The 144179-nt window shown below is 40.3% G+C and overlaps 5 protein-coding genes and 1 long non-coding RNA gene across 22 annotated transcripts in view; 2 read left to right on the top strand and 4 right to left on the bottom strand.

Moving 5' to 3' along the window:
* The window catches only part of NDRG2 (NDRG family member 2), a 43095-nt gene extending 26050 nt beyond the window's left edge, over positions 1 to 17045 (top strand). For 4 of the 6 annotated variants that reach the window (XM_087713739.1, XM_087713736.1, XM_087713737.1 and 1 more), the window contains 11 exons: positions 164 to 224; positions 2347 to 2433; positions 3867 to 3923; positions 4658 to 4761; positions 7372 to 7416; positions 10285 to 10336; positions 10500 to 10547; positions 11555 to 11590; positions 13329 to 13380; positions 13966 to 13999; positions 15099 to 17045. In XM_087713739.1, the coding sequence (XP_087569865.1) occupies positions 164 to 224; positions 2347 to 2433; positions 3867 to 3923; positions 4658 to 4761; positions 7372 to 7416; positions 10285 to 10336; positions 10500 to 10547; positions 11555 to 11590; positions 13329 to 13380; positions 13966 to 13999; positions 15099 to 15297 (775 nt within the window). In that variant the 3' untranslated portion in view covers positions 15298 to 17045. Of the gene's footprint in view, positions 1 to 163; positions 225 to 2346; positions 2434 to 3866; positions 3924 to 4657; positions 4762 to 7371; positions 7417 to 10284; positions 10337 to 10499; positions 10548 to 11554; positions 11591 to 13328; positions 13381 to 13965; positions 14005 to 15098 lie in introns of all 6 variants that reach the window. The other 2 variants (XM_087713738.1, XM_087713741.1) reach the window with 2 other exon arrangements.
* Positions 17046 to 32264: 15219 nt separating this feature from the next.
* Positions 32265 to 45231, bottom strand: TPPP2 (tubulin polymerization promoting protein family member 2). Of its 3 annotated transcripts, none has more exons than XM_087711962.1 (4): positions 45062 to 45231; positions 35544 to 35714; positions 33486 to 33639; positions 32265 to 32518 (listed from the first exon to the last, which is right to left on the bottom strand). In XM_087711962.1, exons 1-4 carry the CDS (start codon positions 45229 to 45231, stop codon positions 32336 to 32338), a joined length of 678 nt encoding a protein of 225 aa, XP_087568088.1. In that variant the 3' UTR covers positions 32265 to 32335. The 3 variants fall into 3 exon arrangements, with proteins under 3 accessions (XP_087568088.1, XP_087568085.1, XP_087568086.1); XM_087711959.1 differs by lacking the exon at positions 45062 to 45231 and adding an exon at positions 38173 to 38280 and having other exon boundaries at positions 35544 to 35716; XM_087711960.1 differs by lacking the exon at positions 45062 to 45231 and adding an exon at positions 38173 to 38267 and having other exon boundaries at positions 35544 to 35721.
* Positions 45232 to 48944: 3713 nt separating this feature from the next.
* On the bottom strand, positions 48945 to 64034 carry LOC106550056 (uncharacterized). 6 transcript variants are annotated; one of them, XM_087713728.1, is made up of 4 exons: positions 63936 to 64034; positions 59660 to 59723; positions 55874 to 56044; positions 48945 to 53073 (listed from the first exon to the last, which is right to left on the bottom strand). In XM_087713728.1, the coding sequence occupies exons 3-4, from the start codon at positions 55956 to 55958 to the stop codon at positions 50045 to 50047; spliced, it is 3114 nt and encodes a 1037-aa protein (XP_087569854.1). In that variant the 5' UTR covers positions 55959 to 56044; positions 59660 to 59723; positions 63936 to 64034; the 3' UTR covers positions 48945 to 50044. The 6 variants fall into 6 exon arrangements, with proteins under 6 accessions (XP_087569854.1, XP_087569852.1, XP_087569850.1 ...); XM_087713726.1 differs by having other exon boundaries at positions 55874 to 56041; XM_087713724.1 differs by lacking the exon at positions 63936 to 64034 and adding an exon at positions 63850 to 63934.
* Positions 63232 to 86594, bottom strand: ZNF219 (zinc finger protein 219). Of its 5 annotated transcripts, none has more exons than XM_087713732.1 (6): positions 86414 to 86594; positions 76940 to 77040; positions 72350 to 73718; positions 66942 to 67061; positions 64979 to 65775; positions 63232 to 64300 (listed from the first exon to the last, which is right to left on the bottom strand). In XM_087713732.1, exons 2-6 carry the CDS (start codon positions 76943 to 76945, stop codon positions 64103 to 64105), a joined length of 2490 nt encoding a protein of 829 aa, XP_087569858.1. In that variant the 5' UTR covers positions 76946 to 77040; positions 86414 to 86594; the 3' UTR covers positions 63232 to 64102. The 5 variants fall into 5 exon arrangements, with proteins under 5 accessions (XP_087569858.1, XP_087569855.1, XP_087569859.1 ...); XM_087713729.1 differs by lacking the exon at positions 86414 to 86594 and adding an exon at positions 85871 to 86018; XM_087713733.1 differs by lacking the exon at positions 86414 to 86594 and adding an exon at positions 85871 to 86018 and having other exon boundaries at positions 63232 to 64297.
* On the top strand, positions 85589 to 94417 carry LOC148046227 (uncharacterized). The gene is made up of 3 exons (XR_015696468.1): positions 85589 to 85696; positions 87405 to 87602; positions 92252 to 94417. It is a non-coding gene; the product is annotated as an uncharacterized LOC148046227 (long non-coding RNA).
* Positions 90855 to 129963, bottom strand: ARHGEF40 (Rho guanine nucleotide exchange factor 40). The gene is made up of 19 exons (XM_087713735.1): positions 129769 to 129963; positions 123539 to 123736; positions 120316 to 122077; positions 110746 to 110866; positions 108804 to 108909; positions 108096 to 108194; positions 106557 to 106673; positions 106141 to 106239; positions 103507 to 103634; positions 102020 to 102137; positions 100090 to 100682; positions 97957 to 98203; positions 96318 to 96404; positions 95733 to 95957; positions 95278 to 95439; positions 94541 to 94703; positions 93555 to 93707; positions 93362 to 93468; positions 90855 to 91953 (listed from the first exon to the last, which is right to left on the bottom strand). Exons 1-19 carry the CDS (start codon positions 129820 to 129822, stop codon positions 91858 to 91860), a joined length of 4635 nt encoding a protein of 1544 aa, XP_087569861.1. The 5' UTR covers positions 129823 to 129963; the 3' UTR covers positions 90855 to 91857.
* Positions 129964 to 144179: the final 14216 nt, after the last annotated feature.

Here is a 144179-nt window from a genome sequence, read left to right as displayed (position 1 = left end):
AAAAACGCAACCTGTGACATTTCAAACACTCAAATACTAAAAAAAATACAACATCAGCAAGTTGAAAACAAATTTTGGAAACTATTTCTCTACCTGAACCTCAAGGCTATCAAGGCAGTCCCTGTTCCACTGCCCTTTGCAACCTCTTTTTTCCTTTCCACAGTTTCACCAGCATCATTGGAATTGGAGTTGGAGCTGGAGCATATATCTTGGCACGCTATAGTGTAAGTGGAATGGGACCTAGCATCTGTCATGCAGGCAAACATGCTCTGCATGCCAAAGGGGCATGGTCAGATCCTTAAGTCAGGGTGACTTGATCATCTCTGAAAGTCACAAGCAAATCAGCCCTCTGAGTAGCTGGCTTCTGGGTTCCTGACTATAACAGGACTAAGGGGGGAGGGGGTGGCAATTCACAGTGAGATTTTAGTTGTGTGAGCTATGTGGTATTCAGATGGGCCATCAATAGATGACTCTCCAATTATCTTTCATGTTCTCCTTGAGCTAGCATGCGTAATTTCCCACTCTAAAAGAAAATACAGCAATTATTTGAGATAGAGTACATATTGAGTATATGAAACTAGGTTGCCCAAGACCTAGTTTGATTCACTTAACACTGCCTCCTCTATACATAAATGTTGTTGAAATAAAACAGTGTCATTCTAGTGTTTAAGACTTTGATAATTGGCATGCATATTGGGGAGAGAATAGAAAAAAATAATCTAGTTGAAGAATTTCCCCTGCCAAAACCAAAAAGCAGAAAAAGACTAGCGTTCTGTCATGGGTGCTTCATCTTCTGTCTCAAATTGCTTCTGTTGACTGATAATAACATATCTTCTGCTAAACATCTGTATCATTTTGAGACTTAAGCAAGTTTGATTATTATGTAACACATTCCTTGGTAGACTTATTTTCCTTTCTCCATCTCCTTTAATACGTTTTTAAAAATTTGCTTAGTTTTCTATGATGACCCAAATCATCATAACCAAAGCTACCTTTTCTAAACTGGCAACCACACTGCATCCTGTGTGGTTGTAGTCTACTGTAGGTACTGTACGGTAACTACCGTACACTTTCTGTGAAGTAAACCAATAGTGCTTTCCTTTGTCTATGCTGAATCTTCAATTGATCTGTTTCGATAAGGAATCCCACATGGTCCCATGACAGTGGAAGAATATTTCCATTTCCCCTTGTTGTTTTTAATATAGTGGCCTTGGGTGTAGTGTAATGGCTCAGTAGTTAAGACATTGGGCTTCTTGGCTGGAAAGTCAACAGCCCAGGTTTGAGAACTGAGCGTTGTGCAATGGGGTAACTGCCCACCTTCATCTAGCTCCTGCCCACCTGATAGTTCGAAAACATGCAAATGCTAGTAGATAAATAGGTACCATCTTAGTGGGGAGAAAACAATGATTTGCAATGTCATGCTGTGACCACAGAAATGTCTTCAGACAGCACTGGGTCAACAGCCTTGAAACAGAGATGAGCAGTACTCTCTTTAGTCAGCAATGACTAGCAGAGTAAAATCCGCAGGGACTCTTTGTTTTCATTTTTTCCTTTTGTTGTTTTTAATTTGGTAAAAAACTGCTCTTCTCTGCCAGTTGTCTCCCCCATTGCCCACCCCCCATTGTCCCCAACACCCTAGCCCAGAAATATATTGATGCGTCATCAAATATTTTGAATTATAATTCCCAGTGTCCTGCTGATGGAAGTTAGGGTTTCAAACCATTGGAACATACTAAACTATATAACTGTAAAGTGCTGGAGGAAACAGGAGATTCAGGCAGTTCAAATGAGTATAAAGATTTCTTGCAAGCTTAACCTATCCACAAGAATCTGAACAACTGACTGTTATGGGAAATGCAGGAAAGAAGATAGGCATTCAAGGTGGGTTGGACTTAGATCTCATGTGGACACACAGAGACTCATGATTTATGATGTATTTGAATCCTCCCTTGGGCTCGCCCTGGTCATCTCCTACAATAAACCAGCTTTAACCTTGGCATATAAAAATGTATTTCACACCACTAATCATTCTAGTGACTTTTCTTGTCAACTCAGGCCTTTTGGTGAGCTTATGGTTCAACATAGAAATTGGATTAATTCAATAATGAGTTAAGCATGTTATGTGAACATAACCAGTGTACATTGAAGTTTGGACATAGATATGAACCATGAAAATTGAATGGTATATCTCTTTCTATAGTCTTCCACTACTGTATATTTTGGCCAGGTCTGAAAATATACATGAGGAATGTGATGAATTATCCTAAAGTATGCTTGAGCTGTGTCGTTGCAGTTAAAGTATCATAATGGTTATGCTTATTTCTGTTTGTTCCTATTTTCCCACAGCTCTCACATGCAGACACTGTGGAGGGGTTGGTTCTGATCAACATTGACCCCAATGCCAAGGGTTGGATGGATTGGGCTGCTCATAAGGTAAGACTGAGGAAGATGCTCATCACTGTGTGGCAACAAACTGCACACAGGGCTCTGTTATAGCAAGTAATTAAAATGCCCATCCGTGCTTGATTTGAAGCAATGAATGGCAACCTATTCCTCCCAAGATCTTTGCACTTTGTTTTCAATTTTCCATTTATTCTCTAAAAGGTTTAATTATTTTGTCCAAGATCTGAAACACCTATATGTTTGTCTGTCATACTTTTGCTAAAAATTATGGTAACAGTACAACCATCAGTACAACATGTTGGCCATATAGCTTCAACAGAAAATCAGCAATTGCTCATGTGTATGTGTCACTTCACTGCTGAGATTTAAAGACTAAAAATAGTTTATTGTTTTCACATTGGGATATATTGATAGGTGGGGTGGAGACTTTAGAATATTTCATCAAGTAATAGGAAACTCCCAACTCTTCCAGTTTTTAAGTTAAGCCATTTAAATGCTCATCTCTGACTCTCCATAACAGTTTCTTGGTGAATTTAAATACAGAGTTGGTTTAAATACATGCAAACAAAATTGGCACATTTCTCATACATACTTCATTATTTCTTAAATCTAAAAAAAAATCAATTTCCCTTCCAAAAAAGCAAAACACTTAAAATTTAGGCAAATTAACCATACATTATTCTGATCTTGTTTTCCAACTTTTTGAGAGAGAGAGAGAGAGAAAGAAAGAGAGAGAGAGAGAGAGACAGGAAAAAAAAGATTAGAAAGTACAGAAGTGTAAAATATCTAAAGGACAACTTCTATATTGCAGGAATTTCAAAAGTAATTCAAAAGTACAACAAAATACAGTTTGCATATATTCAAAAGCACCTTTTCTGTGGTACATTGCATACTGTCAGGATCAACCTTTAAATTATTCTTGAAGCAAGATGGGTGGCATATAAATTAAACAAAAAAATATCTAAACTTGAGCACTGTTTAAGCTGTGGAGGCATAAGTCAATGATTCTAATTTCAAAGACCTTCACCTTTTCCTTTTGTACAAGTAGTCCTTGACTTATAGCAGTTCATTTAGTGACTGTTCAAAGTTACAACAGCACTAAAAAAGTGACTTATGAGCACTTTTTACACTTATAACCATTGCCACATCCCTGTGGTCATGTGATTTACATTTAGATGCTTGACAACTGACTCACATTTATAATGGTTGCAGTGTCCTAGAACCATGATCCCCTTTTGCCACCTTCTGAAAAGGCTAATTTAACAACTGCAATGATTCACAACAAATGCAGCAAGAAAAGTCATAAAATGGGGCAAAACTCACCTAACAAATTTCTCACTTAGCAACATAAATTCTGGGCTCAATTGTGGTCATAAGTTGAGGACTACCTGTACAGATATCAGTTTTACCCTTTCAGAATAATGCTTGTCTGTCCTCTAATCATATTCTGTTTTTTTTGTAAGCTTACCGGCCTCACCTCCTCCATTTCTGAGATGATCCTAGGACATCTCTTCAGCCAGGTAAGCCTGAGCAGTAAGAGAAGAAAGAAATGATGGGTGGTACATAAAGAAGCAAAATAAGATAGATAGTCTCACTTCATTTCCAGCTCTCTGGTAATACTAGGACAGGCTTTTTAAGAAATGCATGTTTTGAACTATGGTACTTTACTTCAAAAGTTAATGTAGCTTCTAATGTAGCCATGCTAACTGGCAATTTGAATGATTCTTGGAGAACAATAAGAAACAAGAAAATAATTCCTATTTTTTGAAAGCAGGCTAGTACTATTTACTTTACAATAGTGTTTTTCAATTGTGGCAAGATGTGTGGACTTCAACTCCTGCTGAAGTTGAAATCCATACATCTCTAAAGTCGCCAAGACTGAGAAACAATGCTTTAGAAGTTTAGTTTTTTTCTATTATCCTCGTTCCTTATTCTATTTGTAATATTTATTTTCCAGGGGAAATGGCATTGAGATGGAGTTATATGACTAATCATAATTACAGTTGGATTAAGAGAAAATGGTAGAAGAAACCTGAGTCTATTCAAGTGCCTTTAAGATCAGTTGGAGGTGCAGAAGTCAACAGGCATAAATTTTCTTAGCATCGAGGGTAGAAAATCCCTTGCCAAAGGAGATTGATGTTAAGCCACAAGCAACAGAGACTGGTTCAGAACTTGGCAGCCCTAGATGTTAGATAAATTTAATGGAGTAGCGATGAGATTAAGTTACAGGAGTAACACTCTTCTTCTTCCACAGGAGGAACTTTCCAAGAACACTGAGATGGTGCAACAACAGCGGGATATCCTGAGTCATGCTACAAATTTACCCAACATTCAACTCTACTGGAGTAGTTACAACAGGTTGTAGGGACAGGGAGGACAGGGCAAGGCTGAGTCCAGGTTAAGCTCTCAGCGGCTGCCAGAATAGCCCTACAGGTAGAAAACAAACTAGGACACAATAGAGAAGGATGTCCACATAAAAGGACCCAGCCTAAACATAAACTTCTCAAACACTTTCCTTTTGATTGCTAGCCTATGAAGATAGGCCTAGATCAGTGCTTGAGAACAATGTACTTTTCACAGAGATACTTCAGCTATTCACAAGCTGCATCTAAAGTAGCCAGTCACAGACCGATAGGTTTTTTGCATAGGCCTAAGAAAGCCTCCTATTTCAAATGAAGCTGAGCCTGAGTGGGTTTTTCAATAATTATAAGATTTTATAATTATTTAATTAATTGACTTTTCCAGGTCTGTTTCAGGAACCTCTTCATAATTTTCAGTTTAGGAATTGCCATTCTAACAGGCAGTTTTTTTTAATGACTAAATCATAAATTTAGTCTCTGCTCTCTTTAGAACTTTGGAAAACCTAGGCTCTGGAGATTTGAGCAATGTATTGAAATGCCAAAATGTAAATCAGTGAATTAATTATTAAGCTTAAACGGCAGATGACTTAAATATTTATATTTAATTTTGATCTTAAAAGCCATCCCGTATAACATTATTTTAAAAATTGTAAACTTTTATCATTAATAACAATAGACAATAGTTCACAGTTTTTCAAACTGTGGCAATTCTACAATGTATGAATTTCAACTCCCAGAAGCACCAGAGTCCTGACTAATGAGAGTTGAAATCATCATATCGTAAAGTTGCCAAATTTGAAAAATCCCGAAATAGCTAAATCAGTATTACATGTTTGATATGCGCTAGGATTCTAAAGATGTTTTTCTAGAGCTACCAAACTTGTATGCAAAAATCCACACAAATACTAAATGGCAGCAAAGATATTCACAAGGCATTCTGTGCTTCCACCTAGCTGTTACCATGATAGCAATCCAAATCTGATAGACCTGTTTTCTCCACATGAAAAGAAAAGATTAAAAACACTATCAAGTTTGTGACTCCAAAATATTCACTCTGAAGACTGGAGGTTTCACTTATCAAATTAGGTTAGGTTTTGAGTTCTTGTGGTTCCAGTTATGTAGAGAACACCAGCAAAAATATTAGAAATAATCAGGGAAATCAAGTAGAAAGCCAGGTTATGAGTTATTTGGGTGTGATCATAGCAGATGACTTCAAAATGAACAGTGTGGCCAGACAGCTGTGAAGGCAAACAAAATTGTGGGATGCATCTCTTGACAGATCACCAGCAGGAAAAATAGGTTTTAATCCCACTATGTAGGGCTTTAGTCAGATCACATTTGGAATAATGTATGTAGTTCTAGAGACATAGATAGATAGACAGACAGACAGACAGACAGACAGACAGACAGACAGATAGATAGATAGATGATAGATAGACAGACAGACGATGATAGATAGATAGATAGATAGATAGATAGATAGATAGATGATAGATAGATAGATAGATAGATAGATAGATAGATAGATAGATAGATAGATGATAGATAGATAGATAGATAGATAGATTAGATTAGATTAGATTGAGCAACTCCAGAAATGGGCAACAAAAATGGCGCAAGGTCTGAAGGACAAAACATATCAAGAAAGATTGGAGGAACTGAATATGTACCTAGGTAATGTGCCTAGAGGACAGAAGGAAAACGGGTGACATGACTGAAACCTTTAAATATATTAAGGATATCAATAAGGTTCTAGAAGGCAGTATTTTCAATATTTAGCAAAAATCAAGAATATAGGAGCAAAACCTCAAATTGACAGGAGGGAAGTTCAAAAGTAATGTTAAAAGCATTACTTCAAAGAAAGTAGTGCAAGCTTGGAATGAATTTCAATGGAGATAGTGGGTCAATCATCATGATCAGTTGTTGTTGTTAGTTGCGAAGTCATGTTTAACCCATTGCGATCCCATGGACAACGTTCCTCCAGGCCTTCCTGTCCTCTACCATCCTCTGGAGTCCATTTAAGCTCACACCAACTGCTTCAGTGACTCCATCCAGCCACCTCATTCTCTGTCGTCCCCTTCTTCTTTTGTCTTCAATCTTCCCCAGCATTAGGCTCTTCTCCAGTGATTCCTTTCTTATCATTAGGCCGAAGTATTTGAGTTTCATCTTCAGGATCTGGTCTTCTAAAGAGCAGTCAGGGTTGATCTCCTCTAGGACTGACCGATTTGATCATCGTGCAGTCCAAGGGGCTCACAGGAGACTTCTCCAGCACCATAGTTCAAAAGCCTCAATTCTTTGGCACTCAGCCTTTCTTATGGTCCAACTTTCACAGCCATACATTGCAATTGAAAGTGCATCAGTAAGTGAGTTTAAACATGCTTGGGATAAAAATAATAATTAAAAAAAATAAATTATTTAAAAATAAAACAAAAAAATCAATAACCTCAAAGTGCAACTTGATGGGCCATTAGGTTTTTTTTCTGCCATCAGTTTTTTATGTTTCCATATTTGTGGAGAAAATGGGAGAGAGGGACTGGGTGATTGCTATAAAAAAAAGCTATCCTAAGGAGGCTGAAGCAGTGATTTACAATTCCCTTTTTCTTCATAGCCGCAGAGATTTGTGCTTGGAACGTGGAGGGGATGTCACATTCAAGTGAGTATCTACCAGTCTTTACCCTTTCTTCCTCTTCTTAAGCTCATTTATTTGTTCTGTGCATATACAATCCAAAGCTTCCACTAACACGTCTGACAGAGCTCACATATAATTAACTTTGAATTCTTAAGGTTGAATTATTAAAAGGGAAAATTTAGCAATAGGGTGAAGTTATATATATTTACCAGTTTGGTGTAATTTGGCATTAAAAATAATGTATGCAAAGAAGTTGCCAGCTAATAAAAAAAAATAAGGGCTGACCTGTCTTTATGGAATGTAATATCCTGCAAATGAAACTTCTCACAGTATGGAAATGAAAATGATGCCAGAAAAAGGTGTGGTTTAAAGCATTAAAATCTGACAACTCTTTATACAGATGTTTGATGTCTAAACACCTATACCCTAGGTTTTAAAATCATTAGGGAGAAAACCTGAAAAAGAACTTTTTAAAAATGCAGCAGTGCCCCCCTCCATCTGCTCTTCTACTTTTCATTCTAATTAATTGTATTCTAATTAACTTATACTTCTCTATTTTTTTTCCTATCTTCTTTGCTCCTTATTCTGAATCATCAGGACTTATAATTAATTAATCCAAAATAAAATGTGTCACCATGTGAATAACTTTTAGAAGTGACAAGAGGGAGACAGAAGTCACACTGCTAGCTCAAAGAGTGTGTTGAGGGACTAAAAAAAGACATGTCGTATGTTAGGTCTAAATATAAGAACTGGCGGCTTCTTTTTCTTTTCCATGGGTCCCTGTTTAGAGGCTGGACTGAAAAATTACCAATCTTTGTCTGCTACTGATGTTGCTGCTGTTAAAAATCCAAATATTCAATTCCCCTTTGCTATTCTTACCTGTCACCTACTAGCTTTCTGGATAATATAATGTCTGTATAGACAAAGAAATCCCCAAGGAGTGCTAAAGGAAAGAGCAATTTCATTTCTGTTTGTGCAGCCCCAAAATCCAGAATTTATATAAACTCAGCAAGACATCTGTTCAGGTGTTCATGCCAGCTACTTTGGTAGAATGCAAAAGAGTCCTTTGATCCATGTGGGACTTGATTCTTCTGCCAAATTCAAGAGGGAGTTAGGCCTCCCGCTTCTATATTTTTGCTCTAAGGGAAAATTAATTTTGCTGCTCTTGTCTTATTATATGTAAGTCCTACACAGAAGAGGCCAAAAGGGGGGTAAGGGAGGAACAGCAAAATACAGTAACTTTTTTGCTCTCTGTCAAAGCAACCACAGAAATTCAGCAGCAAGCCACTTCAATACATATAAACAAGCCTGGCTCGTTTCTCTTTGAATGTGTTTAGAAGGGGGATTTCTAAACAGAGCCCCCTCGCTTATTCATGTTGGAACTTGGATCCACAGAATGTCTGCCTCAATTTTTCAGAGGCAGTCTCGTGCAAAGAAAGAGCATCTGACTAACATATGATTGATGTCCCTGCCAAAAATCTGCAGCAATTCATTGATGCATCTTTTGGGGCCACACAAATTGGTTTAAAATGGGTAATCTGTGGATTGCCCACCCCTTAAATTAAGTGAGTTTATGGGGCTTTTCTTTGAAGTTCCTCCAATTGCAAGAGAAAGAACCAATCCCGAGAATGTCTTGCTGCAGTAGTGTCTCCATGTCCTGTTTTTCCAGGTTTCAAGGGGAATGTTTATTGGATTGAGAATTTGTTCTTACAATAAAACTGTCATTTGAAAGTTTGAGGTCCTTATAGCAACTGTTTCTTCAGCTATGCTAAACTGGCTGTGCTCACACTACAAATAAACCCAAACCTAATTTATTTATTTATGACTTAGCGTGGTTCGTGAACCCAGATTTGGGGGTTTAAAGCCATGGTTAAGCAAATCAAGTTATTGCCTGAACACTGCCAATCAACAGGGTGGGGGGAGTCAAAGGCACAGTCCGACAGAAAGAGATGGGGAAATACAAATACGTAGCGCATAAGGCACGCTCTTCATTTTTTGTTTATCTCGCCTTATCTCGCTTTATATTAACTGCCCATGTTCCCCATGACTCTCCATTCTGGCACAAGAGAAATATTCGTCACTAGAAAGAGAGATAAGAAGAAGTAAACAATGGAGGAGAAAATAACAGATCAGCGCTCTCTCTCTCTCTCTCTCTCTCTCTCTCTCTCTCTCTCTCTCTCTCTCTCGCTTTCTCTCTCTCTCTGCGTGTGCGTGTGCCTGTGCCTGTGTGTGTGTGTGTGTGTGTAGGCAGAGAAAGAAAAGGATTCTAGTCTTCAGCACCTACTTTAATTCTTGCACAGCAGCAGCCCTGATGATCGGAATGATAACTCCAGCCCTTCATAGTCCGTAGATTCTGGCTGCGCTGACACAGCAGGCTTAACTAGGTTTCTAGAAAGCGAACTGCAGGATGCATTGGCTTTGCATTCAAATCTTAATTTAGCATGATAAACCAACCTGGTTATTTTCATTGGTTTGTGAATCAAGGTATTATGTGTTCTAAAAATGATTAACTTGGTAACCAAGCATGTAGGAATGCTGTTTCTGTGACTTCAGTTTTTCTCTTCCTTAGTCTCTCCCTTCATATTTTCCCTCATATTAGCCCAACCTATCTGGCACTACTTCCAAATCTTTTGATCCATAATTCCCACACACTTAGAAACAAAAAGACAAAACTAAAGTTTGTTCTTGGGGTTTTTGTTGCTTTGACATTTTGATTATTTGGTTACATTTCCCCCCCCCCTCTGTGATTAGACTGTTTATGCTCTTTTACATAACTTGGAGTCAGTCCCTAAATTTGTAGGTCCAAAATTGATTATTGCAAGCAATTTATAGTAATTTGGCCTCCAATTCTAACTTTCCACCATTTTCCCTTTTTTCCTGTCCTCTTGCCAGATGTCCTATCATGCTGGTGGTGGGAGACCAGGCTCCACATGAAGATGCTGTGGTAAGTGATGAAGACTTCTCTTTTTTAAAAACTTCACAAAATGGTAGGTAGATTCTGACTATTATCTGTCTTTTGTTTTTAACCTACCTAGAAGCAAGAATGTTTTCTTTCTTACCTCGTGTATATTTTAGATTCAAGCTATCTACCATTCTTCTCTTTCCAGGTGGAGTGCAATTCCAAACTGGATCCCACCCAGACTTCTTTCCTCAAGGTAGGCTATGCATTTCAGACAGGGGTAGGATTCAGTCGGTTCGGGCGAACCAGATGCTAATTTTACATCTGGTTTGACGAACTGGTAGTTGAAAGGATTGGCTGGCCCCACCCACCCCACCCTTCCCTGGAATCTCCATTATTTTGGATGCCAGGTAAGTGCAGGGCCCACATGGAGGTTCTGGGAAGGCAAAAACGGGCCTTCTGGATGTCTGGAAACGGGCTTATTTCCAGCCTCCGGGGAGCCTCTGAAGCCCAGGGGAAGGCCATTTTGTCCTCCTGGAGGCGCAAGGAAAGCCTCCGGAGCCTGGGGAGAGTGAAAAACAGGCCTCCCGGAAGTTTTATAATTCCAGATATGGGCCCTTTTCCAGCTTCCGGAAGGCTTCTGGAGACTGGGAGAGGCTGTTTTCACCCTCCTGGAGGCTCTAGGAAAGCCTCCGAAGCCTGGGGAGGGCGAAAAGCCCCCACCACCATAGTGCAGGAGGCTAAGAGCCTCACCCACCCAGCAACCAGGCAGAGAAACGGTTGCTAAAATATTTGAATCCCACTGCTGATTTCAGATACAACCAAATCCCAACTTGCAAAACTCTTTCCAGGATTATGTTGGGCTGCAGAGTTCCTATCCCTGCAAGTTATGTAGGGTGATAAAACTGGTGGAAAGGAGTTAAAGTTAGGTCCATTTTCAGTTACCATTTTGCCTGTGGTGCTACTAACATTGATCATGCCATCATAGATTATTTTTCTATATTTTTTTGAAAAGCAGAAAGTAGCAAATTTCCAACTATTTTTGAGTTGAAAAAAAATGGGCATTCCCCATTTGACTGTGGCATCCAAGATCATATGTTATTATCCTACATGGGAGCTGCAGACCAAATCAACAATCTCATGTAAATATATCCGATCACACATTTTCCCAACATGGAACAGCTCCCAGACCAGATTGTCATGGAAAGAGTTATCCTTTTTTAGGCAAGTGTCTTATTTAGGTTATTCTTTCTTATATTGCAGATGGCTGATTCAGGAGGACAACCACAGCTGACACAAGTAAAATATACTAATAACCCGATACACAGATTCATTAACAATTAATTTTGCATTTCATAATATTTTTAAAAGGCAGTGTTCTTTTCTGATTGTATCATCCTTCTATTTGAGTATTATTTAAAAATGTATGGGTTAAAAAATTATTAAGTTATAGAGTATTATAAAATACAAAAGTAAATAGAAGAGCAGTGAGAGGGGAGGGGAAAGGGAGAAGAGAAGTGAGGAAAGATGGGGAAATAAAAAGAAGCATTGACTTACGATTCTGTTACAGTAAAATAAGGCATTCACATCAAATCACAGCTTTTTGCTTTTCAATAATAGTATGAAGAAGTTATTTCTATTAAGATCTACCAATCTAATCTGTAAAACCCAAAGTCAGAATTTCATTCTTTTCCACATCAAGCACGAAGTTCAGAAGTGGTGTCCTTGTAGAAATAAAACTACTTCGGTTCTTTTCTTTAATCAAAGTGGTCAGTTTTGCCATTTCAGCCAACTCCATCAAAACTTAAGTTTTAAGGTTTTTGCATTTGTTGTATGCTTACATATGATTGCAGACTTGTAATATATTCAGTCAATCCTGTTCTCCATACACCATTCGAGGTCTGTACACAGAAAATTGAATTAAAGTGTTATTGTTATCAATGCAGAAACATTGAATTATAATCTAGATTGGTTTATAGGGCTAGACTAGAGCATACAGTGCAGTGGGCTGAAATATAGCTGACTAGTTCTTACCTTAGTTTGCAATTCAATAGAGCTTATAATATCTTTTCTGAGAAACTGGAAGAAATCGTAGGTAATTGCTAAGATGTTGTACATACACTCACCAAATAAAATCTCATTAAACAAGGTGTTCGTTTTTGGTTAGGAAAATAACATCTCTTCTGCTCTACTCCACCCAATGTAGTCATGCAAACATATGTCTGCAGAAGGAAAAGAACCTTGTTGAATGGGAGAAGTAGACAAGAAACTTGTAGGCATTTCTGAAAAAGTATTCCATACCAGTTTGAAAACATCAGGCATTCCCACATAAACAACATTGGAGTTGTGAGCTGATTGACTTCCAATGAAGTTCTTCAATGTAGTTGAAACCACTATGAATCTAGTTGGTGTATTTCTCCACTAAGGGGACACTTGCTTTGTGCCCTTTTTTGGATCTTGAATTTCAGATCTTTTATGAGAAAAGTGATCTGGATAGTTTTGCTGCTATTTCTTAGAAATCCATTTTTAAAAAAGCAGAAGAGAAATCCCGAATTTTGACAGTTCCTTCTAATCTTCAGCACTAGATTAGCCCTCCTCTAAAGCTCCAGGATCCTAGATCCTGTTTTTATTTTTCTGTTCTTTTGTGAACAGTGAGTTTTGTAGCTGTAGAACCTGCATGGCATAAGTTTCACTTCTCATTCTTGGCATTTCAAATCAGTAAAAGTAAAAAATAAATAAATCACAGACTACCTCCCAGCATTTTTGAGAGTTTGGGGCGTGGAGTAGAATTATTGCAATGGATCATTTCCCATAGTGTGAGGAAATCAGAATTTGTTTTAATGAATTTCATAAAAAGAGATTTGAATGGGTTCCATGTCAGATGTTTTTCTAACCTTTGGTGTCCCCTCCCCACAAATATAGTCGATGAGCAGTAATTTGGAAGCAAATAATTTAACCTTTAGGATTTTGTGCCCCACCCTTTCTTTCCATATATGCATTTTTTAATGTTTTTCTCTGCTCTTTTTCTGTCTTTCAGCCTGGGAAACTGACAGAGGCATTTAAATACTTTGTGCAAGGAATGGGTTATAGTAAGTATTGGATCTGAGAACCTCTGTCCCATTGCGCACCCCCCCCCCCAAAGTTCATACATTATTGGGTTGCAAAACCTGTGTTTCATCTAGCCAAGAGCAGAGACATTCCTGACAAGGTCATTTTGTACCCTACTGTAGATTGCACTCACAAAGTACACCAAGTCGTAGGTTTTTTTAGATGTAGTTTAATAAATAAACCAGAGTTATATTAGCTTGCTTAACATGTGAGGTTATAAATAATGTTGGCTGAGATTACAAACTAAACTAGAAAAAAAAGAACATTGTCACTTGGGATACTATATGGACACGCCATAATTGATTCCTGGGACTGCCTATTTCTTGGCTGGTTCTTGCACCCAAAATGATGCTTCTAGATAATTGGGATTGCTTATAAGTTCTCCTTTTCTTTGAATCCCTCTTTCCTCCCCACTTGTACATCCACCTTCTCTCCATAGCTATTTAAAGCTCAGTTCCACAACCTATCAGCTCAGCCCTTCAACAACAACCATTGTGGAACATTCATTCCAAGTACAAGTTCTCGATCAGTTTAGCCTAAGAATATCATTTCCTATTTCTCCTCAGTCCCACATGTATTGGACAAGAAATTGAGCCAGGGGTCAGGTACCTTATGTGGTATTTCTCCCTCATCTCCCATAATTCTCTCCTCCAACATGTCTGCTCACCTTTCCCCTGGTTATTTCACTCCCCAACACACAACCTCCCCTTTCCACTAAAGAACACCGAGTTGTTTGCTGTGGTAGTAGAAAAACAGAAGCAGGCGTTGTTTTGTTTGGATTTCTGTTGTGTGCCCAAACGGGGATGATCTTTGGTACGTTATTACAGAAGGATTGCCAGCAGTCCTGCACTGTGGTTTGATTTCAAAATTAGACCTCTCACTTGATTAACCTTTTTATGCCAGTGTACTAATTGCCTACAAATGATCTGTTGCACTCCATACCTTTAAGAGGTTCTTGTTACATATTGGGGAAGGCAGGGGCTGATGGTATGCAACTTCATTGTTTGGCACCAAAGCCAGAGAGCCAAGTTGAAGATAAGTGCCAACTGTGAAGAAGAGAATGTGTAGGCTGTCAATAGAAAACATTTGAAAATAACAAGGTGTATATGCTTTCTATCCTAGAAGATTAGAAATTTTCTCCTTGTTTTTTTCTCTTGCACCAAACAGGCTTTTCTTGAGAGGTGCTTCCCTTTCTAGGTTCTAAGCAACCCTCACTTCCCCTTGCTTGTTCTCTAAATCTTAGAGAGGATCCAATATGCAAGGAATTCACTTGGGTGAATTTTAGACCAGGGGTCCTCAACCTCCGGGCCACAGCCCATTACTGGGTTGTGGCCTTTTACTGGACCATGGTCTGTTCAGAACCAGGCAACAAAAGTGGCAAGTGACTGCACACGCTTGCGTGTGAACCTCCATTTGTGCAACCAGTGGGCTAGAGCTGCATGCAATTATGTGCTTGCTTGCCACTCACACAGAACCATTTCCTTCTCTCCCCTCACTGGTCCATGCTGGAAAGGTTTAGGACCACTGTTTTAGACTATTCCCTGATTGTTGCTGGTATCTTCCTTGATATGCTCCCTTCTTTTCACACAAGTGCCACTTGCTCCATCATTGGTTGAATTCAAAATGAGCTCTTGATAATTGCCTTTTATAATATGCAAGAGTTTTATCTAACTTTGCTCATTTTTTCCTTTCTCCACAGTGGCCTCATCCTGCATGACGCGCCTTTCTCGCTCCCGCACCGCCTCTCTGTCCAGCGCCACCTCGGGGGACGGGAATCGCTCCCGGTCTCGCACTCTGTCCCAGAGCAGCGAGGCAGGAGCTCCTCAGCCACCTGCCCCCACCATGGAGGTGTCCTGCTGAGCTCCGAGCCAGGGGATGAGACCGCCTCCCACCTCTGAACAGGACTCCTTCTGCTATCCCACAATGCACTCCGGCCACTGGGCCAGGTGACGATCTCCCCTAACGGTACTAAAAGTCCAAGGAGGCCCAGATGGGATGCAACTTTACTCTTTTAAAAAAAAACATTAACTCCCCCAACCTTTAAATCCAGCACATCATATCCACCTTCCTTACCAACCTTGCCTTCCTTTCTCCCGTAACTTAAAGCTAGTGTTGTCAGCCTTTGGTATCTATAGTGATCCTTAGTACCTAGGGAGGTATGGATGGAAGACTACACGTTTTCTAAATTATCAGATAATCAGTATCTCCTCTGATGTTTCCCTTTGACCTCCAATTATCTTGCACATGTAGATTCCTTGATATAGGAGATCTGGATTATCATTGGGCTTTGTTTTTCCCCCCTGTATAATCATAACTAACCCTTGTTCCTCCCCCTAAATCTTGAGCGATATATTCTTGGAGTAGCCGGATGGCATCTCATTGCCTTGCAAGCTCTCTCTTGTCCCCTCTGGAGTGTACATAGGAGGAAAATAAAAATAAAAAGCAGGATTTCACAAGTGAGACGCACAAGCCCCAGTAAGGACTTGACTTGCTACTGTCATGCTAACCTAGTGCTCCCAAACAGGAGTTGCTTTTCCTCCACCCAACCCATTTCTACCCTTGTACTTGTCTGGCTTGGTCTCATCTCTTCTGATTCCATCCATCTAAGTGGTCTTTGAGGTTCTGGTTCCTTCCAGAGGCTTAGACGTGTTTTTGTTTTCATTCACCTTTTAAAATAAAACTAGATTCTTCATTCCCCTCCCGTCCTGTAAGATCTCTCTTGGCTTTTATTTTTATAGTTTTCCCTCCTCCTGTGCATATATTCTTCCCTGGTCAAAGGCTACATTTCCGCTTCTTTGTCTCCCTTCCCTTCCACTTTCATAGATGGTAGCTGCTTTGTGGTGTGCATGCACAGTTCCTGCTAAGACAGCAACTGTTTTCTGCGATTGGGGCATTGGGAGGCTGGGCAAGATTGAAATGGGGGGCACTGGGGAGGGTGGGATGGTTCCTTTTGGGGAATGCTGGGGGCAGCGGGAAGCTTGAGACAGATTGCACTATTGCAGCTGTGCTAGGCACAAATGACAATAGCCAATGTGTCTGTGGTTTCACATAAGGAGATGAAAGGAGGAGACACCGACCGTCATTGGCTGTGATTTTTTTTTTCCTTTGCACCAAGCGCTGATTTAGTGGGTTCTGGCTGTTGGCTTTGAGCGGGGCTCCTGTAGTGCCATGGAGGAGGAACTCCTGTAATCGGATTCTGACTGTATCAGTTCTTTTTAATGTTATCAGCTGTATTAAAGACCTAAATGCTTAGATGATGTTTGCCATGTTGATCTCACAAAATAAGGAATACATGATGTTTTAAGGGGTCAAACTTCTAACTTTGGACCAGCTATTGGGGGTATCAGTATGTAAGGTTTTGAATGGTATACAGTCTTGAATAAGCCCATAAGGCCTCCAGTGGAACCAGAAAGGTATTGGTCCAACTAGAAGATATCTTACTTATTCCCTAACCTGAACAGGCACTGGGAGTTAATTGCTCAGTTGCCTATAAAAAGGGGCATTGTTTGAAAAGGACTCCAGCTGGAGTTTTAACTCCCACATGTAATGGGATCCTTGTATTTGAGAATGTGTGGGCTCTACTTTATTTTTCCCAGAGCAGTCAATGGTGAATCCCTACTCTTAACAATAAAAATCTCTAGAGGAATCAGTTTTTGCTTCGTTTTTATGATAGATGGATAGTCCATGCATGCAGGCCACAGGCCATAACAGCTTCTGTTCAACAGGGAAGATCACCAAAGAGTGCTATATAAATCAAAGGAACAAGGCTGGACATCAGATCAGCATTGAGTAGCAATAGAAGAGAATATAAGTAGTTCAGGATTGAACTGTGGAGTCCTTGATGCTCTCTGCATTGGTTGTTTGCTTGCATCATTTTGCTACCTGTCTAGGGTAACAAAACAAGTTCAGAGAGCACCAGACTCCACAGCATTCAGTATTTCAGGAATGGATATTTCAGCTGCCTCCAGGAAATTCACAATAAGCAAGATTGAGCCTCCTCAATGAAATCTGATACCAAAATGGGGACCTTAGGAAGCAAGAAATCACTTTGGCAAGAGTTGAAAAATATTTTTTATAGATTGGGGAGGCAGCTTCTGCCCTTCTCCCCCCCAAAAAACCACCCTGTCCTACAAGAATTGAGGTTGTTTAATTTATTGTCCTGCAGAAAAGAGAAGCAAACAATGGAGCTCCTTACAGATTAAAAACTGGAGATACAGGCTTAAGATGTGGTTTGCTTATATATTTAGTAATCCATATTTGGTTGAGTTCATGAGACACATTAAACCAGGGGTAGTCAACCTTTTTATACCTACCACCCACTTTTGTATCTCTGTTAGTAAAATTTTCTAACCGCTCACCAGTTCCACAGTAATGGTGATTTTATGAAAACCTAATGAAAATTTTTTAAATAATGCTATGATTTTTTTTTTAAGTCAATTAAATTTAAAAAAAGGAAAGTGCTTCAGTATCGGAAAAAACCTTTACAGCCCACCATGAAAACTGGAACGCCCACTAGTGGGTGGTAGGGACCAGGTTGGCTACCACTGCATTAAACTATAAATAAAGATTTACAAATCACATTGATCAGTCACCCATCATCCCAAGTCAAAACCAGACACATCACATAATCTATGTGAATCTAATATGGCCATGGAGATGTTAGGAAAAATTGGCTAACCTTTTCTTGCAGGTCCCATTAGTAATGTATATTATAGTTACAGGATATTCACATACGAGTTTAATAAGGTATGGAAAGTAGGTAGTACATGCTATCTTCTTACTGCTGATGAGCTGAGGCTGAAAAATGTTCTCATGCCTATAGATGCCCAGGAAATTGGCAGCAAAGATGAGTGTTGAACTGCCCTAATCATGACATTCTAACAGATGCAGCTTCCCTAACTTTTTGCTCCAGCAATCTTGGCTCCAAGATTCTGCAATAAAAATAATAAATCCTTTGGTTGTGGGCCAAATCTAAAATTAATAGCTGCTTGCTACCATTTAGAATTTCCACTTCACTTCACAACCTACTCTGAAAGATTTGCAAAACATGTTCGAAGAGGCTGTTCTCATGGAGAGATCTGTATTTACTATCTGTATCAAAACTACTTCCTTTCTTAGGTAACAATTTGCCACTAGCCCTGCTGACTCAGGAGAAGGCCAACGATATGAAGCTACCAAGTTGTCCCTCTCTGAATGATTATCCAAATGTATCAGGGGAGGCTACAGAACACTTGCCTTATGCATATTTATTTTGTTTTATAGCCTACGGCATAATGCTCTGAGAGATAATATTTAATGGCTTCTGGTCTTTTCTTTACTGTTCCCTCCACCTTCCTCAAGTTGTTATTAACAATGAAATGGAAGAAAGAACAGTACAGAAGCTACTTTCACTTTTTTACCCCAAAATAAATTTAATAGCAGCTTCAGGTGAAGCACATTTGGTTCTAGGACAAGAAAAAGATACAGGTAGTCCTTGACTCATAACCACAACTGGGATCAGAATTTCCATTGCTAAGCAAGGCAATTGTTAAATGAATCGCACCCAGTTTATGACTTTTTCCCCATGGTTATTAAGTGAATCACTGCAGTTGTTAACTGAATCATTAAGTGATTCCAGCTTCCCCCATTACTTTGCTCATTGGAAGCCAGCTGGAATAGTGAAAATGGTGGTTGTGACCCTGAGGACACTGCAACCATCTAAATCACCGGTCACCAACTGGTGGTCTGCGAGAAAATTTTGGTCGTCCACAGAAAAATTATTTGCATTTTTTATATTGCACTAAATCAGGGCTCCTCAAACCACGGCCCCTGGAATGGATATATGCAATGAATGTTTGTGTTGGTGCAGAGAGTCTCCCTCATCAGGGTCTTTTTGTGTGGGTCGGAGAGGGGCAGAAATTCTGATGGGGTCTGCTTCAGCTTCCTGGTGTGGCCTCCTAAATCATTTCAGTGCCTATGTAACTTCCAACAGTCACTAAACAAATGATAGTAAGTTGAGGACTACCTGTATTATGAGAGGGATAAAAATGACCAGTTGTCTGATTTTCACATCAGTCTTGATAAATAGCTGGCTGAGGATAGAAAACCGCAAGAAACTGGAAATGTGAGGGGTCTGATCAGATTAGACCCAAGCAACACCCTGGACTATACCATTTCAACCTGCAAAAGAAGGCTCAGCATTACCCGAGGCATTTTTTGCTGCAAAATACAAAATCCAGGTAAAAATAATTGATTCCACATTTTGAAGTTGACTGAATAAGCAGTTGTGAACAACAATGTGTCTGCTCATGCCCCTGGAAAAAAACAGCTTAATTTAAGGGATGCAGCAAAGGCAATGTTCTCTCCACAGGCACAAACACAGCTGTTGTTGCCATATACGCACACACATTGCTGCTATTCCCCTTCTCCCCTCCATCCCATGTTGAGCCAGAATCAATGCTCTGTGCAAAATGGGGCCAGCCCTGGTTTTCATTTTTAAAAGAACTGAAAAGACAAAAAAAGGCAAAGAAAACGCTCAACAACAAAACAACCCAATCTTCTCCCACATTAAAAAAAAGAAAAGTTTCCTTAAAATGACAAAACATGGACATGGAGACATGGATTAATTTATTACAGATGTTGTTAACATATTTTTTTTATTTATTACTGATTTCATTAGATTTTTTTTTAAAGAAATAAATAAAAGGGGGGAATGAAATGGTGCCACTGTGCAATGCGTCAAACCATCTCTTGTTAACTTGTAGCATAATCTTCCGGCCGAAAATCTCTCGCCCAAGCACCCAGGGAAGGGTTGTTTTTTTTCACGCCTGTAAAGACAAGGCTGTTTTCCACCCGAACTTTCTGTCCAGTAAAAGTTGACCTTTTCTCCAACGCCAAAAGTGTAAATCTTCCTTCCCTCCCCCCCGTTTCTGCCAGCAAATAGCCCCAAGATCAAAACAGCTCGCCCGTTGCCAAGTTCTCTCCCTCCTTTCCCGCCAAGGAAGACCAAAGCCTCTTTATTGTCAATTCTCGGAGAACAAAAAGAATATCAATCTTTGCGGAACCGCGGAGTTCTCAGCCCGCAAAAGGTCTCGGCCGGGCTCCAGACCACGTGACCGCGCCCGATGTTTTCACTCCAAACTGAATTTGGGTCCGGTCTCCCAATTCCTCAAGAGGGCTGGAAGGCTCTTTTGTTTAAAAAGGCAGCGGCGTGGAGAGCGGAGATTGCTATGCAACAGCAGCACCTCAGGCAGAAACCCTGCAGTTCGCTGGGGGGAAGGGGGAGAGGGAGGGTGGGTGAGTGGTCAGAGGGTCCCCTTGGAGGCGCGCGCGCGCGCATTAGGAAAACATCATTGCATCTCCGGTACATATGCCGGATCCCAGCTACTTCAACTCTGGGTTTTGCCATTTCGTGGCACCCATTTTGAGAGGCTTAAAAGGGGAACCGGATACATTCAGAAGGAGACTAAGGACCATTATGCGACTATAGGTAGTCCTCAGCTTACAACAATTTGTTTGGTGACCATTTGACGTTACAATGGCATTGAAGGAAAATGAACCATTTTTCACAGTTACGACCATTGCAGCATCCCCAGCAGAGGTGGTATCCAGCAAATTCTGATCAGTTCTGGAGAACCAGTAGTGGAAATTTTGAGTAGTTCAGAGAACTGGCAAATACCACCTCTGACTGGCCCTGCCCCCATCTATGCCTCCTGAGTCCCAGCTGATGGGGAGGGAATGGGGATTTTGTAGTAATCTTCCCCTGGAGTGGGAAGGAAGGGAATGGAGATTTAACAGTATATACTTCCCCTGCCATGCCCACCAAGCCACACTCACCAAGCCACGTCCACAGAACCAATAGTAAAAAAAAAAATGAATCCCACCACTGATCTGCAGGGTCATGTAATTTTATATTCGGATGCTTGACAACTGGTTCACATTTGTGACGGTTGTAGTGTCCCGGGATCATGTAACCAACTTTTTGCTAGCAAAGTCAATAGGAAAGCCAGATTCACTTAACAATCATGTTACTAATTTAGCCACTTGAGTGATTCACTTAAGAAATGTGGCAAGAAAAACCATAAAATGGGACAAATTTCTCACTTAGCAACATAAATTCTGGGCTCAATTGAGGTCGTAAGTTGAGGACTACCTGTAGTTCTGACAGCTGGTTTCTGATTTATAGAAGCTGTGCCTTAAATACACAGAAGATGTATTAATTTATTTTCTTGCCCATCCTTGTGGACTTCCTGGATGCACCTGATGTGACACAAAATGCTGGGCTAAATGCCACATTGGCTTGATGGAACAAAGTTATGCACTTCACATAATGTTACATTATCTAATAGCTATATAATATACAGAATATGATCCCCATTAAATTCCAACTAAACAAACCTCTCCTTTTTGAGCTATTTCCTTGCAGGCTTCCTCAATGCTTTTAACAGTGGCTGAGCTTCTAATGTACTACCTTCATTGGAAAGGCTGGGATACATTCAGATATGTATCTGTCTTAAAAATAGCTCATGTTGAAATATAGAGTTAAACATTAGCACAGCAAATGTTTTATGACATTTTATATTATGTCATAAACTTTTATGATAATTTTATGTCATAAAATGTTTTCTAAATTTGCCAAATTTCAATTTCACAGAAGTCTGGGTCCTAGGTTTTTGATGCACTCTGTAAATTAGGTACCATTTGAGGTACCTCGGTTGGAAAGATTCTGTCATATGATGTAACATTTCTTCCAGTTACAGGGATTAGAGGTTTAGTATGTCCCCAAAGTGCTTTTCCACAAGGCAACTGGATTTTCTTGCTTTTCACGCAGATTAACAGAGTTGGAAGGGACCTTGCAGAACATCTAGTCCAACCCCCTGCCCTAGCAGGAGACCCTACATCTGCCTCTACTTAGGATCAAACTCACAACCTCCTGATGGTGAGGTGAGAGCTCCACCTCTCTTTGAAGATGTTTTGCTTCTCATCTAAGAAGCTTCTTCAACTCTGACTGGATGGTGAGGAATGGAAGGATTTATACTCCTTGCAGACAGCTAATCATTTGCATTCTTTTAGAGAGTCATTTGTGTAAAGACAGAGTGAATTAAGAGAAGAAATGAAAAATTGGCCTTATTTCCCCAGCCTGGAATTTTTTAAAAAAAGATTTAGGCTGGATTGGTTTTTGCATCAGAAGAGTATATGGGGAGAAGCTGATGCCCAATTGCAGTTGTAGACAGTTACATGTAAAGAATTGGGAGAAGACACACATTTGAATGGAGATACCAATAGAAACAATACAGATGATGTCATATCCCATAGAGGCCATCTACAGCATGTCAAAATTAAACAGCCCTTTCTCAACACAGGGTAGGGATTTGACATCATCTATCTCCAGTCTACAACACAGTTCTTTCAGCACCTCCAAGAAGGGGCCACACCCATTTGCACTGCTCAGGTGACCCTGAGGACACAGATAAATCTCCTAGTGGCCTCAATGACTCTAAAAGAATGCAAATGGCCAGCTGTCTGCAAGGAGTATAAATCTTTCTATTCCCGACCATACAGTCAGAGCTGAAGAAGCTTCTTGGAGGAGAAGTGAAACGTCTTAAAAGAAAAACAAGGAAGTCCAATTGCCTCGTGAAAAATATTTAGAGTTTAGTAGTATACAGATGAAGCATGCGGCCAAAGGGCATCCAATTTAGTGCGCACATCCTGTTGTGTCATTCATTCAGATTTGGTGCTGTGTATCAAAGTGTTGTCCTATAATCTGCATTGTTTCTGTTGGTATCTCCATTCAAATATATTTGTCTTGTCACAATTTGTTACATGTAACTGTCTGAAACTGCAACTGGGCATCAGCTTCTCCCCACATATTCTTCTGATGTAAAAACTTAGGTTTGCCATTATGTCTTTTAAGAAAACTGGCAGAATTATTCACTAATTGGTTTAGTCCGTTAAGCAAGATGCACACTTAGTGCTACACCCTGACACATTTAACCAGAGGGTATGACTAGACCTGAGTAGACCAGGTTATCTTAACCTATCAAACTATATCAAGGTTTTCATAGCCTATCAAGTATTTTTCCTACAGCGAAAGAGGGCATCTCACAATAAAGTGCTCCAGGGGTGGGTTGCTGCCAGTTTGGCCCGGTTTGACTAAACTGGTAGTCGCGGTGGCGGGAGGCACACTTTCGGGAATGCTCAGAAGCATTGCGCGAGCACGATCAAACCAGTAGTAAACCAGTTAGCAACCCACCACTGAACTGCTCCTCTTAATTACTCCAATACAACCCAAATCTTTTTTTTTAATTCCAGGCTGGGGAAGTAAGGCCAACTTTCCATTTTTTCTCTTAATTCACTCTGGCTTTACATAAAACCTGGGAAGTTATCAAAAGCCCCCCACTTTCACCAAAAGCCCCCCACTCTGAAGGATAATCACATCTTAGATCAACGACAGCTCTGGAGAGTAAGATCTCTCTCAGCCCAATCATGGTATCCAAGGTGCCTTCTGTGGAATATGACTGGAATCAGTCCAAGCAGGCTGCCAATTTCCCTCACCATAACTGAGGGGTCCTGTTTTACTCATGGTCCTTCGAGTCAATACAAGAAATTGTAGAACTAAAAATGATCTCCAGAACTGGGGCATTAGCTCTCAGGAAGGCTACAACGAAGCCTCCAACCCATCCTCCTAGAGTTCACCCATTATTTTGTTTACAGGAAAGCATGCAAAGCATGGATTGAGGATCACTGAGTTCTAAATCACATAGTTGGGGTGGGGTGGGGGATGGACAAGTGAACTGTAAGATGAAGGAATCGGTGCCTAATTGCTTCTCCCTTGGCTAAGCCAGGTTTATTTTCACATTCAAGTTTTGTTTGCTTGGGCTTTCTCACCATCTCAAATTTGGTCCAGTTGTTTTGTTTTTTTTAAAGAGTTTCTCTGCTGACAAAGAGTGTCCTAATTCCTTTACATAATTTCCTTCCAATGTTCCCTTGGGCTGCAAAGAATAAAAAGCAAGAATAGCCCTCTTTGACCATTCACGTAGCACCACCTGGTGGTCAGTTCTATATAGGACATTGAAAGAGTAACTGGCATAAAAAGTTTTCCTCTGCTTCACCTTTTGATCTTGTTTTAGGCATTTCCAAGTTTCTCTGAACAAAGAAGCATTTTGAAACTTGGTCTTGACAATCCAGGAGATGGTTACACCATTCCAAAGGGGTCTCTCTCTCTCTCCTCTCCTCCCCCTATTTATTTATCTGTCAAATATCTACACTGGCCATCTTACCTAAGGGACTACTAATAGATGTGAAAGAAGCAAACAAGTTGTTCTTAATTTTATTTATTTTGTACAAAATGCTGGGCATCAAAGGGGATGCTTATGTCTTCTCTGGATTTTTTAAATTATTTGTTTAGATTGGTTTTCTGTTTTTTTTTCCAGGAGATTGAAAAATATTATACTCCCTTTCCCAATCCCCCCATCCCCATAGTAATGTTTCAAGATAAATTAGGCTAATAAATTGGCTTGAAGTGAGTTTCCATGGCTGGGTAGAGACTTCGGCTAAGATCTTCCCAATCTTAGTGAGACCCCTAAACTATTACATCATGAAGACTTTTAGCTCCTCAACCACAGAAATATTGCAGCTCCTATTAACATTTTTCAATTTTTAAATAGGAATTTGGTTGGAAGCTGCCCGGAGTTTGATATAAGATGGGTGACTATATAAAAGTCATTAACAAATATATATAAATAAACTTGACCACTGAATTGTTCTTTTTAGAGAATGCTTATGCCCTCTCGGTTTTCCCATTAATTCTCCATTGCTCCAGATTAGCGAGCCTGCAGACAGAAGAGAGTATTATCTAACTTTACAGATAATCCTTGATCTTCAACCACTTCATTTACTGACCATTCAAAGTTACAATCAATTTGAAAAAAGTGACATACAACTGGCACTTACGCTTTTAACTAAGCATTTAGTCAAAATTCAAGACATTGGCAAAAAACGGGCCCTATAGGCTGACTGGAAGCTTTGAAACGATCCATTTCCAGCTTCCAGAGGGCCTCCAGCGGGCAGTGGAGGCCGTTTTCGCCCTCTCCATGATCCAGGAAAGACTCCAAAGCCTGGGGAGGGCAAAAAACAGGCCCTATAGGCTGATTGGAAGTTTTGAAACTATCCATTTCCAGCTTCCAGAGGGCCTCCAGGGGGCGGGGGAGGCCGTTTTCGCCCTCTCCATGATCCAAGAAAGACTCCGGAGCCTGGAGAGGGTGAAAAATGGGCCCAACAGGCCTACCGGAAGTTAGGAAATTTCTGGTAGGCCCGTTGGGCCCGTTTTTTGCTATCCCCAGCTTCCGGAGGCTTTCCTGAAGCCTGGGGAGGGCGAAAACTGCCTCCCCAGGCCCTCCGGAAGGCCAAAAATCAGCTGGTCGACACGCACATGCACAGTGGAGCTGACGGCTCACATGCCAGCAGATATGGCTCCACATGCCACCTGTGGCACACATGCCATAGGTTCGCCATCACAGGTCTAAACAATATAGGTTCTTTACCCCACTCATTTTTATTATCTGTGTTCTTAAATGGAAAGTTACAAACTACAAAGTGAAAATAATATGAGTGCTTGATGTCACTATTGAACACATATCGGAACTAATTCCTTGAAATTAAATGCACTCTGCAAATCATAGGAATGTTTTAAGAGATATATCGTTACTCAGACTTCTATACAGATGCACTTGAACCTATTACTAGCATTTACGAGATTTCTGGCAGTTGAATAAACAATATCATTATTAAGAAGCAAAATGGTAGATTTTTCTACGGTATTCCCCATTCTGATAGTTCTAGCAAAGTAGCAAAATCCAAATATAAACTCCTAGAGTTCCTGAATCCGATCCCATTCTCATGGCTGGAATCAAAATTAAGGCAATCCTGAACTGATTCTATACCCTCATCTTGAATTTTATCTGGAATAGATGGAAGCAATTCACAGCCTTCTGTTTTAAATGCCATCCTCCCATTATGTTTTTCAACGATGCTATCATGTCTCTCTTCGTTTCGGTCTTTTCAAGTATAAGTATATCCAGGGCAGAGTCCATAAGAATCTACCTTTTAGTCGTAGCCCGATTGGTTGGTTGAGTTGGTGAAACTAACTACTGATAGTCCTCGACTTACAACCATAGTTGAGCCCAAACTTTCCATTGCTAGGCAAGATCATTATCAAGAGAGTTTTATCCCATTTCACAACCTTTCTAGCCAACGATGTTAAGTGAATCACTGCAGTTACTAAGTTAATAACACAATTGTTAAGTGAATCTGGCTTCCCTATTGACTTTGCTTGTCAGATGTTGCAAAAGGAGAATCATATGACCCTGGGACAGTGCAACCATCATAAATATAGTTGCCAAGTATCTGGATTTTGGTCATGTTAACTATGAAGATGCTTAAAATGGTCAAGTTACTTTTTTCATTATAAATTTGAATGGTCTGTGCACAGTGATGCCCTTAAGCTTATTTGTGGAATGTACTATACTTTTGAAAAAATGTACCCATAAGTCTGAGCAGGAACTGGGAAAATAATGACAGGATTGCATCTAATGTGTTTATATTTTTTGCAATGAGAGACGGATCCTTGATTAATCTTCAGAATGTTGGCACGGTGTCTTATGAGCATCAGAATGGAAGGATTCAAGAAAGGAACAAGAAGTTCTTAAGTGACGAGCTTGGGGAAAGAGCTGGCAGTTTGGAAGTACTAGCCAAGAAAATAAAGAATTTATTTCTGAAAAATAATTGCTTTATGTCTACTAAGACAAGACTGGATAGACTGAATCACGACAGATTGAATACACTCATCAATCAAACCTGTGAAGGATATTTATTACAAAAAACAAAACCAATCCTGCCTAAGAATTTTTTGAAGTATATTCCTATGGACATGGCAAGAAAAAGAAGCCTGGTGGCACAATGGTTAGAATGCAGTACAGTCCTCAACATATGACCACAACTGATCACAAAAGTTATGTTGCTAAGTAAGAAAATCTGTTAAGTGAGTTTTGCCACATTTTACAACTTTTATTGCTGCCTTTGTTAAATGAATCACTGCAATTGTTAAATTAATAACACGGTTGTTAAGTGAATCTGACTTCCCCATTGACTTTTCTTGTCGGGATTGTAAAAGGGGATCACGTGATCCCGGGACAGTGCAGCCGTCATAAATGTGAGTCAGTTGTCTGAATGTGAGTCAATTGTCTGAAATGTAATCACCTAACTACAGGGATGCTGAAATGGTCATAAATGTGAAAAATAGTCCTAACTCACTTCTTTCAGTGCCTTTGTAATTTCAAACGTTCACCAAATGAACTTTTATAAGTCAAGGACTATCTGTATTGCATGCTAACTCTGCCCACTGCCAGAAGTTTAATCCTGATGGGGCTTAAGGTTGATTCAGTCTTCCATCCTTCTGGGGTCAGTAAAATGAGAACCCAGATTGTTGAGGATAATACACTGATATTTAAAACTGTTCAGAAATTGCTGCAAAACACTATCGAACAATATATGTCTAAGTGTTACTGCTATTGCTAAAACATTTTATTTCAGTAGTAAAGAGCTAATGTACTACAATACTAAAATAATACATTAAAAGTGTCTTAGCAGTCTCACTGTAATGAAGGATATTGACTAGATCAGCGATGGTGAACCTTTTTTAGCCATAAGCAGGGGGAGCGCAGGGGAGTCCTGCGTGGGTGTGCTGCACCCATAATGCAATGCGTGGTCCCCCAGCGTGCATGACAGGCGCAAACCCCCCATTTTTGCATGCTTTTTTCACCCTTCCCAGGCTCAGAGGCTTTATAGGAGCCTGGGGAAGGTGAAAACAGCCCCCCCCCGGAGGCCCTCCGGAAGCTTCAGGATCTTCCCTGAGGACGCCAGGGGACTAAAAACGGCTCTACAAGCAAACCAAAAGTCACTTGGCTTAAAAAAATAGCTTAAAAAAAGGTTGAACTCAGCTTGCCAGTGCGCACATGCACGCTGGCCAGCTGACAGGGCAACGCCTTGTGTGCCCTGACAAATGGCTCCATCTGCCACCTGTGGCATGTGTGCCATAGGTTCGCCATCCCGGGACTAGATGGATACTAACTGTACTAGCTCTTCCTTATGGAGTGAGGAGGCAATTTAGGATGGACATAAACTATGGAAATTTGTAATGGGCTACTGCCCTCTGCTGGCCATTAAAGGAATTGTGTAGTATGAATGTTTATTGAGTAAGTGCCAGCTTGACCTGGTTGTCAATTTCTTCTTTTTCCTTCCACCTTTCCCAGCATTAGAGATTCCTCCAGAGAGCTAGTTATTTTCCAGATCAAGCCTGGTTATTTAGGCTTTGAGTGGGAATTCTGGATTTGTTTGATAATCCATTTGTTTCCTTAAATATAGCAGTAGACTTATATACCGCTTCATAGGGCTTTCAGCCCTCTCTAAGCGGTTTACAGAGAGTCAGCATATTGCCCCCAACAATCTGGGTCCTCATTTTACCCACCTCGGAAGAATGGAAGGCTGAGTAAACCCTGAGCCGGTGAGATTTGAACCGCTGAACTGCTGATCTAGCAGTAGCCTGCAGTGCTGCATTTAACCACTGCGCCACCTTGGCTCATATTAATGATATACTCAGAAGTCTTCTCCAAAGTTTAAGAATCAACATCATGGGGAATACCATTGCCCACACAATTCTGAACTTGATAAATATACACTTCCCAGCATCTCAATACAGGAAGTTTTTGGGTTTTGAACAAGTTCCATTCTTAACTCTGTCTTTAATTTGAATTTGCATAGATAGTCCTCAAAGTAAGACCACAATTAAGCCAAAAAATTATGTTGCTAAGTGAGATAGTTGTTAATTTTGTGTCCCATTTTATGATCTTTCTTGCCACAATTGTTAAGTGAAGCCCCGCAGTAGTTAAATTAGTAATGGCTTCCCCGTTGACTTTGCTTGTCAGAAGATCGCATGATCCTGGGACACTACAACCTTCATAAATATGAACCTGTTGCCAAGCATCCAAATCTTGATCATGTGATCATAGGGTTGCAGCAATGGTTATAAGTGTGAAAAACAGTCTAAGTCACTTTTTTCAGTGATGTTGTAACTTTGAACATGCACTAAATGAACTGTTGTAAGTTGAGGACCACCTGTATGCAAGTCAGAATTTATATATAAGAATGGGCTATTAAAAATGGCAGACAGCATTGCCTTTCCTCAAGTTGACAAATCGCTGAAGCCATGCAGTGTTTTCATAAATTACTGAAAACCACTAACAATAGGCTTTTTATTAAAAGAACATATGACTTCAGTGATTCATAAAACATTGCATGGCTTCAACAGTTCATTCGCTTAAGGACAATGTCAACCACTTCTTTCAGTTAACAGGCAGCATATTCATATCCAAAGGTTGTCCCTTAAGTTAGACATTCTTATCTGGAGGATTACCTGTATCTTTTTCAAGACTTCATGGCTCCTTTCCCAAACTCTCCCAGAATCACTTGAGATGGGCAGCCATATAAATAAATAAATAAAGTTTGTAGGTCTGTGGTTCCTTCTTGAAAGTTACAATTGCTGCAAAGTTCCTGTAGTCATTCACCCTTACGATCAATTCAGCTTAACTTCCCTACTGGTTCGCAAATGTGAGTGCTCACACTCGTCACATCTGCACCAGGGGTGGTTGCTGCTGGTTTTACTACCGGTTCGCAACCCACGAGTGCACTGTTCAATGTAAATTGTTCTTCATGCATGCACTGAACAATTTACAGTGAAGTGCGCATGCGCAGTCACTAAAATCCAAAATGGCAGTGGCTGAGCGGCGGCGAGGGAACCGGTTTGGGGACATGGCAGGCCTGAGTTGCTGCCGGTTCTGCAACCCAGGCCTGAATTCCATTACCGATTTGGCTGAATCGGGCCAAATCAGCAGCAACCCACCTCTGATCGGCACATGAGCAATGCTTGCGCATTACTTCGGGGCGGGTGGACAGAGGCTCCCACAGAAGCCGCTACTGGTTCACCCAAACCGGAAAGAAGTGGCCTTAAAATCACCTCTGGATCAATTGCAGAGATGCTGCAGTGCCCTCTCCCCACCCTCTGCCTATCTATCCTCCATTAGACGCACAGAGAGAGAGAGAGAGACAGACAGACAGACACACACACACACACACACACACACACAGATTCCCTTCAAGTCTTTTCCCCCACCCTATCGCGATGATCTCAGAAATGGCCAGCAAAAAAGCAGCTTTGCTTTCTTAACACAAACTCTGCAGCATTCTGCAATGGAATGCTGTTGTTGGAAGAAAAATCCAGTCAGGTTCCAAGCAGGGAGAAATATGCAGGAGCCTGCATGAGTTTGGAGGCAACCTGCAGGAAAGGAGGTGTCCATTTATTTAGGAATCAGAAGCAAAGTGACTCAGCATCGGTTCTGGAACAGCTGACACAGAACCCGATGCTGAGTCACTTTGCTTTTGATTCCTAAATAAATGGAGACCTTTCCTGCAGCCTGTCTCCAAATTGATTAATTCCTGTGTCTTTCTCCCGGCTTGGAACTGGATTTTTCTTCCAACATTGTAAAACTCACATTAAGAAAGCAAAACAAGATACTTTGTCAATGGGTCATGCAATGTGATTCCAGAATGGCCATCCTTTTGGCAGTCCTGAACAATCACTTGAGCGTTTCACATAACGGCCATCAAGACTTCTGACCATAAAGGGTAGGCTCCATTTTAGTTGTAAGATAATGACTACTTCTGCTCCAACATCTGTCACTTCCTGCTCCCATTAGTTTGTATGAGAAGTTAGGAGTTTGGGCACTAATGTGTTGCATAATGTGCATCACATAAACATGTTATAAAACAAATTCCTGCCTCTACTTAAAAGCATTGGCAGAATGTTTTTAAGGATACTAAATGAGCCCAGATCATTTATCTTCTACACTTCATGTCTTGCCTTGCAAAAACATAATCTACAATAAATTGCAAGCTAAAATTAAATTAGGATATCATCCAGTAATATTGGCAGTTTCGGTTCATTGGCAGCAAGAACCAGTCTCCTCCATGAACTCAAAAAGGTTTACACGTGGGACACTGCTATTCCTTCTGTGCATTCCCTAAAGATTATACATATGTTTACATCCCATACTATTTTTCCCGTTTGGGGCTAACCGTTTTACTATTTCCTGGCTAAGAACAGGAAAAAGACTCAAAGATGCAACTGACCTAGTCATAGATCTGGCTCAAGCCTACACTATTTGGAGCATCCAATCAGCACAATGGAAGAAGGAGTAGGATGTCTAAAAAATGAAGCTTCATTATCTGTACAAGCCAATTCAAGTCCAGGCCCCAGAATTTTGATGAAGAAATTCAAAATAACCATATGTTTTTGTCTTCCAGATTTTGGCTAGTATAGATGATGGCATTAAGTGGAGGATTCGTAGCCCAAAGGTTTGAACCTTATGCATACATATAGAGAAGCAAACATGATTGAAGTTTAAGGACCTAACATCTTCATACCTAGAATAAGCATCTTTTGATAACCCGTAGGTCAATTTGACAGCTCAGACATAAGTTTTGCAAGTGAATGATGCAAGTTAATTTTTTATCATTAAGCTTTTTAGTAGAGATCTAAATGAGAATCTGTAACAAAAGAACATTCAAAGTCAGTATGAAGAAACATTTGTGTCTTTGATTACGGCAATGAAAGGAAATGGGGCACAAGTATTAAAATGATGACATATTTTTTCTATGCCTTGTTGAGTAAGACGTGGTAGATAATGAAGGATCTTCCAAAACAAGGGAACAATTCTAACCTTTTCCTCATTTAGATACCAATCACTTATAGTCTCACAAACACTAAACACAATAATTTAAGAGCAGGTGTTTATTGACATCTCCTTCCAAGGCCAAGGAGGACAGGCAGGAGGCCCCACTCCTGATTTAGTGGGTCTTATCGTAAGTTCCACCTCCCTTATAAGCCCCAACATAGCCGCTGTTGTCAGTCAACTCTGCACGCCCAGCAATCCCTTTGCCTTTGCCACTTTCATCAAAGCGTTCCTTGTGAGAACCCGTGTATTTGCTGGTGTCCGTCAGTCTGTCTACTGCACCAGCTGCAACAGTTTTCTGCAAGACAATTTTGCAAAGTGTCAGCTGCCGACTGTTGATGGGGTTTGGGGAAGGGAAGATGAGCTGAAGTTAAGCTGATTCTAACACATGGGAAATTCACAGGCCAGTACAAACGAACTAGAGGGAGAAGCAACAAATGGGATGTGTAGGCTTTATTCATGCCAAGAAGACCCATATTGGGTGAATCATTCTAGATTATGGGCTTTTTTAGGGGTTCTGCCAGCATGTTAACTGTTCCTAACACTGTGCTTTTCTGGAGGGGGGGAGATAGGAGGGAAAGGGGAGGGAGAGAGGATAGAATGTGGTTTCTTGTCACTTCAGTAATAGCTGAAGGTGCAGAGTAAAATCAGTGACATGCCCTGGATGAGAGGTAATGTGGTTTCTTCTGAGTATCATGTGGATTTTTTCCAAAAAAGAATTCACTGGTTTTGTTTCAATGCTGTTTGGTGAGCCACAAATAATTGGCTATAGCAATGTTACTAATGATGATCACAAGCTTGCAATCTATAAGAGGCCTTCCCTGCAGCTATATGATATGATCAGTAGCTTAGTCATCAAAAAGAATTAGAAGAAGAAATAAGAGAATAACAGAGTTGGAAGAGACTTTGGACTTCTTCTAGATCAACCCTCTACTCAAGCAGGAGACCCTATACCATTCCAGACAAGTGGCTGACCAGTCTCTTCTTAAAAGCCTTCAATAAATGATGGAGCACCACAACCTTTGAAAGCAAGTTGGTCAGGAAAGTGATTACAGTAGGAAGAAAGGAAGAGCAAGAAATACGGGGAGAAATCAGCAGGGCATGATGGGCAGCCATATAAATTAAATTAAATAATAAACAAAAACAAATTGGGTAGAGGGATTACAGTTAAAGAATGTAGTGTATCTGAATATGTCTTGCTCAGGTATCCCTGGCACCATCATTGATTGGCTGCATCCCTCACGTATGGGGAGCTCTTCACTCACCGTCGCTCCTACATTGCCTGGTTCTTTGCCCTCCATCAACTGGTGAGTGGCCTGCAAAGCCTCCTCTGCGGACTTTCCTTTGAAGCGTTTAACACTCAGCTCTTTTATTGCTTCTTGGAACTCTGAATATGTGATGTTGCGAGCAGTCTTAGCCCTGGGAATACACCAACACATCAACTCTGACCCTCAGTACAAGACAAACCGTGAACAAGGCATCCAAGAATTTACAAAGAAGATAGTATTATAAACAATCATTTCAAGACAATTATGCTATTAATCAAACATAATGGGGGAGAATAATTGTCCAATTAATAAAACATAGTGGGGGGGGGGGCAGAATTATTTACAAACAGAAGATGGCATGCCAGGAAAGTAATTTCTAGTTCTGATGTTACTTTTCTGTAACATTCTTTACAGTAGGTTTCTATTTGCATGTTCTTTTTAAGCAGCCAGTTAAAGGAGGACAGTGATACCTTCCTGTAATGGTTAAAATGACCTTGGAAGACAGGAGGGAGATCTGCAACCTAAATAAAAGAGACTAAACAAAGGAAGGACGATGAAATACTTAGTCTTGGAAAATTGGTGTCAGATTTGTGATGTAATCCAGACAAGATGTACAGGGATGAACTGATCCTAATTTATTGTAAGGTTACATTAACACAATCTTGCAAAAATGAAATCATTTGAAAAAAGTAAGGTTCTCCATTTAGGCAAGAAAAACAAAATCCACAGGTATATGGTACCTTGCTCAATAGTAGTAACTGTGAGAGGGATCTTGGAGTCCTAGTGGACAATCATTTAAATATGAGCCAGCAGCAACAGCCAAACAAGCCAACACAGTTCTAGGCTGCATAAGCAGAGATAAAATCAAGATCAGGTGAAGTGTTAATACCACTTTATAAGGCCTTGGTAAGGCCACACTTGGATTACTGCATCTAATTTTGGGCACCACGATGTAAAAAAAGATGTTGAGACTCTAGAAAGTGCAGAGAAGAGCAACAAAGATAATTAGGGGACTGGAGGATAAAACATATCAAGAACATTGCTGAAATTGGGTATGACTAGTTTGATGACATGATAGCAGTGTTCCAATATCTCAGGGGGTGCCACAAAGAAGAGGGAGTCAAGCTAAAGCACCTGAGGACAGGACAAGAAGCAATGGATGGAAACTAATCAAGGAGAGAAGCAATCTAGAACTAAGGAGAAATTTTCTGATTGTTAGAACAATTAATCAATGGAACAACCTGCCTCCAGAAGTTGTAAATGCTCCAACATTGGAAGTTTTTAAGAAGATATTGGATAACCATTTGTCTGAAATGGTATAGGGTTTCCTGCCTAAGCAAGGGGCTGGACTAGAAGACCTCAAAGATCCCTTTCAACTCTGTTATTCTATTCTATTCTCCCTTCTTTTTTTAGTCTCCAGAAAACAAGGGACATTCCCATTCAAAATGCTTCTCATGCATTTTCCCCCCACCTACAAACCACTCACCTGCCTTATTACCCTGTTGCCTAGGTTGTGGGCCTTCCTCTTGTATCCCAAGGTCATTCCCACATACCATTATACTTCTACACAATTCTATCGAATTGGGATACCACATTATCTTGCATTATTTTGCTTCCTGAGTAGATCTGCCTTCAGCTTTTTATGATTACAAACATGGCTTCTCCCAATTCATATTGGCAAGATCCTAGTTACCTTCATGTCACACACACACCCTGGTCATTTTAAAGCCACCTAGATTGTATATTTATGAAGGTTTATATGGGGAAAAGAGGTACGTATCACTTTAATATTGGATCAAATAAATGAATTTACGTGGCCTCAACTATAGGCTGGGGGTGAGGAACAGACCCTGCATTGTGGACATGTCCTTAAGAAATGGCTACCAAGGCATCTCTGACAGTGAAGGGACATGAAAATATGCCTTGACTGAAACAAAATTATCTGGCTCACAATTTAAAAAGAAGAGCAATGTGGCAGTAATCATTATTTACACATTAGCGTCGTGGTTGGATGCCTGTCCACAAATATATACACACATCAACCCTTCAGCTCACTTGACTTTATTGAAGACAATGTCCACATCAGTGCTGGTCACTGCTTTGCCATCCATTACACCACATTCCTTCAACATCTTGGAGAAGTTCTTGCCTGTCATGTCATTGCCTGTGGCAGCTGTGTCTCCATACACCGCAAATTTGCGGAAGGCTTTTTCCAGTTCTGACATCCTCTACACTTGGGAAAAGGAAACAAAAGGAGGAAGCAACAGAACTTGCAGGACTTGCTCATATGTTCACCCCATCATGGCCAAAGCAAGGCCAGAAGGTGAGTTAATTGCTAAATGGCACTATCAGGATTTCATAAGATAGATCTCCTGGATAGGAGGAAAGTAATTGAGATAGGTAACTTGGTGCCTTTCAGCTGTTCTGAAAAATTCTGAGAGCCCCAGCCAAAAAATTCTACAGGATTTGATCCCATATGCATTATGCTCATATATAGCTGTAAATACATATAAATTACTGGTTCTGAAATGATAGAAAGTGTGTAGGAGATGACCAGACTGAACCTCATGGAAGGGTCAAACCCATTTTCAGTCTTGAGTTTCTGCATGCCCACAAGAGATCTAAATCTAGTTCACCTTGAATTCTGTTGACTCTTACCTACTGCCAATTTGGTTTTATTGTTAGTAGTTCAGATTCTAGTAGAGAGTTTAAATTTGCATAAACCTATATATTCATTTGAACTGTCTGGACTCCTGATTTCCACACTTGACAAAATATCACAAAATACAGCCAAGTAAGTACTCCAAACTAGAGACCCTTATGGTTCCAGTTCCATTGGGATCTTGAATCATTAATCATGAATGGTTAGCACATTAATCATTCAGGTGTTCTATTAGCCCAAAAATAAAATTATCAATTCAATGTAGAATATTTTAGGCTTATGACATACAATGACATGAACTATCATTTGGAATTCAGTAGTTAGCGTTAGCGTTACACAAAAATCTTCAACAATGAAGAATCTAGAGGGAATTGAATACATTCCATTGATTAAGGAACAGCTTTCAAAGAAATGTGAGGGAAGCAAGTGGATTTTGAGGAGCGATTCTCTTTAATGGAGCAAATACAGAAGTAATTGGACTTTGTTTTTTCTTTGAAGATGTTTTGCTTCTCATCTAAGAAGTGTCTTTATATTCCTAGAAGACAGCTGGTCATTTGCATCCTTTTAGGGGGTTGTTTAAGCACTTGGAGGTTTATCTGTGTCCTCGGGGTCACCTGAGTAGTGCTGGTATATAAAAATAGAACTCAAAATTTTGTTTTTCTGTTTTGCCCATTTATAAATGAATTCTGGTCTGGTCATGAGTGAAAAGTACTGCCAGATTCTTAAAGTCATGTCTGTCTTGCAATTATTTTCAATAATTTGGATCTCATGACTTTAACCAGAGCACTATTTCTCAACTTGGCAAGGACTTCAACTTCCAGTATTCCCCAGGCCAGGTTGAGGAACACTGGATCAGAGTATTGGGGCTTAGGCAAAGTTGAGCCATTTGGGATGCAGTTGGAGAGGATACATTTTTAAAAAAGTAGGGGGTCCAAATTCCATGTTTGGTAGCACAAGGACTAAAAATAAATCAGCAATATAATAAAGCCCTTTTATCATTTATGATGGGGCTATACTTGTCTCATCATGTGCAATTCTGGTTGCCACATCTTTAAAAAAAAGTGTAGTGATAAAAAAGCGGAACGAAATGCAGCTAAATTATTTAGGGTCTACCACAACTTCCATAGGAAGAAAGGCAACAATGCCTGAAGCTTTTTAGCTTGGCATGAAAGGAGACACCTTATAGAGCTATACAGTATAGAAAAATTATGCACAATATGGAAAATGCAGATATAACTTTTTCTCCTTCCTCACAATGATAATATGGGGTCATCTTTTAAATCTAAATGCAAGATTTAGAACTGATAAAAGAAAGGTGTATCTTTATGTGTTATACATAGCTAATTTGTGGAATCTATGGCTATAAAATTTGGAGATTGTGTCAATTCACAGCATTCAGAGGGGAAGGTCAAAAAAGGCAAGAGAAAACAACACATGATCTGCATATATATATATATTTGTAATATTTATGCTGATAAATAAATAAAGGGAGACTAGTATAGATCTATTTCAAGCTATTTAGCTCTCATCAGCTAGCCATACCCTATGTTGGGAATCGAACCTGTGCTTTAAATATATATATATATATATTCTGAGCTTACTTTGGGAATGGCAATTGGATTCTGGATCTCATCAGTCCTACGTTTAATTGTCCAATGTAACCAAGAAAAATAATCCCTCCTCAAAAAAGCAGAGCAACACAATTTATAACTAAAATCATTTTTCTCTTACATATAAATAGCCATCCCTTTCCCACTTCCTTAATCCTCTCAAAAACCTTTGCATAACTGACTGATTTTTTATTATTATTATGTGTACATCTTGACTTTCTTTAAGGATTCATGACTGGTATCCATGGGTGTTACTCTTTTTCTATTCAAGGGAATGTCTAAATGTAACCAAGATAAAATGCCTTCAAGACCCTTAAACATGCTAGATTAAATCTATCCCTTCCTGCCAGCAAGGCTGTGAAATGAGGTATAGAGGACTTTCTTCCAATGATTGGTTTGAAAATGGACTTACCTAAATGGCCTTGGGGCCCCCTGCCTTACTCTTTCTTGAATATGTTCCTCCTAGGAAGGACAAGGCCTGCTTTGAGTTTGAACCACCAGGGGCTTAGGAGTTTACTTTACAGTGGGAATTGTGACTTTATCAAGTTATCTATGACATCATGGCTGGTCTCACTCTGGTAATCTGATTTCCTTTCAACTACAGATGGCCTGTGGTAAGAAGGTTGGTTAGCTTCAAATGTTCTTGGCATTTCAGATCCCAGCTACATATCATTTTCTAGGAAGAAGCTGGGGAAAAGTCATTATGAGGAAATAAGGTATCTCATCCATAATTGTTGCATGACCATGAGATTAGCATTTTGACAGATTATACAGAGATCTGTATGTTAGTTGTAAAACTCTTTGAATATTAGTAGTGATGCAAAATAAACCCTTATTCCTTTTAGTGTAGTGCTTTCAAAGGGAGGAAGGGGGAAAGGAAGGAAGGAAGGAAGTTTTTTTAATTTTTAAACACACAAATACAAAGACTGACTGCGTTTATACAACATGGAAGGAAGGGTTTTAATTATAAGTGTATATAATTATTTACAAAGGTTTTGTCAGTTTTGGAAGCCATATTAACACCAGAAGCATCCACGCTGCCACACTCTTGTGCTTGGGAAATTAGGAGGGGACTTAGTAGAGGGAATGTAATTAGGCATAATAACATTCTTATTTTCAGTCAAGGTGATAATATTCCTGCACCTGGAGGAGGAGTGGTTGAAGTGATGTCTCGAGTTGGGACAGATTGTGTTTGGACCATGTTATGGACTGATGGGTGCAGGAGCTGGGTTTGGGCTTTTGGTCTACTGAAGGAAAGCCCAGAATTCTCCGATTTGGGTTGTCCCAGATGTGCCAGTATAAGCACTCTAATAAAAGGGAACTTTGAGAAAATGCCTATCTCAGAGTTTTTAATTGGAGTTGGGTTCTTCGGGGACGCTGACAGGTTTATTTTATTTTATTAATGCCTATAATAAGAGGCTTGGGACAGTTAACCTGAAAAATAGAGGAAAAATAAATAGGGGATGCAAACATAATTTATTTCATTTCCCTTGTCTTCTTTCCTTGCTTGCCAGTAAGGAGCCCAGTTTATGTCAGTGGTTGTTTCACTCATGTTGCCCAGAGTTAAGTCAGTGGACACCAGACAAAACTATTCCCAGGATAAGTGGTGGCAGTTTTAACTGGGAGCAGGAAAATAGACAGCCTGTGGGAGAGGAGCCTGAAAATCTGCATCTTGCAATTCTTATCTGCTCAGCCCTATTGCTACAAAAGGCTTAAACTGCTGTTACCATTCTTGCCTACAATATCTAGATGCCAGAAATATTTTTTAAAAATATTAATTCTTTGCTTCCCTCCATAGGTTATCCAGATTTTTGCAGCCCATAGCTTCATGCCCTATTTAAAATTTGCAAAACCTCATGTTAATAAAATAACCCATTCACTCCCACAAGTGTGCTCGTTTCTAAGGCTACAACTACTGTAAGATAGGGAATCGGGTTAAGAACAGGCAATCTATGACCCAAGCAACTGACTGAGGCTGCTGGCATTTTAACACACCAATATCTGGAGAGCCACTGGTTCCTAAAGTTAAGGGGCTTGGTAATTTCTCTGTATTACGTGTGTGTATGTGTGTGTGTATACAGTATATATATATAGTATATGTATATACATACATACACACTCCTGGAAACACCAAACCTGAAGTAGTCTGAAGCCGCCTGAAGATGACGAATGAGACTTCGTCGAAACGTCGCCAAGACATCTCCAATTCTACGCGGGAGAAAACCCGAACAACTAGAGACCTACATACATACACTATATATATATATGCAGGTTTTGGTGTATTCGGATCTGCATACCTGTATCCAGGAGAAATAGGTATGTATTGTGTCACAGGCTAGCTGATGTGAGCTAAATCCCATATTTGGGCATACCAGGGGTTGTAACACAATACATACCTAATTTCCTGGCTTAGCTGATAAAGGAGGAGAGCCTGTGGCTTAGTGGCTAATACAACGGCCTGATATATAATACAGCCAAGGTTTGATTCCCAATAAGGGTATGGCTAGCTGATGAGAGCTAAATAGCTTGAAATAGATCTATACTAGTCTCCCTTTATTTATTTATCAGCACAAATGCAACACACACACACACACACACACACATATGTAAGATTGAGATTGTCTTGGCAACATTTCAGCGAGGTCCCACTCGCCATCTTCAGGCTGGTGTTTTGGGCTTAAAGTGTGATCGGAGCTGCCGTCCCTCTAAAAATCTTGGGGGGGGGGAGTGCTGGCCCCATTTCAGCAAGTGGATTGATTGGATGTGTGGCTGTATCATGATTGGTAGATTGGTGCTGATTGGTGCTGGCTGTGGGTCCGTTGTTGTTTTGTGTTGTAACGGCCTGGGTGATGGGTGGGGCTCATTTGTTTACCAGGGCTGGTTTCCAGATGTCTGGTAGGCGGGAGGTATCATCACATTTATTCATGTTGTGGGGGTGTTTCTCTATTTTGATAGCTTCCATAATTATTCTCTTGTTGAAGTGTTCAGTTTTGGAGATTAACCTGGTTCCTTCAAAATTAATTTCATGTCCTGTAGCTTTTTTTAATTTTTTTATTTTAATTGAACAAAAACACAAAAAAAGAATCATCCTTCATTACATCTTGTAGAAAGCATGCCGATTGGTTACAGATAACTTTCGTGCATTTCTTCGATTTCTTCTCTCAGGAATAGGGCGGCATACAAATTGAATAAACATCCAACATCCAACACAATCATTACTTATAGTTCATATTAGATTATACAATTTAAGTCAAAAATCTTTCTATATCTTACTATCAATGTACCACAATTCTCATTTGACTATGATTATTTGAACATGCTTTTACCTCAAATCATATTTAAAGACACAACCACATAATCCCCTTTAATTCCCAACCTCATCATCTTTTGCTGTGAGGAAGACTAGTCTTTCCAACTTCTTTTCAATTCTCCCATATCCTTCCAATATTTTGAATTCCAGCCAAGATATTTGGAATTTTACGGTTTCCTCATCTAAGTATTGATCCATGTTTCCAAAACAGAAGAAAGAAAGAAAAGAGAGAGAGAGACAGAGAGAGAGAGAGACAGAGACAGAGACAGAGAGAGAGAGAGAGAGAGAGAGAGAGAGAGAGAGAGAGAGAGAGAGAGAGAGAGAGAAAGAAAGAAAGAAAGAAAGAAAGAAAGAAAGAAAGAAAGAAAGAAAGAAAGAGAGAGAAAAAACTAATAGTGACTGCCACTCTAGCCTTCCAGGCCTCTCTTATTTTTTATTTTAAATTGACTTGAACACAAGTTCTTTTATGCTTTTCAAAGGGGAAGAGTTCTGTTTTCCCCCCTTCTTCTTTCTTTCCCTGCCAAAATAATTCTCAGAGGCACCTGTGAAAACAATTCGTACCCTTGGTTCTTTATCAGTTTCTGTAAAGTTCTGCAAGTTGCAAACCCTTCAGCTACAAAGTTAGTGAAGTCAAATAAGGAAAGAAAAGAGATATGTTGTTTCAAAAACTCCAGCCTCTGACCTCGAGTGGCAGTTAATTTTCACCTATAGGGAACAAAGTTCTTTAGATTTCTTTTAGTGTGGTTTAATAACAAGTAGTAGGAAGAATTGTTAAAATAAAAAGGAAGGTTTTAATCCAGAAGTCAAAAAATAAAGCAAGAAGCAGAAGAAAAAAAATTAATCCGTTCACTTTAAAAGGAGAGATGAAAAACATTACGAGCACGTCAATTCACAAAAAATAGTTACAAAAAAAACCTTTCACAGCGATCCAATTAGGATTATTTTCACCACTCAGTTCTTTTGTTTAAGGATCTAATTTGGCTTTAAAGAAACATTTCTTTGGGCAGTCTTTAGCAAAATAGAAAAAATACCTCACTAGATGGACTCACTTTCTCTTTTCACTTCCTTCCTTCCGGAGCGTCTCGATTTCATCAGCCTAGGGGCTGCCTGTTTACTGCTGGCTTGAAGCACTTCCCTTGGGTCTATCAGGGATTTTGCGATATCCCTGAGACCAGCAATGGTTTGTCTTCCTGATCACCATCACTACGGGACCCTCCAGCGGCAAAAGTGTCAATGGCGGTCTCGGAGTATCGATACTCCGAGACAGCACGTTGTAATATAGCGATGTGGCTCCTCCTGTAGCTTTAAGGCAGTGTTTTTCAACCACTGTGCTGTGGCACACTAGTGTGCCGTGACATAGTGTAAGGTGTGCCGTGGGAAAAACACTTTATATATAGTCAATATAGGCACAGAGTTAAAAATTTTTAACATTTTCTAATGGTGGTGTGCCTCGTGATTTTTTTCATGAAAAAAGTGTGCCTTTGCACAAAAAAGGTTGAAAAACACTGCTTTAAGGTGCTGGAAAAGGGAGGAAGTTTTTTCTTTTTTTTTCTTACTGCGTTCTTGTGTTCTGTGATGCATGCATTTATTTCCCCTGTTTGTTTGTCCTATGTATGTTGCAGGGCAGATTTTGCATGATATTTCGTAGTCTCCTTGGTTTTCTAGCTAGATTTTGTCTTTGGGGTTTCTTAAGATGTTGGCTATTTTTTGGTCAGTGTTGAAGGCTGTCTTGATATTGTGTTTGTGGGTACCGAAATCTGCTGTAAGAATGCTAATCATGCAAAAATAGCATGCTCTATTTGGTTATGGATCATTCCAAGATTAATTGCAATGATCTCCCAGCATGAATTTCTCTATTGGTTTGTTCTGGCTTAAAGCAGTTCTTCAGAGTTCAGAGCTTGGTTGGGCCAAGGTGGCCCAGTTCAGTGACCTGGATGGGTGATCCTAAACACCACCTACACTGAACACAGAATACCAGAGGAAAAGTGTTTCATAGGCTTCCCCATCCAAGGATAAAGGGAGGTTCTCCAAAGATGCTACAAGTTCTACCTAACATCCGGGGATTTGTTCAGTTTTTGGCATTGTTGGGTGTTGCAATGTAGAGTAGCTGTCACTTTATGCTAGATGCCAATATGTTCAACTATCTTCTCCAGTCTCACTGCCACGTGTCCAAATTTTTCTCATGGGAACGTATTTGCCTGTGTTCCTCAGTTTACCACAGAATTACAACAAATGCACTTGAAAATTTTACATATGGGTTAGACCTAAAACTCAATTCAAAATCAAATCCAGATTCATTCCAGGCCAATCTGCTGTAATTTCGGATTGCAGCTCTCCCAATTTTCTATTAATAGGTAAATTCAGTAGCACACCAATTTGTGTACTTTATACAAAGAAAATGTTTATTTGTATTTTGTTTTCACAATTTATTTTGCCTACATGATTCCCTCACTGGAAATCTTCATTTATATGGTTTCTGACATTTTACTACATTCCTGTTTTCAAATACCGGTATATCTTTGCAAACGAAGAGACTAAAAACATTTCTTTCTTTGAAAAGAAAACTTAGATTCGCAAGATACTGAATTCTGTTCCTTGCATCCCATTCCTTACTTATTTCCGATATACTCATGGGAAAAAAAAAACTACATCTTTTTACTCAAGTAATTCAAATGTATAGAGTTTTGAAATCAGGCTGTCTTTCTCGATGCAAAGAAACCTTTACTTGTTCATTCTTCCAGGTTGGATGGCATTTTCCCCTCGATTAGCTTCAATATGGCCTGCAGAGCTTCCTCAGGAGATCGTTCCTCAAAGTACTTTCTGCTCAGCAATTTAATAGCTTGCAAAAACTCAATATAGTTAATGTGGTTGGCCCCCTTAAACCTGCAGGAGACAGAGGGGGAAATCAATTAACCATATGTTAGTGGATTTTCATTTTCCCCTAAGCTGTGATGCAACGGTAAGCAACCTATTCTTGCCTGCAACTCTCATACCCATCCTTAAAGCTGCCAAAACTTTGAAAAATGGCTGAAGTCAGTCTAAAATGCAAGGCATTCTGGGGTTGGGGCATTTCAAGACTGAAAATGGGGGTGATTAGCACTCTACAGGGGTTGCTACCTAAACCCCTAAAAACAGAATAAAAAGAGAATGAAAAATTTATCTTTGTTCCTTCTTGGAAACTTAAGAACTGAATTATACTTATGCCCCTTCAAACATTGTGCACCAATGCTGTAAATCACAGATGGCTGAAATCACATAAGCCTCTAAGATTAAGGCTTTAATCTCATGGATAAATACAGTTTCTAGAGGTCTGTGAACCTGGATGGGAAAAGGGTTTCAACTATATTTTCACTATCCATAACTGAAATTTAGTTTTTCAAGTAAGCAACACAGTAAAGTACGGTCTCTAGACTCCAAAAATGTTTGGCTTCAATAAATCTCACAGTTTAGACTCTACAAAGTGGTATTGTCTTGTATTGAAGAAACATGTTACTATTATATTACTGATGTTAATTAAAAAAATACTTTGATTAACTATTTGGAATACAATTTGTTTCCTTATAATTTCTATCCATGCATTTTATTTTACACATTTGAATACATCTTTCTGAGGACTCTGTATTTTCCATAAGATTTCCAGAGAGGTTCGTGACACAAAAAGATTTTGGCAAATGCAGGCAGGACATCATCTTAGTATGGTTTGTGGGCAGTGGTGGGCTGCTGCTGGTTCAGTAGCGGCAGCAGGAGACTCCGTCCACCCACCTGGATGCTTCTGTGCATGCACAAAAGTGTTACGCACATGCACGAGTGCACATGAGAACATGCCCGAAACAGTAGTAAAAAAATTAGCAACCCACCTCTGTTTGTGAATGCAGAAAACAGCATTTGGGAGCTAAACAGAGTCTGCTGTGAACAATTAGTAATCTTAGTGTTTTCAATAGTCCCTGCAAGCTTGTTTGCCATATTCCCGACACTATCCTTCCAAGCTTACTTGACTTCATTGAAGGCAATGAGCACATCAATGTTGGTCACGACTTTTCCATCCATCACACCACATTCCTTCAACATCTTGAGGAAGTTCTTCTGAGACATAGTGTTCCGGTGTGTAGCTGTTTCTCCATATGCAGAAAATCTAAGAAAAGTTTTTTCCAGTTCCGACATTCCTTCTGCAAGAGTGAAGGGGACATGATGTCTTTAGAAAAGGCCCAAAACTATGTCATAAGGAGAAGAGGGCAACACCTTTGAAAAGATAACCCAGAATTCCTTGCTGGAAGGCAGTAATGGAAGTTGAAGACAATCTCTCACCAATGGATAATGGCTATAGCAGCAATTGTCACTTCTTGCTGAAAAGGCCACAATTTTTCTCAATGTATATAATTCTGGGCCTGAAGTCAATACCCATTATGTTCTAAATTGGTAAGATGTGTTCCACTATCTGAGAACATTTCTATTATAGCTGCATAGCTTTATAAGGGAAAACATAAATGATATTTCACAACAGTGATGAGATTTATACTTATCATGAAAGGTGCACCTTTACTGGCTGCTGCAATCTTTGATAAACTGGCAATTATCCAGCTTCCACTGTATTGCCTAGGAAGGACACAACTAACAATAGCAATAGCACTTAGACTTATATATTGCTTTACAGTGCTTTACAGCCCTCTCTAAGGGGTTTACAGAGCAAGCATATTACCTCTAACAATTTGGTTCTTCATCTTACCCATCTGGGAAGGATGGAAAGCTGAGTCAACCTTGAGCCTTATGAGATTTGAATTGACAAATTGCAGGCAGGCAGTAGAAGTAGCCCGCAGTACTGCATTCTAACCACTGCGCAGTGAACTAAACAGCTCATTTGAAATCTCATTCCTAAAGTAATATTTTATTACAATTTTAAAAATATATTGCATTTCAAAAGTATGCACATTTTAAGTTTAGGGATGATATGTCCTGGTATCTATATCTTAAGGTTAGAATGATTTCAGAGATCATCTAACCCAATGGTTTTTCAAACCTGGCAATTTGGCTCCAACCATGGCTGGCTAGAAAATTCTGGGAGTTGAAGTCCACACATTTTAATGTCGCTAAATTTGAATAGCTAGTTTAATCAAATACCAAAGCTTAATTCTCACCGCCTTTGACCTATTTTCCTGTTACTGTAGCCATTAGCAGAGTTTTTCTTATGTTGCAGAAAGCCCCCATTAAGTCCTCTTTATACATTGCCTGAAGGCACCTACACATATAATTTGAATCTTGATTATGACCTTGTAGTTTGCCTATGATGTCATTAATAATGTAAACTTTCAATTCCCTATCAAGAAATGAAACTTTGTGGAAAGAAGATATTTCTTTTTGAAGTGGGAGTAACAGGCAGCTCAGTGATGCAATGCACGATGTGATGCCTATGTCAGTAAATTCTTCATGATCACCATATCATGTGTTGACCTTTTTAAAAGTGAGTTTTAAGTTCTGGCAAGACTATTTAGTGGAGAACTTCCATTCAAAACTGGGATTTTACAAAGGCATTCCAAAACTACTTCCTTCTAATGCTGAATAGTAAGTTGTATTTCTGAACTATCCTACTTTTTCTGAAAAAGCCTGATTTACCTGCAATCCATTTTGAAACATACCATACCGAGATACAACCAAATGTCATTATTCTTACTAGAAATCAATTTATTTCTGCTACTACAATAGTCTGCTCAATCTGATGCTCTCTAAATGTGCTGGGAATTTTGATAATCTGAGGGTGAAAATTAGGTGAAGGTTCATTCTCCAAGTTTATGGGTTGGTTTCTGAAACACAGTTTTGATACTCCCCATCTAGAGCAGTGTTTTTCAACCACTGTGCCACGGCACACTAGTGTGCCGTGACATAGTGTAAGGTGTGCTGTGGGAAAATTACTTTATATATAGTCAATATAGGCACAGAGTTAATTTTTTTTAACATTTTCTAATGGTGGTGTGCCTCGTGATTTTTTTCATGAAAAGTGTGCCTTTGCACAAAAAAGGTTGAAAAACACTGATCTAGAGTACAGGATCTGCAAATACAAGTATTTGTATATCTTTTTTACTGATCTTGACTTTTGTGAAGAATTAACAGGAAAAGTGTGGTATATGAACCATGAATGCATGTGCAGATATGAAAACTGCATGGAAAAATGCTAAGAGTTTATAAAGCTAATGATGCCTGGATAGTAGAAATGCTAGATCACCTGTTTTTTATACCTGGAATTATGGTTCTCTATCCAGTGGTTGCACAGATACTCAATCACTGAAGGAGCATTGGATCATCTGGGTTAAGCAGGAAGCTTGCTCTTCCCACAAATTGGAATGCTAGGTGAACCTATCAACTTGAGCAATGAGGCCATTTCGAATTCTTTGGCCAAAAATTAGGCTTAACCAGGTAGTGATGACTGAAGCATCATCCTTCATAACATTTGTTGGATCCTTCCACTTGTGACACTTAGGATCAGATTTAATTTTGACTTGTTCAAAAGAATTCAGTATAGATTTCAAACTTAATGCTGGTTATGAAGTTAACACAAAAAGTAGATAATACAGTACCTGCTTTCCTATCAGAGAGAAATCAGAAGCAATTTCTGTGAATTTAATTTTATAAATCCTATTTGGAAGAGGAAGATTACAAAGCTCAGCATCTGTAGTACGACATCCTCCTCTTTCACAAATTGTTATATGAGCATAAGCTTTGCAGTGCTGTCCAGAAGTTGTTATGGAAAGACAGGAGACAGAGATCATTTCCCATATGCATTTTTGTTATTCGGCTACCTTCTTTCTCTTCTACTTCATCGCTTTTCTTATCAGCTTTTTGGTGCTTCAGTAGCTGAACAAAACATGAATGAATACCAACAAATGGCATAATTTAAATCTGCACCCCATGAACATGTTTAACCAAATAGCAGTCAAAAGACGTACTTAAGGACTGCACTTCTATTAGACAAGGCCAGGATGCCAATAGAATGCTTTTTCCATAGCAACCATATGGTTTTTTCTTGAGTTTGAGGTATTTGTGCCTTGTTTAATAAATGTATATGCTGCCCATCTCAACAAAAGTATGAGAGGGCAGCTTATAAAACAACAAAGATAAGACATAAAAGAGTTAAAATTAGCAAAAGCAATAGCACTTAAAACTTATAAACCGCTTCATAGTGCTTTACAGCCCTCTCTAAGTGGTTAACAGAGTCAGCATACTGCCTCCATCAATTTGGGTCCTCATTTTACCAAGCTCAGAAGGATGGAAGGCTGAGTCAACCTTGAGTCACGGAGGACATAACTCCTGACAGTGAGCTAAATTAGCCAGCAGTACTATGCCACCATGGCTCTTTAAAATTAAGATTTAAAAATTAATATATTTTCTGAAAAATATTTCTTTAAAAAATATAATTTAAAAATTAAATGACTTATATAAGAACTAAAACCAAGGATATGAGGTATTCTTCTTACTGGGTCAATCTTCTCCACCAAAGAGAATCCCCAATACTGTAGCTGGCAAAACCAGGTTTTAAGGCCTTTCTGGAAGGCCAGAGTATAGGGGTAGATCTCACTGGCAATAGATCATTTCACAGGGTGGGAACCACAATAGAAAAGGCTCTCCTCAACTCTACCAGCCAAATTTCCTTGACAGGGTCTGCAGTAAGTCCTTCTGCTGGGACAAATGGGCAGGCTAAACCCATTATTACTTTTTCCTGGAATGAATCTTGACAGATTTATTGTTAGAAAGCTTCAGGCAGTTACTGGAGACTTTTTTCATACAGAAGACAAAGAGAATTTCTCGAGCTTAATATATTTGTCACTGGCTAACATTTCTTTAGGAGTGAATCTTTTCATGTCTGGAAAAAACAGGACACCAGAAGCTTTGGTACATTTGCCTTTTATTAATTTTATTTTGGAATAAACATGGATATGCTGGACAAGGTAATGCTACCTCTTGAGTTTCCCAATGTAACTGTAACTTTACTGTGTAATTTCTTGAGTTTGATACATTTCTGCCTTAATTTTTTTTCTGGAATGAACACACTGATATTCAACAGGTTTAGGCCACTGGATGCTTTTTCCACTTCCATAACAGGTGTGCAGCTTCCTGAGCTTGGTGCGTTTGCTTCTAGTCATTATTTTCCCCGAATAAGAGCATTTAAGTTGAACAATGGGAGACAAACCCCTGGAAGTTCTTTCTACACCACGCAAAAAGCTTTTGAAGCTTCATGAGTTTATTTCTGTGTGACATTACTCTAAAATGAGTGCATTCATGTCTGGCAAGGTCAGAAGGCCATGTGAAGCCTTTTCCACACTGATCATATATAGGATTTGTTGAGCTTGGTATACTTGCCTCTCACTAATTTACTTCTTGAATGAATTTGTTCATGTTGGGCAAGTTGAGAAGGCTTCTGGAAACTCTTTCTACATTGACTGCATGTGTAGTATTTGTTGAGTTTGATGCCCTTGCCTCTCAAAATTATTTTTCTAAAATGAGTCTGTTGATGTCGGGCAAGGTCTCAAGGCCATGTGATGCCTTTTCCACACTGATTACAGATATGGCATTTGTTGAGCTTGTTGCTAATTTTCTTCTGGAATGAGTGTGTTCATGTTGGGCAAATTGAGAAAGCCTCTGGAAACTCTTTGTACATTGACCACATGTGTAATATTTCTTGAATTTGATGCCCTATTATTGTTTTAGAATGAGTCTGTTCATGTCGGGCAAGGTCAGAAAGCCACATAAAGCCTTTTCCACACTGATTACAGATATGGGGTTTGGGCTTGAGCTTTCTGCTCACTAATTTTCTTCTGGAATGAGTGTGTTCATGTTGGGCAAGTAGAGAAGGCCTCTGGAAACTCTTTGTATATTGACTACAGTTGTAGTATTTCTTGAGTTTCTTGCCCTTGCCTTTCAATATTGTTTTAGAATGAGTCTGTTGATGTCGGGCAAGGTCAGAAGGCCACATGAAGCCTTTTCCACACTAGTATTTGTTGGGTTTGGTGTCCTTGCCTTTCAATATTATTTTTTTAGAGTGAGTCTGTTCACAGATGCAGAATTTATTGAGCTTGAGCTTTCTACTCACTAATTTACTTCTGGAATGAGTGTGTTCATGTTGGGCAAGTTGAAAAGGCCTCTGGAAACTCTTTGTACATTGACTACAGGTGTAGTATTTCTTGAGTTTGATGCCTTTGCCTTTCAATATTGTTTTAGAATGAGTCTGTTGATGTCGAGAAAGGTCAGAAGGCCACATGAAGCCTTTTCCACACTGATTACAGATATAGGGTTTGGGCTTGAGCTTTCTGCTAACTAATTTACTTCTGGAATGAGTGTGTTCATGTTGGGCAAGTTGAGAAGGCCTCTGGAAACTCTTTGTACATTGACTATATGTGTTGTATTTCTTGAGTTTGATATCCTTGCCTTTCAATATTATTTTTTTAGAGTGAGTCTGTTGATGACGGGCAAGGTCAGAAGGCCACTTGAAGCTTTTTCCACACTGATCACAGATGCAGGATTTATTGAGCTTGAGCTTGCTGCTCACTAATTTACTTCTGGAATGAGTGTGTTCATGTTGGGTAAATTGAAAAGGCCTCTGGAAACTCTTTGTACATTGACTACGTGTGTAATATTTCTTGGGTTTGATGCCCTTGCCTTTCAATATTATTGTTTTAGAATGAGTCTGTTGATGTCGGGCAAGGTCAGAAGGCCATGTGAAGCCTTTTCCACAGTGATTACAGATATGGGATTTGAGCTTAAGCTTGCTGCTCACTAATTTACTTCTGGAATGAGTGTGTTCATGTTGGGCAAGTTGAGAAGACCTCTGGAAACTCTTTGTACATTGACTGCAGGTGTAGTATTTCTTGAGTTTGATGCCCTTGCCTTTCAATATTATTTTTTTAGAATGAGTCTGTTGATGTCGGGCAAGGTCAGAAGGCCACGTGAAGCCTTTTCCACACTGATTACAGATATGGGGTTTGGGCTTGAGCTTTCTGCTCACTAATTTACTTCTGGAATGAGTGTGTTCATGTTGGGCAAGTTGAGAAAGCGACTGGAAGCTCCTTCCACATTGGCTACGTGTGTAGTATTTGTTGGGTTTGGTGTCCTTGGCTCGCAGTAATTTTTTTCTAGAATGCATGTATTTATGTTGGACAAGCTCAGGCCACTGGAAAGTTTTCCCACAGTGTCCACAAATATATGATTTGTTGAGCTTAGTGCACTTGCCTTTTATTAGTTTTGTTCTATAATGAGTCTGTTCATGTCGAACAAGGCCAGAAGGCCACTTGAAGCTTTTACCACAGTGACCACATGCATAGGGTTTGTGTTTCTCAGTCAATTGGTTTGTCTTCAGATGGGCAGGTTGGTCAAGATCCATGAGATCAGGTGATGAATCATTTTGATCATCTACCTTTGATGGGCATTGTTTCCAATTAACTTTCCCAGAGTTCACAACTTGATGTTGAGTCAGGGCAGAGGACCATTGGAAATCCTTCTCACATTCCGTCTTATTTTGGAAACCTTGGTTTGTTGTGAGATTTGATTGAGGTTTAACTGATTCAGAAGATTCTATAACTTTTCTTTCTATTTGAAATTGACTTAAACTGCCTGCTTGTATTTTAAGTTGGTCCAGTATGTCTGCTTCCCCTCCCAAGGGAACATGTAGATGATGTTTGGTCAACAAATGACGCTGGAAATCGTTCTTATCACAGTTAAATGTGTTCAGATTCTTAGCATAGTTCTTTTGTTCTACGGGGATTTTTGAGTTTTCACTGAATATTTTCTCTGCTAACGAAGGAATGGGCACTAAACTTTTTGGACAGTATGCTCCCAAATTGAACAGTTCATCTGTATCTGATTTCAATTCAAAATTATCAAGATGCTGTTGAGCACAAAGACAGTGATAGCATCTTCCACATTGGTCACTGTGTTGTTTCCCTGTGTAAGAACGTGTAAGCATTGAATTTACGTTAGACATTTCACAAGAGTCTGCAAATGTATTTCTTCTCACAAGGGGGACAAATGACAAGGTACTAGATTTATTTATTTTTGACTCATTCTGTCTAGTCGGTTCCTCCTTAGGTAGTGTATGCCTCTTGGGTAGAGAGAACCTGCAGAAATCCTTTCCAATCTTGGCATGAGTATTATGATCCCTTGACTTTTGTTGGAAAGTTTCCCAAGAGGTTGCACACATATTGTTTCCCTGGAAGAGAATAGGGACAGGTGCTAAATGACTTGTATTTCTACCTTCCATATGAAGCTGGCACTGTCTATCTGCTTCTCCTCCAAAAAATAGCTGATGCTGGATAAGCTCCGAAAGCCACTCGTATTCTTTTCCACACTGGTCACAAATATGAAGATGTTTAGTCTCAGTTCTCTGGTCTGTCACTTGTATTGGATTTGGACCAACTGCTTCATCAATATATTCTATTATATTCTCTGCCCGAAGAGGAACAGGTACTAAAGTGCTTTGATTGCATGCTTCTGATATCAGACTGCTTGCTTCTGATTGGGAGTTTTGATGCTGCCAAGCCGAGTTTTCCTTTAGAAGAATATTTTTACAATATTGGGAAAGGTAGGATAGACTTTGGTTATTTTCTCCATATTGATCACCTACTGAACAATTTTTAGTTTGTCTGTTCTGGTCTGGCACCAATGGGCTGCCAATTTCCAATTGATCCCAATTAAGTTGCTTGTTCTGCATGAGCACTTTACTTGGACAGAACACATTTTTATGTTGGGCAAATAGAGATGGTTGCTGAACGTCCTTCTTAAGCCTTACATCACAAAAGTACAGATTTTTGTTTTGGTTGTCGTGGTTATTAATTTGTTTTGAACTTTGGCTATTTGCTTCTTCATCTTTTACAGAAATGTTCCCATCCTGGTGGGGTACTGAAAGATTGGTCACAACTTTGTCTGACTGCCATGGATATTCCCAAACTGCTTCTGCATTTACTGAATTCTTCAATGCTACTTTCTCTGTAGTTGTCAGCTGATCAGTCGCCAAACCTTCATTATCTGCAAAAATTAAAAACACTGAAAATAAAACCTGGAGCCTTTGAGAGCACATTAGGCATAAAACTGACCTTACCTTTTAAAAATGTATTTTAATTGTAGGAGAAACAAACATCTACTGTATTTTTCGGAGTATGAGATGCCTCGGAGTATAAGACGCACCAAGGTTTTGAAGAGGCAAATTTTTTAAAAAGTTGGTAGGTAGTTAGAGAAATAGATAGAGATATACAGTAGGTAGGTAGGGAGAGAGAGAGTAGGTAGGTAGGTAGGTAGGTAGGTAGGTAGGTAAGTAGGTAGATGTTTCCAGGTTTATTTATCCATGTGCTGCAGAAGGAAATCGCTGACAATCTGCAGCACCTAAGACTTTGTTTCTGCTGGCACAGTACTTAATCAATGTAATTCTCATCAATCAGTCAAAGAGCTTTCCAAAAGGGGAAAAAAAGTTTTTGCACTCCGCAAACCTCCCAAAACGGCCCGTTTTTCACAGAAATAGGCCCATTTTTAAAAAAAAGGCATGAATAGCCTTGGGGGGGGGCTTGCAGAGTGCTCCTGGGGGGGTGGGGGAAACAGGCCCATTTTTTGTCAAAAGAATTGCATGCATAGCCTTATAGAGGCTTATAAAGTGCTGCTGGGGGCTGGGGAAATGACCCGTTTTTTTCTCATTTCCCCAGCCCCAAGAGCTCTCTGAAAGCCTCCATAAGGGTTTGCATGGCCATTTTGGTGAAGGGGGCGGGGCTTCAGGAGGCAAATAATGCTGTATTCGATGTATAAGACGCACCCAGATTTTCAGCCTCTTTTTTGAGGGAAAAAGGTGCGTCTTATAGTTCGAAAAATATGGTACTTCATTCCTTGCATTTGGGGAATTTGCTCTGGAAAGTAAGCTTGCCAAATTTTGTTCTTGTTTATGTGCAGCTATAAAAGCTTGATATGTTAAAACACTCATCATATGATTTGAAGAAAATAGAGTTATTTTGGTAATGGAAATGTTGAGACCGCTGGCATTTAACAAGGAAATTAGGGTATCATCAATTTCAAGCCTTAAATTATACAATCAAGCAAGCATATAGTATAGCTCCCTGGCCAGAATAATTCCAATGTGCTTCTCTAAATGTTTCTTCAAAATTATCCTGTATGTAAAAACCAGAGAGATAGCCTGTTTTTTTTTCTCCTTTTGACATTATAGTTTCCCTTAGTCTAAACCTGCAAGTTGAATTGTTAGACAAACTCCATTTTTAATAGACTGAATATAATAAAACTGTATTGTAATAAAGAACTCTCCAAATATATACCTAGGTTTTTTAACATTTCAGGCTATGGGTATAAGGATTAAGAGGAACAAACTAGTCCTAAGAAAGTGCAGCTGATTGCATCATACTTGTGTTGGAGGCCCCAAGGCGATTCCAAATGGAAAGTATTAGCCAGTGATATCACTGTTGCCCGAGGGATGCCCAATTGGGGACTTCTTTTATATCTCATTCAGTAGCTAGAGTAAAGGACGGGAGCTCACCCCACCCTAAGGCATTACTTGGGTCTCGAACATGAGTTTGCTGCTCATCAAGCCAACGTCCTAACCATGTAAGACACATGCTCCCAGTGTAGTTGGGATGCATAATTGACTTGTCCTGTTAAAGAGTTGGCATTAAACTGGAATTCCGGACATTCTGCAAAGGACAAACAGGTAGATGTTATTATGGCCTGCCTAAAAAGAGAGCTGCCAAATGGTAGAATTCCTCAAGATCATAAATCATGTTTAGTTCCTTGGCTTATGGAACATGTTGACTGAATTTATAAACTGCATCAAGCCATTATGTAATTGTGAAGTTTTGTCTCAAAATGGTATCTGAACGTGGCCATTGTTATTTTTAAGTCAGAGGGGTAAAATTAGATACCACAGGGATGTATGTAGTTCTCTTGGGTGTCAATCACTGAATTCCATTCCCGAACTTCTGGTTTGTGTGTTGGGCTGTTTTTCGCCATCCGGAGGCTTCCGGGAAGTCTCTGGAGGGTGAAAAATGGCCGAAAATCAAGGCCAAAAATCAGCTAGCCAGCACACGCATGCACACTGGATCTGACAGAACAATGCCTTGCATGCCCTCAGAAATGGCTCCGTGTGCCACCTGTGGCACGCGTGCCATAGGTTCACTATCATGGCCTTAAGGATTACCCAAGCTGATTGTGTACAGCCCGTTTCACATTGAAATGACATTCCCAAACCAGTTTTATGGATTTTTTCAGAGGAATGTTTAATCCCAGTTTAGTTTTTTTCACGGCAGGACCCAAAATAGATAATAGACAGCCATAGACATCCTTAGTGCAGTTAAACATTGGGTTCAAAATGTACGTTATTTTCACAGGCTTTTTCAGGCTATTAATTTTTACATTGTGTTTAATATTAGTTAATTTGTATGTTTCTATTATACATTCAGTCATTTCTTAAAGAAATATGAATGTTCTAGTATTAGGTCAGGCACTGCAATATATTCTGAGATAACAGGATGTATATGTCTCTGTGTGTTTGCTTTTTATATAAATAATATCAACATTTCTGGTCCAACCTGAGTCTTGAAAGAACAGCATTTCTGTTAATTTTACATCCTGTCTTTTGTTCAGGTACTCAAGGAGTGTACAAAGTGTTCCCTCCTCCCACTTTTTCTCATCACAACCCTGTAAGGTAGGCTGGGCCAAGGGCAGACAAGACCTTGACATGTCCTCAGTCCTAGTCCAACCCTTTCACACAGTTCCTTTAACTCAAAATTCCAATCAAGCTACATTTAAGGTCTTTTGGTAGATTCCTCTTCCTCACCTGTTGCTGCCAAGTTCTCTCTATCCAAGGCAGGATTAATGTCAGCCATAGCTTCTTCACTGAATGCTGATTCAAGAGCAGCCATTTCTTTCCCAAAGCCAAGTACACGCCAAGCAATCTTAGGTGCACACTGGATATTCACTCCATAAGGTAAGGATGTTCAGTTGCCTGCTTGAGAAATTTCAGAAAAGGTTTAGGGGGGAATATTTAACTATAGGCACATTGATCTCATTCTTTCAACAAAATCCCATTATCTGACCATAATTAAATATTCCATAAGGTCATCAAAGCCAGATTGCCTTTTAAAACTTGGTTTTGTTATCATTTGCTTGTAAGGATAGAATTGAAAATACTTGCTACTGATTCTACAGCAATCAGACAACTATAGCAGTGTAGAAAAACTCCACTAATCTGCTCTAAATACAGTGTTTGTAACCAGAAAGAGAGAGAGAGTCCTTAGTGACAAAAGTGACTAGAATGCCATCTTGCTTGATCAAGGAGTTAGGGGGTCCCCATCCTCTATAATGGTATTAAATATCTGCTTCTAGTTTATTTATCTATAACAGATGCATCTCTTCTGCAGCTGTGCTGTCAGATCACATGGTTTGTTTAGCCACAGTTTACAGAATAGTTCACAGTTGCTTAAGTGTAGGCAATGTGCTAAATCACAAACAAGCAAAGCAGGCGAGGGATTAGCAAACTGGACAATACTGGTTGCAATTGAAACTGTTGGCTGATACTGGTTTTCCACCATAAATTTTAAATGGAAAAATGATGTAATTAATCACCTTTGTTTACTGGCACCTTATACAGCAGCAAAGTCTTATATATGGTTATATGAAATAAACTTTAAATAAATTTAAAAAGAGAGTCAGTTTGTGTAATGGTTAGGAATTAGGGAAGAGATGGGGAGACATGAGTTTGAGTCCTGCCTTCAGCACAAAGCCACCTGGGTGACTTTGAGTCAGTCACTTTCTATCAACCCTAGGAAAGAGGCAATGGCAAACCACTTCTGAAAATCATTGCCAAGAAAAATTGCAGGGACTCGTCCAAGCAGTTTCTGAGAATCGAACAAGACTGAACAGAGAAAAAAATGATAAGAGCTTGATATGAGGTATCATGGGGGTATAGAGTTTGCAGTCTTCCAAATGTTGCTAAACTACCATTCCCGGGATTGCTCTTTTCTGGGCATGATACCTGGGCCAATTTATATCCCACCTGTCATTCAAGAGCTCAGGGATGTTGCCTCCCACACCCACACTCACATTTTTCTTTATAATAATCCTGTGTAGTAAATTGGGATGAGAGATGACCCAGATTCACCCTGTGAATTTCCTTAGTTGAAGATGTACTTCAACCTAGCAATAGCAATAGCAGTAGACTTATATACCGCTTCATAGGGCTTTCAGCCCTCTCTAAGCGGTTTACAGAGAGTCAGCATATTGCCCCCAACAATCCGGGTCCTCATTTTACCCACCTCGGAAGGATGGAAGGCTGAGTCAACCCTGAGCCGGTGAGATTTGAACCGCTGAACTGCTAATCTAGCAGTAGCCTGCAGTGCTGCATTTAACCACTGCGCCACCTCGGCTCTGAACCTAGATCTTGCAGTGCCACTTACCTTAGCCACTACACAGGCTCTGCTGTGAGTTGCAGTTGGGCTATAAATTACAGACTGCATTTTGAAGTTTTCGCTTTCTTTCTGTTACTGAAGTCATATTAATTTTAATTTCCCCTCTCTTAACACATTAGAATGAAAATGAACTTGAAAACAAAGAAGAGAATAGTCAAATAAATGTGCCCTTAACTGCAGCTCTAGACTTTCCCCGTTCTGCTTCAAGTTGGTCCAGTTAATTAACAATGAAGATATTGAAATGGTAAATAATTTCTACTTTTCAGGGTCAAACATCGATAAAAACAAGCAATTCCTTGATGAGATGGGTAGTTTTAAAATGTGATACATAAGAAAATAAAATAAATTTCTGATAGCACTTGATAGAATAAGCCATGAAGGCCTTGGAAAAAGATATTCAAATACCATGATCTATACTATACCTGCAGAGATCAAAATAGGGTAAGCAATGGTATTTTTCATGACACTCTATGGAAGCAAAAGTTAGGACTTAGAAACTAGATTGGGCCATGTCTACGGAGCTTCTCAATCATCCAGGTCATTGTTGTCTCTAAGGTGCTTTTTAAAGAGACAACTATACTTTCCTTGAAGACATTCCGCTTCTCATTCAAGAGAACTGAAGAAACTTCTTGGATGACAAGCGAAAGTATTCAAGAAAAAACAAAGGAAATCCAATTGTCTCTTGAAAAAGCTCCTTTGGGACAAATTGGAGAATGAACACTGTTGTTGGAGAAAACTCCTCAGAGTACTGTGGACAGAAAAAAAAAACCTCAACAAATGTATCAAACAAATCAATCCAAAATTCTTACTTGGGGCATGAATAACCAGTCTCAGATCATCAGACTTTGGATAGACTAAGTGAAGAGCTAGCTATCTGGAGAAGGGTCTAATGGTAGGAAAAGTAGAAGGAAAAAGAATGATCCAACAGCTAAGTGGATGGACTAAGTTACAGCAGAAATGGATGCCATATTGGAAGACCTGAAGGATCAAGTAAGGGATAGATCATAGATCATCATGGAGAAAACCCAACACTGACTTGATGTGATTCCTTTTCTAGAGAGTGAACCAAAGTGGGTCAACTTTGCAAGACAGAAGTCCTTAGCAGATGAATAACATAATGTATCTTTTAACATTTGTTTTGCTGCCTTGCTGATACCATAATATAAACCATTCTTAAATTTGAAATGTTTGAATTTAAATGTTTGAATAAATATTTAAATGTGTAAATATTTAATATTATCTACTATCCTTTTCTACAAATAGAGGGAAAATATGAGTTGGGAACAGAAGTGTCTCCCTAGTTTTACCTTAGTATTATTTGAGAAATAATTATATAAGCTTCTAGAATAATCTGAGGGGGGAAGAGATGCTTCATTAATGTAAACATAAGAAAATAGTCTTTTATCAAGACTATGTTAAAATAAGTTTTAAATAAAGTTAAAGGCACACCATACTTAAGAGATAGAACCCAAAGGTCTTCAACAAAAGCAAGCCAAACATATTTCTAATTATTCTAAAGTTAGTTTTATCCTTTGTAACTACCTGCCATTATAATCATATCAATCTTTTAAAAGTAATGGATGTTCGTTTATAATTTACACGTGTTACTACTATTTGCGAAATCTTGTGCTGAGGTTTTGCATTTTGTTCTTCGTCGTTTTGCATTTTCAGTTCCACCTTAAGAATGTTTCTTGTCAGCAGCCTTGGTGCGACTGGGAAGTTGCTATAAAAATATTTAATAATAATGGATAAGCCACCTTTACATGTATTAAACCTTTACATGTAAGTTCGAGAAAACGCCCGCCAACTATTTTTGGACTAATTTGTGCTAAGTTCTTTTGGTCTCTGGTTCATTCTAAAACTCGATACTGTAGGCTGTATTGGATCAGAAGCGGAAAAGAAGTAATAAGGACCCCTCCGCCTCCTTAAATGTGCCCCTGCCTTTTCCGGCGCTTGCCAGCCCAAGACTGGTAGCGGCGCGGCAATTTTGGAGACTAAGAATAATCCCACGCTCAAATCTAAGAACCTCTTGCGCGCTGGATCCGAGTAGTTGTTTCATCTTTATCCTGCAGAAATTCTGTCGTTCCCACCACAAAATCCAAAATGCAAGCTAAGATATATCAGGATCCAGCCAAAAAACATTTCCCTAAGCTTACCTAATTCTCCCGGGATCTTGGCTCCCGAGTTCTCCTCCGGCCACGTGAAGTATCCTAATTTCACCTAGAAACCAGAAAAGGCGTTAAGACCACCCCTTCCGTCTTACTCCACTTTCTTCAAACCGATTGTTTTCTGATAATTACATGTGATTGGATGCTTCCAGGGAAGATGCCCCAGTGCTTTGCGTTTGTTTCCTTTGCACCAAGTGCAACAGTCGTTGGCCAATTGGATCGCTACCGTCTATCCAGATCTTCCTGGCTTATATTGTTAAGGAAATTTAACTCATCGGGGATACAAAGGGCTTAGATAATACAAGCTTTGCTACTTACAAAAACTATACATCCTCCCCCAGGTATCGGATAAATGAACTCTCAGAACTTTCTGGGATTTATTGGTATTTATATAAATTTCTATCCCACGTTCATATTTATTAATGCTAACGTTACTGTGCTTACTTCTTATCTGTATCCCATTTATTCTGTCATTTTTGTCTTCAAGGCAAGAAAAAAAAGCAGATTGGCAGGGTAGCATAGGCTATGCTGTTTTGGAAAATAGCATCTCAGATCAGGTGGAATTTGACTCCTGTTACCTATTTCTATCCCAGATGATAAACAATTAGTGTGTTATTAGTGAATTATTGGTATTGTCCTTACAACTTCTCCTGATGAAATGAGCAGATAACAGCATTTCCTTGTTTCCTTGGGACATAGTTAACAGTAGCTAACCTAGTTGACTGAATTAGAGTTTCTTGAACAGTGATGGCTAACCTTTTCCAGACCGAGTGCCCAAAGTGCCCCCTGTGCATGCACATGTGACCCCCCCACATGCCTTCCTGCATGCATGCACAACTGCCACATACGCCCCATCCCCACGCATGTGCATGCCCCTCCCATACATGCATGCCCTACCCCCAAGCAGGGGCACTTGACCCCCCATGGACCCCCACACATGGACCCCCCACATCCCCGCATGCATGTCAGAGACCTGAAGGCCAGCTGGCCAGTGGGAGACACATGCGCATGTGCGGAAGAGGTGAACTGGGGTGATGGCTCACGTGCCATCAGAGAGGGCACCGCATGCCACCTCTGGCACGTTTGCCATAGGTTCGTCATCACGGAACTATACTGCTTTTATGTCATTGCAAATCGACATATATCCCAACAATTTTCTAAGGAGCTCAGAGATACTATACCTCTGCCCACTTAAATTTTCGTTCTCTCAACAATGTGGAACAAAGTCTTAAAGCTTGCTGTGATCTAAAATAGAACAGAATAACAGAGTTGGAAGGCACCTTGGAAGTCTTCTAGTCCAGCCCTCTGGTTAGGCAGGAAACCCTAAACCCGTGATGGCTAACCTATGGCACATGTGCCAGAGGTGGCAAGCAGAGCCCTCTCTGTGGGCACGCATGCCAGCCAGCTGGTCTTCGGATGTGCCGTAGCACTGGAGACCCAAAGACCACCTGGCAGATGCACATGTACGCGCTGGCCCCCTGGTCTTTGGTTTTCTGGCATGCACATGTGCACTGGCCAGCTGATCTTCATGCGCGCTGGAACGCCAGAAACTTGCACCAGCAAACTGGTCTTTGGGTTTCTGGTGCTCCGGTGTGTATACACACACACACACACACACACATATTCCGGTTTAAGCAGTTGGTGCCGAAAAGGTTTGCCATCAGTGGTATAGGTAGTCATTGACTTACTACAGTTTTAGTTTACAACAACACTGAAATGACTGTTTTTCACACATACAATCTTAGCATCATCTCCAACAGAGGTGGTATTGGAGATTTTACAGTATCCCCTGCCACGCCCGCCAAGCCATGCCACACCCATCAAGCCATGCCCACAAAAACGGTAGTAAAAATTTTTGAATCACACCACTGATTTCCATGGTCATGTAATCAAAATTCACATCCTTGGCAACTGGTTCATAATTGTTATAAGGGTGGAACCCTAACATTTATAGCTTCACATTTGGCACCCAGAAAGGGAATTACAGTGCTACCACTGTTTTAAGATACAGCTTAATTGCAGTTTGAGCATAGCTTTTCTAGAGATGTTGGCTCCAATGTAAATCCCATTAAGTTTCACTCCAAATAAAGGTTTGCAGATCTATTATGCTACGATTTCATATAGTTGGGGTAGCTTGAGACATGAATGACATTTGTATATAATCTTTGTGGCTTAGAAAATGTGCTTTGTGGCTAGTTCTAGTCTTAGTACTCAACTGCTTTGAGCTTTTCGGCTAGTTCTAGTCTTAGTACTCAACTGCTTTGAAACTCATCAAATTTGGTACTCAGCACATTTTCACAACAATATTTTGTCCCAATACTTGTTTGTTTGGTACTCAACGCTATCCTTTCCAGCCAAAATGAAGTTACACATTAATCACCTGGTAGGTCTTGCCCTGTGTAGATCACCTTGCATTCTTGTGTGGTCATTTTGGGCATTTTTGTGTTTTTATCCTTCATCAGTACAGGTAAAATAAAGTTTTTATTTTATTTAATCTAAGCATCTATTTATTTTTAGGTTCATTTCTCATGCAAAGTAATAATAAACAACCCTATCTGTTTACATATTGCCTTAAAAATGTGCATTGTCTTTGGTTTGGGAATGTGTTACATTTATTCCCATTCTTTAAAACTGTTTGGTACTCGTCATTTTTGATATTCATCGCACTTTCCAGAACCAATTAACAACAAGCATCGAGGTATTGCTGTATATCCCTTTGCTCCATCTAGTTGTTGCCTGGATTTTTGCTGGCCACATGTGGCAACCCTGTTTATGACTTAGCTCAATGAGATCATTGAAATAACTGTGATTTTCTCAGTAAAATATGATTTAATGTATTAAGTGAGTTTCTATGGCCAGATTTTCCATCTGTTTTTAATCAGATTTTAAGAATATAATTGAAAACATTGCCTATAAGCCCACACAAAGAGCAGCATTTGCTATTTAAAGAAATGCATTCTGTGCTTAAAGAACCAGAATTGGAAAATGATTTTTGCTGTTTCAGATATTTTTTAAAAATGTGGACATTAATGCCCATCTACTTTTTATCAAGTTTATCATAAAGATTATTAGGAGAATTTAGTAATTCAGCATTAGAAAATAATATTCCCTTTGAGTCAAGCGTCAGCTGGCCTCATGCAGCTTTTTTGGGCAATAGAAGCAAGCAATATATCATTCCCTATCATTGCTTTTCCAATACTAAATGCTTGTTTCCTCATTTGTCCCAGCCACTCACCTCCATCATGAATGCCTCTGCAAATTTTGTGCTTGTTTGTGTGATTTACAAGAAAAGGGTTTAAAAGAGGGAGGATTAAAAAAAAGGAAAAAGAAAGGATCAGCAACTCAAATAGAAAGAAGAGGCAGCTAAAATAAGTGGAAGTGGAAACTCAGTTGTGCTAGCTTCTTATGTTTATGGTTCTCAGGAAATTTGATTTAATCCTTCAAGGGAAGGGAAAGGCTTTTTTAAGAAATGAAGATTTGACAAAATTGCAATTAGACTCTCATAACACAATCTATGGCTGCCTGACATTGTTTTAAAATGCAGACTCGTACAAGCTATATATAATTTTTCAATGTAATTTTTATTTCCAGTTTCAAATTTTCTACAAGAAAACAATAAAAAAATAGAAAACTCTAGAAGTTGTCAAGCACCCTGATGTGCCAGGTCACTACAGAAACACAGCTCTGTTGCTGGGTAGCTACGGAGATAAAGATACTGGCATCAGGTAGCTTGCTACGGGAACATGAGAGGCTTAAGCTCCTGGATCTGATGAGACAGCCACATCCCAGGTGCTTGAAATCCCCTTGGGCCAAGAATGGTCGGTGAAGACTGCCCTGGCTCTAGGAGATATGGCAGGGTAATGGGGACAGGGCTCCTGGGTTATGAATAATTGGAGGATAGATAATTTGGACAAGCTCTGCTTCTCCCACCACATGAACACTATGGTGAGAAAAGCTACAAGTGCAGAAATGCTCCCCTTAAAAAAGAAAGAAAGAAAACTTCCAAGAACTACTACAGGAGTCTTGTCCCCATGAAGCCCAGCAACCCTCCACGTCCTAACAGTAGGATCCCCAAGGGACCAGGTCCTCAGATAGTGGAACCTAAAAGAAGCAGCATTAAGCTCAGAACTGAGGTGAAAACAAGGGGTTGAACTCTAATACACCCCAATGATAATCACCTCCAAACCCTGTTTGACTAAATAGAACTGCTACAGCAGCCCTTTCAAATATCCAGTGCATGGAGAGGAGACAGGGAAACCAGTACCAGCAGCATATCCTTTAAACGGGTCTTCTTCATGTTGACGGGGAGTTTCTGCAGGGTGTCCATTGGGGTATTTTGTTTTTGCAACTGGGAGCCCCCAGCAAACAGCTTTCTTGATCAAGCAGAGGATTATAATCCCATTCAGACGAACTGCAATTTCCCCCATCAACTCAAGGCATGAACTGAATCTCCTTGCCATGTTTTCTCTGGCCTTTAACCAGTGCTCCACTGCAGCTACAGCTTTTGCCTTCCAGGGTCAGTACTTGGTTATGTTGTAGTTTTGTCTTTTTTTTCCCTCCTGGAGCTCTTGTGCTGTTATTTAGCTGCTTGGCAGGTAATCCCTGTATCTTGCTATGTTTGTCTTGCTGCTGTTAAAAATAGAAAGAATTATTTCAAAAAATAGTCGGTAACTCTTACTACGTCTTACTCCAAAACCTCTTGCAGATGGCTGCATGACCCTGTTGTATGTGAGGTGACCACTCACAAGCTGTCTCTGCAAATCTACACTACATATGAAAACAGGTCTGAAACTGCTTTCACTGCCTTAAAGAGCTTTTTCTTGAGGCAGACATTGGTCCATCTAGCCTCTTACTGCCTGTTCTCGGAGGCAGCCTCCAGTCAAGATCACAGGCAGGGACTTTTCTCGGCCCTGATACTTTTTTATTCTGAAGATAGAAAGGAATAAGGAGCTCGATTGCATGCAAAGCATGTGTTCTGCCACTATGCTATGAGCTCTGCAAAGCACCTGCCTATGAACTTTGGGAAATGTAGCTCTATATGCAGCATTATTATTATTATTATTATTATTATTATTATTATTATTATTATTATTATTATTATTATTATTAATTAGTTTTGTCACACAGTCAGCCAGCTATTTAGACTGGATTTGGCATTTTTATCTGCATTTCTCAAAGACCTGGAATTATTATTATCCAATAGATAGAACAGAGCCACAATTCCCAGGTCCCTTGGTCGAGAGTAATCATGATAGCTAAACAGATTCGGGACTGGTTTATATATGCAGAGTAGACTCAGGCCTGTACCGGCTCCAACTGTAATTCCATGAGATCTTGGCCTGTCTCTGAAGCCTCCTGACGTGGTGCTTTTGGGGACAGAGGACCAGACAATTCCTTCTCTGGCTTTGGCTCCTCGGAGTCTTGTGATAGTTTCTCCCATTCTTGCTGATTCAGTGCAGCTTCAGAAGAAAGGCTGCCAATTATTGCTCCCTCAGAACTCGGTTTCCCCTGAGGCACCTTGAGACGGCGAGAGTCTTCCTGATCTTCAGAGGACCAGAAACTCTGGGTCTTGGAAATCTCCCCCTTTGGGCTTGGGGATTCTGGTTCTTTCAGCTCAACCATTTCTTCCTCCAACATCACCTGGGCTTTAGGAGCTGTGTGAGAGCAGCGGCGGGTACGAGCTTTCCTGCTGTGATGGACTTGAAGGTGTAACTCCATAAGCTCAGGAGCTGAGGTGGCAAAGGGGCAAAACTGGCAACGGTGGAGGGCTCCTCCTGCCAGGGCTGGACGTAGAGAAAGATCCAATGGCTGGAAATCAGCCTTCCCGTTTAGCAGTGACTTGCGACGGGATTGGCGGGACCGAGCTGCCCCCATGCCACCTAGAGGAAGGAAGGACCCATGACTCTTGGTGAGTGGCGTAGGGGGAAAGGCAGGGACTGCAGTAGGGGCCAGGGGCATGTGGCACTGCTCCATTGTTGCTACAGCTGCTGCAGCAGCTGCAGCAGCATTCTTTTGCTCCCGGTGGTGGCGCTGCAGGTGATATTTGAGCGAGCCAGACTGAGTGCCAGCATAGTCACAGTGAGGGCACTTGTATGGGCGCTCACCTATAGGGAAAAAAAGGGGAGAAATTAATTGGCGCAGCAATGATTATTTTTCTTTGGTGTGATTTTCCCTGGTTGGTTGCAACATATGACAAGAGACTCCATTTAGGTGTCTGACTGATTCAGTTTTCCCAATCCATGAAACAGAATACAAATATCACATTTTTGACCATGAACAAAATCAGCTTTCTGTATTACAGCTTTCAGAGAGGGAATATCTTCTCTGTAATATTTTAGGAAGAGGTCTTGCCATAAACCCTCTCTGTGCAATTAATGAGCAAAGGAAAGAAAAACAATCCATAATATGATGTGTGTATATGTATGTTTGTATGTATGTATAGGTGTTAATAGAATAGAATATAATTCTTTATTGGCCAAGTGTGATTGGACACACAAGGAATTTGTTTTGGTGCATATGCTCTCATATGATGTTGTGTGTGTGTCTGTTATTCAAAGTAGAGCATCGTACTTGGGAATTGTCTTTTCTCTTTATAAAGTCTGTGAGGTAGGAAAGGGGGAGCATGAAATACTGCCTTAAAAGTATCTAAAGAGATTAAGAGAGACCCCGACATAACACAAGTGAGGACTGCAGAAAGACCTAAACATCTTTACAGAAGTTCTCTTGCAAAACCTTTACTAGAATGAACAAGAATATTTTAATAGTATAGAATATTTTAATTAGCCAATATTTCAGTTGGCTAATCCATATTGACTTGATTTGGGCGATGCTCAGTGTGAAGAGGCCCATGAACAAGGCAGCTTAACTTGCTGTCAGCATTTTTCATTCACTTGCCACTGCCTCTGGGCCCTGCAAATACAAATTGAGAAGGAAAGTACTTAAAAAAACACTGCAAGAGAATGCAAATAAACTTGCAACAACTGTGAAGAATCTCAGAGCAGGAACTCAGCAATTCCAGTTCTTGAAAACAGCTCTGGTTATGTACCATGCTAATGGAAGGAAGAGTGTTGTTAACCCAACTTGGACACTGAAATTTGTTGTCTAAACCAAATGGTCTTCCTGTAATATACCTTCAAGAGGATCAGTTCCAATACAGCATCATTTAGATTGCAAGAAATGGTTTTATGTGAAAGGTTAAGTTATAGACAAATGAATCTTATCACCTATTTCCGTATTTTACTTACCCCATGTTTCCGCTCCTGACTCTTACCTGTGTGGACACGGAGGTGAACTTTGAGATGGTGGGAAGATCTGAAGGACTTTCCACAGAATGGACAATCTTTCCCGGTGCCTCGTCGGGATCCATCCAAGCGTGACTGACTCTGTATTTCTGCAAAAGGCAAAGTGAAGACAAAAAGATTTTTTTTAATATGAGCTGAAGATTGCTTGGTGGTTCTTATTTCTTTTCAATATTTTCATATTTTTTGTATTGTTTTATATTATTTGCTTGCTAGAACCAGTTTCTTTTTCAAAAAGGCTTAGAAGCACAAATGCTACCAGTGTCTCATTTTACTTCTCTAGCAAAGCCAGGGGGGGGAATGGTTCCATGAGACTGGTAGGCAAGTTCCCGCTGTTCGCACAAGTGGGAGATGCGGGCACTTACCTGCCACTTCTGCGGCCTGGTTACAAACAGCTTATGGGCCAATAGTGGGCTGCGGCCCAGGGATTGGGGATCTCTATTTTAGATCACTATAGATTTAGATTTATATCTAAGATGATTGAACTATAATTTGTATAAAGAATTATACTGAGTGTATTTAATAACAACTTATGTTGTTCTAAGTTTCCAATAAAGAAACAATTGAAATAAAATTGAAACTGAAATAAAATGCACTATTAGCAAGGATCTGCCTTCAGCAAGATGACTGTCATTTAGGAAAAGAAAACAGGATGCAATAAAATGGGAACACTTTCTAGAAGAAGAAATGCAGGAAGGAAAAATGTACAAATGAGAGATGTTGGCAATGTTGAGGACATCTGAGGTTGCTTGAATTTGTCAAAGTCACATTTTATTGTATTTTAAGTATTTTTCTCTATTTTTTTTATTGTTATATGAACAAACGTTAAAATAAAAAAAAATGTCTAACCCTAACCCTAACTGTAGGAATTTATATTCCCATACAACTATCTGGGTAGTACTTATTTCAGAGGCAACAATTTTTTTAAAAGATTTGGGGTGGAGGTGTTCATCTGTATAAATCAGAGCAAGAAAAAGGAATGGTGAGAGCAGAGAAAGTAAATTCTTGTTGCAAGATGGAATCATTTGACTATCTGAAAGCTCTTTTTGTTTTTTTCCTTCCTCACAAAGTTGGAAGGGAGGATGAAGTGGTCCTTCCTAGTCATTCCAATCACTATTCTTAAGTATTGTAAAGATGTTTCCTTCTCTCTTCTCTATAGAATGAAAGATAGATAGAGGAAATAATCCTAAAGGAGTTTGTGAACGTAGAGATCATAATGTCCCAAGTCATTCCAGAGTTTTGCAAAAGTAATTGATCTCATTGGGGCTTTCTGAATCTTTATATATCTTGTGAATATTATAGGAGTTTCATATGGGTCAGACAGATGTAGAAAGGAAATCTAATTTAACAAAATGCTGAGTTTCCCTTCCTTTTAGTTTCCAAACTAAGATAGACATCTTTTTATTTTATTTTATTTAGCTACCATATTGGAGGGCAAAAAATGACATATAAAAATGAAATGCATTATAAAATATGCTGTCAAAAAAGCCTCTACAAGAGAAGCAATCAAATAAACACTCGCGTTGTAAACTTTAAAACACACACACAAAAACCCCACAAAAATTGAAAACATTGCTAAGCAATTTCACAAAATGCACTGGGCCTAATTCTTGTTGAAAGAATATTGAAAGTGTAATCACTCCCTCAGATTCAGTAACTAGTTGCAGCTCCACTACCTGACTTAATTTAATTTAATGTAATCATATAGTTATGTAGGATTTCTGGCCATTCCAAAAATAGCAAACTGCTTCAACTCAGTAATATTTTGTGGTTTTCTAGCAACAAATGCTCATTTCTGATCCTGCCAGAACATTTCTATGCAATTTAGGGGCGAACATAGGAATCCTGTTTTTACTCAGTGCTTTTCTGATCATGGAGTCATGAATTATTTATTTATTTAACCAATGTAAGTTAGGCCAGTAGGTACTTAGATATTGTCCTGGGGTTGTATGTAACTTCATTGACAATGTTATGTTGAATTTGGGAGTGATTTGACAGGACGGTAATTCTAAGAAAACCTCACTATTCACTACTTTTTCCCTTTCAAGACATTTTGAGGATTGTAGAGCTTTTTGAAATGGGTCTACAACTTTTCCAGACTAAGGAATATTAATAATTCATTTATTTATTTTGAAGGAACCTAACATGACTCTAAATCTGTGTAGTGGCAACTTCAATATAATGAGGGGAGCCCAAGTTTGTGCAATTGTTATGGGACGAGGCTGACAGCTCCAAATGTTCAAAGAAGTGCTGGCCGTACATATCATAGTTCATAAAACATGGAAATGGACATTATTTTCCATACTGGCAGACCCCACCTTAGATGTTTTTATTTATAGAGTAAATGAAACAACACCAAATTTCAGTGTTTATCCATTTTCTCTAAGTTCCTTTATGTTTTACTATAGGAGTTCTGTTGAAAGTTCTGCAGTAAAGATATGCAAATATTCAGAAAAGCCAAACAGAGCAATTACATTTTCACCCATGACAACCAGCTTGTGAATGAGCAAATCTCCTCCTTCAGCAGCTTCATCCAGCAGCAAAATTTTAAAAATTCAAAAAAATCGGGCAAAATGTTTTTAATGTGCTTTATTCTGGTCTTGAATTAAAGTTGAAATGCACATATAATAGAGACAGATGAGGGGGGAGGTATTGCCCTCCATTATTGCATTAATGTTTTGTTAAAGACAGCCATCAGTGGAAAGAATACAGTTTACCCAACTATATCATCTCAAAGCCTAATTCCTAATTATTATGTCTAGTGTGATAAATTCCAGCTCTTGCCACCTGAGGGCATAACATATCCACCATACAAAATGACATGGCCAAATTCTCTTGTGTAACCTGATGTGATTCCAACCTCATGGGTTTTTTTTTTCAAAGAGGCAAATAGTATGAAAAGTAGTCCATTTTCACATCACAGATTTAATCTCATTTAATAACAAATTATTTCTCACCAAGGAGGCTCAGAACTGTTTAATCAAACTTCGTATAACTAGGAAGCAAAGGTAATAATGTCAAAGCAGTAGTGTGTTGAAGGGCAGGGAAAAGCATTGGAAGAGGCAATTTGGGAAGTGTATCAGGGCAACTGAAATATATCTTCTACCTGTGTGGAAGAGGGATATTTTATTTATATGGCACATGTATTACCTGGTACATCCCATCAAACCAGTTTGGCAATCATGGAGCTTGGGAATCCAAATTTTGCTTGCCCAGAGATGTTTACAAGTTGGTATTGTCAGGAACAAATGACATCATCTTATTCAGACTTCAAAGGAGTAAAGATTCTGCTCAGTGTTGCTCTCAACTGAAACACCAAGGATTTTTAAACTAGGGGTGGGAGATTTTGCTCCCCCAAAAATATCCTATGTCAAAACACACGTTCTATTTTCCTTTGGAGTAATTTGGGAGGCATAGAAAATGGCTGCTTCCCAGCTGACTCTTAATCATGCAGTATATGGGATGAGTAATCAGGAGAGCAGCTGGCTGGGTCAGCCACATTATGCAAACATGTCTAATATCTTTATTTCTTGCTGTATTGTTTGGGAAGGAAGTGTTCTGGGACAAAGACTTTTTAGCATGTAAAACACAAATCAGTTTAGATCTATGAGCACATGTGCCTTACAAAGCAGGGGGTTTTGCCATTCTGATCATTTTTGATAAACATTTCCAATGTGATTTTCTGTCACTTTGAGACTGGAAACACACAAATCATGTTCATTCAGCTTTTAGTAATATAAGTTGCATGCGAAAGTTTATGCATGCCTGGTCAAATTGCTTATTTCAATAATTTCTTTAGTGAACAGAAAGAAGATGATACAACTTCTACAAGGAACAAGGGTTCTGCAAATTTGAACTGATGCTTATTAGTTATGAGCAGTTGTTTAAGAATAACCAGCAACATTTTAATTTCAAACGAAATTCATTGTTATTATCATCAAATTGTTAAAGTTCCAAAAGGAGATTTATTTGTTAGGCTTACAGTTACTCAAGTGAAGACAACTCCACAGGTAAGCAAATATTCTAAACCTTCTAACTTCTCAAATTGTGATTGTTCTGTTTATTTTCAACAACCAACAGTTCTTCTAAGTAGCTGCGGGCTTGGAATATTTGAAAATGAACATTATTTATTGTTAAAGCAGAGGAAGTTATAAATAATATTTGTGAACATTTTCAGCTAACAACTTTAATTTTGAGAAACACTATTAAGTAGTGAAAGTTGCATGGATTACTAAAGTCAACAAGATCTGGAAGACCCCCAAAAAATCTGTTACAGTTGCATGAAAGCTGGTTAGATCTTCAAAAGAGCCTGCTGAAAAGTTTAGTTGACACTGGATTAGTTATCCACATCATAGTGTTGCTTATGCAATAATTATGTGCATGTGAATATTATCAGAAGGAGAAAACATTGAAATATTTTGATAGAAAGTGCTTTGGACTAATGACCATATTCACAAGATACATTTGGAAGTAAGAAGGTGAATCATTTTTGAAGAAAAACAATCCAGTAAGAATGGATCTGGCTCTATTATATTTGGGGTTGTATGACAGCAGTTTATGGGTGGAAATAACTAAATATCCACTTGTTGTCCAACCTCATGTTCCAAAACTGAGAAAACTGAAGTTGAAAAATGTTCATATATTTCACAATAATTATGACGTGAAAGAAACTTCTATATCATCTATAAAATATTTACAGGAAATAAAGATAAAAGGTTTGGGGTGGATGTCACAGTTCCCAAACAAGAATATTTTTGAAAATCTGAGGGAAAAGATCCCAAACATATCACACTCTAATCAGCCCCTACGAAGGAGGTAAAACAGTTCCAGGAATAGGAGGAGGTGGTGGTAGAGGGGAGAAGGAGAAAAGGAGGAGACAATGAACCTTCCCTGGCTTCACAAAAGATTTGTTATTTTTGTCAAAGAATTACAAAGAACAGGCTGAAGGGTATCCAGACTTTTGTATTAGTTTTCTTATTCTGAATCTGTAAACAGCTGCATGTAAACAGTAATTATGCATTCAAATTTGCAGCAAGATGGCCTGTTTTGGTTTATACCGTGTAGAGCTTGTGTCAGCTTCTGTTTGCTTGGGGATTCACTAAAGCATATAATTTCACTAGAGATGCCTACATTCATGCATGCAACTATAGAGCTGTGGGTTTTTTTGAAGAAAAAACACCACAAATTGTCTTCCAAAATTCAAAGCAGACTTAATTCTATTAATTGAATCTTCAATTCTGGCCATGAAGCCCAGGGCCATTGCCTCAAACTAAATGAAAGTCTTGCTTCTTATTCTCCGTGACCAGAGTCAGTCACCTCCACCCAGCTCAATCGTTCCCATAAAACTGCTAAGTAGGATCTGGACTCTGTCTGTACTTGCCTTTTTCCTTCTGGGTCAGCAGAGCTGAGCTGGTGTTGGCTGCAGTAGAAGCTCTCACATTTGTTGGAAGCCAGTGTCCACTGAGAAGGTGAGAACCCAGTGATTGTCCCTTGTTCCATTCTCTCTCACGGGAGAGGTGGCTTTGCCGGTGCAAGGCCATCTGCTGGAATGTACCAAATGTCCGGTTACAGTCTGGGCAGCGATGGTTCCCTCCCGAATCTTCTCTCACAAGCTTGGACCCTACTACATAAGAACGTTCCCGCCACTGCTGACTACTCTCCACGGCGCGAGCTGTGGCCTGCAGTCGTTCAGCACAGCTTGCATCACTATAACCCAGGAAAGTGCCTGTACTGGCTTTATCTGTTGGCCGAGGAGAGAGGAGAGATGGATACAGGGCCTCACAACCCACGAGTAAACTCTGTGCTGACCGTCCCGGTCCTGGTCCTCTTTGTTCACTCTGGAGGCCCAGCTTACTGAGATGAACCTTCATGTGGTTTTTCAGGAACCATGGTTCCTTGAAGCCACGCCCACACACCTGGCACTTATGGTCAAAGGAGTCTTTGTGCTTCCGCATGTGACCCTTAAGGAACCAGGACTGGGTGAAGGCTTGACCACAGACCTGGCAGCGGAACTCCGTAGGGGTGGAGGCAGAGGAAGAAGGGGTGGGTGTGGAAGCAGGAGGGGTGGGTGGAGCTGTAGTGGTGGGCACAGGGGCAGGAGGGGTGGGTGTCCAAGCTGCTGGCGTGTTATGAGCCTGTTGGTTGTGCCACTGAAGTTCTGACTCCTGTGTGGCAGCAAAAGAACATTGCCCACACTTGTACGGCTGATGGAGGATGCGAAGGTGGCGCTCGCGTTCCCCTGCAGTGCGAAACTTGCCCTTGCAGAAAGAGCAGCGGAATGTGGGTAGAGGTTGGGGAAGAATAGGAGCAGCCATTTCTTCTTCCTCCTCCTCCTCCTCTTCCTTTTCCTCTTCTTGACCCCGCAAAAGTGCCCGCTCTTCCAATTCAAGCAGTAGGCGGCTCTGGTGACTGAGCCGGGTTTGGGCCTCAGGACAATGGGAGCGCAAATGGAGACGTAAACTGGCACGCTGCCCTGCCTGGTGGCCACAGTACGGACAAGTGAGTGGATAGGAGCTGGTGTGGATACGGGTGTGCAATGCCAGAATGCTGTTGAAGCGGAAACGCTTGCCACAGATAGGACATGGATAAGGGCGATCCTCCCCTCCTGCCCCCCCTGGCCCATTAGAGTAATGTTGTAAGTCCAGTTCCCCATTGAAAGCCATAATGTCAGCTTCATCACTGGAAGACGAGGAAGGAGAAGGAAGGGCAACACTGGCTGAGTTGGCAGAAGGCAATTGGTAATCTGCACCCTGTAGGAAGGAAGAGGAAAAGAAGAAAGTTAAAGCCTTTATACTGAATCCTTTCCTTTCCTAAGTTTTTTCAATCAATAATGTTGCCTAACAGCTTGATGGTACAGGAAAAGAAGAATAACTTTAACATCCTTGCAGAATGAGACAGGGCTCTGGATTTCCTTCAGTGCAGTTTGCAAACTGGTGGCTGGCATGCTGTCTTTGTACAAAACATACAGAAACCCTTCTGTCCTCAGCCAGCAACCTTTCCACTCAGCATTTTGCAAAGCAGAGGCTGAGATAAAAGCAGCCAAATTACTTTCTTTCCTATGACTGGAAAGCAGAAGCTTTGCTTTATTATTAGAGGAAATAGGAAAATGGAGACTCCCAAGAGCAGGTGTCCCAATTTCCTTCACTAACAGCATTTTGGAAAATCAATCAGCACTTACAAATACATCTGTGTGTCCACAAAAACATGATTGAATTTGGGGAATTATATCCTGTGATAAAACAGTAAAACATGGTTGTGAACCAAAGAATAGGTAAGAACTTCAGACCAGTAAGTAGGAGAAAGAGAGGGAGGGAGGGAGGGAGGGAGGGAGGGAGAGAGAGAGAGAGAGAAACAAAACTGAAGTGCAAAACAAATTTAATGGGATTGTAAAATCTGCCTCAAAGGCAAATCTTGGTAATCATTTTAGGTTTATAGTAAAATTAATTAAGAGAAATATTGTTAGGATTTTTTGCCCCTCCCTTTTAATTTTACTGAAATAATAGATTGGAATTGTCCCATTATGTTCAAGGGTTCTCTAGTGGCGATGGGACAAGGGTGGGTATCAACTGGTATGGACCGATACGGCCGTACCAGATGGTGAAATTTAGTGTGCCTTCCCGTACCCGTTGGTCAGGAAGCCCCGTACCGGAATGTTCCCTCCCTTCATTCACTCTTTCACTCACCCTGCCCATCCGCACCATGCTGCCGAAAAGTTGTCAGAAGAAGAACCAGAAGAAGAAAGAACTGTGTGGCTGGGGTGGAGGGGGGGGGGGGAGAAGATGTTAGGAAAGAGGCAGAGGGGCTGCTGGAAGCATGTGTGGGTGTGCATGGGCTGTGGGTTTTAAAAACGTCTGAGTGAATCCAGGAAGAGGGAAAAGGCAGAGGGGCTGGAAGATACACACTTCCCACCCCTCTGCCTCTTCCCTCTTCCTGGATTCACTCACACGTTTTTAAAACCCACAGCCTGTGCAAACACAAGACATTTTTAAAACTCACAACCGGTGCACATGCATACACTCTTCCACTCTTTTAAAAATGTCTGAGTAAATCCAGGAAGAGGGACGAGGCAGAGGGGCTAGAAGTGTGTGTGCTGTGCACAGACCGTGAGTTAAAAATGTCTGAGTGAATCCAGGAAGAGGGATGAGGCAGAGGGGCTAGAAGAGTGTGTGCTGTGCACAGGCTGTGCTGTGGGTTTTAAAAACATCTTGTGTGTGCACAGGCTGTAAGTTTTAAAAATGCCTGAGTAAATCCAGGAAGATGGAAGCGACAGAGGGGCTGGAAGTGTGTGTGTGTGAGGTGGTCAGTAATGTTGAAGTCCAGCAAGGACAGCCATATTTCCTCTGTAAGTAGCTGTTTTATTGTTTTGTGTACTTATTTTATTCTTATTTAAGTAGTAAGTGCAGAAAATAATAAATTTCCTTTTTTTATATCTTATTTTTGTAGATCATTCTTTGGGGCAAAGAATTCAGTGACATCGACTTGGCCACTCCCTCCCAGTCACATGACTGCTAAGCTACTCCCACCCGGTTACCTAACTGCCAAGCCACTCCCACTCAGTCACATGACTGTCAAGCTACTCCCACCCTTTCACATGATCACGAAGCCACTCTCATCCGGTCACATTACCACCAAGCCACTCCCACCAAACAGGCCACACCTACAGAATAGGTTCTAAAAAAATTTGAAATCCACTACTGAGATGGGACTTCTGTTATCTTGCTTATTACCTATGAAAACTACTATTTCTACCATACTATATCCCATTCTGACCCCAACTAATGCTAAGAGGCCTATGTGTCAGGCACGAACGAACAAATCTACACATGGAGCTCAATTAGCTATTTTATTGCTCATGCCTATAACACAGGAATCTTCTCAAACTGGTGGTTTGCATTTAAGCCAAGCTACATAAGTTTCAATGGCATTCAAGAGTCAGACCTTGCCTTCTTCTGCCTATATAGGGATTCTAGACTAATTCCTTGCCAGTCTCTCTCTGACATAAGAAGCTTGTGGCAGGCTAGCTGAAAAAAGCTTCTGTACTTGCTGGCTATGAATTGCAATGGCAGTATTCTGTTACGTTGTCTGATTTTTCTTTGAATATTTAATGGCAATCTAATTGTTAATCACTCTGAAAAGGAGAGTATCCATAAAGTAAGTTATAATAATTAAAATGAGTAATATATAAATACTTCTTCATCTTGTCCTTATTAAAAGTGTTTCTTTTTCCAGTTTCAATGGATTTTAAAATTCAGTTAAGAGAACTTGGACCATTGCCAAGTTGAATAGACTAAACTGGAATAGAATAGAATAGAATTCTTTATTGGCCAAGTGTGATTGGACACACAAGGAATTAGCCTTTGGTGCATGTGCACTCAGTATACATAAGGAGAATAAAATATATTCATCAAGAATAAAAGGATACAACACTTACTGACAGTCAAGGTTACTAATAAGCTATCAAATTGTACTAGGAAACAAATAAAAACAATATAAATTGAAAGATACAAGCCACATGGTTATAGTCATAAGTGGGGAGAGACAGATACTAGGAAGGAAGAGAAGAATAATAGTAATACATTCTTAGTAAATTATTGACAATGTTGTGGGAATTAGTTGTTAAGCAGAGTGATGGCATTCGGAGGAAAACTATCTTTGTGTCTAGTTGTTCTGGTGTACAGTGCCCTAAAACTTTGTTTTGAGGATATAAGTTGAAGCAATTTATGTCCAGGAAGTGAGGGGTCTGTAGATACTTCCACAGCCCTTTTTTTGGCTCATGTAGTATACAGGTCTTCAATGGAAGGCAGATTGGTATCAATTGTTTTTTCGGCATGTTTTCAGAAAATTTAAAGTGGTCTTAGAGTAACTTACTTTGATAATACTGTAGGGAGGAGAAAAAAAAATCATTTCAGGAGCTCCCCATCCTGTTATATTCTCCCCACCCCCCTCTGGTTTTATGACTCAAGCCACTCACCTCCATGGTGCTCCTGATCACATTCTTTAATCCTTGACTGATGATGGAACAGTCAGTGAGAGCCAAGTTGACATGTCACTCTTGTTAAGTAGACGCATTTGCTGCAACAAAGAGGGTGGTGAAAGTCATATAAATGAACGGTAAATGTTTTATCAACAAAGGCTACTTTGAAATTAATAATGACTATGCTTATACCACATTGTGATTAGATCACATTTTGCCTCTGTATTGCTCGGTTCCACCACAAAACCGCGGTCGACTAAAGCGCGTGTGACTAAAGCGCGGTGACAAAACCGCGCCGTCAAAACCGCGCGACAACAGCGCGCCGACAACAGCGCGCTGTAACATAACCCTAAAAATAACCCTAAACCTAACCCTAAACATAACTAAACCTAACCCTAACCCTAAACCTAACCCTAAACCTAACCCTAAACCTTACCTTAAGTTAAATCGCGCTTCTGTCGGCACGCTGTTGTCGGCGCGCTTTTGACATCGCGGTTTTAGCGCCGCGGTGTTGTCGGCACGCTTTTGACGTTCGGGGTTATGTCGTGCCACGGTATTGCTCAACCCAACCAATAGTGATATGTTCTGTAAACTGTAATTATAAAAGTGTGGCTTAGAATGATGAGCACTAGGCCTGTATGGAATTTTTATCCAGACATGCTCCCCCATAACTTAATTTGGTGTGTGTGGAATAGAACTAAATACCCATGAAATTATTTATTTATTTATTGTTAAAATTTATATGCCACCCAATCCCGAAGGACTCCGGGCGGCTTACAAAAAGTGTAATTTATTTGCTACTGGTACATAATTGAGGGAGCTTTTACCTATCAGGCATAAGTCTTCCAATAGAGTGCAAGGATTGTTTCCAGGTAGAACTGTGGTCCAGCAAGAATTTAAAAACAGAAGCATGGCTCTTGGAACATATCTCTTAGAAACCAGCTCCACTGGACTCCTTTCTCAAGCGACAAAGGCATAAATGGAGGGGGTATCAGCTTTCAGTCTCTTCCCTAAACCATATGATTTCAGTATTACAATATTATTTTGTGTAATGGATGCCTGCCCTGCTTTTTTTCACTTTCCTCAACATTTTCCTTTTTTAAAAATTGTAAATTTGCAATCAGGGTCTGTTCTTTCATTAAATAAACAACATTTTGCCCTGATGTTCTCTAGAGACTGCAGAGAAAAATGAAAACATTTGAAATACTGATGTGACACAGCCTGACAATGTTTAGTTCATTGTCGCAAAATAATTGCTTTGTAGAAAGCTGGCAAGAATTTTATCTCTGCAGTGGATCTTTGACCAATATTTCCTGAGTTGTCAAAGCAAGAGGAATTCAGCAGTAAGAAAACTGGGAGAGAGACATCCAAATAAAATATTTTCAGATTGCAATTGGGAAATGTTTGTCCATTTGCAAGAAAGTATTCTAGCTTTTGATTTCCACTTTCCATAACAATTTTATATTTGCTGCAGGCAAATTAGAACCAGACGGAAGTAGGAAGCTGATGTGAATAACAATGCAAGAGAAGCCAAGATGTATTGCCTTTCATTATTCTCCATCTCATGCCAATATTAAGATATTTAGGAAAAGACAGCAGCTCCAGTTCAGTCTTAGTTGCTGTGATAATTTGTGATAAATTTTAATCAGATCCACCAAAACTGATCCCACTGAATCTTTCAAAGAAAAATTTGTGAGATGCAGATAAACATTTTAGTTGTATTGTCCTTTGACTTGGAAAAAAAGATCAACATTTCAGTTTATGATCATGAAACTCAAGTGACTACATTGGGCAAGTCACTATTTGCATAAGAGGTAAGCCTGTTGTGGAAAAACTGGAATACCACTCAGGACTCAATGTTAAGAGTTTTGATGTTACCAAATATTTTCCAGTGCTTCAAAGAATCTCACAATGCAAGCTTTTGCATGTGTAATATCCCATTGCTTTGCACAATTCAATAGAGCACACAAACATCCCACTATTTTTGAGTAACAGAACACCCAAGTTTCCTGTATTAATACCAATAAAATAAGGGGAAGCCCACAAATTGGGAACTCAAAAAGGGGGATATAAACTGTATTGATAACATGTTACTTGAGAGCCTTTCACTGAAGTAATATCTCATCTGAATATTATTTGTTCTTCTTCCACAAATATTCTAAAATATTATATGTAGGTGTGGTTTACAGGCCCTTCCTCCTCCTCTTAATGTTAGCTTACCTCAACAATACCAGGCAATGGTCACAAGCAAAACCATTAACAGCAGAATGAAATAATAAACAGTAGCTTTTATAAAAATATTGTTTTGGCTGTAAAAAAAATGTATACAAAGTTATGAGCAAGAAGGAAATAAGGCAGCTGAAGGAAACAGTGAGCTGGCAAGCATGGGTCTATGGAAGAAAAAATAGGACATCTCCCATGTTTCCCTGAAAATAAGACAGGGTTTTATTTTCTTTTGACCCCCGAAATAAGTGCTTGGCATTATTTTCGGGGATCTTATTATTTTTGAGGTGCAGAAGATGGCGAGTGTGGTCACCTCCTGGATGCTACTGTGTTGCAATATTTTCAGGGAGGGCTTATTTTAGCGCATGCACTCAAAAGCCTGATTGGGCTTATTATCCGGGGAGGTCTTATTTTTGGGGAAGCAGGGTAGAACTAGAGATAAATCTAAGGCAGCAGCAGATATAGTAGAAGATGAAGGATTGTTCAAGGGAGAGAAGAAACTGAACCAGTCCTGCTGACATGTGGGTCTCGTGCTAGCTGCTTTCCATTAATCAAAGTTTAATCATATGAAAATAAATGCCAGGAAATTCTGGGCAAAGTTACATATATATGATACGCACGAATATGCATCATATGCAGGTTCGCTCTGATTGACATGGGGTGCTCCATTTCACCCCATTTCACCTCAGGGAAAGCTGTCATCTTTACAATTATATTCATCTGGATCTCAATCTCCAGATGTTGGTAAAAGATTTCTGAATACTTGTGGCCTCTACTTTTGTGACCAATACCATGTGGATAAAAGTGTTAGCTAGCCATGATCCAGCAAAAATGCACTATGCATTTCCAGTTTGAAATCACAACTGGAGTGAGGCAGGAGCTATACAAGAAAATTAAGATATTGAGCAAAATGGATATTGAGGACACATTTCTTTATGTATAACTTTGTTATCTTCTTCCAGTAAGCTGAAGAAGGCGTATAGTCATGTCAAAAAGAAAGTACATCCTATTTTAGTTTTGTGGTTTTACATATCAGGACATAGTAAAAATCATCTGATCCTTAGCAGTTCTTAAAAGTAAGTAAATAAGCCTCAAGTGAACAACACAATGTTACACCATGTCATCATTTGTTTTACCAAAAGACACTTTTTAATTCACATAAGCATATTGGATTCAGAAATACTTCCTAGCCCAGAGTTGCCCAATGAATTTTACACAAATGTGAGTGAATTTTCATTAAGATCATAGCAAATCTCCTCCACACACTAATGTATGCATATTAGTACATTTGGCTTTTTTAAAAAAGAGAAATAAACGGAGGGAATCTCTAAGAATGAATTTTAACAACAGCTCCAATTCTTGAGGATCCTTTAAGAAAGCCAAAACTATTAAAAAGTTATAAATCCTACTATATTTGCTGTTAGCCAAAAGATCAAGAAGCATTCAAAAAAATTACATATGGAATGGTAACTATTTATTGATACAATATATTATACTCCATATCTTTTTTTCTCTTGCATTTTTTCTACTTATTTTTAAGCACAGTGTTTTTGTAGTATTTCTTTGTGGTTTCTTGCTTTTGTTTTTTTTAAATTTTTTGTTATAGTATTAAAAGCAATAAACATTATTTTAAGCAATAGATCCTGTAAACAGTTCCATCTTAAAATGGCTATAGCTATGGAGCCAATTTTCAAAGCAGTCTGAATTCTGAGATCATTTATCATGCTAAGCCATGATTTGTCTTAACCTGCCCCTGATGATCAAATATAGTAGCTGAATTCGCAAATAATGCTAAACCATACATCAGGAGTCTAATAAAACCTCTGTTGTGTCAAGGACTTTAGTAGGTTTTCCAGAACTTTCTGAGAGCTGTACAATAAAAATGGGTGGGCCGAGACTGTTTTTTGCAAAGATTTCAGAAGTTAAACAGACAAAACTAAAGTCCTTGACACAACAGAGACTCCTGATGTATGGTTTAGCATTATTTGCGAACCCATGCAAAAAGGTCTACGGCCAACTTGCTGGAGTCAATTCACCATGGTCAACTCTCCATGGCCAATTCACCACAGCCAACTCACTGTGGGACAACTCACTGCAGAACAAGAGTTACACTAATATCAGAGAAGTAGCCAAATAGAATTCACTAAAGAATACCAAAGGAGGCATTCCTTTGAATGTGAATTCAAATGTAATGACAAATATGAAAATATTTTTTAATTATTTGAAATAATTGAATTGAATTGTCCTACAGCGAATTGTCCGTGGCAAATTGGCTGTGGCGAGTAGACCATGGCTAGATGGCTGTGGTGAGTTCTCCCATTGTCCATGAAGATGTGTGTCCCTAGTTATTTTGGGCAATGCAAAAGGGATCGTGGTGTGCTACATTCTACTTCCAAGCTACTATTTTTTGCGTATCTTAAAATATAATGTATAAACTGAAGAGTCTAGATCTACATACTATGCCAATACCAAGCAAACTACATTAAGGTTTAATACAATATGTGAATTGTCATACAAATCGAATAAGCCCAATTTAATTCACCTTTTCTAAGAATTCAGGAGAGAATGTCCACTATATTTAATGGGGTCCATTTGTAGGCCTCTGAGCCAACATGAATTATTCTTTTTTTCAGCCCCAGTTTAATTAACCTGAAATAAAAATTACTTGGAGCATTAAGCACCGTGAGTTATGACCTCTCGACCTGTGTGGCTGTGTGATTCTTGGCTATTTTAATTACTTGTATTGTGTTCTATGTTCCCTTTTCCCCTTCGAGTTGTTCGCCGCCCTGAGTCCCTCCCGGAGAAGGGCGGCATACAAATAAAATAAATCAATCAATCAAATCAATGAATATAAAGAGCTAGCTGAACTGGTAGATCTGAATGAAAGTTCATATTTTGAATGTATGCCTGTACAATCTTGCACATGGAAGGAATCTTCTGTGTAACATTTTACTCCTTATAAATCTTGTCTTAGAAAAGAAAGGGTCTGTATAGTATGTGAGAGCTAACAATGAGAATGTAAGCAGCAAGGTGAAATGAGGTAGTCTTCTCTGCATTCAGAGGATTTAGCAAAAGGAGAAACAGTTGGTGGGCAGAAATCTAAACTTACATTCATAGCAGGGTTGAGTATGAATGAATCAGAGCTGTGAACTCATGCTGTTATCATATGACATGGTTGCCCTGCCCCCTGATAGCAACAGACCTCACAGAAGAACTGAGAAAAATTATGAGAAATTATCTATCTAGAGGTTATATTCACTACAGTAAGACAATACTTCCACAGAACTGACATTTTATGTACATGGCTGAATGCCTCATGTTTCATTTTGCTGTTTTTCAACTTCCTGTGCTTATAGAACCATAGGATCCGAGAGGCTAGACTTAATCTTAATTGTCTCAGCCTTACATCTGGGCAAAGCATATATTTTTCAGGAGCAGAACTGTCATGCCAATCCCCAGGATTCAATTCAAGTGACATACATTTTAGGTAATGTTTGAACAACATATGTATCAATTTTAACAAAATAATTCACAACTAGAGAAATGTCATAACTATTAACCACTGCTTTTAGAATTATAGAAAATGGCCTGTTTATTTATGATGACTTGACTCATACACTGCATTAAATCAGATTCACTTGGTTGTGGTTTATTGAATAAACTATAATAAACATACTTTCATAAACCCTGGTTTTGAAATCAGAAGGGATGGATTGAAGTACACAGTAAACCAAAACCAAACCACATTATGTTTTAACTATATTATATGAATTCAGCCTATCATTAACACAAAAACAAATCTTCCTCCTAGATGTCATTTCTTGCTGTTTTTCTTATGTACAGACCTTATCTGTGCCTTTAGAATTATAATCTGAAATAACGATCTACATATTCCTCTGGACATACATTTACCCCCTGATGTGCACTGCATACTTACAATGCCCTTTGAAACATGTAAAATCAGCACAATTTTACATGTTTCAAAGGACACTTTTACAGGATATAAATAGTATTGTGAGGAACTTGTTAAGCAAACTCCACACTACATTTTTTCACCTCTCATAGCAAAATAACTAACAGGACTTCTCTTTCCCCAAGGAGATCATGGAAATTGTCACTTAAATTATTTACAATCATGTTGTACATATCTATTAATTTGCCCTAATTCTAGGAAAGCAAGACTTGAGTGTTCAATCTATCCAACTCTGGATAGATTAAAAGAGCAGAAAAATTGTTGACAACCAAAGACAAAAATGGGGAGTGGGTGCATGGGTGGGTTTGACATGCTGTCTACATGCTATCCAAATTATCCTAGCAGCTCCGGATAATTTAATAGCATATTCTTTGGAGTAAATCATACTTCTTCAGAGCTGGTGCCCTTCAAAATATTAAATTACTATAGCTTCCATTATCCTAGCCTGCATGCCCATTGCAATTTGATAAGATGAGCATTATAGTCTAACCAAGTAGACTATAATAGAAGAATAGAGGCTGTAAACTCAGATAGATCTGTGACCACTTGTAGAGTTCATATGGAACATCTTTGAATGAACCAAGACAGTAAATAAGAATGTGGCAGAATCTTATTCATATTTTTTTTACTTGTAGAGACAAAGCTTTTTTTTTCAATATAGTAATCTTACATTGACATCACAAACTTGTACAAACTAGCCCCTGAAGAAACAGGCTAAACAACGCATCATGCTTCCAGGATGCACAGAAGCATTCCATAGGCAGTAGGGGCACTGCCTAATTTTCTTTTCATTATTGTCTGAAGAATAGCTCTGTGTCATTTGAAAGCTTACAATCTTGAAATAAGTGCAATTTGAAAACTTATAACTTGTTTAACAAAAGGCACCGTTAGGAAAAGTTACTGTCTCAGAAAGAGGACGCTCCTATCCAAAGCTTAGTTTTTAATAAAATAGGGAGCAGGGCTAAAATCTGATTGAAAAACAGCCCGTTTTGGAAGATCTGTCCCAAAATCAGAGTGGGAGCGGCTAGTTTTTGTTAGCAGAGAAGGGGGAAAAAACCTCCTTGTCCTTCAATTCATTTTAATTTTATTTATTGAAAAATTCAAGGATTATGCATTAAAGCTAAGCCCTGATTTACGCACTATACTTCAGATATTATACTGCCACCCTTATTAAGGAATATCTGGCTGCCTAAAATGGTGGCATAGCTTGCTGCACAATTGCTCAAATTAAGCAGCAATGCTGGTGGTATTCACAGGCCTGGAGAAAAGATAGCTGATTCATTTTGGCATCATGCCATGCTAGGCCTATGACAGTATCCTAATGACGAATGTGTTAAACACACACACACACACAAACACACACACACAAACAAGGTCCTTTGGGCCCACTCAGTGCAAAGAGGGCAGATTGTCCTGTTTTGTTTGTACAAAACACAGGGAGGGAGCTATTTTCTTAATGCAATCTAACTGTACCAAGGGGTGCTGAGGGTAGAAAATGCCAATTATTTTTTTTCCTCCTGAATAAACAAAATGGCTACTTCTTAGAAAAAGGCAACTTAAGAGAGAGGGGGGGGGGGGAAACAGTGGCAATTTTCAATGATCCCCACTCCCAAACTGGGAGGGTGGCTGGCAGGCAGGCCTTAAGCCAACTCCCGCCAACTTCCAAGCCATGAAGGAGTAGGGGGAGGAGGATATATGAATGGGAGCAACCAGTCTCCACACATCGCAACCATGCCATGGCCTGTGAAAGACAAGAGAGTGACTGTCCCAGCAAGACACAGATATTCCCCCCCCCCCACTTCCCACCCACACGCCCCAAACAAAGGGAGCAGCTGCCTCAGCAAATGCTCCAGTGCACATTGGAGGGGGGGGGGAATTGGAGGATGAGCCAAGGGAGCTGTTCCCAGTGACTAAGAGCTACTGATCTTCCTCCCACCCACCCTTCGACCCCACCCATAGTTTTCAATCTTTGAGAGCCTCAACTTAGCACTGGGTCATTAGACCACCGACCTTCCCACCTCTCTCCCTTTCCTTGCCAGTGCCCTAAAATGTTCAAAAAACTGTGGGACTGGGGAACAGAAACCACCACCTCCAAAGTGTGCCTGGTGGGGGGGAGGGTTTTTTTTTGAGGGGGAAGCAGAGCCGAAGGGGAAGAGAACAGTCTTTAAGTACAGCATCGGCCGTCCTGTATTACTTTCCGCCCCCCCCCCCGCGCCCATGGCTGCAAGCCACCTGCTCTTCCATCCCTTCTCCGGAATGCTTTCACCCCAAAAATCCTCCGTATCCCCCTATTTCCTCCTTCTGATTTCCGCAGAAGGGATCACCCCCCCACCGGCAATTTTAGTCATAATCACGTGGATGGGGGGCGAGACGAGGAACGGGGGGGGGGAGCGGGAAAGGGATATAGAAAGAAAAAAAAAGAGAGATGAAGGAAATCGCCCGGGTCATTCGGGGATAAGGAAGCCCGGGGCCGAAGCCAGGCGATTTCCGTGCGCCAAAGCGGTGCGCGCCCAGAGCGTAGCCCGGTGCGGTCGTGCGGCCGGCTGCCTCCCGCCCCCGTAAGAGGAAAAGTGAAGCCCGGGCCGCGTTCCCCCCCGCCCTGCCATGCACCTGCTGTGGGTGCCGGGCGAAGGGTGGGGGGGAGAAGAGACGAGCGGCCGGGCTGGCGGGTTTTCTGGGGAGGGGGGCGCACGGTGGGCGGGCGGACGACACGGCGCAGCGCAGCTACTCACCAAGGCGCACGGCGAGGCGGCGCGGAGGAGGGGGCGCTCCGGGGACCCGCCGCGTCGTCGGGGCTGGGCCGGGGCGAGCAGCCTCCCCGCCAATGGGGCTCCCCCCTCTCCTCTCCTCCTCGCCGTCTCTCGCTCGCTCGCTCGCTCGCTCTCCCTTCCTTCCTTCCTCCCTCCCTCTCCCTCTCTCGCTCCCTTCCTCCCTCCCTTCCATTGTACGGAGCCGCAGGCAGCGGCGGCGATTTGCATTTCTGAGCCTTGCGCGGCGAGGGATCACCCGGCTCCATTGTGCGCTCCGGCTCGGCCGGGGCAGCCCTGCCTCGAGGGAGGGGGCAGCCCGGGTTGGAAAGGAGGGTGAAAGAAGGAGAGAAACATCGAAACACGGCCAGCTTTGCTCGGGCACCGGGCGTGGGAGACAAAATATTCGTCCCACGAAAGTAGACACTTTACTCCGGTGCATCCAAAACCTTTCTGCCCAGTTTTGCCAGGGCAGCCCTAGGAGCGATCAGAACGATTAGAGCCAGAGAATAGTAGATTGCCACTTACTTCATTTGCTTCCCCCTCCCCCGAGAGAAAATGGCAGGATGGGTGGCATTACTCTGGCACAAGTTATTGTCTGCACTCTGATGGGGGCCCGCGGAGGGACACACATCCAGTTCTGGGATGGTATTTCATACAGGAGGAAAAAAAATAGCACTGTCGTAAGCCAAGAACTCCCTGCTGCTGTTAGAGTCAAGCAAACAGTAGTGCAATTGAAGATTACAGAGAAGAGGATTGGAGAGGCAGGATCAGCCTGTCTCAGCCTGCTCAGTTGGGCCACGAAAGGGGGTGGGCAGAAGTGCTGGTAACTTGGCACAAGCAAGCATTGTCTGCTTTGTTGTAGATTAGTGGAAGAAATCAATACAATTTTTTGGGATGACGGAGTGTCCCTGGCAGGAGGGAGGGGAGCAGAATGTTAGCCCAGCATAGTTAGGCACAAACTGGCTTTGTTTTGCTGTGTCCAGACTGAAGGCACAGGCCGGGATTGGCATCACTGATGCTTGACCACACGGTCATTTTCATATCCCAAAGCGTCTCATCTTTTAAGGCTAATACAATACAATAGCAGAGTTGGAGGGACCTTGGAGGTCTTCTAGTCCAACCCCCTGCCTAGGCAGGAAACCCTATACCGTTTCAGACAAATGGCTATCCAACATCTTCTTAAAGACTTCCAGTGTTGGGGCATTCACAACTTCTGGAGGCAAGCTGTTCCACTGATTAATTGTTCTAACTCAGGAAGTTTCTCCTCAGTTCTAAATTGCTTCTCTCCTTGATTATAGTTTCCACCCACTGCTTCTTGTTCTACCCTCAGGTGCCTTGGAGAATAGTTTGACTCCCTCTTCTTTGTGGCAACCCTTGAGATATTGCAACACTGCTATCATGTCTCCTAGTCCTTCTTTTCATTAAACTGGACCTACCCAGTTCCTGCAACCGTTCTTCATGTTTTAGCCTCCAGTCCCCCAATCATCTTTGTTACTCTTCTCTGCACTCTTTCTAGAGTCTCCACATCTTTTCTACATCGTGGCGACCAAAACTGAATGTGGTAGAGCTGAAACTGAGCATTGCTGGGACAAAGGATGAGATGCTGGATGGCTTCTAAAAAGCACAAGGAGGAACGGGAAGGCAAAATTCCACTCCAACATTTTACTCTGCCATGGGCCGCAGCCAAGTTTGTGAGCAGCAGCAGCAGCAACAGGTAGGTTGTGCTACCACTGAGTAAGAGTCAAGCCCTGTCTGTGCTTTGTTACACCACACTGCTGACAAGCAGACCTAAGTGGTTCTTCCAGGCATGTGGTCTGATGGAAGGGCCTCTCAGTGCTGCTGCTCAGCCACTCAGGTCAGTCGAGGAAAAGGAACATTCTGGTTGCCAAGCAACCACAAGTCAGGTTTTTATCTACCTCTCATGTAGCTTTCTAAAGAATGAGAAAGTGAGCACACCAGCCAAATATCTAAGTCAGGAAAACAGATGGGAAAGAGGCCAAATCAACTTGGCATTGTGTTCTCCCTAAAGGGGGAGGGGGACTATTCAGAAGCCAGGGAAAGTAAATGGATAAATGACAGTGTGAGCTGAAAAACCCTGATTTGCTGAGGGAGGGGTAGATAAAAGCAGGTTTAATAAAACTGCGTAGGTACAGCTATATACACGAACAACGTACTGTATTTGTGACTCAGAAGTCCCACTGATTTCAATGGGATTTCTGTCCAAATATGTACCTAATTGCAGCCTTGTAAAACTATTTATAAATAAAGCCTTGCTGAAAATAGCTTTTTCTCCATTAGAGATCCCTCCAAGTGAAAGAAAAGTCTAAAGGATGATACAGCTGATGTAATAACAAAAGCCACTTATAGAAACAAAACTACCCAAATCTAAGCTTATATTCCAATCAAAATAATGTGAAGAAAATGCTAAATTAACTTTGATCAGAGAAAAGATACTATCTGTTTCTTGTTTACTAAAAAAAATCAGACTTTTACATGAAATAGAAAAAATGAACTTATGATTTATGATTTTGATTAGGCAGGATAGATATAGAAAGAAGAGAGTTATGTAGCCTAAAAGGGAAATGTATAGTTATAACTGAAGTAAATAAGATTGGAAGCTACTTGTGTGGAAAAAATACAGTACTGTAGCTTTTAGACATGAAGAACAGAAATGATTATTGTTTCAGCAGGCTTTTCTAAGAAATATAATCTTGTTAGGCAACTCTGATGGAATATCAGCTCTGTTTAGTACTTACAATGCCTTGCATTTATTGTAGTTAATAACTAAATCACTTCAAATAGGTTAAAATGTGCATGATATCCCCATATTTTACCTTCCCCATGAAAATTGGGCCTGAAAATGCTGAACATTCAATTCCAATATTGATTTATCCATTCTGATTTTTCTAAACCAGTAGAATTAAGAATATTCCCTATCTTTACAGCCCAGAAAGCAATCGCAATCTCCATCAAATGAGTCCCCATCTTCTCTCATTCGTTGCTCAGTATGTAGCACTGAAATACAACGTAAAATTTGAAGCTAGTATATGTGTAAAGTTGTGGATGCCACAAAAATCTGGGCTAAATACACACTAATGACTGGATGTTAAAAAGTTTTTTTACTCTCGACAAAACCTTATTTCTTACTTTCCCATTTTGTTTAGGGAGGAATTATTTAGAGGGGAGGGAGCGAGACTATATTCTCAAGTATATGCTGCAGTTCCTTCCATTTAAGCATGAAGTGTGGCCCGAATATGAAAGAGGAAAAGAATGTCATCTGATTTTAGCAGCAAAAGCAAAGCTAGGATAAGAATACTGAATCATGCCCCTAATTCACTATCAATCATCACTGGAATTACTCAAAAAGTCAAATTAGCCATTCTTAATTGTATGTTAATAACCCCAATACTGTTTATATTTTAATACTAGCAGGGTGGCATAGAGGAAGAGAGTCACTGGGACTAGATTACACAGGGAAAGACAAACACCCTGAAGGGAAACAGTTCCAGTTGCTACCTGGATAAAGTTTTTTTTTCTCTATAGTTAATTGGAGAAATAGATGGTTTTCATTGAGACTATAGCTCATGAAAAGATTAAACATCCTTCATGTTGGTCCTATTGACTAAGTGAGTGTGTACACAATAAAAAGATGTCCTTGTTTTTTATTTACTTCATAGACCTGTCTGTTTAGGGCTTTGAGCAGGGCAACAACCCAGAAGTGATTTGCTACTGTCTTCCAGAATGTCTTTTGACTTCCCAGGCTTACCTATATCCCTGATACTTGTGGTAGTCCCTTCCAGGTTTCCTAACTAGATCTGAATTAGCTTAGTTTAACTATGGTCAGCTAAATGTGCATTTAAAACAAAAATAAAAGTTATGAATGCAACTGGGATAATCCTAGTGTGGCCCTTTTAAGAAGAAACTGCACACTAAAAAAATATACAAGCAAATATAAACAGTTTGCAAGAAACAGTTTGTGTGTCTCACCCATCAGTTAGCAGAATTTTAAGTGTCCCATCTAGTTGCTCTTCAAGTTGCATAATACTGATACATCTTACAACTTTATGGACAGCATGGTGAAAAATTAAATTTCATTGATGCCTCTTTAATAAGATTTAAATTCAGCACTATTAATTTATGCTGGTCAAACATAAATGAGCACCAGGCTCATCCAAAACTGGTGATAAACAAAAGAAATAATTCTGCTCCAAAAAGGATTGTAGGACCACCTCGTTAATAGAAATGAATAGCAAAAGAGATACTTATAAAGTATTGTAATCCTTTCAGTTGTGGGAACTGATATCTCAGTATTTTTTTAAAAATAGAAGAAAAGTCATGGCACAATATATTTAGTGGCATTTATGGCAATATTCAAATGTCTACTAATACTGCTCAGTCTCAGTGCATTATTCCAATGGTATGACTTTATATTCTACATTACTTCTTGCATCTTCTTACAATTTGCTTGCTTTTGAAGGAATAATATCACAATAGATATGACCAATATTGAATTGCCCTTTGTTCCCACTGAAAATCATTAAGTGCAAGTATCTTAATATGGATTTACCTCAGTGATTTTTATCACTTTTTCTATGTGGGCAAAAAAATAAAGTCCTATATTAAATTCCTAGAGGATATATAAAAAAGGGACAGATGCCAAATAACTCAACTTACCAAATTAAAAAAAATCTGTATCCAGTAGTACAGTCACATTGCTTCCCCCCGTTCAAAAATTAGAAACTCTTGTTCAATTCTAAATATAGCACCATTTTTACTTCTTTATAGATTACTTCCCCCAATCAGAATTATAGTAAACTGCATATAAAAAAACCAAACAAGTCAACTTTATGCTACAGGGAAAAGCAACCATCCCTCTTCCCCAGTCTTTGATATTTTCACTCACACTGCAATAGATTTTCACATGGAAATTGGTTTTGTACAAATCTTGTTCCTTAAACAAGCCATGTTGGTTATATTATTTAATCATCTCAAAAATAATTTTGAAAATTGAAGATGTATGTTTGCAGTTCAAGGATCTCTTCCTTATGCTCGGGGTAATCATGAAACAATGATTCTCATGTTTCTTCAAACTGCAAGAATGTAGGGGTATAGTTTAACCAAGAGCTCTTCATCAAAACTCCCTGCATAGAAATATTAACAAACATAAAATAGATATCTAACATATTTTAACTCTCCTTGCCATGCTGATTACTCTACAAAATAAGATGCAAAACAAAAAACTCAAAATCCCAATACAAATTGACAAGCACCTTCTTTGCATTCTAAAGTGGCACAATCCCAGAGAAATTGTTATCTTGAGAGAATCTATGGCATTGTGCATACTGTACATCATTCTTATACTGTTATTACTCTTCTTATCTTGAGAAACTCACCTAAAGATAACTGATCCTATTTTAGAAGGGAATAGTTTTTTTATACGGCAATCACATACCCTTCTATGTAGCCCAGATGCCCTCGTTCTTCCTTTTATTCTAGAATTATCTTGGAGAAAGTTCAGGAAATTGATACTGTAGTTGCCTAACAACTGCAGCCTAGATTCTTTCAACACCCAGTGAAGAGAGAAAATACCAATCAATTTTAAGACTAAAGGTTAAGACTGGAGATAGGGTAACCAATAAATGCACAGATTCATATACACTGGGTATTACCATATTTGATCCTCAATAGAAGATGATTCAACCCACCAAGTTCCCTCTTTCCCAGCAACTTTTAATTTGGGTGAACCTGGAAGTTTCCTAGTTGAGCTTCACAATCCAAGAAAATGGCAGAAAAGGCACTCAATGAGTAGTAATCAGGCAGGACATGGAAATCCCACCGTGGAATATGACCGATCTAGATGCTTCTGTGGAGTGGTTGAAGAGCCATCAGGAAATGCGTAGGAGCAAGTCACAATATTGTTGAATATGACCATCCATTTGTGTCCCAATCCCCAAGTTGCTGCAATGATCTCAAACTGTCCTGTTCCCAGAATCCCTAGGAACTGAATCTTGCCGTCCATGGCTTCCTGGCGAGAAGAGTTTCCGATGCAGGCTCCACACCCAACGCTAAAAAGAAAAAGCAAATCAGACTCTAGAAATTCATCACAAAATTTAAATATGTCTGTTGAACACTTATTCTTCCCTTTCAAGTTTTCAATCTGCACATCTCTACTTTATATTTGAATCTTTAAAATCCATTCTGACCTTATGAAATTTAATATGAGTTTAATTCTTAATACCATTATGCATTAAATAATACATAGCACTAACCAACATGCAATTAGAAAGCAGCACTTTGTAGCACTTTTTTTTTTAGTATCCATAGCATTTCAGCTTGGTTGCTTTCTAACTTGATCTCCTGCAGATGTGTTCCATTTCTACTCTCATCAGCTACAATCAGCATCAGCAAGAGATGATGAAACTCGCAGTACTGGAAGGCATCAAGTTGTTCACTATGTTACAACAACTCTGCAAGATTGGTTGGTATTTCATTATCCAGACGGAGGGCTAGAAAACTCAGCTCACACTGTTAGCCATTATGTTAGCCAGCTGCATAGATATTAGAGGAATTTTAAACAGCAATAGTGATATAAAGACAACTGCATGGCAGTGGCACACAGGACAGAGAAGCTATGGGACGGTGGAACACAAAAGGAAGAGCACCTGGACACAGAATCACTCATTTAACAGGGATGAAGCAGACATCCTGAAGTATCCCTGTAATATAGACTGAAAGAAAGGCTCTTGGGAATATTATGTGCTGCAGCTTCAGGGAAATGGGGATGGCAGGGAGCAGATACAGGAACGGAGTGGGAGGTTGCACAAAGGCAGAAAAGTTTGGCAGGTGGCTGTACCTGGCCGCCCCAACCTCAGAGTGGGGTCACTGGTTCGTCAGCAATGCCAAAGCTCTGGCAAATAAAGAAAAAAAACAAAAGCCTTCAGGGATGACCTAATGAACCCTGGAGAGGAAGGGGTGAAATAGCTGAATCATACTATTTGGAACACAAAACACATAACTCTTAAAATAGCCAGAAGGGTACCAATAGCTGAAAGATGGTCTTTCACAACTTTGTGATGGGACAGAAATGGCAATGGTAGGTGAAAAGACTTGGGGGCACCCTTTCATTCGGGGCAAGTCACATTCTTAATAATGATTTCTATAATCAACAGATTCAACTGCTAATAATTTCTCTGATTCACAGTATTTCAGGCCGTAACCACTTCTCCCCAGGGAATGAGGTGGGGTCACTTCCAAGGGATCTTGATTATAATAATGAGATGTCTAGGTTGAGACCCTCCCTCTGTATGTTTTTGAAAGCAAAAGTTAATTCAAGTAGAATGCCAGTCTAGCACAATTTCCCTTTCCCCACATATAGCCTGAAATAATACAGTCAAGAAAAAGTATCAAATTAATGAAAGAACTCAAATTACAAATCCTATCACCAAAAAACATTTCAACACTGAATAAACTCACCGACTGATGTTGTCCTAAAGCAGAGCTGCTGCCAGGCAGTGAACTTCTCCCCTGCCTAAGTGGTTCATGGTGGCTTGGGGAGGTTCCCTCTGACCCAGAGGTGTGAGCTGAGAGGAACACAGAACATAGTTAAGCACCAGTAGAAGCAACTACTAGTCTCTTGAGAGGGTTGATAGAAGAATAGTGATGCTACCTCTCGGGATGGGCTTGACATCTAAGTCCCATTCCTCTTCCTCAAAGTGGCCAGGGAGTGATAAACCAGGAGGGGGACCAGGGCCAAGGCCCAGAGGAGCTAAGCGCTGAGAAGGGCAGGAGGACAAGCTCATTGAGACACTTGGCTGGGCAGCTGAAGAGAAGTGAGAGGAGGGAGAAAAAAAAAGAGACAAACATCCAAGGCATTTTGATTCAGTACCCCTGTCCTTGAGAAGACCTCTCCCTCTAGTGTTTGTTCCCATCTCATTAACAGAAAATGTTATTTCAACCACATTTTTGTGGCCTTTCTCCATTTTAAACTCATGTTAATAAGGCGGGGGGAATATATTTTTTTGGTCCATTCTTTGCTTTCTGGTTACAGAGAAAAATGTTCTGAGATTGATCCACCAGTTTTCACTGTTTGCAGATCTATTTCCACTCTTCTCTTCCCTGCAATTTTTTTTGTGTATAGTAAAGGCAATGGCTACATTTACTTAGAGTTAATGCATCACTGCACTGTCTGTTCCAGTTTGCTTGTTACTGCTTTTTTATCTTATCAGTTCTGAAGCAGCCAACTGCCTGGAATGTAAGGCCCCATCCATAAACATGCAACTCCCACTCCTTCAAAAACAAAACAAAGGGAATGTATCAAGATTAGGCCTATCTAGAAACCCCAGTCATCATGATGCTGGAAATCAAATGACATCATCAAAAGTGTACCTTTGTTTCAAACTCACTTGATCACACAAAGTAGCACTTGTTTTGTCTGACAGATCTAGTTCTTTAAACTTATGGGGGTAATGATACTAGAAAACTGCATTGATTGTCTTTCAAAATAAAATTATTGTTAATCTTTGACATAGATTTTATGCAACTTTTTATCACTTTCTTTTCTTTCAAGAAAAAAGATTTTAAGAACCAGAAGCCTCCCTCCCAGCAAAACATTCCCCTATTTAGCTGACCATCCTCAGTTAGGCATGCTCATACCTTGTCTCCAGAGGAGTTGGGCTATAATATTTGTCCACTGATGCTTGACTTCAGCAGAGGCCGCTTGCAATGTATAGGCCTGTCGGGATGATCCCCTTCCGAACCAAAGCTCAAAACGTAACCCACTAGAACCAACACTCTCTGTCAATCCCATGGAAGCAGTCTATATGAAGACAGAGGAAACCATAGAAAATGTGGCAGTGTACACAGTTCATAGTCGGACGCAATGTAGTTTGACTTTTATTTAACTATTCTGCAGCTTCAATCGGTTATAACTTATTCAGTAAATCATTATTAAACACATTGCTCACTGCAATATAATGAACCAGGTCTCTGAGTAAACATTGTGGCAGCATCTGAAACAGGAAGTAAGTCTACATACAAACCTGAGACAGGTGATCCTGGAAAAAAGGGAGTTTTCTGGTTGGAAAGATCTTTCATCAAGAATTGTAATTTTATTCCCTCTTGTCAGCTGAGCTATTGGTGACTTAATCAGACCCTTTCTTCCCCCCCCCCCTGCTTTTTATTTTTCTCCCCAATCCTTTTTCCCCACACTGCATTTGCAGTGGATTTCAGCTATTTGTCATGAGCAAGTCTGACAATTATGTTTATTTATGGAAAGGATAATTAAAGCCATTTCATTCCAGATAATAATTTCATCAGTGTGGATCAAAATAGCCCCAAATTGTATCCCTAAAGCCTGGGAAAATATTATTCAATATAATCACTTTACTTACCTGCAAGGCCTGTTTGCAGACATAGCCACCCTCAGCTCCTTTGCATTTGGTAAAGAGTAGCAACTGTTCAAATAGGAAAACATGCCGCTGGCATTTACGGCGTCCGGACAACAGAATGAGTTCACCACGCTGAAGCAATGTCCCTTGTTCTGACAGTCTCATCTGCAAAGGAGCAGGAACACACGTGAAACTACGGTTGCCATTCCGTCTCAGAAGAGTGAGGAGAGTGTCAGTTCCCCCAATTTGCCCACCAGGATTTTTGTGTTTACTATTAAGCATTTAGAGCTTTGCAAAATCCAAGAAGATCAAGAGTTTGGCAACAGCACAGAACTTTGCAAGTGTCAGAAAAGATTAAACTGGTGGGTTTAGACAAGTAGCATAGGAGGAAATGACACATGCACCGTAAGCAGCAGGAAAAATGCAGCACTATGTGATGGAAGCACCCATGTGCTCACCTCGCAGCCTCGGATCTGCTCTATGGCCAGCAGGTCTCTGCCTCGCTGCTCCTGTGACTCCAGCAGTTGCTGGGCCTCCTGTAGGGTTTGGCGGTCAGGCCCCTGCTCGAGCTCACATTCATGTAGAAGTTCACCTAGGAAGCGCCGGTACCGCTCCAATTGCTCCAGAGGCACCTGCAAAGTGTGTGCTATCTGTCCATCCTCACGTGGCTCCATCAGACCTTTCTGCAGGAAAGAGAGGATAAAAGCAGAAGGCTAGAATGAAACACTGGAAACAAACCACTTGGGTGTTACCTGTTACACCATCGTTTCCTGGAAATCTCGTCATCCAGATCTCTACAGTGAATGAAACTATACAAATGTCTCAAAGTCAAGCTTTTGGGGGGGGAGATGGCCAGCAGGCTGTGCATCATCAAATTCTCAATGCAACTATAAATATGCCAACTTCAAGGACACCTGATCTAATGAGTAAAAAGGGCCTCTTATGAACAGAAGCAGTTTCTTTAGCAGTTGAGCGATTCATCCGGCCTTAAAAAATAAAAAGGGAAATTCCATCTGTCTGCCACGTGGCCGCAGCTCATTTACCTTGCCAGTGCTCCGAAGCAAAGCCAGGGCAGCGTGGAACTTGTGGTGATCTTTGGCATAGATTGCATACAGTTGCAGCTCTTCTCTCTGAAGGTAGGAAAGAGAGAGAGAGACAGGGGGACAGAGACTCTCTCATTCATCAGTGGAGCAACAGTCAGGCAAATTGCAGGAAAACTAGCTATTGGAACAGAGCAAAATCATCTCTCTAGCTTGGGGGACAACATATGCTTATTTTTTCCTTTCTTCCTTCCATTCTTTATAACAGGACAAATGTTATCCCTGAGAAAGCTCAAAACAAGGACTACCATCTTTCTCTCAGCCTTGCTGCTTTTGAATTCCATGCACTAATTATGAAATTAACATTCCTTATAAATTTATTTCCATGCTAATTAAAGCTTGGCTTGATAATTTGTATTATCAGACTTTTAAAGGCACAGGAGAAAACATTTTAATAAAATGATAGGCTCTTTGAAAAAAAGAGGTCTTTTTATTAATGGAGAGAAGCAAAAACTTTATAACAGGCATGTAGGTGAAGGTTTCCTGTAGTAGAACAATTAAACAAAGAACATGGAGAACACGAGAACTAAGGCAAAGTATAATTCTGAGAAAGCAGAAGGGCAACACTCTGAATCAAGAGAGACTTTCCCAAACAATTAACTAGAAAGAAAGGCAGTTTGGCCATTATTGTGCTTTCTGAATATCCTTTAAAAAATGAAGATAAAAACCCATTTTTTTAAATAAAAAAAAGGGGGGGGCTTTTACTTAGCTTTTCAAAGATGGACGGCCCTGCATTTACTTGGAACCAGACTGATATATCTCCAGGAACAGTGGCTGGCTATCCTGCTGCTGTATTGAAGACTGAGGTTGTTTACTTTTTATCAGTTTGAGATAATTTATCCTAGCAGCTCCCTCTGGATATAGTGCAACCATTATAAATATGAAGCAGTTGCCAAGCATCCAAATTTTTATCGTATGACCATGGGGATGTTGCAATGATCATGTGAAAAACTGTCATAAGCCACTTTTTTTTAGTGCTATTATAACTTCAAACGATCACTAAATTAATGGTTGTAAGTCAAGGACTGTTGGGAGTCATGCTCTACTCAAAGGAGATTTTACCTGTTATTAAAGATTTATGTATGGACATTTTAAAAGCCAGGATAATTCACTGGCACCAGATCCACCTGAGCTACCATTCTCCTCAATCCAACCTACCACCAGTTGTTGTGGGAAAAATAGGAGGTGGCAATGCTATATTCCCCATTTTCAGCTCCTATACAAAGGGGGGATATAAATAAATATTGTTGATTTTTAAAAAGATGTGGCCCTACACACAAAAGCTATTGGGAAGCTATGCTCTCTTCCCTAAACTTTGGCATCACTGAAAGACTCTTAGTTTCTAATGGTGAGAAAAGGCAACTCTATATGCTCAGAGGAAATCTCTGCTTCACTGCTACTTCACATATGCCAGAACATTTTTTAAAAAGCATTTCAGAACTAAGAGATGGTCATGTGGTTAAGGAAGCTTTGCCAGTAGATGGGTGAGAAAGGAAGGAAAGAAGGGGGTGGAATTCTGACACAGGAAATGGGTCCCAGCATGCAGCAGGTGGAGTAGCAGCTGAGGAAAGGAAGCACTCACATGGCGCAGGAAGCAGCTGCCAGCGCGTGACGGGTGGCTCATGCATCCCTCCAACTCGCTCAGGAGGCAGCTGGAATGGAAGGCCAGCAGCCGGTCCCGTGTGGCCCGGAGAGCACTGCCCAGGCATCTTAACTCAGCTGTCCAAGCATGTCCCCCGAGCTCCTGAGACAGAGAGAAGGGCTGGGTAAGGGCACCCACATATTCCCGCTCGCACTCCAGAAGCTCAACCAAAAGCTGTTGTTGGACCCTGAGGAGAAAGAAGAAGGAATGGTCACATTCAAAGTCACTCAGCCATACTTGAACCATCTGGTGACAGCCAAATCTGTTAAGCGAGGAATGCTACATCTGGCAACAGAACATCAGTGCAAGGATTATCAGCTGCTTCTGTCACAGACTGCTCCCCCCCAAAAAAAAAACATTGTGCAATCAGTGTTTTGAACCATGCTGCAGATCTATAAACATATAATTTCATTTTAATTGGTGTGATTCTGGTTCAAAGTGCCTCCAGGTTGTTTTATATGTTTAAAATATTTATCACCTGTCACATGGTAGTCCGTACAGTGTTTCTCCAAGCACTACGCAAAATTTAAAATGCATTTGATTGCACTGGGATGTAATGAAAGCATATATATAATAAAGCAGAGAAGAGACTTCAAATCTTGCACGAGTATATCTCACTGCTATTCATTAAAGCAGCTCATCATTTTTTAAATTTCTGTGCCAGGATGGGGAAAAGATGTAGCTGTTTTCAGATTAGCAATTAGCTAGCTCTTTAAGATAGCAGCATACTTTTTTTTAGGTTTGTACAGAAATCTAAAATGCAATGTTGCTTTAAAGAATAGCAGAGAAGTGCTGCTTTCAGCAATACTTTTCTAAACATGTACAATCATAATGCAGAATAGGAACATACAAGAAGACCAGGAAATAGTATAAAGGATAGTACTGTAAAATGTTTATTACGTTATGATGGGGCTGACCAATGTGGTAGCTGATTAACTATTGACAATAGATTTTGGTCACCTCAGAGTTGGCAGAATGAAGGATAGCTTATATTCTCTCTCAAGGACAGCTCAGTATCAACTTTGCAGAGCAAGCTTCCACAAAAAGATGTGTTAATAACCGAATCTATGACAATGAACACTTCAGAGGATAATTTTTTAGAGGACTAGGTTCCATGTAAATGACAGAGTAACCAAGGTGCAAGAAATCACTTAGGTCATGAAATCCAACTCCCTACTTAATGCTAGAATATAATTTTAACCCTCTCTGAAAGAGAGTTGTCTAGCCTTTGCTTGAATATATTTAGTGAAAGAGAATTCACAATTTTTCTGGGCAATTGTTTTTGCTCTATTAGGTAGTTTTTTTTTCTTTAACATTCAATTGGAATCTGCCTTATGAGTTGAATTCATTATTTGGTATCCTGCATTCAAGACTGATGGAGAATAAGTGTTAAATTTTCTTTGGTATGATAATCCTTTCAAGTTATTCTTTCATACTATCCTATTCTTCCCCCTCATACTTCTCAAGGCTATACATTTCCAATTCCTTCAATGTCTTTTCTTAACACTTTATTTGAATTCCCCGAACAACCTCATTGCTCTTATCTGAATGTGTTCCAGTATGTCTGTTTCTTAATGTGGTGCCCAGAGCTGAATACAATACCTGAAGCCTTACTAACACAAATCTAAGCAATGTTCATATTGAGATGGAAAGAACCATTTAGCCCACCAAGGACAACTCCAGTGCTCAGTGCAGGAATCCAAGTAAAACCACCCCGACAAATATTCATCAAGCTTATGTCTGAACATCCAGCACAAGGAAGCTCTGTAGGTAATTGGTTCTGCTGTGGAATTGCTCTTATTTTCTGAGAATTCCCTAATATTCAAAGTCTTGCTCCCTGAAGCTTAAAAGCCATTATTATACTACCCTCTGATGTGACAAAGAAGAGGTCCTGAAGGGAAGAAGCCATTTAAAGTTTCTGTTCTGGTACCGGAATATCTTGAATCAAACCTTCTAAAAAAAAATTTTTTTTAAATGAAGCCGCTAGGCAATCAGCAACTTTTTAATCCTACCATTCTGTTGTGGAACAACTAAGCAAAAGATACTCACAAATTCTGTTGCATTCTTACTCACCCAAGGCAACGCCTTCTTTCCATGCGAGGTGTGGCCCCCCATGGTGCTTCAGCAACATGAGTTCTGCTGCGTCCCAACAACACATGTTCACGGGGAGAACAGCTCCTGTCTGCCAGTTCCCGGCTGCTTACTTCCAGACCACGTATATGCACGCTAGGGCGACCTGGATCACTCAAGGCTCGTAATGCCAGGTTATTAGCTGGAGATGCAGGTGTTTTAGAAGTGCTGAGAGGACCCTGGCTTTTCTTCCTGCAGTCTAGGGCATTGCTTCGGCCAGGAGAACAACGTGGGGAGCCCTTGGGGCTAGTAAGTGGCTGGAAGAGAGAAGTTAAACTGCAAGAGGAACCAAACTTGGCCCCAAGCAACAAGCCATGCTTAGGTGAAGAAGAAGCACTGATGCTGCATGCACGGGCTCGGGGAACAGAACTGTCTTTGGGCGTGACCTGTGACTTCCCTGAAGATCTAGGGTATTGTAACAGTTTTTTCTCCAAGGATGTTCCTTCAGCTAGTCCCTCAGCTGGTCTCTGACCTCCTCTCTTCTTTTCTACACTGCTGTCACTAGACAGAAGGCATGTTTTGCCTTCCTGCTGAACCTATGGAGAAAGAGAGATTAGAGGAAAAAAGAACCATGGTCAATCCCAGATATTGCCTTCACTGTTTCTTTTAGCTAATTTACTAATCCACTGAAATATGTAAGATGTCCTCCCTTGAACCAGGAGCCTTCCAGCTTTATGGTCTGGATCTTCCAGGATAGTTAGCAATGGCTGGAACTACGAAAGGCTGATTTTTTTTCAGCTTTTGAGGAAGGCTGAATTCATTCTATCACTGTGGAATTTCTGCCATCACTGGGAAAACCTATCCTCACTCACTAACTCCTTCATAACATTTTTCCCCAGTCAGCTAACTCCCAACTCCTTAGAGCCACTTTAACCTCTCACTCATCTCAAGTCTAAAGAAAATTACCGTATTTTTCAGAGTATAAGACGCTCCAAGACACTCCAAAGTATAAGGCGCACCTAGCTTTTGGGGAGGAAAACAAGGGAAAAATATCTGCTTCTGCCTCTCAGTAATTTGCCTCCTTGCAACAAACAGCAAACAGTACAGACAATATACACTTTGTAGTGTTACATATCAGACTATACTTGTACAGATGCTGTTAAAATTGAAGTGTTTTCAGGAAGTATAGTTATTCTCTGTTATTTAAAAGAAGATACAATGGCACTGGGCCTCTTCAGATCAAGCATTTGTTTTAAAAAGCTTCATTTTGTTAAGCTGTCTAGAACAATAATAAAGCAGTCTTTAAAAAATAAGTCTAATAATTTGAAGATTCTATAGGCATTTATAGTTATAGACTTACCTCCTTGCAGCAAACAGCCTGATTAGCACAAGAAAAAAAGTCTGCCTCTGCCTCCCAGCAATTTCCACTTTTTCAGGCTGCTGAGATTACTATAGCTTATTGCAGCCTTGCAAGCTCTCGTTTGCTGCAATGAGGCAAATTGCTGGGAGGCAGAGGCCAAAGAGTTGGGGCCAGTGAGTGAGTAGGGCTACATTCAGTGTATAAGACACACCCAAATTTTTACCCTCTTAGAGGCGGGGAAATGTGCATCTTATACTCCGAAACATACGGTAGGCTTTTGAGGTGATAGTCTCCACAGCCATTCATCTCATTCAAAATCCCTAGCAAGAAGTCTCAGGATTTGAAGAAGTCATAAGCCTTGACTGCTCATGAGTGTATTAGCAAGATTTTTTAAAAATAAGGAAAGGAAAGCTTTGATCCTAGAATTTTTCCTTTCCATTCGGGGAGAATAACTGCCTAGGTTCATTTTTTTTAAAGCTCCTATAGTGGATACAAACTTTAGGCCTAATTATTTCCTTTGTTCAATTACATTCAGTATAGCCAACTCGTCCCAGAGAAACAAATCTTAATTACCTGTAGGTTTTTTTTCTCCTGCTGCAATAACTCAAGACACCGGTTGCTGAGTTGGACAAGTCCATGAAGGGCTTCATCTACCTCTTGATAGAGCCTTGTGGCATCCACAGCTTGATTACTACAAGATGGGGAAAATATTACTTTGGGGCAACACATTTAAAAAAAGCATTTGCTCAGAAGGAACAAATTAATCCCAGACAGGACCCATTTGGACATAATGAATTAATTTCCAAATGCTGATGAATTACAATTCCCAGCAGTTCTCACCAGACTCTCCAATGTATCCTAAGTCACAAACAATTGGGTGGAGGGACGCCAACTGCCCACTGCTTGTGTTTTAAAGGGCAAATGTGAGAAGAATGTTTTTAGAAAAGCATTCAGATAAACATCCAGCAAGAGTTATCTAAATAATTCTTCATTATCTATGAAGAACAAAGGCTGAGAATAGGGAATTGGCTGGAAATTCAATATATTTCTAGGCTAGAGTGCTGAGGTGCTTACAAGGGTATTATGTAGTAGGGTTTTTTTCTGAAGGCTTAAAACAAGGCAAATGTTGCCTCTCCACCTCCCTTCTTATGCTTTAGGAACAAACTGCAGTCATCTGCTAATGTTTATAATACCTTCTTAATGGACTTTGAAAAACAATTCTTGTTTTTCATAGGAAAAGAATTTCTGTAACTGCCCTATTAAGATAAGAAACAAAAGGCAAAGTATATCCCACAACAGAGACGTAGATGGAAAAATATTCAAATAAAATATAATTAGTACTTCAGCTGACTTACTATGGTGGCTATACCCATGTAACCAAAAATTGTTTTCATTATGGCAAGTTGTCAAACTGCTATTCCAACCCATAAATAAAATAGCAAATACAAACACTTCTTGATGTCACTTTATTTTACAAATTCACTGCACAGGAGAGCTCACTGTAGAACAGTGAAGAGTACTTAAAGAGTTCTTGGGATTTTTCATCTACAGGTAATTTTATATACCTTAGATAACCAAAAGGAATGTGGAATGTTTTAGAAAAGGAAGCAAAGAGCATCTGCACTATTATTGTACAAGTAAGTAGTCCTTGACTTACAACCACAGTTGAACCCAACATTTATGCTGCTAAGTGAAAAATTTGTAAAGTGAGTTTTGCCCCATTTGTGACTTTTCTTGCCATGGTTGTTAAGTGAATTATAACAGCTGTTAACTTAGGAACATTGTTGTTAAGTGAATCTGGCTTCGCCACTGACTTTGCTTGTCAGAAGGTCACAAAAGCTGATCACATGAACCTGGGCCACTGCAATGGTCATAAATATGAACCAGTTGCCAAGCATCCTAGTTTTGATCACATGACCATGGGGGTGCTGCAATAGTCATTAAGTGTGAAAAATGATCATAAGTCACTTTTTTCAATGCCATTGTAACTTAAAACGGTCACTAAATGAACTGTTGTACGTCGAGAACAACCTGTATTATTTTCTCAAACTGGTCCTCACCTGCAAGGTCCCGATGGAGGTAGCCGTGCCAGCAAGGAGCCCCCCCGGCGCTGGAGCTCCAGTAAACGAGGCTCTGAAAGCAATTTCTGCATAGTGTCCTGGTGCAAGGCGATTTGAGTTGACAGTTCCTACAAAGATAAAAAGGTACAGATGATAACACAGCAAAGGGTAATATACAGGGCCAACAAAATGAGAAGGGTTCTCCCACAAAGACTGAAAATTAACAAGCCTCCGTAAAAGAAACCCACTGTTTTGTACATTCTATGCTTTAAAAATTAATGAATTTGCCATAGTTGTATTATTTATCTTGTTTCTTTTGGTCACAGGGAACAGCGGACATCAATACAAATTCCACTTGGAAAAATATTTCCAATGAATGACCTAGTTCTTATGAGTACTTATTTTTCACTGAGATGGCAAACATTAGTTGGCTTGTACCACTTCCAATTGAAAATGTGGTTCTTAGTACTGACTGCCTCTTCACTGTTAATAAAAATAGTCCTTTCTTTAAGAAACCTGGAAGACTACAATTTTATATGCCAGACATCTTTATTCTGTTTCTTTAAAGAATGTACCGCATGATTCTTCACCATAAAAGCCAGCCTGGTGACCTTAGGCCACTCATTCTCTCAGCCCAACCCAACTCATTTGTAAAAATAATAAAGGTTATTTGTAAAAATAATAAAGGTGAGGTACAATAAATAAGCACTGGAATAAATAAATCTTGCGGTCTAAAGGGGTAGAGCTCAGCAACTCTCCTACTACTTCTGTGAGAACTGGTTTGAACTTATGAATGTGGAAATATATTGGTGAGGCTCTACAGCAGAGGTCTTCAACCTTGGCAACTTTAAGACTTGTGGACCTCAACTTCCAGAATTCTCCAGCCAGCTGCTGGCTGAAGAATTCTGGGAATTGGAGCCCATAAGTCTTAAAGTTGCCAAGTATGAAGACTTCTATTCTACAGGGAGTAGCTACAGAAGATCTTAGAAAGATTTTTTTTTCCTGGTGGGGCAGATGGAGCTTCTTTAGAGTCATCAGATTTTTATTGGGATTCAATGCAGAATAAATGAAGTATGTGCAAGATTATTAGGAATGATTCAATTATCTACTCTGTCCAGTTTTGGATGCTCACTGCAACTATCATGTGAGTAGTCAAACTGATAGGATGTGACAAGTAAGTTTATCTGCAACACAGACAGTATATCATTCACCAGTCTGATAAGAAGAATTGGATAATAAGATAAAATGGGAAGAAGGGGAAAATAAAGTATTGGAAGGATAAAATGATCAAAAGAAAGGTGTTCTCTAATGCAGGAATCCTCAGGCAGTAGACCAGTACTAGTCCATGGCCTGTTAGGAACCGGGTCGTACAAGAAGCAAGTGAGAAAGCAAAGCTTCATCTGCTCATGTGCCGGATTTAGGTTGCAGATGAAACCATTCCCCCTTCCCATATGTGGAAAAATTGTCTTCCATGAAACTTGTCCCTGGTGCCAGAAAGGTTGGGAACCGCTCCTCTAAGGAGTATATGTGTGAGACCCAAGAGCAGTTGTCCTAGGATCTCATGCCTGGCAGCACAATTGAATGTAAATGATTTATAATAGGCTACAGCAAAATTTTATTCAGAAATGAGGTTTACTATGTTCAGCATGATTTGCTTTAAAGCAATATGAGTCCAGTTGCAAGACCAAGAATTTATGATACTGTATATTTATGATTTTGTAAGAGCAAACCCTACTCCCTACTAGCACTGATGTTACCTAGTTTGGTAATGAAAACAGAAAAAGAAAAGATCTAAGCTCAGAAAGCCCCAAGGCCCCGGACAATTCAACCCTGATTTACCTGTATTCTCTTCTATTGGTATTTATCATAAAGCCATAAGCAGATACATGTATCCATACAACTTATTGTGTATCATTAAAATGAGTACTTGTATGGTTTCTCATTTCTCATTTTATACTTTTGCTACTTTTAGTGAAAAACATAGCCACAATTACACATATTGCTGATTTCAAATGATAACCCAAACTCCTGCTAAAATGTCTTTGTTTAAAAGCCAACTATTCAGATACTTAATTATTGTGTCACTGTAAAGAGAATTAAAACAACCTTCCATTGCACATTTTTGTACTGTATATTGGAGAAGAAAACAGAAGAATCTACCTTAGGCTGCTTCTAAATATATCCATGGGCATAAAATGTCGGAAATCTCATACCATTTGGAGCAACATTTTGGGAAATATTAGTGGTTTCATGTGAAAACTGCTCAGGATTGATTTAATGATATTTCAGTAAATTTTAAAATAGTATTGTTTTCTTTGAATTTCTGAATATCCCATAAGCTATTTAGAGTGTTGGTAAATATTTTGGTCCTGGGAGGTGCTTTTTGTCTGCTTTTTAAATGTATATTAGTTTAGAGCAACTGACTCAGTCCACTAGCACTTATTTTCACTCTTGGTATCTAATGAACTCCCTCAACTGGGAGATTACTCAGAGAAGCAAGAGTGAAAACTGGTATCTTATGTTGACTACTGCTGCAACTGTATTCCAAGTACTAGCAAGAGGAGAGGCTACTTCTCATTGCATAATTCAATTGCATAACCTCATAGCTTCTGTATACATATCACATGGGTTTACCTCCTGACTTGATGCTGTTCCCACTGCGTTGAGGTGGTCACTGGCTTCACACACAGTCTGGAGAACACCACAGCAGAGATCTTGTAGTTGTTCAAGAGCCTGGTTAGATACAGAGATGGGAGGAGGGAAGGGCCAATTGTTTTATGGAAGCAGAGAGTTACAATATATTTTAATAAAGGACTAACATAAGAATGTCCAAGTTAGAACTACATCTGAAGTGGATGGTAAGATATGTGCTGAAATTTAAAGCATCTATAATATATAAAAGCTATATATGGAAGACGGAAACATTAACTACATATTCTTGAAGGAAAAAGGCAGGAAAGCTTCTTGCAGGAAACGAGGGAGGCTGCTTTAGTTCTTGGAACAATTCTTTATGTCAATATAAGGTCCACTCATTACTATTTTCCCCATACCTGATGTTCTCTAACCCATTTAGGTGGCGAGTAGCTCAGAGTCCCACCTAGCGCTGGTGTCAACTGATCCAAGGCCACATAATGTGGAAGTTCATGCAGCAAAAGAAGCCGGATTTCCTGCAGGATAAGGAGACTGAATCAGATACAGAGAGTTCCCAAATTCCTTTTCAATAATATCCAATATCTTGTCATCACTCTTCCTTACCTCAGCCATGAACCCTAGGTCAAGGCTAGACCTAAAGTGATGTTAGAAATAGTTAGTAACATCATAATATTTGAAGGACAAAAATACACAATAAAATGTTTATTTTGTCCGGGGAAAAGTGTATTTTTTCTTCGTGCAACAACTTGCATAATAGAAACAATACTTATTTCCTCCTCACCGCTAACTCTTAATATTATTTGCATGCATACATTTTTTTGCTATATCCTCCAAATTATTTAAGGGAGTAGATACACAGCTCTATCAATCCATTGATTTGATCTAGGAATGTGTTAAATAAATTATACACAAGAGACCCTATGAGCTAAATTTGGTTAATGACCCAACTCATACACTTCGGTCTAGAGAATGTCCAGAGGTTTATGTAATCACATAATCATAAGCTACCTCCTTCCTGTATCATTAGATTTCAGTGCAATTTCAGCCCAAAACTTACCAGCCCTAAAGCAGAAAATAATACATTGTACAGCTTTTTCTTCATTATAAGATAAAGGCATTATTGACGAAATGTCTCGACTGGATAGAAAGGTAGAGTTAAATAAACAGTAAATTGCATTTCAGATGGCCAAGAGTTTGTAAGTTTCTTTAGCAGTCCAGTTTTTCTATAGTGGACTTGCCTCCAGTTAACATGTAGATTCTCACCATGGCAAAGCATGCATTAACCAGAATTATTGAAAAAGCTAGAGTTAGCTGGATTGCACAACATGTTAAACCAGGAGTACCCAACCCTTGGGCCATGATCCGGTACCAGGACATGGCCCATTCAGAACCAGGTTACACAAGTGGCAGGCGAGTGCGCAATTGCATGTAGTTCCACTTACACAAGCGCGGGGGGGGGGGGGGGGCAACTGCACAAAGTTCAATTTGCGTGAGCAGTGGGCACTTCTCACTTGTGCAAATGCAGCTACATACACGTGCGCACTTGTCCACCGCTCAGGCAGAACCATCCTCTTTCCCTTCTGCCGCAACCACTAGTCCACAAAGACAGAAAGGTTGGGGACTGCTGTAGTAAACCTTTAGCCACTGTTTGTACCAAACTCTAAACTAAAAGCCAACCAAACCACATCACAGTTTAGTAAAATGTGTAATCCCACCCAGTGTTATCAAATGACCATCCCATGGGACATTGATACATGTACAAAAAGGAGTAAAGTTTCAGTCACTTAGTTGTGACTTCCATCTTGATTTTGATCAGGAGTCCTGAGCAAAATGCCTCTAACCATGACCTAGATATCTTTCCCTGCCCATATTCTCCCTTCTTCTTCAGCAAACATTCCTCCAGGAAATAGTTTTCAGTAGAAGCCCAGAGTTCTTACCACAGCAGGTTCTAGGGTCAATTCTTCTTCATGCGGTACAAAACGATCATCAGATGGTAATATCACCAACAGCTGACTGATGGGAGTTGGTGTAGTCTCCTAAATAATAAAAGATTTTGCTTCACAGGCTCATAAAAGTTGCATACAACAGTCAGAAGCAAATGGGAGGGAATTCTGTTCTACAGAGCCAAAAAGTGAGGCATGAGAAGGTACCTTGTTCTCCAATATATTTTTCTGGCCCACACTCGTGTAAGTTCAGTTCTCCTCTCCCCACCCAGCCGGGCTGCCAAGCTGCAAAGGTTGGGGACTGCTAATCTAAGGCTTAGCATGGTTTCCATTATAAAACAATGAAAGTTTGGGGGGTTTTTTTTCCGGCTACCACCGTTTTGTTGATGGTATAAATCATATCAAAATCACATTAATGCATACAATTTATATCCCATTCCTCCTGAGTGTTATTTAGTGACATAAACAACATTCAGGAGCATAAAAACCTGCTATTTAAGTTCATATTTTGAAGTTATTACAAATGTACTATTTTATTAAAATGGTAAATAGACCCTCAGGCTGCTTACTGAGGGCCAAAGGAAAAAACTATAGGTTCACTTTCCCAACTTTGGTGTCATTCATATGCACTGGGTTGCATTTCCCATCATCCCCAATTAGAACTATAGGGAGAAGAGAAAGGCAGCTGAGTCAGGATGATACCTGGAATGCTCTTAAAGCTGGCAGCAATACGGGGGCCTGGAAGGCCCAGTCATCCACATGGCTTAAGTCCAACAGCACTGTCAGCCCAAGAATCTTTAGTTCTTGCCTGGAACACAGGTGAAAAAAAACACAAGTAGAGTTGCTTTCTTTTCAGCATCACGTTTGCCAGTTTGACTTAACATAACACTTATCAAAAAGGCCAAATCATAGGAAAATTGGGCAAAATGATTTGTCTGGAGGCATTTCTAAGAGCTTTTGTATGAGAGAGGGGGGGGAGGGAGGGAGAAGAGATTGAGATTGATTCTCGCTTGGTAAAGTTTTGTCAGGTGTATAGATTTTTATCATAAATGCATGCAATGGTCAGAATGGTGGAACGCGGTGGCTCAGTGGCTAAGAGGCTGAGCTTGTCGATCAGAAAGGTCAGCAGTTCAACGGTTCGAATCCCTAGTGCCACGTAATGGAGTGACTCCCGTTACTTGTCCCAGCTTTTGCCAACCTAGCAGTTCGAAAGCATGTAAAAATGCAAGTAGAAAAATAGGGACCACCTTTGGTGGGAAGGTAACAATGTTCCATGCGCCTCTGGCATTTAGTCATGCCAGCCACATGACCACGGAGACGTCTTCGGACAGCGCTGACTCTTCAGCTTTGAAACGGAGATGAGCACCACCCCCTAGAGTCAGGAACGACTAGCACACAGTTGTGAGGGGAACCTTTACCTTACCATTCTATTTGTAAATGGCTTCTAACTGAGGTAGTCGCTAAATAGGGTGTGTGTAATTATCAAACCTGTTACAAAGTACTAAATCAACAATTGGATATAGATTATAGTAAGAATGATAATAAATATAATGAATATGGATAAATCTTAACAAATCAGAATTTTCACTCCAGTAACAAATATGGTAGCCAATATACTCCCTAAATTTAAAATAACCTTGAATATTATTGACTATTATTATATAATCTTGAGTATTACTGTATCTATACTGTGGATATTAATAATTCTATGTTATTTCTTTGAAAAATTAAATGACTGCCTATTATCCTATAATGCAACATAATCTGCTAAGAAACACATAAATCAAAATTAAAACTCCAGTTTATTTTAATCAAAGATTGTGTGGCAACCTATACAGAGGAAGAAGATTTAGCTCATTTTCATAACTGCTATATTCTACTAGCTTATGAATAACCTCTTCCAAATAAGAAAGCTCAAAGGCATTTTTAGTATTTGGGGTCAAAACAACCATCCTTTGCAAACAAAATGCTTTTAAGCTAATTGGATTCTTAATGGCTTCCCATGGCAGTTTCCTGACAGTTCTGATTTTATGAGAAGAATTTCCTGAATTTTTCACCTGCCTCAATGAATTACTTCAATCTTTTGGAAGGGAGCCTTGACTGCTTCATCTGAAGGCAATTTGATATATAGTACAGCCATTGCATCAGTTGGACTGACCTAGTGGATTTTTAGCTGATTTTGGCAAGACAACTTTCTTTAATAAACTAGTTAACTTTGTTGCCTGTGACAAGGGAAACAGCATTCTGACTAAGCAAGGGCCTAAGTATATCACTTATTTATAAATTATAGCTAAAAGCCTTAAGACAAGGTAACATATGGCAGCAGCCTCTTACTCTATATATCTGGGCATTCCTCATTTATCACGCTATCATCTCTGGCTTAACAAATGCTAGAACATAGCAGAAGCAGATCGAAGTATTTTGTGAGCATCTTGTCAGTGATATGTGTGGCTTGAACTACTTTTGTCTCTAAACTCTGACATTGGTAATGATGACAAGAGAAGGTAATGAATCCAGACTGCAATACAGTCACTGTCACTGAGACTCAGGAAGAACAATTCTGGAGAAAGACTGACAGCAGCATCCCAGCAGTGGTTCCTTGATGCTGTTATCTCCTTTTGTCTTGTCAGGAAATTTTTGTTACCTGAGAAGTGAGTGCATGTATCTTAAGGTATTAACCAGATCCTCTTGTCCTGGAGGCAACTCATCCTGAAGAGGCTGGGGCACTATGGTTAGCAAGGAATGGCCAGCCTTGTCTATTCCTCCTAGTGTGGAGAGAAACAGAAGGAAAATATAAGCTTTAAGTCATAACTTTATCCCAAATTGCAATGCTTCTGGCATCCACTGCAGTAAACACAAAATATGAGTTGGCTTCCCGGTTACCAAACCTCATAGTTAGGGCCAAAACAGTCTGAATTCAGCAGCCATTCACATGACCACTCCCAGATATTCAGAATTTCAACAAAGGAGTGCATGGAAAGAACCACATTCCTACCAACCACACTGGATGAATTATGATCTCTAGTGCTTTATAAGATTTAAACCACTTGTAGGATTTTTTCCAATTCTCCACAAATAGTCTTTGCTGGGTGCATCAGATTGCTGCAAACCACAAAAAGAACTGCACACCAAATGGAACAGCACCACATGACCATTTATTTATATGACTTGGGTTACCATATTATAAAAAGTGCATATCTATCATACTCCATTAACAACTCTCCAAAATAAAAAAAAATGAATTTCACTTGAGCATTTATGCAATTTTCATAAATTAAAATTTCTCTTGATTTGTTTTCCCCTGCCTTGGCTGGAAAAGTGAAACAGAGTGACTTCCAAGCTTTGTGACATGGAATATGATCGATGTAAATAACCCATGACACTGACATTGGGCTGTAATTCCCAACCTCAGGACTACTGTACATCTGTCTTAAAACTATGTATTAAGGATATATTACATGAATAATAAAAACCCTTGGTTTTCCTTACGAAGTCAATACTAATTGCAGCACCAGCATTTTATAAGCGTATGGAAAGTTGAAATGCAATTACTTTCAAGAAGAAACAGAAGTTGGGATCTTTATTTACGCAGATACAAAGCAGATGTGGAAGACAGTTCTGAGGACAGACCACTGGAGTTCATAAGCTACACCAACCTATCAGACCAAAATAGATTGTGTCTGCATGTGTGTCTATAAGTGTGTGTTCTACAGGAAGAACATCTGAGCTCATTTTCTCCATTAAAAAAAACAACTGCTTCATCTTCCAAATTGTATGTTGCTGGAAAAACGCTGTAACTTCCCCCACAGATCCAGTATTCCATTTCCTACAACATATCATGTTGCAGCAAATACAAAATACATACATTTGGAGTCTGGGAGAAGTTAACATAAGGTCATTTACAGAGGAAAAATTCCCCATCTCCTCCTCCTACCGATAGCAAATTGTGAAATCCAAAAGTTTCAGGAGAATGAGAGAAACAATCAGGGATAAAGAAAGGGTGGGGAAGAGAGAAACTTGCTAGAAAGCAGAAATAGCCTGAATCAGAATCCCATTTTATGCTAACATAGCTGAACAATAAAGATGAAATTTTTGTTACCAAGTTTTTGTGGGAAGATGAGTTAAAGGCGAGAGGATAAGATGAAGGACATCTTCCCATTAACTGCTGTAAGACTGCAGTTTTATCCCAAACAGTATTTTCCCATTGTGATGGATCAGTTTCTATCATTCCAAGTCAGCAGATTCAATGATTAAAAAAACAAATCTGTTTATAGACATGTTTGTGTAGGATTGGGGGGGGGGACAGGAAAGAGTGGTTATCTGGAAAGATTACTTGCAAGTATTGTTTATGTGCTATTCTTGTCATTTGTAATTGGATTGTGATGATATCATGATCATTTGATTAAAATTAAGGCTGTTGACAAGGCACATCATTTCTTCTTCTTTTCTACCCCCTTCAGGCCTGCATGCGTCCTTTAATCTCATAAACTTTCTAAAAGCATTCAGATTTAACAAGAGCAATTCTTTTCTTCATTGCAAAAAAAGACAGAAAACTGACATTCCACCACAGTTGACATCAACTTCACCTTCTGTTGACATATAGACTTCATCTCAACAGAAACCAATTAGATAAATGTAATCTCAGTTCAGCTAGCCATGATTAAATATGAATTCTTAACCAGGTTAAATAAAGACTTGGATATGCACTTTTCATATATTTATAAATGGGTGGGCATTGCAGGGCTGTAGGCAAAGACAAAGATAAATAGAAAACATTCAGGAAGAAAGCAAAAGCAGTTCTATACTATTGCTAAGAAAATGTTGTATGTTCATGTAGTCACCACAAATCAAGCTTAACTCAAAGGCATCTCTATCTTTCAAAAAGTTTAATTAGTATTAACCTGAACAAAACGTCATAGCTAGGAATGTTGTGCAGCCTATTACGTTTACATGTTTTATGATTCATGATTTTGTGGGTTAATCTGACATTCAGGATAAGCATATTGTGATCAGTCTAAAATATGGAATTATCCATGTAAGTAGCAGAAAAGTTCACTACCCTCCTCACAGGTTGGGATTCTGATGACAACTAAAGATAGATACCTGCACTGTGAAAAATCTCCACATTTACAGGCATACAGTGGGGCAAAAAAAGTATTTAGTCAGCCACCAATTGTGCAAGTTCTCCCACTTAAAAAGATGAGAGATGCCTGAAATTGACATCATGGGTAGACCTCAACTATGAGAGACAAAAGGAAAAACAAATCCAGACAATCACATTGTCTGATTTGGAAAGAATTTATTTGCAAATTATGGTGGAAAATAAGTATTTGGTCACCTACAAACAAGCAGGATTTCTGCCTCTCACAGACCTGTAACAACTTCTTTAAGAGGCTCCTCTGTCCTCCACTCATTACCTGTATTAATGGCACCTGTTTGAATTTGTTAGCAGTATAAAAGACAGCTGTTCACAACCTCAAACAGTCACACTCCAAACTGCACTATGGTGAAGACCTAAAAGCTGTGCAAGGACACCAGAAACAAAACTGTAGACCTGCACCAGGCTGGGAAGACTCAATCTGCAATAGGCAAGCAGCTTGGTGTGAAGAAATCAACTGTGGGAGCAATAATTAGAAAATGGAAGACATACAAGACCACTGATAATCTCCCTCCGTCTGGGGCTCCACACAAGATCTCACCCCTTAGAGTCAAAATGTTCACAAGAATGGTGAGCAACAATCCCAGAACCACACAGGGTGACCTAGTGAATGACCTGCAGAAAGCTGGGACCAACGTAACAAAGGCTACCATCAGTATCACACTACGCCACCAGGGAGTCAGATCCTGCAGTGCCAGATGTGTCCCCCTGCTTAAGCCAGTACATGTCCGGGCCTGTCTGAAGTTTGCTAGAGAGCATTTGGATGATCCAGAAGAGGATTGGGAGAATGTCATATGGTCAGATGAAACCAAAGTAGAACTGTTTGGTAGAAACACAACTCGTCGTGTTTGGAGGAGAGAAAATGCTGAGTTGCATCCAAAGAATACCTACTGTGAAGCACGGGGGCAGCAACATCATGCTTTGGGGCTGTTTCTCTGCAAAGGGATCAGGACGACTGATCCTTGTTCAGGAAAGAATGAATGGGGCCATGTATCGTGAGATTTTGAGTGCAAAACCTCTTTCCATCAGCAAGGGCATTGAAGATGAAACATGGCTGGGTCTTTCAGCAGGACAATGATCCCAAACACACCGCCCGGGCAACGAAGGAGTGGCTTCGTAAGAAGCATTTCAAAGTCCTGGAGTGACCTAGCCAGTCTCCGGATCTCAACCCCATAGAAAACCTTTGGAGGGAGTTGAAAGTCCGTGTTGCCCAGCGACAGCCCCAAAACATCACTGTCTAGAGGAGATCTGCATGGAGGAATGGGCCAACATACCAGCAACAGTGTGTGCCAAACTTGTGAAGACTTACAATGTTTGACCTGTCATTGCCAACAAAGGATATATAACAAAATATTGACATGAACTTTTGATATTGACCAAATACTTATTTTCCACCATAATTTGCAAATAAATTCTTTCCAAATCAGGCAATGTGATTGTCTGGATTTGTTTTCTCCTTTTGTCTCTCATAGTTGAGGTCTACATATGATGTCAATTACAGGCTTCTCTCATCTTTTTAAGTGGGAGAACTTGCACAACTGGTGGCTGACTAAATACTTTTTTGCCCCACTGTATGTGCTTTGGTACTACCTAAGCCTAAATTTTGATTGCACAATTTCAGGCTTGCAAGCAAATCAGCACATATGCTACTAAATACAATGATCTCTACAGCATAGAAATCTACACTATATACAAAGACATATGTGGAGATTCCCAGTTATCCGGGTCATAGTTGTCTCAAAGATGCTTTTTCAAAATGCAACTGGACTGGGTTTTTTTTCTTCCTCAAGGTACATCTCATCCAATCAGCTTCTTCAGTTCTGACTGAATGATGGAGAATGGAAGGATTTATATTCCTTGCAGTCATCTGGTCAGTATTGTTTTAGAGTTGTTGAGGCCACTTGGGGCACAGATAAACCTCCAAGAGGTCTCAACAACTCTCAGAAAGAGTGTCAATGACCAGATGACTGCAAGAAATATAAATCCATTCTCCACCATTCAACGAAAAAAGCTTCTTGGATGAGAAGTGAAACATCTTCCTCAAGGAAAAATACAGTCTAGTTGCCTTTTAAAAAAGCACATTTGAGATATGTTCACAGATGTCATTTCTAATTTGATATCAGAGCTGTGATTTAGAAATAGGATAGCTCTTTTCGGCTTGTGTGATAAATTTTACAGGTTTCTTTTTAATAATGCCTCAGTACTTTCAAGTGCCACTGGAGTTCCATGCTATCTTTTTTCCTTTGGTCTGTGCTGAAATTACCCTATGCTGGAAGAAGCAACCACACACAATCCTTTTGCAAATGAACATATAAGTTACAACAAATGGGAACTAAATTCTAAAACAACTGAAAAGCAACAGATTGTTTGCCCGTAATCTGCATAAACAGTATGCATCAACCCTTTTCAATGACTGCAGTATTTCATAGGGAGCAAAAAAAAAGAGATACATTCACAGGGGAATCCAAGAATTATATTCAAAGGTTCCTTCCTCCAATGGAAAGAGTCTTCCACTGATAGAAAAGATCCTTTTGTCAGAGGAAATCAACCTTTGGATCTAATCCCAAATGTCTCAAACACTTCAGTTGAAAGGAAATGGCATTTCCCTCTCCAATTTAGAAGGTTCTTAAAGGATATTATGGAAAACAGGTCAATCGGGGGTTATAATCATTGTAACTAAATGTCATCTCCATTATGTGCTATTCTTTTGAATAGCAGATTCTGAGGATTACTGTTAACTATGATTTCTAATTTAGATCTTCCATTTATCTAATCATCACTATCATCTAAATGAACCATTACCAAACAGGTGTCCTTCAATTGCAAAGGATATTCTAGGGGAGATATCCCAAATACATCCGGATGACACCAAAACACTGTTCTATCAGAAAGATCTGTGTGAAAAAGCATGCAGACAAGAGATTAAGATTTAGCTAGTATCAATTGTTGGTTTCTAGCAGTGGTGAAACCTAAAAATTTTCCTACAGGTTCTGTGGGCGTGGCTTGGTGGAGGTCATGTGATTGGATGGGTGTGGCTATGTAGTCATGTGACTGGGGGATCAAAAGACAGAAACTCACAATGTCCTGTGAGGGGGTTGGACTAGATGACCTCCAGGTGCTTTCCAGCTCCGGATTGCTGTGCTCTTTCAAGGTATCCTGTGAAGCTGTGTCTAGTGCCAGGTTTGTGGTACTTCCTCCCTCTTCTTTTTCCCTCCTTTTCTTTTTTCTTTTTTCTTTCTTTTCTTTCTTTCTCCCTTCCCTCCCTTTTTCCCCCATCCCTCTTTCTTTCTTTCTTTCTTTCTTTTTCTTTTTTTCTCTTCCTTTCTTTTGCAGCACCGCCCATCCCCTCCCCCATTTTTGGCCTAGCAGGCATCAGGAAGCCTCTTGGGAGTAAAAACAGACCCCAAATGCTAAAAAAAAAAAGTTTTAAAAACAGTTCCTACCATTGTGCAGCAGAGCTGTTAAGCATTTTTTACTACTGGTTCAGGTGAACCGGCCTAAACCGGTAGCATTTAACCCCTGGTTTCTAGACATAAGAAATATAAAGCATAGATCACTTAATGTCTATATTGTGGTACATTAAGATGTGATATATCTATATAAACTGTAGTTTGTTCTAAATCTGGTTCTATACAAATAGCTATACATATCCACCTATGCAAGTACTGAATAGTTCCCCTTTTGCATTGATTCATAAATGGTCACTCAAGCAGGGCCTGACCTAATCACTTAACAGAATGACAGAGTTGGAAGGGACCTTGGAAGTCTTCTAGTTCAACCATCTGCTGAAGCAGTAGAGCTGATATCATTCCAGACAAGTGGCTGTCCAATCTCTTAAAAATCTCCAATGATGGAGCATCCATAACTTTTGAAGGAGTGTCATTCCACTAACAAGTCATCCAAATGATTGGAACACTGGCACAGAACACTGAACCAAATCAAGCAATAGTTTGTTCCAACTTGGCTGTTTTTAGTATTGCTACGGCATCTCCCAGACCAAAATGGAAAGGATGGAAAGACCTGGAAAATTCTGCAGAAAATAATGGCTATCAGAATCTCCTTGTTTAAAAAGCATGGCCTCTCTGGCAAGTTGATCCAGAGAGCAATGAACAGGAATGACTTATCTGCTCATCTCTGCTCGTAGATCTTCTAGGAACATCATACTGGATGTTACTACAGATTATTTTCTTTTAACAACCACATCTGAACTCACAACAGTGTTGAATGAGTGGTTGATGCAACCAGTCCTCATATTTATGCCAGCTGCAGTGTCCCTATGGTTACCTGCTCACATCTGCAATATTCTTGCCAAAGTGTTACAAGCAGTGTCAATGGGGATGCCAGCAAGAATTTACAAAATTTTTAACACTGTCACTTAACAACTTAATCTTTTGCTTAATGATACAAACCGGAAGTGCTAGAATTTCCACTGCCAAGTAGCTAGTCATGTTGTTACAATTTATGATTCTGTCACTTAGTGATGGAAATTCTGACCTTGATTCTTTTTGTTTACATGAGGACTGCATGTATATCCAGGTTTTATGGGTGATGTTCATAAAACTGAAGGATTCTACTAGGTGACATTAATTGGCTTGCTTTTTTTTTTGGAAATGGATTCACCACCCTGCTGCTTCCTTTTCAACTTTTCTTCATTCTCTTATTTATTTTCCCTTTATTTCTAAATCTCTCTTTGTTTACACTTTCCATGTAGTATCCCCTCGGGGAGGCCTGCCTCTTGTTTTGAAAGCCAGAGGCCTTCAGTAACATGATCAGGCACTGGTGTCATTCTGGGTTGTGTTTGGTGGCTTGAGGCAAGAGAGTGGTTTCCGCAGACTGTTGTGATGTGGCGAGGACCCAGGCTCGCCTCACTCAGTCCTCGTGATGCTTAGTAAGATGGCATAAATGCTGGTTAAAGGACAAGCTTGTTGGAAGAGCCTGCAGAGACTCAATGTTGATATTCACAGGAAAGTTTTGGGCTGCAATCTGAAGCCATGGTTAGCTGAGCTAAGTACACAATTCATAAAGTTTATATAAACTATACATAAAAATATATAGTTGCATAAACTATATATATATATAATTTTCTGGTTAGGTCATGTTGCTGGAATTGCAACCCGGATTGCCCCAAGTTATTTTACTGCTCACAATGGAAAATGCAAATGGTTGATTGCACCATTACAGAAGTAGTTACCCTCCGTATGATGCACCTGAACTATAACTCCAGTATACTTCACTTCTGGTCATGCTGTTTGGAGTCACAGCTCACAATATCCTCCACAAACTCCACTGATAGGAACTAAAACTGAATAATGCATTTACACATCAGTCTTCATTAATATCAGCAAAAAATATTTCTTGCAGTGCCATTTTGTGCTCTGTCCCCCAAAACAAACCATTTATGATTAATGGCATCCAAAATCTCTCCATTGTCTTTACCCATTATCTCATGAAGTTATCCCATTAACTTTACTCCAGTTGGTCAATGTTCCTTAATTGTAACATCTTCTTCAACCCTATGTAATGGAACAGAGGAACAGAGACAGCAGAGGGCTGCTTTGCCTTGAAAATAAGCATGTTGGGGACAAAAACTGCTCCAACTTCAGTATTTTGAAATCAAAGCAGGCAAAAAAATAATGAAAAAGTGCAGATACTAGTTAGGGAGAGGCATTAATACTTTCTAAACAGCAAATGCAGAATGATGCTGTGCTATTTAGAGTAGAGATGATCTAGACCAGGGGTGTCAAACCCAAGGCCCACAGGCCAGATCTGACCTCCAGGGTGTTTTAATCTGGCCCACAGGGCTGCCCTGGAAACACTATACAGCTCTCCAGAGCTCCATTTTCACTGGCATAGTTGCAGGAGACCATCACAGCCAAAAACTGAGCTTGTAAGCCCATTTTCGCTTGCAGAGCACTCAGGCCACCATAAGCGCCCGACATGAGTGATGTTGAGCTGGCTACACTCACACCAGCCACACACACACACACACACAGAGTCATTGTCCCCGCAGGGTCAAACACAACCCTGATGCGAAATTGAGTTTGACAGCCCTGATCAAAAAGTATCATCCATTAGAAGGGAACTGCTTAGTGTCCCACACACTCTGAAGCATCTCTCTATCCTCTGAATTCAAAGCACTGCACACACTACTGATTTTCCTAAAACTAACTAGTTTTAGGCAAATTAGCTAGTTAACTAACTAACTTGTGGAACTGAGAGATGTGAAAATCATAAGATAATAGGCAAAAAGTGTCATGATGCAAAATCCACATATCTGAATCTGCGTGAGAGATCAGGGCTTGCAAAACAATCCTTTAGCAATAGCAGTTAGACTTATATACCGCTTCATAGGGCTTTCAGCCCTCTCTAAGCAGTTTACAGAGTCAGCATATCGCCCCCAGTCTATGTCCTCATTTTACCCACCTCGGAAGGATGGAAGGCTGAGTCAACCCTGAGCCGGTGAGATTTGAACAGCCAAACTGCCGAACTAGCAGTCAGCTGAAGTAGCCTGCAGTACTGCACTCTAACCACTGCGCCACCTCGGCTCTCTTTGCCTGCGATCTTGCTGCTTTGGATCCCCTTACAGGTGCTGCTAGTGGAACTCCTTTCAATAGTCACCAATTTGGATGTGTCAATCACAGATCCTATCATTCCCTAAGTTAGTCACACACACAATGTTGGTTTGATGAATGTTAGGTGCAGTCCTGAATATCTGAATGCCATAATGTCAAGGGAAACTGATAAACAAGCCTCAGGTTCCAGTTTAACTTATTCTGCCATACGGTTGTGGATAACCATTAAAGCACTAGAGAAACATTCATCAATCTGGAACTCTCCAGATGTATTGAATTTAGAATTTTCAGAATTCCCAATCAGATAATTTTTGGCCACTCTGGCTAGGGAATACTCTTTTGGAAGAGTAATCCAACAATTGAGACATCCAGATCAGGGATTGCCACATTAGAGATTAAATTTTCTACTACTTCTTTTTGAAGATTAGAAGGGAAAAACAAATCAAATTCAACATCTCCAGATGATTATCACTTGATGACTTACCTGTCAGAGCAAAAACTCCTGATTGAAGAAGATTCCAGTTTACAGATTCCCCAAGACGAGCCACTGTGGGTAAAAGGGAATTTTGTATTTCCCCAGGACCCTGATCAGCTGCTATGTCTACGGTCTCTTCTTTCCCATCAACACTTGCTAATTCATTCTTACTGGGCAAGTCAGTAAGCCCTGGTTCTATGCTGTCGAGACGCTGTTCCACCATACACTGGTCTTCAGAAATCTCCACTTCTTTTTCTTGGACGCTCACCTCCTCAGTATCAATTCTTGGTTCACTAGTCTTGGGTTTAGCATTTGGCTCTTCAGTATTAAGTTTTGGGTCTTCTGTGTTTCCTTCTCCAGAGCTGCCTTCATTGTCACCAATGGTACATTTTCCTTTGCTGTCTTCTGGCTCTGTAGCACTAGCAATACAGTCTCCAGTGCTGACAGCCAAGTCAGCATTGTTGGCTCCTTCAACTCCAGTTTCAAAGCTTTGGTTTCCTGCAGTGCTACCTTTCTCTTGGGTGTCATCGCACTCTGGGGCATCATCGCATTCTGTGATATCAACACAGGATACTTTGATGCTGTCTGGATCTCTGGTACTAACATAAACGGTCCCAGAATCCTGTTCTCCTGGACCAGTAAAGGCCTCCTCCTTTTCAGCACCTGTTTTAAGATCAGAACTTTCTGTTTCTTGGTTAGCAGAATCTGACCCTTGTTTAACTCGACCACCAGCTCCTTTCCCAGCACCTTTCTTTTTCCTCCGGTTTCCCTTGGTGGTACGTTTTGGAGTTGCTAAAGCTGGAGACAGGCTTTCCTTGCTCTCTTCCTTAGGAGGAGTTGGATCTCGGTAAACGGATTCAAGAAATTCTTCTTTCCCCAGGACTGTGTCTTCAGCAACAGCATCACTACTGCTCAGAATGGGTGATGGTTTTGTTTCGAGGGGATCTAAGTTTTCCTCCAGTTGTTTAAGATTCAAGTTCCCAACTGATCCGGGACTTTCTAAGACTGGGTCCAAAGCTGGGCTAGGATTTGATCTTAGCTGAGCTACCTTCTCATCCTGGTTTCCCTTCTCTTGACTAGACTTCTCTGCCTCCTCAGTTTTGCAAGCCTGTCGCAAAGCAAAGTTCTCCCCGCAGCCGGACTTATGATGGAGCCAGGCTCGGTGGCGCCGGTTCCTATTTTTGCTATGTCCCTTGCGAGCAGGCATTGTCTGAATCTGGGCAGTGCAAGGTTGTGGGATTCTGGGTGCTTGATGCAAGGTGGGACTGACCTCCAAGAGGTGAACGTACTCCCCCTCAGATTCCCGGTTCTCTCCGCCAGAATGACGTCCGTCACCAGGACTCCTTGCCCCCAGGATCTCGGGAGTCAAATCCGTAGGGCAGTGCTGCCCCACAATAAATCCATCTTTGTGCACAAACTGAGGATACACCAGCTCAGCCCAGGGCAAGCTTAGCACTTTTTCTCCAGCTGCCAGCAAGCAGCGTTCCAGGCGCCCTACTCTACGTTCTTTGTTGATGCCATTAAGCCATTCAATAGTGAACAGAAATCGATAGGAGTCAGGAGACACAGGCAATTCCTGCACTCCACGGCTCTCCAGCGAGAGGCATTTCAGGACTAGGCGGGGAGCACATTCCCGGTGAGGCACCACTTGCAAGTAGAAATCCCCGGGGCTCAAGTGTTGCCACGGCAAAGAGCCCAGCTGGACAAGGACTTTTTCATGAAGGCACAGGGGCCAACCTTCATGGCAAAAGACGAAGCCACTATACTGAGCCTGAGGAAGAAGGAAAGAGAGAAGAGAAGGGAAGTCAGCTAAATGTTATATCAAGAAATACAGAATACTGGAAACTATATACAGGTAGTCCTCGACTTAGAACAGTTCATTTAGTGACAGTTCAAAGCTACAACAGCACCAAAAAAAGTGACTTTTATGATCTTTTTTCACACTTATGACCGTTGCAGCATCCCCAGGGTCACGTGTTTTACATTCGGATGGTTGACAACTGCTTCATGTTTATGACAATTGCAGTGTCCCAGGGTCATGTGAATCACCTTTTGGGACCTTCTGATAAGCAAAGTCAATGGGGAAGCCAGATTCACTTAACATCCGGGTTACTAATTTGACAACTGCAGTGATGATTCACTTAACAAATGTGGCAAGAAAAGTTGTAAAATGGGGCAAAACTCACGTAACCAATTTCTCACTTAGCAACAGAAATTTTGGGCTCAATTGTGGTCATAAGTCGAGGACTTCCTGTATGCAATACACCAATATTGCATTAATAGGTAGTATATGTTTTTTTTTCTTCCCACCATGTAGAAACAACAAGCATCTCCTAGCTTAACTCAGTTCTGGCATTTTACCATGATAAAGAACTTGTTTAGAATTCTACACAAAAACTAAAATTGCCAAATAACAGGAGGGCAAGAGTGTGTAGGGGGCGGGGGAAATCTAATAACATTTTTAAGACACTCCTTGACATCTATATATCCCACCCCAAATCCACTTTGCTAATGCTTGCTTGCCATATAAGTTTATTTATGAAAGAGTTAAGAAAATGTGGGAACGTGATATAATAGTCCTTGACTTACTACCAGTAATTTATCAAGCTATGACAAATTCGAAAAAAGGTACTCCTGAAGGTTATGACTGCCACACTACTCCTGGTTTTGTGACTGTATTTTGGGCAGTTGGCAACCGGCTCACATTTACAATCAGTTACAGCATGGGATCACATCCCCCCCCCCCCATTCGATCAGCTGGATTTGGAGTTACAACCACACAATTCACTGAACAACTATGATGGCTCACTTACTGACCATCATAAAAATGATCATAAAATCAAGTCTAGTCTCATGGTGACTCAAGTTATGACCAAAATTTACAAACAAAATTCTGGGCTCAACTGTGGCTATAAGTCAAGCAATTATCTACAGAATTAAAATTTAAAAAATACCCAGGAACTAAAGAAAAATTTCCTATACTTAAATTTGGATTAGATAAGCTGTGGCCCTCCAGGTATTTATTGGGTAACACTTATGGGAATTGTTGGGGGATGGAACTCAACACCCTCTGGAAGGCCACCGATGTCCTAGCTAACTTTCACACAGAGAGCCACTATGGGATTCTGGCACCAGCATTGATTATTTCTCTATTGCCCAACACTGCCAAGCTAGATTTCCTGTTCAGAAGTACTCCAGACGAACAGAGAGCCAAACCAAAGCAGGAGCTCACACAGGCTTCACTCTGGATGCGAGCCAAGATGTGCTTGGCAGGAACAAGGAAGTCAAGGGTGTAGCGCAGTGCATCGTGTTGGTACGTCCTCTCCAGCACTTCGAAGACCTGACTCAGAAGGGTGGGAGCCGTGGCTTCGAAAGGAGGGTACAAGGCAGCCAGTGTGCTCTGGACACATTCTTCCACAGGCTCAGGTTCCTGCAAAAACAAAGAATATGCAAGGGAAGGGCATGAGCCTCTAAGAGCTTTCCAACCAGCCCATCCAATCCCCTTGAAACTATGCAATGAAACAAGTGCTGTTTCCTTTATCTACTCCCAAAGAATTGCAACTGTTCCCCTCCTTGCCCCAATGCAAGGAATGTCCCTCGCAGTTTTGTGGTTTTCTGTATACTTCATACCTCGTGATGCTGCCCTAGGACTAGGACCTCTTGCCTTCAACCTTTTCTATTTGATGTTCTTTCATTGCCTTGCTCAGCCAATTAAAGGGAAGAGCCAGGTTGTTATGGTTACCTGCAGCAATGAGCAACTGGTCACATTTTATGCCTGGAGGAAGACCACTGCCCCCTAGTGATGTGTCAAAAGGAACAAGGGGCAGCCAGGAAATTGCTCAGGGCAATGTGCACAGAGACCGGCAGTGTGTAAAAAGAGCAGAGGGCATGAGGGGGCAGCAAGAATGAAAACGGTTGGAGAGACGCCAAGGAGTATGGAGAGCGGGTTCCATCTGGAATACATTAGCAGCTGTGAGCTCATTCCTTCCGCAGCTCCACCCAGCAAAGGAAATTGGGGGGAGGAGAGAGAGAGGGAAGACAGAGAGGGAGAGAGGGAGAAGGAGGGAGGGAGGAGGAGGCAATAGCAAGAGCCATTGTGTCTTAAACCTACCAGTGTACCTGCTAAAGAGTCACTATCATTTTTTTCAGAGGCATAACCCTGAATTCAAATCTCACCCTGGAAGACGCTGCAGGGAAATCACAAGAACTATGCATCCTTGCCTTGCTTCCGCGTCCAGATTAAATAATTTTATTAAATCATTCCTGGTTGCTTCTTTGTTCTTGAGCATTCCAAAATCTACAAAGTTACGCTGGGCCTTGATGTGACAATTAGACAAAGAAAATCTTATTAAACTAAGGGCATGAAAATGTGTGCTTGTCTTCTGTAGCAATCACACTTCCAAAAGCTCCTTTGAAAGAGGGAAGCAAAACCACTGTTAATCTTGACTTATTTTGTACATTTTACCACTATCTGGTGAAACTGCCTGGTGGTGAATGGAAGGGGACATATGGAGTCATTATGTAGCAGCAGTCCTTTCTGTATGTCCATTATTTCAAAACCTTACCTAATATTCATCAGCAAGGGTTTAAAGAAATTGCAAAAAATTTAAAGGACCCTTTACTCTAATAGAACTAGTTTTGCCATTAGGAAATAGTAAGAGAGCAACTTCAAGCAGCTGGTTTGAATTTTTTTTAAAAAAAAATCAGCTCATTTAAATATGTTTGTTATGTACTATTTTGTTTGGGGGAGGAAGGAACGCTTGTTATTATTTTGCCATGTTTTTAGAAATAACAGAATCACTCTTGAGTAACTAAGCACCCTATTTGGTGAAAGAAGGAAGTGCAATTATTTTTATGTTTTAGGCTGCAAAATGCAGGTGTCCACCCTTGCATGGGAGACTGGAGTACTTCAATACCAGCACTTTTCAAAATAAGAAATGTTGAACTAAAATTCAGTTTGAGTGTCCTTTAATCTAGCAGAGATAAATACAGACTCCTTAACTGTGGCTACAGAAGTTACAGGCAGGTATATGCAGCATATCAGGGATATACAGAAATAAAAACAGCATTTAGGGGATTCAAGCCAATAATTCAGGTAACTGGATTACTTGTGAATAATCTATCCCCAGTAATATTCCTGAAACAAATGTAGTCATGCTGGTCGTAAGAGAAAAAAATCTGTAATAAAGAAATATTTTATATTAAACCAATTGAATCTGTACTAACCAGCGTGCTTGAGCCAACTCAAAGGTTCAGAAAGCATGAGCAACCTTTCAAGTTTCAAGAACCTTTTCATCAGGCAGTGCTTAAAAAACATTGTAGGTAACAGTATGACCAATGGTTAAGCCATGTCTGCACAGAAAGGTTTTTAATTCAGCCTAGGAATAACCTACTTTTGGCATGGCTTAAACATCAGTTACAAGTTTTCTTCCAGTTTTAGTGGTGTCCTTGTGTTTTAACCTCTGATGAAGGAACTGAGAATTTGCAACTTACAACCAGAATTGGGATTTATTACATGAATCATGCGGCTACTGAACGCGAGGTCATTAAGAGAATCCCATTGATAGGCTCAATATACAGGAGGATCTTGACAAACTTGAGCATTGGGCACTATCTAACAAAATGAAATTCAATGGTAAAGAGAGTCAGGTTAAGTGGTGGGTTTCTGCCGGTTTGCACTGGATTGGGAGAACCGGATGGTAAAATTTACCGATCCAGTGAGAGGAGGTTCAACTGGTGGACCCGGAAGTAACTTCCGGAACGCCTGCCCCGGCCCTGTCGCTCCTCTTCATCCCTGCCTCTCTGGAAGCCGCTCAATCGCTCGCTCCCCCCCCGCCCGTCTGCACTATCCTAGCCCAATTTGATGTCAAGTCCCATACCTGGGAGTGGAGGTGGTGAACGGAGAAGCATGGAGAGGTCCAGCGGCACAATCCACCAGACAGCAGTGGCAAGCTCAGCAGTTTTCTCCTGGATTCCTCTCCGACATGACTCCTCCGTTCTCCCAAAGTTCTTTCCCCAGCATGTGATAGCTTTGTCCTGGATTCCCCTCTGCCTTGCCTCCTCCAATCTCCCAAAGTTATTTCCCCAACGTGTGATAAGTTTTATACTGGATTCCCCTCTGTCTTGCCTCCTCCGTTCTCCCAAAGTTCTTTCACCAGCATGTGATAGCTTTCTACTGGATTCCTCTCTGTCCTGCTTTCTCCAATCTCCCTAATTTCGGCCCTTAATCCTCCAGTTGTCTATTTTTGGGAGGTTTTCCACTCTCTTCCCCGCCCCCCTTCATAGGAGTCCCAAAAATTTTTGCCACATGGCTTGGGGGTGGTGGTCATGTGACTGAGTGTGCATGAGTGATGTCAAGTTGCCCATACCTGCCCAGTCATATGACTGCCAAGCCACGCCCACAAAATAGGCCACACCCACAGAATAGGGTTTCTTAAAAACCCACCACTGGTAAGGTTCTACATTTAGGCAAGAAAAACAAAATGCACAGATACTGTATAGGTGGTACCTTGCTCAATAGTAGCAACTGTGAGAGGGATCTTGGAATCCTAGTGGACAATCATTTAAATATGAGCCAGCAGTGTGCAGCAGCTGTCAAAAAAGCCAATACAGTTCTAGGCTGCATAAACAGAGGGATAGAATCAAGATTATGTCAAGTGTTAATACCACTTTATAATGCCTTGGTAAAGCCATACTTGGAATACCGCATTCAGTTTTGGTTGTCACGATGTAAAAAGCTGTGGAGACTCTAGAAAGAGTGCAGAGAAGAGCAACAAACATGATTAGGGGACTGGAGACTAAAACATATGAAGAACGGTGGCAGGAATTGGGTATGTCTAGTTTAATGAAAAGAAGGACTAGGGGAGACAGCGTATGATAGCAGTGTTCCAATATCTCAGGGGTTGCCACAAAAAAGAGGGAGTCAAACTATTCTCCAAAGCACCTGAGGGAAGAACAAGAAGCAATGGGTGGAAACTCATCCAGGAGAGAAGCAACTTAGAAATGAGGAGGAATTTCCTGACAGTTAGAACAATTAATCAGTGGAACAGCTTGCCTCCAGAAGTTGTGAATGCCCCAACACTGGAAGTCTTTAAGATGTTGGATAGTCATTTGTCTGAAACGGTATAAGGTTTCCTGCCTAGGCAGGGGGTTGGACTAGAAGACCTCCAAGGTCCCTTCCAACTCTGCTACTGTAATGTATTGACTTTGCTTGCCAGAAGCTGTCTGGAAAGATGCAACATGGCAATCACAAGACCCAGGGATGCTGCAACCTTCATAAATAAATGGCGATTGCCAAGGACCCCAATTTTGATCACATATCTGTGGGGGTGCTGCAATAGTTGTAAGTGCTAGGACCTGTTGTACATTTTTCAGTGCCGCTATAAAAACTTCGAACAATGAGTAACAAATGGTGCTAAGTCAGGGACTGAATGTATTTTGTCAACTCTGAATTGGGCTGTTGCAGACTTTACTGTTCCCAATTAGGCAGCTCAGTTCTTGATATAGAAAGCTCTTAAGGAACCGTCCGCCATTTCAGATTGTTTAACTGGAAGGCAAGGCAATACTCCAGCACTTCTACATGCAAAACAGGTGTTGTGCCCTGGGGGGAGGGATATCCTTTCCCCAAGAGCCCTCCCCTCCACATACACACCACCACACCAAACCACACACCACACACACATACACACACGGAGGCAAGTGGTCCTCTTCCCACAAAGAAGTTCAAAGTCAAGAACCAGGTTGCTTTCTGGGATTCTCCCTCCCCCCCTAACTGAAACATGAGTCAAAAGAAACTATTTTGTAAAAAAAGGTGGAGGCACAAAGATCCCAAATTCCACCACTACCCCAGGCCCAATGCACACGCAAACCTCTCTCTCTTTTGCCACTTTCTGGCAAAGGGGAAGGAAAATACAGACTTGCAGTCAGCCAAGCTTGAGTTTTATATCCCTGACAGGAAGAGGCAATTCCCCTCCCCTTTAGACCTAGACACTGGCAGGAAGAGTGGGGAGGCCCCTTCTTGGCTCTGGGTCCTGGAGGGTGTGCAAGGCAGACAGATCCACGTGAGAAGCGTGGCTGATGGAAACACAGACAGATCTTCTCCAAGCATTACTGCCAATATTCTCCCCCACTCACTCACACACAGAGAAACAGATTCTCTGTATTTCCATATACTATTACCAGTGGTTCCCCCCACAGTGAATATCTTGGCAGGCAAAAGTTACTACCCCTGCAGAGGAGAAAAGTTCTGTGAAACCGCAAGATGTGCAGGATCAAATTTTTGGTGAGGGGAGAGATGGGGGAGAGAAAGATTAGGCCTAGATATGCTCAGTAGCCTCAAATGTTAGCAAATTACTGATAGACAGAAAGTTGGAGAAGGAGAATAGAACGAAATAGTCGAGCGCAGGAGGAATCCATATGTCAAATGGCAGATCTCATCAGAAAGCCGTGCTCAAAGAGTTTTCCTTTTACATCCTGGACAAAGTTTTGGAGGGGGAAGCCTACAGGTGATTTTCTTACCTGAGCCACTATACATACTAAATAGATTTAATTGATTAATTAGGTATGCTGCCTTTCCTCCAGGAGCTCAAGGCAATATATGCAGCTCAAGCACCAACTGTTTTTCCTTGTAACAACCGTAACAGCAGGGGTGAAATCAACTTATCTTCGCTACAGTTTCACAAATGTGAGCGTAAGCGCCACCACTGCGCATGCACAGGACCTTCCACACATGCGCAGTGTCAAAAATGGGATGTGATGATGTACGGTGGCTGGGCGGAGCCTCCCGCCACCACCAGTTCACCTGAACCAGATACAACTGGTCGAATTTCACCCCTGCCTAAGAGGTCGTTTGGGCTAAGAGTGTTTCTGATCCTAAGTCACCTGATGAACTTCCATCCCTGAGGATGGTGGATGAGAGAACCTGGCTTTCTCTGAAGTTGCTCAAGACATAGCCCATTATACCATACAGACTCAGTTTATTATTTTAGAAGGGCATGTCATTATATCAGCTAGTTTTTGAATGACACAGGATCCTCCAGCCTGCCTTCCTGGAAAAAAGAAAGGCAGCTATAAAACACAAAATGGGCAGCTACAAAATACAAAACTAAACGCTTGATGAAAAAAAAGTAGCATTTGCCGAAAGCAACTGTCTTATTTTAGAATAATTATACTGGAATCATGGCCACACACAGGCATACATATTTCTGTCAGTATGATTATTAATATAAATCAAACTAGCTTCTCCACACTCATCTGCTAGACAAGGACTGATCTTAAGTCATAGTTTAACTTGCAAGCTTGATTCCCAATTGTTGGAGATTGTTCAAAGATATTTTTACTGTTTGAAATGAAGGACAAAAAGACATTTTCCTCATTCAGCCTACAGACATTCTTTGATAGCCATCCTGGGAGGCAGTTTTATCAAAGAGAAAAACAATCGCTGAGTTTGCACAATATATTTACCCATGCTGAACTTATCCATGGTTTGCTCACTGATTCAAAGGACCGGATTTCCATAACATGCTTGTCTGGAAAGTAATCGTACAGATTGTCATTGCACAATCTTTTAGGTTAAACTACGGTTGCTTTGTATTTATACAGCTCAGCCACAAAATACTCCAAAGCCCAGCAGCATGTTTTTAAACTACTTTCTAATTTATAATCCAACTTAAGACACTATGATGCAATGTCTCTTATACTGGCAAAAGGTAGTGGCATGGTTACAGCTAACCATACAGCACTTAACAATTGTATGACAGATCCACTGATTACCTCCCTCCGACCAATTAGATCACACAGATTGGGCCTCCTCCGAATCCCATCCGCCAGTCAATGCCGACTGGCGACTACGCGGAGGAGAGCCTTTTCAGTAGCAGCTCCGACCCTGTGGAACGACTTCCCCGTTGAGATTCGCACCCTCACCACCGTCCAGACCTTCCGCACAGCCCTCAAGATCTGGCTATCCCGTCAGGCCTGGGGATAAGTTTCTAATTCACCCCGCCCGAGTGTTGAATGCTGAATGAAAGTTGTGTTTTTTACTGTTTATTTTAGTCACATACTGTTTTTGTTTTATATTGCACTCCCCCTTTCCCTACGAATGTAAGCCGCCCTGAGTCCCCTCAGGGAAAAGGGCGGCCTATAAATCCCAATAAATACAAATACAAATATGCTGCCTTCCAAGTGTCACCAAAACATATCTACTGTAATAAATATTGAAGGATACTGTTCAATAACTTCTGGATAGCCTCTAGTTCCCCAAAACAATAGCATTTAGACTTATATACTACTTCACAGTGCTTTACAGTCAGCATATTGCCCCCCAACAATCTGGGTCCTCGTTTTGCCAATCTCGTAAAACCTTGAGCCGGTCAATGTTAACCAACCAATGTTAACCAATACTTTATCCTTCTCCAGCAATGATTCTGAGACATCAGGGCTAACCTTTCCCATAACAATGAAAGTTACCAATTGCTAGTGGACTATTACTAAGTCTCTGTATACAGGTGGTTCTTAGCTTACTGTATAGACATTTGCTTAGTTCGCATTCGAAGTTATGATGAAAGATGAAAGATGAAAGAAGTGACTAATGACAAATCCCTGTACTTAAAGTTATCACTCAATTCTCAAGATCATGTGATCAAAATTCAGGCACTTGGCAATCAGCATATAGTTATGACTGTCATCGGGTCATGTGATTGCCTTTGCGATCTTCCCAGGCAGTTTCCAAAAGCAAAGTCAATGGAGAAAGCTGAATTTGCTTAACAACTAAGGAAAAAATGGTCATAAAATCAGGTGTGACTCACTTAACGACCACCTCGCTTAGCAATGGGAGTTCCTCTTCCAATTGCGGTCATAAGTCAAGGACTGCAACCAACTTCCCCTTTACTAGATTAAGAGGGAGGGATAGATACATCTTTAGTGTGGTTCCTAGAATATTCAAACGCATTACCTCAACAATCTTCACAAAAAGTCCTTTCAATTATTATTCCCATGGTACATAAACAGGAGAAGCTGAGAGAGAGCCTCTTAATTAAAATGGCTTGCTGGTGAACTTAGTTGAATGATGGACATATCATCGTTCACCACTTTATCTCCTCACTCAGTGATCACACAGTGTATTCATTTCACACTGATGAAAAATCACAAACATAGAAAAATTGCACTGCTGGTTTGCTAAAGAAAAATGGACATTACTTCAGATTTACAAAGTTTACTTTGGGTTGTTTTATTTATTTTTAAACAAAATACCCAAGACCCGGGTACAAAACACATGTACTTAAAAAGAAGAATTTTGTGTCCACAAATTGATTACAGAACTGAATTCTGTTTAACTTCCTTCCACATACTCAAAAAATGTGTTTCTGATTATTTCCAACTTTGTTCACTGTAGTTTAAAGTATGCAGAGTCAATTTTGTTTCTGCAAATCAGAAATTCTCTTCCAGAGGTCCACTTCTACTACCATTTCTCAAGCTTAATGCCATTTCAAGCACAGTAACAATTTTCAGTGGGTGCAAAGCTCTATAAACTTTGCTGGATGGTGCAAAGCTACACAAAGCATGATGATCCTTCACTTCTCAGATCATCTCTTGCTCCCTTCTCCTTAGATATGAGCAAAGATATGAACAGTAATCATGATCTTTTCTAAGAACTGCCTGATTTAATCAGATCAGACTTCTATGCCTGCATTTTGTTCTCAAAAGCAATAAGATCTTAAGCCCAGAGAATGACAGTAGAATGAGCAAGTGGGTTTCTTACTCTTTAATTGTATTATTACCAAAAAATGTATCTTTCATTTGATTTAGAAGTTGCAAGCTACTCTTTTTGTAAATCAGACTACAGATGATTTAACTTCCTGGCCTGACTTTAGACAACTTTCTTCTTACTCATAGATACTGGCTGCTGTTCTAAACAGAAATTATTTAAATTGCTTATCCCCACTGGCCTGGAGCTCAAAAAACACTGTAGGCTGTCAGCCAGATGTCCAGGTAAAAACAATTCCTTTCCACTCTACAAATACTATAAGTATTGGTGGTAAATCATATTTGATTTCATGAATTTGCTTTGCAATGTTTCTTCGAATGCAATAAATTTTACAATTCTAAAATCCTGTTTATTTTTAATTATTAATATATTATTAAAAAGATATCCCCAATAAAGAGTACCCTTGCTATTAATGCAACAGTAATCTGGGTTAACACATGCAACAGGATCTGTTATTTTTTCTTTAAATTACTCTTTCTTTCCAAATATATTTCTGGCTCACTCATCTTTGGAAAGCGTCACCTTAAACTCAAAATTGTGGCTGGGGTATTCATGCACCATTGGTTATCATGATTACACTTCTGCAAATGTTTGCATACTCAGAAGTGGTTTCCATGGTGAAAAAGAAACCTTGAAAAATTACCTATGAACTGGCCTAGGTGAATAATTGTAGTGCTTTTTTCCTTGGTAAAGCTCCACAATAAATTTAATCCCTTAGATACTTTGGGTTGAAGTTAAGAACTCCCACCAAAGCAGCCAATATATGCACAAAATTATTGGAAATTATTTTATATCTGGCCAAATATAGAGTGAGTTCATGCATTATACTAAGTCATAATATGTTTTGTTTAGTTTGGCCTTATCATTCTGGATAAAGTCAGTCCCTGTGGTTTGCAAAATATGCAGGCTTCAGTATATCGCGGTATAACAAACCAGTGATTGTGCTTATGCATCTAGTCATATTTTGGCTAAATATGTGTTAACCCAGATTATTTATTAGTTTACTCAGTGTTGTCTTTCCTGACTTGAAATAGCATTCTCAAACCTCAGGTATGCATATTGCTTTTTCTATGTGCCATTCTCTGCTCCTTTTTGCCTTGGTTCCACCTATGCTCTGCCATAAGTTGTGGTTTTGTTTTTGACACCTCAAGCATTGAAACAAGGTGCAGACCTGTAAAGGTCTGTGAGCACAGCCTAAGCACACAAGTCACAATATAGATAGCTTTCAGTGTGCCTAACTAACAAAAAATAATTTGGCTAGTTAGGACCACATTTGAAGCTCTACCAAACATGTAGAAGAAAACGGAAATCTTCAGTAGATAGGCAGTTTGGTCTAAGCATACTGGGGTGAAGAGACTATAAACTGGAGACAAAGCAGACTGAAAACATTCTTGATCCATTTCCCACCAACCTTCTGGGGTACTAGCTCTCTCCCCAAAATATTTCCTTTCCCATCACTATTAGGCCCCAAGATTATCTCACCCATGCACTGGTTCCCAGAACTGGGAAAACAGCTGTTGGGGATCTGTAATAAAGAAGTACCAAATGAGGAGGAAGAAAAAATGTTTCTGTTCTGCCTCCAAAGTACTCATTTGAGACAATTTATGTCTCTTCCAGAAATTTGTTCCTTTAAAAAAAATACTGAATGAAAACTAACTCCACCTCCGGATCAATCTTCTTGTAATTTTTTTTCAACAGGACTTCAGTTTTTCACCTTCCCCTGAATCATAGTTTTATCTACATCCTGAAGGGCTTAAAACTATTCTGCTTAAACCATCCAACTTAGTTCAACGAAAAGAATAGCCCCGACAAGGCTCAGTGGTGAGATCACCAGAGTAAAATCCAGCTTTTCAAATGCTTGATTTATCCCACTCTTCCAAAACAGAAAAGTATTTTTTTCTACCTGAATGTAATCAATAAACTTGATGTTATTAAGGGACAGGGGAGGAAAACACAAAGCCAAATGAAAAACAAGGCAAAACCCAGCATTAAATCAAATCAGACAGCATGGTGTTTTTTTTGGGGGGGGGGGCAGACTCTAGATCCATGAGCTCACTGCCCTCTGAAGCCAGTCATTATCTTTCTGCTCAATCTACCTCATAGGGTTGTTGTTGGAAGAGACAGAAAGAAGAAAAGTCGTAAAGCATGCCATCTTGAGCTTCCAAAGTACAGACAGAATATAAAGGCAACAGACAAGTAATAAATATAAGTTATATTAGAGTTTATCTGATATTAATGATGTAGAAACACAAAGAGATATTGGTTGCTAATCACCATAATGTGAAGAGCGAGCTTCAAACCAGTTCAAAAATTATACTTCTGTATTCCGTGTTAATTAATCCGTGGTAATTTCTAGTTCCCTATTCAGAACTAGAAAAGATAGTCTGGGCTTCATCTTTTCATTCATATAAGGCTGTTCTGGGGGGGGGGGAAGGGGGGGATCCATTTATTTGACTATTTTGATGAAAGAGCAGTATTGCTACCATCCGCTTGAGCCTGTTCCATCATTAGCCTTTACTTACGATTAAACATGGTTAATTAATCTTCGGCGGTATATTGCGCCAAGATAATAACTCCCTCCAATTCCCTTAGGAGGTAATGGTTTCTTACAACAGCCGAGCCTAGACCACCCGCCCCGCGTCTCCATTCCACACCAACGATGTCCCACAGCTCTTGTCCAGCGCTCGTCTCAGTCCTTGAAGGTGACCAGGCAGAATTCCTTTCCCATGTCTGTCCTCCCCACAACAAGGCATCACAATGCCCACCTCTTTGCGATAGCCAGAAGACCGCGTTACCTTCCCCCCCCCACCCCTCCACCCACCCGCACTCCCCCCCTGCCCGGGAAAATCGCGCAAAAGCTCAACTCACCATGGCGCATTCAGGCGGACGCACAGACGGGACGGGCTCGCCTGATCTGTGGCTGCCGCCTCCAGTCGAGATTCCGTGCGTTGCGTCCCCCTCCCCGCCTCGGCCTGCTAGCCCAGCCTGGAGCCACCCCCTGGCAAAAATCCCGGCCCCCGACGCCGCGGCTGCCTACAGCTGCAGTCCCTGCCGGAGCCCCGGCAAGGGCACGTGGAGACGCGACTGCGGCAGCACTGAGTGAATGGGGAAAGGAGAGGAGGGGGAACCAGACTCGGACGTCGCCTCTGCTCTCCGCCTCCTACAAGTACCCTTGAGAAAGAGAGCCGCGAGTCCTTCGAAAAGATCTCAGCTCGATTGCAAGTCGCCACTCCAGACGGCTCACTCGGTGCTTTACATTTATTGCCTCAGAGGTAGTTAAGGGGAGTGCCTCTGAGCTTGTGCAGAGCGCACGTTTCTCGGATCAGAGAAAATGTTGGTCCACACTTCCGTGTTCAGGAAATAAGATTAAAAGACCTGCATGTCAGGCGGGTTACATTCTTGCAATTTTTTGAAACCCAAACTTTGCTTTCTCTGTGAAAGAAATATTAAAAAAATGTTCTAAGAAAACCATATCTTTGGAGACTCGGTGTGGTGCAGTAATTAGAGGATTGAATTAGGGGAAGTCAGATCTCCAGCTTGTTGCAGCCAGTTACTGGGCTCTCACAACAACTTAATCTGGTTACTTAATTCATTTCGCAGGTTTCTGCAATGAATCCTAATTTAACTCAAGCCAAACCTAACCATAGTAATTAAAACACCTGAAGTGCACAATACAGCTCCTCTAAAGCAGCAGTCAGGCCTTAATATCAGCTGGTTGTGAGCAAAACTGAGGACAAACTATGATTCTGTTGTTAGGAGCTTACTGTGAATTTAATCTTTCTGGTTTCTAAACTATTGTTAAGAGGTGTGATGTGGAAAAAAAAATTGTGAATACCAGCAAAACCATTATTTAGATTATTGTATAACAAAACCAGCATCTCTCAGTCTACTCTATTGTATTTTGCAAAGATGTTGGGAGGATATAGCAGGGAGCAGAATTGTATACTCTGTATTTAGTTCTTAGAAGAGAGATGAAATATAAATGTAATCATAAAGAAATGTTCTTAAGTGGAGCTACTTTGAAAATTGCTGGTTCCTGTTGCTTTTAGGTAGTGTTTGAATTACTGTATGCCAGAGGTGGCCGTCTCCTTGGTTACCGTTGTCAGAAGACTGGGCAGTATGTAAAAAAGGACAGGTTACTGCATCTTTAATAGTTGTGTAATAAAAAAATAGGAGCACCTTAACATGCATGCTAAATAAGGTTGATGCCAGAGTGTGCAAGCCAGGATTTACTTCTAAGCAACAAGATGCATGTTGTGAACCATCCACTTAAACAAAAATATAATTTGTCTTCTTTTAAAATACAATATCAACAATATGACCGCTAGCACGATTATTTAATCCTTAATCCCATTTCTCAGTTTCATTACTAAAACTGGACAAATATAGCTAGTCCTTGCGTTACAACATTCATTTAGTGACTGTCCAAAATTACAAAAGCAATAAAGAGGTGACTTATGATTGTTTTTCACATTTATAACCGTTGCAGCATCCCCATGGTCATGTGACCAAAATTCGACCACTTGGCAACTGACTCATATTTATGACAGTTGCAGTGCCCTGGCGTCTTATGATCAGCTTTTGTGAACTTGTGACTGGCAAAGACAAAGGGAAAGTCAGATTCACTTAAATAATCATATGATTAACTTAACAATTGCATTGATTTACTTAACTGTGTCAAGAAAGGTCCTACAATAGAGCAAAATTCACTTAACAAATGTTTCATTTATCAACAAAAATTTTGGGGTCAATTGTGGTTGTAAATTGAGAACTAGCTAATGTTTGGAGGTACTCTGGGAAGTTGCATCCTTAATTAAATTTCTATTGGGGTCAAAGACTCTTCATCCTACTCAAAGACAGGTAGTCCTCAATTTACAACAGTTCATTTAGTGACTGTTCAAAGTAGTGGTGGGTTGTAGGCGGTACACACCGGTATGGGCATATCAGAGCCTGCCCAGAACACCGGGTACTGTTCCGGTACGGTGCTCTGGAGGGCCCACCCACCTGCCCAAGCTTCTTACCTGTCCTTTAAGCCTTTGGCACTTCCATGCATGCATATGGTGCGTACGGCGCCTGCATGATGCTCCGCCAAGCAGCTGGAGCGTTGCAGAGGTGTTGCAAGCAGGTATGATGCATGCGCGCGTCGCTCACATCCATATGGGCGACATCGGGCCCTTTCCAACCATACCAGTTGAAACGGGATCCGGAACCCACCACTGGTTCAAAGTTGCTGAAAAATATGACTTATGACCATTTTTCACTTTTACAACCATTGTAGCATCTCCATAGTCATGTAATTTACATTCAGATGCTTGATTCATATTTATGACTATTGCAGTATCCTGGCATCATATGATCCACTTTGCGACCTTCTGACAAGCAAAGTCAATGGGAAAGCCAGATTCGCTTAACAACTGTGTTATTAGTTTAACAACTTCAGTAATTCATTTAACAAATGTGCCAAGACAAGTCAGAAAATGGGGAAAAACTCAATTAACAAATTTCTTACTTAGCAATAGAAATTTTGAACTCAATTGCCATGGTAAATCAAGGACTATCTGTATTAAGCCTGCCTGCTATACTTCAAATTAGTGGTACTTAAATCTGGGTAAATTATCCAACATTGGGGAGGGGGGAATCGGGTGAAATTCTGGAGAATCAGCAGTGAAATTTTTGAGTAGTTTGGAGAACCAGTAAACATCACCTTTGGATGGCCCTAGAATGGGGTGGGAATAGAGATTTTGCAATATCCTTCCTCCAAGAGTAGAGAGGGAATGGGGATTTTTCAGTATCCTTCCCCTGGAGTGGGGTAAGAATGGAGATTTTGCAGTATCCTTTCCCTGCCATGCCCACTAAGCCACGCCCACAGAACCGGTAGTAAAAAAAAATGAATTTCACTATTGGGGGGAATTATTTCCTTTGGGTAATCACACTCAAACTGATTACCTAATCACAACATTTAACATTTAAACTGACATAAATATTTTATTTAATCTTCATTGGGTAAAAAAGAGATACCGGTAGTTAGTTTTGGACAATGAAGGGAAGCAGGGATTCCCAGAGAGCTGTCAGGAACCAGGGTAGGGGGAAGTCGACCAGATGGTTGACTTGTTCACTAGTTGCTTACTCATAACTCTGCACATGCCAAGAGGCAGCTGGATAACACCTTTTCACAATCGTGTCTGGATCAAAAAAACACAAGACTGCAAAGTCCTGCCTTGCGTTTAGCTATACAGTATTCAGAGGTGCAATTGGAATCACCATGTAGATTTTTGGATCACCCCTATAGACCCTCAGTCTCTTCACTCCCCAGGTACTCAGCAGTCAATTGGTTTGTGAAAAATGGGTCATCGTTTTAAAAGTGGCTCATTGAAACAGAGCATTGCTAGTAGCTACGTTACTAACAAACAGAGAACTGAAGTACTGAGCAGATCTTGAATGTGAGTTTACATGTGTTGTCCCAAGTGTAATACAGTACAATAATCTCATACAGAAAAGACAAAATAAGAGATACCATGATAAACATCTAAAAATGGGTTTCCACGAGGAATGAAGATCTCTTGCTCCAAGGCCTTTTGCACTCCAGCCAATAAGTCTGTGTTAAGAATTATCGTTTATTATGGCATGAAGTACATAAAATAATTCAATTGGTAGGTAAATAATTTCAAGGAATGATTTAGTTGTAAAGGGTCTTTAAAAATGGAAGGGATGGGAAGAAATGCATAAATACAATCATAATCCTTACTTATTGGGGTGGGGAGACCCTTAAAAGGCAAAAAAATGTGTGGGATGGTGTTTAATTGGCTGGAGCCCACCTTTGTTGAATGTTTGTTTAGACCAGAGGTGTCCAACACGCATCATCACGGTGGTGTCATGTGACTTATCACAACTTTTTCTCCCCTTCACTAAGCATGGGTGTGGGCATGGCCAGCGTGTAAAGATATCTGGGCCACGAGTTTGACAGCCCTGATTTAGACCATGGTTACAGGATGTTTGATATATGTTACACCATGGTTAAGTGGCTTTATTGAACATTTACAAATCCCCAATCATATTTGATGTATTTATACCAGAACTATTAATATCTAGGTGACATACAAAGCATCAATCCTGAAGGACGAAGGCAGGGGGTTTCATTAAACCAGGCATTTTGTCCTAATGGTTGCTAGCTGCCTTTCTCCAGATTGTCCATTAAATTTATTTATTTTTGTTTGTCCTGAATATTTGACAATTATATTTCCTCTGAAGATGGAAGATGATTTAGAAAAGGTATAACAAGTGCAGAAGGATTTAAGAGAGGAAAAAAGAGATAAAATTCCAAAATTGGCTTCTAATGTGTTATTTATTATTATCCAATAAAGTAAATTAACTTCTGCAACAGTTTTTAATCTTTTTAAACTTTCTGGGTTTGCCAATGCAGAATCACAGCTAACCTACCTAGCTATGGGATAAATAGTACACGTTCTAAATTAACTTTTGTTCTCCAATTTCTAGTAATGAACTGCTGGGCCACACACAGACATTCTAATACAGACTAGCACTGTTTCAGTATATGTCAATAGGAGGAATAGGAGGGCTACTTTTTTTTCAAGGTTTTTCTTTTAGTGTCTGTTTGGATTCCAGGAAAAAAAAAAAAAAGCAAACTAACTAAACTTTCCAGCCTATTTGGTTCCAGCTGGGCTAAGCCTGAAATGAAAGGAGGACAGGGTGGAATAAGGAGTTTTAGACTCAAGAAGCTGGCAGTTGCAGAGAAAGTCAAATGACTTTGCTTTCATCAGCTTCCAGACTTTCAGCCAGAAGAACGAAGAGTATTATTTTTTATTAAAATCCTATAGTCAGGAAAAGCAGACTGTGAGGTAAAGCCAGCTTTCTGCCAACTCAGTTGGGCCTCCTAGCCTCCCCCTTCCCCCTTCCTACAGCCCCTTCTTGCCTGCCCACTCATTTCCTGCCAGTGTCATGTAGCCCCTTGTGTATGTAGGCTCTGCATTGAGGTTTTTGCCTTGGTTCCCCTTTTAAACATTGATTCCCTGCTGCTTAGCTCCCCGTCACCTCCATCCCTGTAGGCTGGTGCCTCTTACATCCATCCTTCCCTTAGTTTAATCACAAGGAATACAGAAGAAGCTGTTTCTGCAAACAGCATGAATAACAGGGTACATGAAACTCACATTGCCAGGTCCTAAATATGATTACTGTCATTATGGGTTATAGAAATGTAATGCACGCTCAATTTTTTGTTATTGTTGTTATCTTATTTATTTATTTTTTGCTCGTCTTCCCTTCCAAGAGGATAAGTTAATTCTGCTTAATTTGCACTTTGGATGTTGGCTGTATTCATATTTCCACTTGCTATTCACTGCTTACTTTAGTAACATTTGTTTTGAAAGGAAAAAAAGAACTAATCCAATTTTTTTTTCCTTACAGTGGAATCCAGGGTAGACTACAAGTTGGAAATATAACCACGTACAGATAGTCCTTGACTTATGACCACAATTGGAACCAGAATTTCCTTTGCTAAGGAATGTGGTTTTTAAGGTAAGTTACTTTTTTCGGTGTCATTGTAACTTTGAATGGTCATTAAACAAATGGTTATAAATTGAGAACTACCTATACCAACTGTGCTACACTTTGTTTAGCCCCTACAAGGTTCCTGTAGTCAATGCCTTTTACACAGATACATCATGTACATCCTTGTGTCCCTCCAGTTTCCTACATGACCTCTGAGTATATTTAAACTGCTTTTGCTTACTCTTCTGAGTCACTATAACAGCACTATAACAGCAATAAGCCATCAGGATGAGAGAAAACATCTTGTCTTGGTAAAAGATAAGCTCCAGCATGTTTAAGTTCAAGAATCAAGGTTTCTTGCAGAAATGCTCTCTGCTCTTATTCCAGGGGAAGGTTTCTTCTAGACTCTGCATCTTTTTGGGGTAATCGTTGTCAAAGGATTCAGACTATGCCACAGTAAAATCAGACCTCCAGTCTCCACAAATACCTGGAAAATAAGATCGAAGACAACAAAAATGTGCATGCACATATTTGAACTAAATGAAAATGTTCTTGGTCCACAGAAACCTGAAGCTCTTTATAGACGTCCTTCAAATTGAGTTACATTTGTGGTGGCTACATGGAGATGTCCCTGTAGTCTCCTTGGCAACAAAACAGAACAAAACAGCCTGTCTGCCTTCTTGGGAGATGTTTGGGAAGTCTAACCTATAAGATCTCTTCATATGCATCTCCAGAAATAAGTTGTATGCTAAAATTTCATTTGCACCACATACAAGACTAAATGAGATTGGTTAGTTTGCGTGTTGTATAAATCCAGCCTATAGACTTAATTTGTAGTTCAATACATTGAGGGAATCTAGGCAAAGAGTTAGGTCATAATAATTCAGCTAACTCTGGATTATTGTGCCATATAAACAGACTAAAAATGATCTAAAAGTTGAGCTTGCAAGAGCAGAACTGTCATCTTTTGTGCAAATAAATATAATACATCGTACAAAACCACCACACCAAACTTTTGAGAATACCAATGAAATTGAGCTGTTCAAAGGTGGAAAGTCACAAGTCAAAACAGGAGGCGGGAATGTGAACCTGTCTGTTATATTCATATATAGGAAGTTAGCACCCACCCCACTCCTAGAAAAATGAAATATCCAGGAAATATTAAAAAGGCAGAATATTACATTTCCCTGCATAAGAAATGGAGAAATATGTTTTTAGGCAGGAAACAGACTCACTCTTAATAGCTCCCACTTTCCTTAGTGGCCCATTAAAATGGCCAAGCCAGTCTATTCTACATAATAAAGAGTTTCCCCCCTTCAGCTCTAGGGTGATGGGATTAAGGCATGATAGTATTAGCCCTTTACCCCACTCACCACATGGCATCTGGAAACTCAAACTTGGACTCAAAGACAGCCTAAAGAGTTGCCCCTGCATGGCCCCAAGGGAGTCTGACAACCAATCAGAATACATTTCTTACACAGGAACGGGAAACAGAGAGGTGGGGCCGAACAGAGAGCATAAAGCCAAGAACTTTCAGCCCTTCTCGCTCTTTCTTTTTCTTCACTCAACCTTGAAGCATGTGATTACCTTTTCTGTTCATGACTCAAGCCATGTGGTCCTGTTTATTGTGGGAAGGTATCATCCAGCCCTCTCCCAGAAAAATGAAATATCCTAGGAAATATTGAAAAGGCAGAATATTCCTCTGATGTGAAAAGAAAGAAACATGTTTTAAAAGACAGAATAGTTGCCTGTAGCTTCCTGCCCATCCTCACTGTTAATGGGCCATTAAGACGGCCAGGCTAGTCCACTTCACATAATAAAGACTTCACCAGCAGCTACAGGAAAGGCATGATAATATTGGCCCTTTACTCAACTGACCACATGGCATCTGAGAACTCATCCATACCTGGATTCAAAACACAGCCTAGAAAGTAGCCCCTGCATGGCCCCATGGGAGTCTGACAACCAATCAGAATACATTTCTTACACAGGAACAGGAAACAGAGAGATGGGACTAAACAGGTTATAAAAAGCCTAGCAAGCCCCTCCTTCAGCCCTTCACTTCTTCTCCACCAATATTGAAGCATGTAATCACCTTTTCTGTTCCGGGCTCAAGCCATGTGGCCTTGTCCAACAATAAACCATCTTTCCAAGCAGCCTCCATGTCTCCAGTGTCTTTTTCCCCACTTGGAGCTGAACCCAGAAGGACATTTCTTTCATCACTATTAAACCATCTTTCCAAGCAGCCTCCATGTCTCCAGTGTCTTCCAGCACATAGAACTAGGGAGTTTAGAGTTTTTACTTGGACATCTTGTTTAACATTAGACAGTGCCCAAGCAGCCTGAAACTACTGAATTGATTTGTTTTGCTGGCTTGTTACGACTTATTGCACTGCTGTTCCCCACCTAGACCTTGATGGTTGCAGTTATATCAATTAATCTTCTATCCATTATTTAGTTTGACATTCATAAAGAGAAATATTTTTGAATGATATTTCTCTCCTCTTCTTGTTCCCACGATGAAGTTCTCCAATGTCTCTGCTCTCCTTCCCCCTAAATCTAACGCATTGTGATCAGTGATGGAATTCAAAAGTTTTTATTATCGGTTCTGTGACCATGGCTTGGTGGGCACGGCAGGGGAGGGTTACTGCAAAATCCCCATTCCCTTCTGATCATCTGGGACTCGGGAGGCAGAGAATAGATGGGGGCGGGGCCAGTCAGAGGTGGTATTTATTGGTTCTCCAAACTATTCAAAATTTCCACTACCAATTCTCCAGAACCTGCTGAATACCACCTCTGATGGTGATACCAGAACAGGGTAAATAAACCAATATCCTTCACAGGTTTCAACTTCCCCGCTCTATCAGTTGGGAAAAGACAGAGTCCCAAAGAACTGGAAGATACTTGGCGATCTACTCCAAATATTCATACACAAGGCCATATTTTGCTGCTTAATTGTTATACTACATTGCACAAAAATCTACCACCAGAGCTACAATGTTTTCCACCATTTCTAACTATATTGCAGCTCTGCCTCTGTTGGCACTGTGGTTTGGTACTGGCAGGATAATATATAAAATTATTGGTTTCTAGCCTGGCATGTTTCTGTTTCTGTTTCTTCTTTCAGTTCTTCAAGTTAAAGAAAACCCAGAAGAACATGACTTCTATAACTTTTTCTGACCCGTCCTGAGGCAGGTCCCCCTCTCATGATCCATAACATCCTTAGCAGTGGTGGGATTCAACTTTTTTTACTACAGGTTCTGGGACCATGGCATGGCTTGGTGAGCGTGACTTGGTGGGCCTGGCAGGGGAAGGATACTACAAAATCCCCATTTCCACTCCACTCCAGGGCAAAGATACTGCAAAATCCCCATTCCCTTCCCACCCCACTAACCTGCTTTCCAGCTCTGTTCAACTGTGCAGGGCATCAGAGGAAGACCCAGCCAATCAACTGGGACTCGGGAGATAGCGAATAAATGAGGGTGGAGCCAGCCACAGGTGATATTTTCTGGTTCTCCGAACTTCTCAAAATTTTCAATACTGGTTCGCTAGAATTGGTCAGAACTTGCTGAATATCACTTCTGATCCTTAGGGAACATAGTTGAATT

Source organism: Thamnophis sirtalis, unplaced genomic scaffold (assembly GCF_051295495.1).
Source record: "Thamnophis sirtalis isolate CommonGarterSnake01/CBP01778 unplaced genomic scaffold, rThaSir2_p1.2 scaffold_4, whole genome shotgun sequence".
In the NCBI taxonomy this organism is placed as follows: Eukaryota; Metazoa; Chordata; class Lepidosauria; order Squamata; family Natricidae; genus Thamnophis; species Thamnophis sirtalis.
This window is presented reverse-complemented; position numbering and strand designations above follow the sequence as displayed.

Bases quoted from the DNA above. Each gene is read 5' to 3' on its own strand.
- LOC106550056 (XM_087713728.1), bottom strand. From the start codon at position 55,958: ATGGCTGCTCTTGAATCAGCATTCAGTGAAGAAGCTATGGCTGACATT. The intron at 53,074-55,873 runs GTGAGGAAGAGG...TAATTTTTGCAG, and splicing joins AGAGAACTTGGCAGCAACAG to ATAATGAAGGTTTGGCGACT.
- ZNF219 (XM_087713732.1), bottom strand. The intron at 67,062-72,349 runs GCAAGTACAGAC...TGCCTTTTGCAG, and splicing joins GCTGACCCAGAAGGAAAAAG to AAATACAGAGTCAGTCACGC. The intron at 65,776-66,941 runs GTAAGAGTCAGG...TTTTCCCTATAG, and splicing joins TCACCTCCGTGTCCACACAG to GTGAGCGCCCATACAAGTGC.
- ARHGEF40 (XM_087713735.1), bottom strand. From the start codon at position 129,822: ATGGAAATCCGGTCCTTTGAATCAGTGAGCAAACCATGGATAAGTTCA. The intron at 103,635-106,140 runs GTAAACCCATGT...TTATCTTTGTAG, and splicing joins GAACAGCATCAAGTCAGGAG to GAACTGTCAACTCAAATCGC. The intron at 98,204-100,089 runs GTGAGTAAGAAT...CTTTCTCCTCAG, and splicing joins GAAAGAAGGCGTTGCCTTGG to GGTCCAACAACAGCTTTTGG.
- TPPP2 (XM_087711962.1), bottom strand. From the start codon at position 45,231: ATGTCGGAACTGGAAAAAACTTTTCTTAGATTTTCTGCATATGGAGAA. The intron at 35,715-45,061 runs GTAAGCTTGGAA...CCAAGTGTAGAG, and splicing joins ATTGCCTTCAATGAAGTCAA to GATGTCAGAACTGGAAAAAG. The intron at 32,519-33,485 runs GTGAGTGAAGAG...ATTGTCTTGCAG, and splicing joins CAGGCAATGTAGGAGCGACG to AAAACTGTTGCAGCTGGTGC.